Raw genomic sequence first — 144,179 nt, 5'->3', positions numbered from 1 at the left:
GGCCAGCCAGCCCTTGTAAATTCTGGTGATATTAATGAGCTCTTCTAAACATTCCACTGTAATCCTAATACCATGTTATGCAGTTTATAATGCTAGAATCAGACACTTCTGCAATGTAAAAACAATGCAATGCATAACATAACAATCAGGCACTTTGCAATGTAAAAATAATGCAATACGCAACACAACCACCAGGTAAGTCGTTATGCAGAAATAAGGCAATGCACAATACAATAATCAGGTAGTTCGTTATGCAGGAATAATGCGAGGCGTAACACGCTAATCAGGTAGTTCATTATGCAGATACAATGCAATGAGTCATACGAAAATCAGGTAGTTTGTTATAGAAAAATAATAATACGCATCATTTACTGATCAGGGTAGTTTGTTAGGCAGGAATAATGTAATACGCTAATCAGGTACTCCGTTACGCAGAAATGATGTAATGTGCACTACGATAATCAGGTACTCCGTTATGTAGAAATAAGATAACTCGTAATACACTCCAGCACCGATCACAGTGCCTTAGGCGGTCTCTCGGCCACTCCTTCTGACTCGCAGTCAACAGTTTCGCCGAACATGGGTATAGTGTAACAAAAAGTGCAGCTCTGGACTCCGGCCCCAGTACTGCCACTCCCTTGGCAATATGGGCCGAAGCAGAGGCTTGCGCTGCCGAAATGAGAGAGGCCAAGAGCATCTCCCTCCGAGCGCACACCTGCCCCAGGAGTCGACACACTTTACCTTGGGGGGCGCAAACTCACTCTACTCCCCTAATCTAGCAGCGTGAGACTCCTATGCAATCTTTGTGAATTAGCAACGGAGGGGACAGCCAGCAGCTCAGCTCCTCCGGGGCTGCCGGTTTTGCCGCTACTGCTATGAAGATCTCAGGATGCCACAGGGCACATGCACACAGCGTTACTGAGACACCCTTGAGCTTCAGGCACTCCACACAAAGGTCTCAGGCTGCACGAAGAACATGCACACAGAGTAGTTGAGACTCACTTAACTCGGGGTGCACATTAACAACGCAATCCTCACAAAGGTCTCACGTTGCACAAAACACACACACACACAGTGTCGATGAGACTCACTTGGATTCCGGGTGTGCACGATAAGGCAATCCTCACAAAGGTCTCATGCTGCACAAAGCTTACGCACACAGCATCGATGAGACCCACTTGGATTCCAGGTGTGCACAATAAGGCAATCCTCACGACGGTTTAACACTGCACAAAGCACACACCGTTGATGAGACTCCCTTGGATTCCAGTGCACACGATACTTGGACAATCCTCACAAAGGGTTCAGGCTGCAAAAAGCACATGCATACAGCTTCGCTGATCCTTGCTTCTCCTCCCCTGGGTCAAGACATTCCCCAGATCCTATTGCTTTCAAATCCAGTCAATCCACAACCAGGCAGACACACACAGAAATGTTAGAGCATAAATATCCAACCACTTCTAAAAGAGTGGCTTCTGAACACAAATCAAAAACCACCTTCATAAAAAGATGTGTTATTACATTGTGAGTTCTGGCACACTAAACTGCACCTCTCCATCTTAAGCCTTTGGGAAGATAGGCTGGAAAACATATTACAAAGCCTTCCCATTCTATCCTATGGGCAAGATGGCCTTTCAACAGTGAAAAACGAAATGGAGATTATTTCACAGTCAGGACCTGGTACACACCTTGGTACATGTCCTACCTTTCACATGCACTGCACCTTTCCCAGGGTGTCTGATGTGCATAGGACGGGAAGGATAAGGTCTGTCAAGTGGGTGCACTTGTCAGAACATGGCAGTTTAACAAACTGCTCGCAGGCACTGCAATTGCAGGCCTGAGTTCCCTTTTTAATCCCTTCAGTGCTGATGACAAAGCCAGCTCGTCATGGGCTTTACCTGCCCTGTGCTTATGACGAGCTGGCTTTGTCATGTAAAGTGGGATTTATGGAATTGCAGCACCCAGGGGGAAAACCCATAGCAGCCAAGGTGTTAAGGCTACTTGTGTGGGTAGCACAATTAGTGCTGCAGGCCCACTAGAAGCATTTGCATTACCAGCCCTGGCACACATAGTGGACTTTACTAGTAAAGCAAACATACCAATCATGGACAACCAATTACCATTACACTTTATACAGGGAACACTTGCACTTTGACACTGATCAGCAGTGGTAAAGTACCCAAAGCATCTACGTTGGCAACACCATGTCACAAAAAAGGTCTAGGGGAAAAGCAAAGTGCTTATGGAACTTTAGCCAAAAAGGGACAGGTCCTACAGGTTCTTTTTGCTAGATGATCTTATTGCTGAATATATTTTTCAGATTACTTGAGGTTCCGACTGGATTATTACCGCTATTTCACCTTCAGCTCTGACTAATGTATACAGTGGCTGTAAACATTGTGAATTCATAGATGGTCGTTTTTTGAATGATGGAAACCAATCTCTATGTGTCACTATTACACTAGTCTGTCTTTTTGGTTCCATTCACACTGGGGATACTAAGCACTGCTTTATAATATGTCTTTGCTTTTTGTATATGCTTATACTCTCTAAATCAAATATAAAATATTTATTGTGAATACAAAACAGACGTGTACTGCCATCTCCTTTCCTTCTGACATCTGTGTGACCCGTAACCATTGTGATTGTGCATTGTAGTATGGATATTGAAAAGTATTTTCCCACAAGAACCATTTTTGTTTGTCATACATTACTTACCCAGGTTCCTAGTGAGTAGGGTGTCCCCTTGTTTTTGTTTGCAACAAAGCGAAATCTGTAGCAGGCTTAATTTCCTCGAAAGGAGAGAATTTTTCCAGACTTTCTCCTGAAAGTAGAGGGCTATGTTGTCACAAAAGTCTTGGGTAGGAATCAGGAGTGGTGCTGCTGAAGGTTCAGTAATTTCTCCGATTACTTTGAAGAGCGTGCTAGATGAATTATCAGCTAACAATCTGGTGAGTGAAATATTGGGATTTCGCCTGGAAGATGCCCACTTATAGTGCTTCAGCACTAAGATTCCTAAGTTCGTCTAAGAACCACAGGGCTGATGGTTTGGCTCTAAATAACACAGCATTTGACTGGAGCAACAATGTCAAATGCATTGGTAATCCACTCACGGAAACCATCTGCCGATGTAGGATAAGCAGTCGGGCTCCTGGCCGAGGCTAAAATGAAAGCATCCTTCCAGTCTGTGGGGGTGACCTTGTATATTCTTCTACTTAACCTCATGCGCGCTATATGAATTCAGCACCTATGCTGAGATTTTAAAAAACCCATGTTACATGACGAGCTGGGCTCGTCATCAGCGTGCGAGGAGGCTACACCATGACAAGCCCAGCTCGTCATGAGCGTGGAAGGGGTTAATATATTTTTGGGGAGTACTTTAGACATGACCTTAGTGAGAGAAGGAAAAGTAACATCAAACTCAACAAACCCATGGTTGACCCAGCTAATACGCTGGACACCCTTGATCCTAAGATTACTGTGGTTGGCAAAGATGCCGTCCAGTGCGGCCGGCCCTGTGGGTGGGGGAGTGAATAAGTTGCGCAAAGCCCCTTGAGGTCATGAGGTCGAGAAAATGTACAAAATCTGTGTCCTGGTTACAAGGTGGAAATTGAAATCCCCAAGAATAGTGGAATGTGTCATGGTGGTAAATGCTTCAAGAGTCTGGCCCCATGTCTCAAGAAAGTTGGCCCTAGACCCCCGAGGACTATAACCAAATGGCCTGAGAATTTGCAATTTTCTCCAGATTTGATACCAAAAATATCTGCTTCTTGAAGCGAACCCGGGGCTCCCTCCAGAGGGGTAAGGATGCAGTTGAGAAAGTCTCTAGCCATCAGGGCTAGGCCGCCACCCAATCTGCGGGGTCGGTCATGTCGGAGGATAGTATAGCCTGGGGGAACAGCATCGGTCAGGTTGGGCCCCAAGTGTTCCTTCGCCCAGATTTCAGGGATAAAGAGGCAGTCCAAATTAAGCGTAGTAATGGTCAGGGCGATTTCGGTCTTATGCTTAATCATGGAACGAGCATTAATAAGTGCTCCCTTAAGTACAGAAAGTCTACTGGTTATCGAGGAATCATGTGTATGCATCTCCAAGCCCCTGAGGCCAGTGTGGAGGGCCCAAAAGGGAGGACAGACCATTAGTGGGGCGGAAATTACACTTATGGCAATGTTCTGCCTCCCCTAGTAAGATTAATACTAGGTGCACACTTCCTGTGTGGGTATTTAGGCCGTAGTGAAAGTAGTTGTGACCTAGAGTATACAATATTCTGTCAATTACTGTGTTTATAGGAACCAGCAGTATGCCTTGCCCTGGCGCTGGGCAGGCGCGGATGGGCACAGACTGCCCTGCCTTTGTCATGCCCATAGTGCTCTCAGGGAATCATCCAGCAAATATGCCCGCTTCACCGGAACTAGAAAAGGGGCAGGAGCAGTAAAAAGAACTAGACCGCTGACCGAAAAAAATGGCATCCGGCACGGCCCAACAGAGGAAACCAACAGGAAGACCCTTCCCGCTCAAACAGGAAGTCCCGCGGCGGACCAAAGTCAAGGAAGCAAGCTAGAAGAAGAAATGTGCTCCCAAAGGACTCCAGGAGGCAATTGGAGCAGAAAAGGGCACAGCAGAAGGAGCAAGGCGAGAGAGTAAAAGCAGGTAAGAACACCAGTAAAACAAGCAAGGGCAAGTGACCAAAGGGATAGCAGGATACAAGTTCAAATAAAAGCTTTAAAAACTTTCAAAAAACTAGTAGCAGCAGAACTTTAGTAGGGAACTGGCACAGAGTAGCAGCAAGCGCGTCTTACTCCAAGCGTCCGCTGCACACTTGGGGAATCATCCAGCAAATATGCCCCCTTCACCGGTACAGGGGCAGGAGTGGTAAAAAGTTGAATTGGCATACTCCTAAGTGGCATATTGAAATTGCCTACAAGTACCTAGAATATGGTACAAAGTGTACCCAGTACCTGGACATTAAAGGCCACTCTTAAACTGCAGCACCTAGTGTGCCTTCCACTACAGTGGCAGCCACCATTGTAGCCAGACTCTAGCAGTGTAAAGACTGCAATCTAATCAGCCATAATAGACCCTTTTAACAGGTCAAAACCTACCTTTAGAATATTGAGTCACTCAAATTGGTGCTGTAGTCAACAAGGAATGGTGCATTGTACTTAACCCCTTCACTGCGGCGGCTATTCCGCCGCAGTGCTAAGGGGGCGGGCGGAAATACGGCGGGCGCATGCTGGTGACGGAACCACTCCGTCACCAGCGTCGGTTGCGCTGTGCTTATGACGGAGCGGTTCCGTCATTGCCCTGCCCGCTCAATGGAACGCTCAACGCAGGCGCGGAATTCGCACCGCGCAGGAGCGTTGGGCGGGCCATGACGGAACTGCTCCGTCATCAGCACAGCACCACCGCAGCTGATGACGGAGCAGTTCCGTCATCAGCAGGGGAGGGGTTAAAATTAGGACAAGAATGTTAATATATCCCAGTTAGTACCACCAAAAAAACAAGTTTCTCTAGGCAGGAATAGCAGTCGGATGTAGAAAACACAGATTAAAAACGCAATACTGTATCTCAGGAATAGCACCAGCTATAAATAATTAAACCACTAATTTTAATAGTTATAAAAAAATGCAATTCAACTGTTAGATCAGCTTTATATTAAATATGAAGGAAAAGTTTTTTTTATTAAACAAAGTTACCTTTCCCCTACTCCAAACTGGACTTTAGTGTTAAGTGCAAGAGGACACTAGGATTACCATGGTAGACTCCCCCACACAGACCCCAACCCTAAGAGCAAAGTTTAGTGTGGCCGAAGATTTTTACGAGCTTGAACATGCACAGAGGATAAGGTTGGCCTGGTAACTTTTACCCCATTGGATAGGGTCGTATGTTGCCTTCACCCCACTGTCTTTATCCTGCAGGACCTTTAGCTCGCAATCTTTACCAAACAGGGACATTTATACAATAGGCTTATCTTTACCTGATATTTTTAGCACACATTCTTTACCACACGGCTCTTTGTTCCAGAAGGTCTTTTTTTGCATAATTTTTATGTTAGTAAAAAATATGGGTTGAGGTACGGGTACAGGGAAGTAAAGATGGTGTAGGAGGGTAAAAGCGGGGGTAAGGGTGATTTATGGTTCAGGGGTGAGTAGAGGTAAATGAAGAGAAGGTGGATTTTAGAGTTAAGGTGTAAGAAGTGGTAATGGCGATTTCAGGGTTATTGGGTGGGTGGAGGTAAAGGGGATAACTGGTTTTGAGGCAGGTAGAGATAAAGATAAGTATATGATCTTTTGAGTTCAAGGGTTGGTAGTGGTGAAGAGGTTAAATCGATTAAAAACAACCCCACGCAAAAAAATGCATTGTAGAATCTGTTATTTATTCGGTCGTGGACAGGTGTCTTTCGCTTCCACTAGCTCTTGCCAGACATAAATGTTGCACCTTCAGGCACCCACGTGATGCTTCTGAACATGAAAATCAGAAGAGAACTGGACCTCTGAACCCTAATTGTCCCAGGCATAACGCAGCAATAAATAAACACCAGATAACTTGATAGTCCCCCATCTTCCACTATTGTGGCATCAATATATAGCACTCAAATAACAATCTACTCAATGGGAACTTATTTAAAGCAGTGTCTTCCCTTCAAACTGAAAATGCATTTAGGTGACCACTCAGACAGTGCAGTGCCAGGTAGCTTTCACCAAAATGATCATGCTGCAGAGGCTGCTTTAATATTCCCTCAAGTCTATTTCTTACATTGAATGTCATGATGGGAGACACAATTTAGATTAACAGAAGACATGGTGCTGCCTTGGATTAAATATAGCTCTCCAAAGAACAGGGAGGTCTAAGGGCTCTGGCTTTTGAACATTATATCTTGCGGTGCAACTCCAGTGGCCTGCTCCCTTGTTGGTTGGTTAACACTTATCCAAGGTGAGAAACAGTGACGTGAGGGGTGCCTGAAGTACCATTCAAGAACTCGTCATTCCCAAATCAGTCTTGCCCGCAGTGGCAAATAAATTAGTAATTATAGCCTACGTTACCTACCAAAGGCCTGGAGGATTCCCCCCAAATGCCATCCATTATGATCTTGAAATCTCCCTGAAGAGCACTCATAGTTTTAGATAGGTCACTAAAAGCAGAGCCGCAGAGATATGGGAGAACGCGGAGATTTGACACATGGGTGACATTTTCAAAATGGTGCTCGGATACTTTTTGATTTAATGATGAAGCAATGCAGCCTGCCAGAGGGATAGTTCTTAAACCATAGGCACCTCATTAGGGAGGCGGAGTCTCTCCGACGCAATAGACCCTGAACCACCGAACCCATTACTCCACACATTCACAATTGGGGTGTTCCAAAGCCTAATTTTCTCGTTGGTTAGGTCTATTCCTGATCTGTCAATGGTACACTTGGATGAACTCCAAACTAAGTAGGAAGCATGTGTTGGCCACCCTTTTAAACAGAACAGGCAGATCACTGGCATTACAAGAAATCTTTTTACAGGTCAGAAAGTCTTCAGTACATTCAGCATAACATACACCAAGCTTATTTAACCCCAGCGCACCTCAGTAAAATTTACACAAGTGGCACTTCAAACTGTCCACGACGCCTTAATCTCAACCCAGACATAAAACACATGTTCTGGATCTGCCAAATTGCCCAGGTGTTTAGGGATGCAGAAAGCCCCATTCTCTCATTAAAACTGGTGGCAAGGAATTTATTTAGAGAGCTGTATGCAGTGGCTTTACAAGAGTCCTAAATCTGGTAGTGCAAAAAGATTTTTTGACTTGGCCTTCCTTGTAGCCAGTTGCTGGATCACAATTATATAGAAGGCTTCAACCTGTCCAGTACAGCCCACTGACATGATATGGTAGTCCAAAGGGCCGATACACAATCTATAGCCCAGTGGTCGGACGAGACAAGGGGACGCTTAAATAATAATGTATTGCATCCATGTAGAAGGAGTTGATCTTCTCCTTCAAACTGTCTCAAGAATGACATCATTCCATTCTATATAGAGCTGGCTATACTAGTACACCAGGAATGTAAATGACATCACAGTGTAGAACGTAATTTTAGATTGAGGGGTGGTGTAAGAACAAATTAATATTATACCTTTAACTTTGGCAAAATAGTCTTCTTCATTGCTACTGTTTTAAACGTACAAATAGACTTACTTATGAATTGGTTTCTGTATTGTTTTCTTTGTTATGCCATATTTTAAGGCTTTCATGCATCCAAAACATCAAAATAACATTGTTAATGGTGAATCCACTAATGCTGTTTATTTGAATGATACATTGGTCCTCATCACACAAATTGCTTATCGAGACATTGTCTTAATGATTGTCTTGATGTGTTGTGTATGCAGAGTAAGAAACAACAAAAAATAATGTAAAGTTAGCATGCACTACATTCAGTCAGGCCTGCAATGCATGAAACACATAACATGTCAAGTCCTGAAGCACAGGTCACCCACTTTCCTTTGCTCCTAGAAGGAGCCGATGACTCTCCTCTTTAAGCCGTATCTCAGATTTAAAACTGCTACCAAGTCAGATGGAGAACAAGGTCACCAACATTTACTGGTGTCAGGTCTCTAACATGCAGTTTTGTGTTTTGCTTCAACACCTTTTGTACATCTTACCTTGCGTCGGTTTTCTTCATGCAAACTCTGCACTTTGCCCTCAGTGTTATATCCTCCATGTAAGTCACCCTACTTATATTCCACCCATGTCCTACCACTTGTATTCTTCATGGTGACCTTTTTACTTCCAGATCTCCAAAGTCTTGTCTACCAGAGATAATCACTGGTCTCTGGATCTACTACAACTGTACCTTACATTTAGACAAGTTTCTTACATCTCCCCTGAAGCTCACCACTTTACAGAACGTTGTTGTAGCAAGTAAAGACAACTGGACTTGTACCCCCTACAATCACATCTATGGTGACATTTTAGTTGTCTCCTGTTGCTGATGGTGGAGGAGTGCCGGCCCAATGCCCAAAAGCAGCAGGAAGAAGAAAAATAAAATGACAACTATTTTATTGTCATTTAATTTTTGACTTCCAAACAGTGAGTGTAGGGTGGGGCCATGTCGCATGGAGGGGAGGGAGGCGGGGAAGTTGTTAGGAACTGAAAGTGCACATGCCATTTTGGTCTGCCGGCCAAACCAACATGCACACTTGTATAACTCCAGGCTGTTCCTTGGAGATATCCCCAGAACTCAGTGACAGGTTCCCATTACCTGCTGGAGCTTGAGACCGGCTCGCCCGTCCAACCCCAGCTCTTCTCTCATGCTGGGGGCAACAGCATGAGAGCAGTGTTGGGAATACATGGGTAGTCTGTATACCGGGAATTGGAGAGCCAGAAGCAGCGAGGCGTAGAGAAGGAGCATAAGATCGCAGTCGCAAATAGTAAGCATTTTTGCCCCACACTGCATCGCCCCAGGGGGAATTGGAGGCAGCAGCCGCTGACCTACTCTTAAATCCACCATCGAGCACTCGCCATGCTAGGTTGGGCAGGAACCATGAAGAGGGTGGTCATATAATTGCCAAAAGGCAATTTCTACAACAATGGTAGTAAGAGGCCAGCAAACCAGAGCTGGGTTCACGTTGATCAGTTTTCTTATGTTCAAAAGGTTAATTGTAGCAAGCATTCGAATCTTCAACTTTATTAAAAAAAAAAGTGATGTCATTTATCAATCCAAATGGCTCGGTGTATACAAGCAATTTTGCACACAAATTTACCACTTGTGTGACCAAGCAAGTTGGCTCCTACAGGATATATTGGAGATGAAGAAGGTGGCTGGGCTAGCTCCCCATGTACTTACACGATTTGTCTTGCATTCAGGTCAGTTCAGGGATATACATGAAGCAGTGGCTGATTTAATTGATTACCCACTTCACCATAACACCAGCAAAAACACAGGTGTTTTCGGGGGAAACATGGCGGCGGCCGGCTGAGCCGCGGCAGTACTCCGCCCAGGGACTCCTGCAGTTTCCCGGTTCGGTACGGATCGGAGTGAAGAAACCTCTGCAGGCTTGATCTCCTATGTCGTCCCGCTATACCACGCTATACCATGGAGAGCAGCATTTGAATTAAGAGCTTGCAGAAGTAGTTTGACGGGCAAACCTCGGCATCAGCGTTTCTCCGCCATACCGCCACACCTTCACCTCCGCCTCTCACGTGTTTGGGGGAGGAGGCAAACTCGGAGCCCGCAGCAGTGTATGCGGCGTCCTCTAGGGAGGCAGCAACCTCTCAAGCTACGATCACACCCGGAGAGCGAGAGCAGGAATCACAGCGTTCAGTGTCAGTAAGTCCGCCAGTATTCGAGCCTTCGCATTCCTTAGCGAGTGGCTGGATTTGGTCACTGGCCGCCCTGGAGCTCCGGAGAGGACGCCGAACACAAGGTATTTTTTTGGGGCAGCATGGTGCGGTGGTGGCTGCAAAGGCACAGATAAAAGCACAGCTAGAGCTGCATGAGGAGGAGGGAGAGTTTGTGGAGAAACGATCTCTAGCTCAGCAGCGACGACAGCGCAGACATCAGAGAAAGAAGCAAGCCAGTGATACCAGCATTGATAGCACTGAAGGGGGTAGTGGGGAAGACTCTGCTACTTTGAATTCTGCAGGCATATCACTGTGTGCTGAGGAGGTTTTCCAGGAGCGCAGTAGAAAAGGGAAAGAGAGAGGGAGGTTGAGAAGGAATCGCACAGTTGATAGCAAGAAAGAAACTAATAAGGCGTTTTTTCATAAAGCTGAAACTAAAAATATAAATAAGTTTCCCTCTTCTGGTGTGATAAATCATAACGTTTTGAGTGGGGTGGCTTCTGCAGGTGTTCGGAAAGAGGGCTTGAATACAGAAGGCATAGTCACCCACTCCACTTCAGAGACTATCACTGCTGCTGCTGTTATTGCTGAGGGTACGGAGAAAATAAAGTTGTCGACCTATCTAACTGGCCAGGTAAAGGCAAAACGCTCCTATACTCCCAAGTCCACAAAAAATAAATCAAAGAATTCCGCTACCACTTCAAAAAAAATTACCCCTTCATTGCGCTCTTATTTTAAAGTGGTCCCTCAAGTGGTGCTCTTGGCAAGCAATTCTTGCTCCCCTCTTTTAAACCAGGAGGTAGGGGCTACTTCACCGGAGCTACAGATGGCTGCTAAACATGTGGAGGAGCATACTACAAGGGAAATGGTAGGCACGAATGTTCTTGTTTCTGAGCATATTTTTAGGGAGATGGCTGGTGCTGGAACGAATGCCCCTACTCCAGATCCCTTTCTGGAAGCCGGTGTGGCCATGAATGAAACCAGTACTTTTGCCACTACCACTGCCAAATCCATAAACGATAGTACCATCGTGAAGAATGGTAATATTGACAATATACACAAGAAAGATTTGGATTACCATTTGGATCAATCACGCTCCTCTAAGTCTGGAGAATTAGGTCAATCGAATCCTGCAGACCACCTAAATGTTATCAATTTAGAGCAAACAGCGCCTTCGTTGGTACTGTTCGCTCCGCTGGCACCCCCACTCCCGCGAGCGCCACCGAGTGTAGCGTCCGGCCTTAGCTTACAGTCAGTTTTCGAGGAATCAGGCACAATATCTTCTATTGATAGTAGGGGAGATCCTAGTTTACCTAATGATACCACACGGGTTCTGAATTCAGATCTGGTTTCTACACTACAAGCCTCTTTCCAGTCAATGTTTGCGACCCTGGCCACAGATATTAAAAAGGGGTTTGAGACTTCTGCATCAAATCAAGCCGATATTCGATGCTATTGTCAGTCATTAGATAGCAAACTTGGTGCTCTTACGACTAGGACAGAGACTCTTGAAGATTCCGTTACAGAAGTTAATATTAATCTAAGTGCAACAAAAGCAGAACTAAGGAACCTTAGACAAGAGAATCAGAGTTTGACCGAAAGGCTGGAGACGTTGGAAAATCATGCCCGCAGGAATAATCTTCGAGTTTTGAATATACCGGAGGAGAAGGAGGGTTCAGACATCAAGCAATTCATTGTCTCTCTCTTGAAAGAGGCACTACGGCTCGATTTGTCAGAACAAGAAATAGCTGCTGATATTCAACGCATTCATAGAGAGCCATTTCGGAGAAACTCAGAGAGAACAAAGCCTAGGAAAATTCTGGTTAATGTTCTCACATACTCCCTAAAAGAAACGATTTTGAATATCGCATTGAAGCAGAAAGTGGTAAACGCCAAGGGGTTCAATTTTCAGATCAGATCTGATCTTTCGAGAGTTACGCTTGATAGACAATGGGAGCTTGGCAAAAGGTTGGAAGCTTTCAGGAGTCAAGGGGCCGTCGCTCAACTAGTCTTCCCTGCGGCTTAAAGAGTTATATACAAGAACACTATGCATAACATAAGATCAGTACAGGCTGCAGATGATTTTTTGCTGAGTATGGGCAGGGGGTCAGAGTCTCCTAAGTAGTACTCTCCCTTTCCCTCTATCTGTTTTCTCTTTAGGTAACCTCGCTGTACCTTAGTCTTTTGTCAAATTCGACAAATTCGCAAATCTACAATTAGCTCTAATAATATTTTCTTTAGCCTAGGGTCTTTAGCCCAGGTTAAAAACTTGTCAGATGGCTGATAGTCTGTAGTTAGACACACAAAAGAAACATGAGTTCTTAAGTATTGAATAATAGGTGGTGGGCAATTGTTTAAATAAAACAAATAAAAAAAAGGGGGAAGAAAACAACATAGATATACATATATAAAATAACAAAGAATATATATATATATATATATATATATATATATATATATATATATATATATATTCTTCTTGTTTAATCCTGTCAATTTAGGTGCTATATACTCACTTGTGGGCTTAAGTTCAGGAAATTACAGAACCTTTTAGTCCCATTTAGGTCTTTTCTCTTTCCTGCCCTTATTTTCTTCTGGATTATTTCTTCACATAATTAGTAGATATTTGATATCTGCAGGGGTCCACAGCGGAGTGCTATCTTTCTGGGTTTCCAGATAGATTGTGTGGGGGTTTCCCGTGGGTGGGGGGCATGGGGTGGGTGGGGGGTTAGGGGGGGGGGGAAAGCAAAAAAAAGTCCTCTTAAACGTCCTTTACAGCACTCTAGAAAAAAACTAAAGGGGTCGATCGATTTATAGTTTTCTCTTTGGAGTTTGGCAGTATTGGTTTTTGAGTTATATGATATTTTTTTCTTGCTGTAATGCATAATCTACGTATTTTGTCCTGGAACACTAATGGTCTTCGCACCTCACCGAGAAGAAATAATATTATCCAATATCTACGAGATTCGGCTGCACAGGTATTAGTGCTCCAGGAGACACAATTTGCAGAAACGGAAATGCAAAACCTGTTGAGCAAGAATAGATGGATAGATTTTGGAGTAATAACATCTCAAACCTCACACATTAGGGGGGTGGCCATTCTTTTAAAAAAAATCTATCAAGGCCAGGCTAGTTACCAAACAGGTAGATCCGTATGGTTGATGGGCAATAGCTTCTGTTATTATTTCAGGCTCACCATTCACTATAGTAGGTTACTATGGTCCAAACCAAGACAATGCATCAGTATTGGTATCTCTTTTCGCAGAACTATATGCATTTTCAGAGCCGGTTATCCTAGCAGGCGACTTTAATATTGTTCAAGATCCATTATTAGATAAGTCACCTACTAACAGGGCTATAACTTTATCCAAGACTAGGACGTTTTTACTAAATAATATGAAAACTTTGAACTATATTGACATATGGAGGACTCTACATGGGTCTCAGAAGGGGGTCACTTTTAAAAATTATAAATTTCATCACCAGTCTCGGATAGACTTCATTCTGATTAATCAAAATTTAGTTAAATACGTAAAATCAGTTTCTCATTTACCTTTCCATCTCTCAGACCACACTGCCATCTTGCTTGAGCTGGAGGTTCTATCCAGGCCCTCATTAAAATACTGGTCGTTCGATAGATCAATACTTTTCTCCTCGGACATCTCAGAGGCATTAAATCAGGAAGTTAATCTCTTTTGGGAGTTTAACCAGGGGCCTGCGCCACCTGGAATAACATGGGACGCATTCAAAGCAACCATAAGGGGCTATATATCTAATATATCAGCATATAAAAATAAGACTTATAGGGAAGCAGTTGCCTCGCTGGAATTGGAGATAGCAAAACTTCAAGAAGAGATTACCAGGTATTTAACATCAATTGGGTCCGCACCTGTTGGGATGCAAGAGAAATTAACAGTCCTAAAAGGAGATCTTTCCTCAGTCTTGAGTGCACGGGTCTTAGAGAGATGGGAGGCTAGTAGACTGGCCCACTTCGAATATGGGGAAGGTGCTGGTAAGCTCCTTTCCTGGAAGTCAAAGACCGAAATAATATTAGTGCCATCAGTAAAGATGGCATATTACATTCTACAGATGAGGGAATTAGTGGCGCTTTTAGGAGTTTCTTCAGTGAGATATATCAAGAAGATAGTTTGGTACAACCCACTCAAGCAAGGGACTGGCTATCTAGGATCGCTTTACCGGCTTTAACCCCTGAACAATTGGGAATTTTAGATGGCCCTATTACATCGGAGGAAATTAGCTTTGCCATCTCGAAAAGTAAAAAAAGCAAAGCAGCAGGACCAGATGGGTTACCCTCGGAATTATATAAAGTAATATGTCCAACTATTCTTCCCTACCTAACAAATCTGTTCAACAACATCTTATTAGATGGTGCCCTACCTCCTGCTTCTTGGGACAGGGCCTCCATAACCCTGATTTTAAAGCCTGGCAAACCCGCATCCAATTGTGGGTCATATAGACCGATCTCAATCCTTAGTACGGATTATAAAATCTTTGCAGCCGTACTTGCGAATAGATTGAGTGGTGTAGCAAATAACATCTTGCATATGGATCAGAAAGGTTTTGTGAAAGAGAGGCAACTGCATGAACTGACGTATGACCTCATTGGTGCAATAGATATGGCCACTTCAGCATCACTTCCTCTAGCAGTTTTTACCCTGGATGCCACCAAAGCTTTTGATAGGGTAAATTGGGTGTATTTAGAAGAAGTGTTAAAAAAGTTCAATCTGGGAGACAATTTTAGACGAGCAGTAAAACTATTATATAAAAATCCTTCTGCTTCATTACTGGTTAACGGGGAGCTCACAGAGCCATTTAATATTACACGAGGAACCCGTCAAGGGTGTCCCCTCTCACCACTTTTATTTGGTTTATATATATCGAGCCTTTTGCTCAACTAATTTGGGACAATACTAATATAAAACCTTTTATTTTTGAAGGTTGGGAGCGGAAAGTCGCACTATACGCGGACGATGTTCTTATCTTTTCGTCTGAGTTAAGTTCAGCTTTCCCTACGGTCATATCTATTGCAGAAGAGTTTGGGGCAATATCCGGTTATGAAGTGAATGCATCCAAAACTGATATTATGATTTGGAATCAACCTGCTCCGGTTGTAGGAGTACAGCCAAGTGCTACTCTTAGGTATCTAGGCCTAAATATCTACACGGATATTAATAAGATTGCCCCGTTAAATTTTGCCCGTGTGGCTAAGGAAGCTCGAAGATTGCTGAGATCATGGTCAGCTCTTCCGATTTCCCTGATAGGTAGATCTAATTTGGTCAAAATGACCATTTTACCCAAGATTATGTTTTTGTTCAACACTACTCCTCTTTTCTTTGATCCATCTTTGATTGCCAAACTTCAAACGGAATTAAATAGATTCATTTGGAATAGCCGTACGCCCAGGTTATCCTGGAAGATCAGACGGCGTCGAGAAAAAGGAGGCCTTGCAGCACCAGACCTCCAGATATACGGCTGGGCTTTCCAATTTTCCCATATTAGGATGCTTTTAAAGACCCCTAATAATGTAGGGAGCGGTAAATTATTCGTAGCACTTCTTAAAGGGGAAAAAATTGGACCGACAAACTTTTTGTTAAAATTTGGAGACCCAAAATACTTTAAGAAGGTTAAGTTAAAGGTGCTGAGGGACTTAGCTAGAACATGGACAAATCTAAGACGTACACTTAATTTGGATTATTACCAGAGTCGGGCCCCGTTATGGGACTCGCCAGGTGCTCCATCTTGGCTTTTGGACAGTTTAGCCCTTCCAGTTAGAGAGGCTGGGATCTCAGCATGGGGGGACTTGTTTGTTGATGGAGTATTACTCCCATGGGAGACCTTGAGCTCAATAATAGGAACTCGCTTTCCACGCTTTAAATATCTTCAAATCCAGAGCTGGTCTCAAGCTTATGGTCTAGGAAGGGGTAGGCATAAATTAGGTGCTGATCATAATCTAGTATCCTATATGATGGACAAACCTCCATTTAAAAAAGAGATAACATTTTGGTATAACCTTATACTAGATGAGATTGATGGTGAATTCCTGCTTCCCCACTCCCTTTGGGAAATATATATACCTAATATTGATCTAGAGGGGTTGTGGCTCAAATCTTTTAAGATTCTGGGGGAGACTGTAAAACCTTCCTGGCTTCGTCGGAACCACTTGATGACACTGCATAGAGCGTACTATTCTCCACTACGTTTATCAAAGTTCACCAATAATGCTCAGGTTGCATGCCCTAGATGTGGTTTATTAGCAGCATCAGATGTACACATGTTCATTGAGTGTCCATATATAACATCTTTTTGGAACGAAATCTGTGCCTCCCTTTCACTAGCAATTGATCTACAAGTTAGTCCTTGTCCCACGTTAGTTTTCTTTGGTATTATACCCGAGATTGAAGGTATAAGTAAAAAACTGGTCTTTTATAGCTGTCTATTAGCTAGAAGAGAAATTTGTAAACGCTGGAAAGACAAGACTCCTCCTCTCTATACAGACTGGCGAGCAGCGATGTTACAGATGTCCAATTAGATCTGGCTAGAGTAGGTAACCAACACAAGAGGAGATTTTGGCTGCTTTTGAACTGGTAACTATAGGCCAGAACATCGTGGTGTTCCCCACCCCCCCCCCTCCCCCCATCCCCCCCCCCCCCGCCCGAGTGCTATGATTGTGCTGCTTGGATGGATCATTTGTTCTTTTGGTCCCTTTTTGCTTTACATACCCAATATATGCGACTCTGGCTATAAAATGGGTTGTGCATAGCAGTTCAATAACCCTGTTGGTTCCATTGGATGAGGACAAGGTTGGGTTGCGTGGCACTGTGGGATACGCTGTCAGGTACCATCTAAATCCCCCCCAGTTTACCTGGGCCAGTGCCTCAGTCATCTTCTATACATCTTCGTCACTACATGGTTTCCAAGGGCGAATATGAGGACGCAAAAAAAAAACCCAGAAAAATACAGGTGTTTTCGGTCATTTGGTCTGCATATTTTGGCCTTAAAATGCACCGCGTGTTCTTGCGCTAGGAAGCCATCTAGCAAAGCAGTCATTCCTAGCTATTATAAAGTGCTAGGGTTATTATAAGCAACGCTCTGGAAACAAATAGCACCATTTAATACATAATTTAGGCCTGACACCTTTTCCTCCTCTAAAAGACTCTAGCCACAATTATCACATACAATATAAAATCTGCATCTGATGACAAACCATGTGTCGGGCATTTTCATTACTACAAAACTCATATTTAAAATCAAACCAAAAAAAAAAAATTTCCATAGACCTCACCAACAAGTTGTTTGATAAAGGAGGGTGGAAGCGCACTGCCTTACATCACAGCACTCAGTTGCCCCAATGCATCATTATATATGCAGTGCACTGTAACAATTACTTCAGCAATAGTCTTTGCCACCCCTGTTGTTGCAGCTTGTGCTGTGTAACAATCGGACACGTTTCTGGATTAATACCTTCACCGACAGAGAACAGGGCGTTTTGGGAAATGCTGCACAAAGTCTTCTCAGGCCTCTGTGCTACTCAGTAGGCACAGGTGCATCAACAGGAGCTAGTCAACCCAGTAGTTAATGGGAGCCTTTTCAAACAGGAAAGTGGGGGCACACTGCCTCACATCCCTGTGCTCAATATGCACTATTGCATCATGGAAAATGCAGTGAGAGATAGCACTTCAGCACCCCCAAAACGAGGAAATGAATCCAGAAACAGATGTCTAGATTTACACAGCACAGGCTGCATTAAGGGTGAAAAATTAACGTCTACAACTGAGGGAAAATTGAGTGCTGGGATGTGAGGCAGTGTGATCCCAACTCTACTTCAAGTTGCTCAATATGTCGGTGTAAGAAAAAGGATAAAATATTTCGTAGCAATCAATTTTATTAAGGACACAGAGGCGAGGATTATGATTCTCTTTTCTTTACTGTCAACACAGCAGCCAATGAAAATACATTTTCATAACATACCCAACCTACATTGCCCATGGTGCTCTTCCACCAATCGTGGTCCATCAGACCCTGTAAGAGTCACCATCACTGTCCCATGAACCTCCTTCTTTGCTCAAGTCCATCGTCCAAGTGTGAACATTAATTCGAATTCACCAAAAATCCTCCAACGTGGAAGAAATAAACTGATAACTGGGACTTCGTCCAACTTCTTCAAACAGACGAGCGATTATTCTGCCCCCTTGTCTGAACTTGGAATAAATTAAATAGATAACCCGTAATCTCTGCTGAAAAGAATACAATTATATACGGGTGGGTACTTCTTGTAAGGAAACATTGAATACAACCGGGTGGGATAATCCTCGCCTACGTGTCCTTAATAGAATTGAAAATTCTTGGTGCAAATGCTAGCAATTTTTTTTATTCTATTACAGGACCGGAGGCTTCAGATTATGCTTGTTTAACACTTATCAAACACCACAGTAGTTATATCACCCACCGGTTTATAATAAAATTGCTTAAACAGACTCAGTTGGCCAATCTGCAGATTTCATAAGGTCTTAGATAGTTGAACCCAACCAACATTTTGAACGCCATAGCACCCTGCACAGAATGTGCTCCAAACACCTGGGTATCAACCCCAGCATCTTTCCTAAGAGACTTCAACCATCTGGTTATTGTCGACACAGGCTTATATGGCTTCTGCAAGGCAATCAATAATTGTTTTGAACCCTCTGGTCTCAAACACCATCTATACTCTTCATATGCTTCAAGGCACTGTACAACGCACAACTTTTGATTGCTAGGAAAAGCATTATACACAACACTAGTTGACAGTTTTTTGTCCTGCTAGAAATGGTAAAAGAAACTCACTCCGGAGTAAATACTCTACCTGTAACATCCAGAGCTTTCATGTCAGAAGAACGTCTGCAGGCAGACAGACAGACACAAAAGCATCACTAATTTAGCTGAGAGTTGCTTCCTGGATAAATCGATCATTTCTCTGCCCTGTATCAAACAGGTTTATGACCAGTGACACATCCCATAAACATGAAGATTTCGGTCAAGGATGATTATTTTATTTATGTGCTGGTTTATATCGCACTCAAATCGACTCCCGGGGGAGTACCTCTGCGCCCTAAGAACACCACAAGCACAATCAGGAAAACACTTACTAAGATTTAGTTTTGAAACAGGAAAGTTTTAAGCTGTTTCCTGAACAACAGATGTTCTGGGCGTTGCCTGAGAGCCAAAGGGAGTTTATTCCATACATTAAAATACGGCGATACATTCAGCAATTTAATTTTCAGCAAGTTTTAAAACGATCAAGTCAGGCTTCGATAAACAAAACCACCTCAATTCAAGTGTTTACGCTCTGAGAGTGCTTACTGGCATCAAGCGGGTCGGGGAAGACACTGCCATTGTCCACCCTGCCACCGTCGACCCTTACCGCATTAGCCACCCAAATGCCTTTAAGCAACTTACACACCACTGGGTGCATGCTTACCGTTTTTTCCATCTACTTGTGTATAGCCTGCAGATATAGCCAATCTGAAATGTTTGACCAAACGATATGCTAAGCCTTCTGAGGCTTTGTCGGACAGGAAGTTTAAGTGGGATAAAACTCTGCCCCCAAAGGATCCACCTGCCGTTCCACACACCAACATACCCAGCATTTCCAAGCTGAGGACTATCTCTTTCAAGTGGAATGGGCCCATGCTTGTCTAATGAATTAGGAAGCCATTTTCAAAATTCCTGGCATTTCCCATTGTTGCCGGAAAACCTCCATGCCATCAGGGACAACTGACCCAACGTTCCCATCAGATGCAATACTCCATGAGGGTCCTGGAGCATCGTCTGAGACCAAGGGAGCATCCTGGGGAGGTCGCAACTCATCTCCAACAAGATCGGGAACCAGGTTTGCGACCTCCATAGTGGCGTCACCAAAATCACCTCCACCCGTTGACGGGCTATCTAGGTCCTCACTCTGGGGATTAGGATGAATGTGGGAAAGGCATAATTCAGATTCCTACACAATCCTGGGAGAAAGCATCCATCGCTCTTGAAAAATGGCTCTGGTCTCCAGCTGAAAAATGTCTGCAGTTGTCGAATCAGTCTGGAGGCAAAGAGATCCATCTTGCAAGGACCCAACACTGACTGTAACCATTGCAACAGTTGTGGCTTGAGTTGCCAGTCGCTGTAATCCTTCAGATACCTGGAATTCCAATCTGTGTTAGACTGTCCCGGAATGTATTCCGCAATCACGGATATCTGTTACTGCAGGTAATAGTGCCAAAAATCCTTCGCTATCTCCACTAGCAGGGACAACCTCGTACCTCCCAGCTTGTTGATCTATCTTGCTGCAGAGATATTGTCCATCCTGAGAAGGCTGCAACAAGTCACTTCCTTGGTGGGGGTGGGGGGGCGGGGCTTGTATTGTGAACAACCCTGCTAACAACTCCAGGCAATTGATGTGGAGTGATAGATTTTGAGGCGTCTGACTAACTACTTCTGGTGGAGACCCCAAAATGGCTCTGCCATTTCACACCTCTATGCGGCCTAATCACCATTGCGTCTCTTCCCTCACTTCTTGCGTTAGGGCAACTAGATCCATATTTATTTATTTTTAAGATTTGTAGAGCGCAACAAATACCACATGTGGTGTCTCGGCGCTGAGTTAGCAGAAAAAAGAAAAAAGGCGGCACTCCCTGTAAGTTATTGAGTAAATAGCCATGTCTTCAGTTTCTTTCTGAAAATCATCAAAGATGGGCTGCTTTTTATATGGGTAGGCAAAGAGTTCCAGAGTTTAGATGCGGCCACAAGGAAGCGTCTGTCTCCCCATGTGACCGTTCTCACCCGTTGAATACATAGAGCCGCAGAAGAGGCTGATCTTAAGACTCTGTTAGGGACATATCTACACAGAGATTACCTGAAAAACTCAGGTCCCAGGCTGTTTAATGCTTTGTAGGTTATGCATAAAGCTTTAAATTTAGTTCTCTTTCTGATCGGGAGCCAATGAAGTTGGTGTATAATAGGGGAAATGGAAGCAAACCTTGGGGTTTTGGTCAGAATTCGTGCGGCTGCGTTCTGTACCATTTGTAGTTTGTTGAAAACCTGCTCCTGGGCATTCAACAGAAGCCCATTACAGTAGTCCACCTTGGACAACACCAAGGAGGACATGAGGGTTTTTCCAGCCGACAGAGGAAGGAATGGTAACAACTTTTTTACCTTACGAAGCGTAAAAAAGGATGAAGATACCACCGCGTTGGCATGACTGGTAAAGTTTAACTTGTTATCAAACAACACTCCCAGATTTCTGACGTTCGGAACCGGGATAGGTGGATTACCCATCTCCGAAGGCCACCAAGTTGGAGACCAAGATGGCTGTAGATCTCCAAACACCATTACCTCAGTCTTATCAGTGTTTAGTTTTAGGCAGTTCCTATCCATCCATTGACTAATTGCTCTCATGCCTGACTGGAAGTTAGCTGCGACCTCACTCCCGTTTTTTTTCACTGCCAGCACCAGTTGAGTGTCGTCTGCATACGAAGTCACTCCTATCCCAAAGGTTTTGATGACCCTCGCCAAGTCCGACACATAGATATATGATAGACCCATGCGTAGATGTTGTATCTATAACCTCTGAAGGGCCCGGTAGTGCAAGGGACCTGTAGAAATCAAAACTCCTTCTCAGGGGTCTCACTGATACTTAGTCCTTCTAAAGCTGCACAAAAGTTGCCACAACAGTTGCCATAGAAACTGCAACATCAAAAGACATTTATTAAACACATTCATATCTGAAACTAATCCGTAACAGCTGCAGTCCCTCCCGGGCATGTCTGGGCATGTGTTAAAGTGGAGGAGGCTAAATATCTCCTGTTAAAGGGCAGACTTCAGGCGCAGTTAACAGGAAGGTAGGACAAAGCACATGGTGAGCACATTGCAGACAAGATGGCCGCCAGAAATACAAAATGGCTTCTGCTAACGCTAACTCATTGCTGCCAATTTACAACAGACGGCCCTTTTAGCGTTAGCTGAAGACATTCCTATGATCCAGTAGGAACATAGAAAATATGTGCTCATTAATTTTCACAATATCCTAATTCATTGCTAGATGAGCATTTTCCATTCTAAACATTTCATTAAGGGTATGAGCAGGAATACAAAGAGAACGGGGCATTGGGTCATAATTAACATACAGACAGTAGGAGAAAGTAATGACCACTATTACAAACAAAATTATAATTTTTCACAACCCTAAGCAAAAGCAAAATCCTAAAATCATCCAGCAAACACCCTCATAGCTCCCATGCCTTTCAGTAACCACTATATACTCGGGTGAAACAGTGGCGATCCTTCAATGCTCTCAGGTTGAATAGGGATACTCTTCCACAGAGAATGACATGTATTCTACTTTTACTTAACAGAATACTACTCTAAAACAATGCCAGCAAAACAATAAGAATCAGTCTCCTAACACCCATTTTATGCAATTTCACGAAAACCTCTTTTGCAACCACAACCATGCCCAGAGTCCGTTCAAAGCCTCTCTGGTAGGTTTCTATCGTCCATCAAATCTGCTTCCATTGTTGCATTGGGCCTCTTGATTCAGGCCTTCCATGAAAATAGTGCTTCTCAGTATCTGTCAGAGTGCCCTCCTGGCAAACCCTCACAGCTCACTCGAAAGTCTCAAAGTCTCAATGCAGTGCACCAGTATCTCTCCTCTGCGGCAGATAGTGTGCTCTTCATTGTTCATGGGCACAGATCTCGTGCAGACCCGGGTCTACATTCTCAAGCTCCAACACTCATTATTCAGTGTCAGAGGACGCTCAGGCTGCTCTTTCATGGGCACCATAATGTAGTGCCTTTTGCCAATCTTGGATCCTCCGGTGCACTGCCCTTCCGTTGGAGCAAAGGAAAAGGGGGGGGGGGGAGGGGGGGTGGCCAAAACTCAGGCCAAGGGACTGCACACTGTCAGAGGTTACCAGCATATGACAGGTAGCTTTTGCTCTTTTGCACTGAAACTCTGAATCAGTGGCAAAACCAGATCCTCCTTCTCTGATGTTCAACACCTTCTGATGAAGCAAGCACAATGCTTTGAAGATACCATTGATGGCGTGCTGGCGATCGCTGTCCAGCCTTGCTACTTTCTGGGTGCTGGGACTGTCAGGCCAAGACCTCCGGCCCTCATCTGTCGGTCACTGGTGGGAATTGGGCTTAATAAGCGCTCTGCAGGTTATTATGACTGGATACCGCAGAACCTAATGACGTAGGAAATGTGACACAGTTGTTAGTTTCCTTCCATTTAGTACAAAAAACGTTCATTGTATTTAACAAGGGGACTGCAAGCAGGTGGCCTGCAATCTTCAAAGGAGTGGCCATACGCCATGGGACTACTGTGATCTAAAATACACTGTCATTCTCATAGAATACAAAGACAAAGGCAGTAGGCAAAACAGTACCTCTAGCCTCTTCAATTGGGTTTCCATATGAGAGCATATCCTCTACCGTCTAAGGGTAGATAGCTACATGGGAATTCTATATGAATGGATGTCCTCACACATAGTGACATCGTCTAATGGAATAAACATTTTTTTTCCCTCAATGATTAAGTGTTCCTAAATTCCTTATCTAAAACACCTCAAAAGAAAAGTCACATAATACAGATTATCAGGGACATGTAGATACCTCCTTTTTGATAATTGTGCATCAGGCGCACTATGCAATACAAAGGCTAATGATCAAAATGTGGAAACAAAAAAGACAAGAAATAGAGAGTCCTGGTATTGCCATTATTAAAACACATCCGGTCCATCAAAAATTAAAGCAACAGAAAAAGGAACTGAAAACCAAATTAGAATAGGCATTGAATTTGTCACATTCAAAAAATAAACATAAGGTATCTCCTATTGAGGTGGAAAACTTGTCTTACTATAGTATTGAGTCAGTTAACCAGTCTATCACTACCCTGACAATCAGACTGGAAAACATCGAAGTAGGTCTAAAGAAAATTCTTGAAAACCAGTCTGGTCATACCAAAGGGAATTATACATAATATCGGGGTCCCTGGTACATCACTGCAGTCTGGAAGTGTGAACCTGAACAATACACCAATTATAATAAATGTGCTGACTGGTGAAAGGAATACGGAAAAGGGAAATGGGAGTAGGACACAGCTAAAATCCCCAATAACTAGGCACAATGCAACATCAATCAGGGGAGAAGCAGCAAAAGGAAACTCTATAGGAAGAACAAGAAATTACTCGGGTGATAGTCAAGTTTGTGACATAATACCAAGAGTATGTGTGATACACAAAAGTCACAATAGTAAACAAATTTTAACTCTACTGCTGGCCCCTACACCATATACGGTAATCTCACCTAATGCTCCATTTCCTTCTTCAAGGGAAAAATTAAAGGTTTAGGTCACCTTTAGCAAGAGCCACAAATCTATAATTTCATCCTTAGGTCCAATCAAGGAAATATAAATCTAGGGCTGTCTGTTCCTAAGGGAAAGGGCAGTCGTAGCTAACTGCAGGTGACACAATTTGATCCTGTATATCTCCTTATAATTTTTCTTCAATACTATTAGAGCCAAATTGACATACACTGGTGAAGTGTTGTCTGTCTTGTTCACAGTATAAAATATATCTGTGAAATTTAGTATCAGAGCAAATTCAGATGCAGACAAAGAATCCCCAGAATCTCCGTGCACAGAGTACCTCCTTAGTAGAAACTGGTCTTGTCCTCCTCCGTAGATTTCTGTCTCCTGACAAGATAACTCCTTCAGATAGCCACCTCTCTGATGAGTCCCATGTTGGCGCACCATTTGTAGAAATCAAAACTACTTCTCAGGGGTCTCACTGATACTTAGTCCTTCAAAAGCTGCACAAAAGTGGGCACAGAAACTGCAATATCAAAAGACATTTATTAAACTCAAATGAGTGAGACAACGTCGCACAGAAGCCTTAGCAACTGAATGCAGAAACCTGGGGCTTTATATATGTTTTAGAGTTACATAGTAAGCATAAATGCAAGGGGCAGTCCTGGCTCATGTGAGCAAACAAAAATGCCTAATATGGACATGCAAGTTCTACTTGCTCAACCAAGTGGGCAGAGCTAACAGTTTTCAGAAAGTAGTAAACACATTCATATCTGAAACTAATCAGTAACAGCTGCAGACCCTACCGGGCATGTCTGGGCATGCGTTAAAGTGGAGGAGGCTAAATATATCCTGTTACTGGGCAGACTTCAGGCGCAGTTAACAGGAAGGTAGGACAAAGCACATGGTGAGCACATTGCAGCACATGGCAGACAAGATGGCTGCCAGAAATACAAAATGGCTTCTGCTAACGCTAATCCATTGCTGCCAATTTACGACAGACCCACAAAAATCACTTGTATCGAGGATGCTAAAAAACCCACAACCCTGGCAATCATCCGAAGAGCTACCATAGGTTTGGATAACACACTCTTTCTTGAGATCTTGTAACTTCGACTTGGGAAGGCACACTTGTGCTGCCTGTGAATCTATGACGAAGCCTAGGAAGTCTATCATCTGGGGTGGGTGGGGGGCATATAAGGCCGATTTGAGTTTGTTGTTTTTGCAGAAGGGACCATGGCATCCGCAAATCAAGATTGGCTGTTGCTAGAGTCTGAGCCATGATAAGTATATCGTCCAAGTACACTATCATGCGTACGCGCCCTGTGCTCTGGGATAGGCCATCACCGTCTTCACTACTTTGGTGAAAAAACATGGCGCAGAGGAAGGGCCATATATTCCAACCATCAGTTTTTCCATTAAAAACTGCAGGAAACAGCGAAGAGGAGGATAGATAGGAATAGTCAGATAACTGTCTTTAAGGTCCAGCCAGACCATCCAATCTCCCTTTTTTAGCAGATGGATAGCCTCCATTTTGAAATGTTTGTAAACCATAAAATGGCTGAATGCTCTCAGGTTTAACACCAACCTGTGACCACCACCCTTCTGCACCAGGAAGACGTTGCTGCAGAAATCGCTAACCACAATATCGCAATAGGGAATCACGTGCTTCTGCAGCAATTCTATTTCTGCGTCTGTAAAAACACATTCTTGTTGGGAAACTGATATTGGTCTTGGAAAGGTGGCTGGTAAAACTTAGATGAAAACCTTGAATAGTCTAAAATCAACGCATCCTGTGACAGCACCCCCCAATTATGTTTGAAGAACTGTGTATGTCCCCCCCCCCCCAGGGAAAGTAAGTAAATTCTGCTACACTTACCTGTAGAGTTTTGAGCCTGAAATCCTGCTCTGTGACCACCTCTGTGGAAGTTGCGTTTGTTGAACCTTTGTCTTGTCTTGTAGAAGGTTCCACCTCTGGTAGAGTCCCAGTTGCCTCTACCTTGTCCATAGTCTCCTCTGGGAGGACCTTATAGTGTTAGCAGCCTGACAAGCGTCCTTTGCCTTGTCCGGTCCGGTTAAAAAAACCAGCTTGAAACACACTTAATACCGAACTGGGCCTGGTCTAGTGAAGTAAAAGTCTTTGACACGTCTTTCACAAATCTTTCATCAAAAAGGTTGCTCTCTGTAAGGGGGCCCTGTTCAGCTGAGGCTAATTCCGTTAAGTTAGAGTCCATCCTCATTAAGAGTGATTTATGCTTCTCCATAGAGATGGAGCGAATTGAGCTCCCAGAAGGCAAATTGCTCTGTGTCCAGCCTGCCAGGATGTCCAGATCTATGGGGTTAGCGGATTCCTTCGCCATCAGGGCCATCTCAAGTATCTTGGGCAAGGGTCCCGCTATATCAAGGAGTTTGTCCTGGCAGCCCAGCCAGTCTCGTTCAATACACTTTTAAGGGTCCTTTGCAAACTTTTTAAGAAATGTCAAGAGACTAACATCTATATCAGGAGTCTCTGCCACTTCATCTGGGATATCCGGTCAAGGGCACTATGAGAGCAAACAATTGCGCACTTCCTTATCAAAACCCTTCTTAAAATTATCATGCAAATAGTCCGCCACTTCAGGGGCTGCAACCCAATCGGACGACCGAGGATGAATTATATTGATTGGGTTAAAAGTGAAAAAGGTGTTCATGTTAGAAGGAGTCCTATTGGGTACTAAAATGACAGCTTTTCTAGACTTCTTTTTAGGAGGCACTTTGTCAGTAGTGTCTGTATCTATACAGACCTTTTGTTTGCGCTTTGTTTTGCACCTTCAGTGACTGGTGGAGTGGAATTGCCCTGATCCACTGCATTCGCCTGTGCCAGGTTGGCTAATGCTCCAGCATGAGTCCATGACCCCCCCCAACTTAGACATACGCTTATCTGTAGGTGTATCTGTGGGAGTTTCAAGAGGGTTGTGGAATCCGTGACGCTTTGCAAAGCTTTCCAGCTAGTAAGTAATGGGTTACAGCACCGCTGCTAAGGCTGGTTGTACAGTGGTAGGAAATGTGCTTTCAATTGCCCTGTTGACAGACTGCTGGACGGATGTGTCCTGGGCGTCAACAATATTATCTTCTAGGACAGTCTCCTGCTGTCAGTCACAGTTGGGTTCCTCCTCATATCTCACCCACTCTCCCATTACGGATCCACTTGCATCACACTTGTTCAAGGAATACAAGTTATGCCAAGGTAGGTATAGGAGTCAGGGGGAGCCAACCCAGGTGCACACAAGTTAGGAAGAATATAACTACTTAGTAAAGCTGTGTTCAGTAATTGTTCCAGCCCAGTCAGGGCGTAAAGAGCCAAACACCACTAATTTTCGGAGCATGTGCGCACTCCCAGGGATGACTGTTTCAGCCGGTCAGGCGTCCACTCTGAAAAACCAGGCTAATTATTCCTCTGATGCGAGAGACTGGAATCTCTCGACGGGAGACGTCTGGCTCAGCGAGAGTGATGGGCCTGACGAGGGGAGACAGCCGACAATAAGCGCTGAGTTAGCGCTGTAATATATTTGCATATAACTTCATTCAAATAACACCACCTACCTCAGTGAAGTATCTGATCACCCAGCGGGAACCATAGAAACAGAGCAACAGCCCGTAGCAACTAAAACACGTGTGAGCCTACGCGTAATCACAGTAACCAAGTAAGTTATCATGCAATGCATTGCAATACAAATATGCACCTAAGCCTAGTCCGTTTCAATAAGCATGCGCACTTAAGGAATAGCGGACTATATATACACACTTATCAAGCACAATTGTTTAGAAAATCAAAATAGAACATCTCTGCCATGAGCAGCAAAGTAAGACTCGTAGGACAGTGATGGAGACTCTTATAGTGTCTGATGGACCACAATTGGTGGAAGTGGCTGCTGTGTTGACAGTAAAGAAAAGAGAAGAGAAGCATAATCTGAAGCCTCCAGTCCTGTAATAGAAATCAAGAATGTGCTTAAGTGAAAAGAATTTTGAAGGGAGTCAGTAAAAAGCTACTTCCAGAGAACCAGTAAAGGACAGCTGAGAATGCTAGCAATGTGTCAGTCATCTGTTTCTTTCATTTTGCAACATTTTCAAGCTGATTTTTCCTTTTGGAACATGTTCTCTTTACCAGAGTGTACAAGAAATGCTTACAAAATGAAAATTAAAAAAAAAAATCTTACAATAAATCAAGAAGACTTGGAGATTCTAAGAATCGTTCAAGGCTATTTTCGGAAAAGTTGGCCAGTTTTCTATAAAGCTTGGAGGTTTAATATTACCTTTCAATATTCAGACACCCCCAGGATATAGTGGCATGGATTGGCAAATTTAGCGGCACAAAAGTTGAAATTTAGCGGCATTTTATTTTGGGTTTTTTGCAACACCAAACACAGATATCTTACTGTTTGAGTTATTTGACAACATGGAGCTATGTACATTTTGTTTATTTACAATTCAGCCCAGTTGTTTTAGGTAAAAGGCATGTTCATTTTGGCCATGTACGTTCAGTTCTTCAGAGCACTCCAAGTCTAGACCAGTATTGTGTTGCTGGTTATAATGTACACCTTCTCCACCTCTCCCTCTGCTCAGCACAGTGCATGTTGTAATATTTATTTTTTCAATACAGCAGCTTACACTCAATAGTCAGAAGTCTTCAAAGAAAATTCTTCCACACTGCAAATACACTGCTTAGAAGACGCATATCTCTTTTTCGTTTGTTCATGAAACGCTAATCCCAGTTTAAGCACTTGAGAGAAAACCATCCAACTCTGAACACACCACTTCAATTTACTGTGCCTAAAATTTAATTAATAAATATAAGGACCTCTCATTCGCTCCCATCGATTCCCTCCCTGGCTGGTTTATGCTATATAAAAAACAGCACATATAAACGTGTTCATAATTGTGCTGCTTTGATGGTTAAGTATTTTAAAAAAATTGTTTTCAAATACAGCTAATTACTGTTCATACAGAATACTATATGCATTTAATGCAGCATATATTTAACATGAGCGTCAGATGACCCAGTTATCATTTTGGAACTATGTGAAGCAATATCCGTAAGAACCACATGATTCTGGCAGCAGCCATGTGGTTACATCTCTTTTAAACCACAAGCAAAAGAACTGTGCCCTACCACTGAAAAACTTCAGTTTTGTCATAAACTCAAATAGTAACGTTTCAGGACACATTTAACCAACTACAATGCCAACACACTTTCAAATATCTGCTCTCATATTTTATTCACCCTCCCTTAATTCTTTTGTCTTTCAGTTCCTTATGCTGATAAAATGTTGTCAAGTCTGAAATGTAATTCTTTTTCTTCTAAATGTCCTGACAATGAAAGACTGGTCATATTTATGAAAGCACAGCTCAGCTCACTGCTGTCTGATATCATCCGAATCTGCCAACCCTACAGAGAGATCTAGCTTTTGAGAAATTTGTCACACACAACCATGTTGGGGCAGGAGATTTAGAGCATAGCACATTTTTCCTTCGTGCAAAACTATAAAAAATTGTAAAAGGAGAGACAAGTGGTGGGACACGTCAGGACCGCACAATTACCGGGTTTTAAAATATACAGAAACCAAGGAAATGGATGTGTGGTATGAATCGTGCAACAGCCCTTGCAGAACTCTCTTCAGCACACAGAGTAGATCACTTTACCCAAGGCCGGGCAAGGCCTGCAATAAAAGCTTCTCTCTTACTCTCCTCTTCCACATCTCCACTGCCCCCCTCCCACCCGGGCAGCGCTTCTTATTAACGAAGCTGGTTTTAAACTTGCCTACCTAGCCTCCCTATGTGTGCGGCGGGCCCCCACCAGCGTGAAGGACGGACGGTACCGGTCTGTGTTCTGTTCGCTGGCCGGCTTTCCTCCTGCTCCGAGGAAGAGCCTTCGTGTGCGTCACTGCCGCTTCGTGCTCTCTCCCCCTCTTGCTGGTGTGGTGCTGGTCTTCTCCCTCTCTCGGCCGCCGTGGTCTTCTCCCTCTCTCGGCCGCCGTCCTCGACCTCCTGGCTCCTTCTCTTCTTGCCGCGAAATCAATCCTGGGGGAAATGGAAAATGGGTGCCTCGTGCCTTCACTTTTAAACTGGCGGAAAGGACGGCGAAAACGGCAAATTTCGCGGGCTTTTTGCCAAATATCGCTGCATTTTCAGAGATTGCCCGATTTCGCGATTTGTTTGCAAATCGCGATAAACTGGAGGGTCTGAATATTATGCCAAAACGACCCACTGGCAGGATCTCCATTGTAGGTTGGTGAAAACAGCCATTGAAAATTGCGAATGGACCAGTGTTAGTAGAATGTATTGAGGAATGGTTTAATTCCACAGGAGAAAATTACCAGTTATGTCGCCACCATTTATTGCTGTGAAATACAATTCCATTAATCTATTTTTCAATGTATAGGAAAGTATACCTTCGAAAATGGTTACATGCTATTGCCTTGGGCCTGAAATGTTTACACACTGACAAGTAACTGGCTGACATTGGCAGAGCACACTCCCGGGCTGCGCAATGCCAGTAATGTAAATGGAGTTAATACATAAAGGGCTATATTCTAAATCAAATTCACAATTTAACTACGTTTTAAGCTAATACTGAGGTTACTAAATATTGCCATGTTTTAATCCTAAACATGCTTTGGAGAAGACCGCGGTTTCCAAACTAACCCGAGATGGTTATATAAACGGATCTTTTAGCGCAATCACAGTCTATTGCTCAAAGTGAGTTCTGGATAATTAAATGTTCCAAGCTTCATCTTATAATGTAGCAGGACAGAATAGTGGAATAACTGACGTTACCATAGATAATGACACTACTAAAATATAGTTGATGATCATTTAACACTACAGTTTGAATGGTTATAAGCGAAGAGAGTATTGCACATAGTCCTGAATAAGTAATAGGTACTTAAGCGCTCAGGTAAACTTAACCTTGGTCCAACTTCGGGATTGAGAACCAGTCTCCATTACACTTCACTGGTTACAGATTTATAGTGACCCTGCTGAAGCAATCATAAAGCCTAAACCTCCTAACATAGCTGTGCGTACCACATTCAGAGCAGCTGAAGCCAAGAAAGTAGCAAATGAGATCTTAAAGCAAAAGAAAGAACACTGTCCACCCTCTGACAGAATTGCAAAGAAAGGTAATCAGTGGGCGGTTGGTTCGGATGCACGATACAGCTTTGAGAAGGGAAACCCAGTTAGGTCGGAAGTGTCTTCTGGATTTCAAGAAGCTGCCTATAGGCAAGAGCTGAGGGATTTTGATACCAGCATCAATACCAAAGTTCATCGTAGGCAGTACGACAAAATACACACTTGCTGAAAATGATGTTCACTGTGTTCTATTTAAAAAGACAAGAAAGGCAGAGATCCTTTGAACAAACTTCATCAATAACGCAAAGGAGCATTAATATGAAACAGGCGAAAACACGACTAACAGATTTTTCCAATTCATGCTGAGAGGTGTGTGTGTGCCAATAAAGCGGCGGAACTCTGGATTGGTCCTCTCCATTTCTTCCGAATGAACATAATCAAATGAAATGCTGCAATGTAGGTAAAAGGGTCCAAAATGCTGCTGCCCGGATCCTTACTAACACCCCCGCCAGAGCCTCAGCCAAACCAGCGCTAAAGTGTCTCCATTGGCTTCCGGTGAGAGAACGAGTGATGTTCAAGGCTCTCTGCCTTGCTCACAGATTGCTCCAAAACAATGGCCCCCCAAGCCTAAAAAAATTCATCAAACTATACAAAGCCCCTAGATCCCTCCGCTCGGACCAGGAACACCTCATTGTTACCCCCAGAATTAAGAAGGCCCGAACAGGAGGAAGACGTTTCTCGGTTCACACCGCACGTCTCTGGAACGCCTTACCGCACCACTTGAGAACCGAATCCAACTACCTACGGTTCAGGAAGCAACTGAAAACCCACCTCTTCCCTTAAACTGTCTTTCCTCTCCCCCTGTCAACTTCCAGTTGTACTGATTTTAGCGCTGGGATACTTACGGGTGACTACGCGCTCTATAAAATTAAATAATAATAAATTAAGTGATTGAGCAGTACAAAAGGTAAGAATAAAAATACACATGTAATTCGTATATAACTTAAGCACAACTGTAAGTGTGCATTATCTACACTCTGAAAAAATTGGAGTGCAATACAAGTAGGTTATTCATTAAGGAAGTATAGTGGGGATGGACTGAGAATCTTACATAAATGCAGAAAGACCGTATATGTGCACTCAATTCTTTGGACTGCGCAGACCCACCTTGTTATATGCACTCAAGTGAACATCTAGTAGATGAATAGCTCTAGATGGAAATATACAGGGTTTGCTCTACATGGAAATATATACGGGGCTTGTATTTCAACAAGTCTAAGAACGTTTTTTATTTTTTCCCTATAATCTTACGCTCCCATGCGGACACCATACTTTTAACTAAGCAGTGTACTCTCTATTAGGAAGTAATCATTTATTTCCCTCTACTTACGTATTCAAGTGCAGATTACGCGATTATTCCTGATGACTAGTTAGGATGGTTTAATATTTCTACCTTACAACATCTTTCAAGGTTATTAAACAGAGCCATTTTATCAAAGTAATGTTAGGGCTGCGAATGCGTTAATATGCCTTTAAAGATGTTCTTGGGGAGGAAAGCACTATGCTACAGATTTCATTTATGCATGTATAAATGTAGGTTTTCTGTGTATGTTAGTATTTTAAACCATGTTTTCCGAGCCGCATTAAAGAAAGTTGGTGGGTGGAGATTGTTAAATTTGGGTCAATGTCTCCGGGTAAGGTAAAACCACAAAAAAAAAAATAATAAAGAGAGAAAAAGGAAGAGTTACTTTGCTGCTGCTTCACTACATGGTACCAGAAGTACTGACTAACTGCTATATTAATTGTCTCACTGTAATGATGGAAATGTTTGGAAAATATCTCCAAGACGGCTCTGAATTAATGCATTTTAATTAACTTACTTCGGGACTGGACTTGAAGCCCAGCAACTAGGGTAAGGAATGCAATATATAAATGGATCAGTTCTCCAGAGGCTCTCTTAAACAGAACTACCTTAGTCATTCTTTCGTGAGAAAGGCCTTAACATTAATGATTCAATCTGAAACAAGTAAAACGCTGGGCTTACAGGGCTTTGCTATACTAGATACTCCATTACCAAAAAGGGATTCAGGCTAATTATTGCAAGCGAGGAGCCCACCGCCTGAAGTCTGGGGTCAGTGCTAGGTGACTGACTCAACCTTGGGCCAGCCAATAGTGAGCATCTCTCTCCTTTATACTTCAAAAATTACAGCGTTGTAGTTATAACAAAGGCAGTAAGTGCTTATTAATTGATACTAACTAGGCAGGGTGCGGTATGCGCTACATGCCCACGTTTTTTACTTTCTCAGATTAACCAAGAGAATATCGGTGGAGAGTGAGTGAGCGAGAGTGAGTGAGTGAGCGAGATTGTTCACGAGTGCAAGAGTGAGAGATTGTGCAAGAGAGAGATTGTGCAAGAGAGATTGTGCAAGAGAGAGATTGTGCAAGAGAGAGATTGTGCAAGAGAGAGATTGTGCAAGAGAGAGATTGTGCAAGAGAGATTGTGCAACGTGCAAGAGAGAGATTGTGCAAGAGAGAGATTGTGCAAGAGAGAGAGATTGTGCAAGAGAGAGAGATTGTGCAAGAGAGAGAGATTGTGCAAGAGAGAGAGATTGTGCAAGAGAGAGATTGTGCAAGAGAGAGAGATTGTGCAAGAGAGAGAGATTGTGCAAGAGAGAGAGATTGTGCAAGAGAGCGTGAGCGAGCGTGTTCTTTACTCCAAACGGTCAGTAGCTTTGGTTTGTCATATAAATGTACCTTGTGTTCTTGTCCATTACGTAAAGGAAGTCTTAAGAAGTGTTTAAGCAACTACACCACCTGCCTGGCGGTGGCAATCCACTATATCATTCAGTTCTTGGACATGACTTCCTCTACTTCAAAGATCACATCACTCATTATCCCACCCTATCCATTTCAAAAAGCAAATTCTTTTCCATGTTTCTACGAGCCAAATATTTAGGACGTCAAACATCTGGCACAGGATGCTCTTTAGTTTATTTTTGCCACAAGATAGAAAGGGGGAGCCGGATTAGAACATTAATCTAATTGCCTCCAAAACCATGACCAAGATAGCTGCATTAAGCCAATCAACTGAACTGGATTACATGCATTTTTTAAAAACAACACTGACATACATTATACCCGATCTGGACTACAAAAAAATAACACCCATAGATGTTGATGTCAGTCATGATATGTCAGTCTACTTCATCCCAGTACAGAGACCTGGGCCTAAATCCATAGTGCAAGTAATAGTAATACACAGTTCTCTTTAATGCACCAAACTGTCTTCCCATCTACCAAAACACCCAAACAGACAATTGATACACTTTTTCAATAGCATTTATTAACATCTAGACTACAACAGGAAAAAGGCAGCTGTACATGAGAAGTCCTTCTTTGCATTAGCCCCTCTGGGAAGAAGTATTATTCTGGCCGTTTTTCTTCTTGAGGCGGTTCACCGTGCTGCAAAATAGCGATAAAAAGAAGTCAATTTAAATCCTTATTCAACATTAATTAAAATATCATCAAATGCAACTAATAAATGTACTTTTTCTTGTACTTTTGTTCCTCAAATTTGTAACATCTATAGGAAACATACATGCATATGTTATATATACACACACACAGATATATCCACATGTGTTTCATTTCAAGACTGGATTTAACATTTCTAGAATTGCCAAACGAAACACATTTACAAATATTACACACATGGATTTAAAAAATGTTTTTAAAACCTTACAAATTACATTACCTTAGATTTGTACTCTTTGAATTCTTCCTGTAAAGCTTCATACTTTTGTTTAAGTTCAGCTAACTCTAGACGAAGCGTCTCAACATCTGCCGTTTCTGGACCAGCCACACACAAATGTTGTTTCAGAAAGCTACAAAGAGTTAAGAATCGCAATTTCTTTTGCAAAGCATTGGATCTAAAAGACTGTTTGAGAAAATAGTATGGTAGTATACCTTATTTCTTAGACAACACGTTCTATGCAATTGTCAATGGTTCAGGTTTTGAGAGCCTTTCACTCGATTACCCTAAAGCATGTTTAAACCCATTACTAGAATGTTGAAAGATGCAAATACATGCATTTTTTTAAAACAACACGGACATACATTATACCCGATCTGGACTACAAAAAATAACATCCATAGAGGTTGATGTCAGTCATGAAATTTCAGTCTACTTCATCCCAGTACAGAGATCTGGGCCTAAATCCATAGTTTGTTTGCTACCCATGCCATTCCAGTCTGAACCCAGCCATATGCAAATCAGTCTTGACCCTGTGCCCCATGGGAACAGTTCAGCCCGAACTGCCAAGCCAGGTCATCCCTGGACTGGAATGAAGCATCCTAGGACTGGTTTCGGCGGTTGACACCGGGGAGGGGAGGGGGCGTGGGTAGGGGGGAGTGTTTGCTTTGCTCAAACGCTCCGTCCATCATCCCCTTTGGTATCGCTTTGTTCGCCCTAAGTTCGCAGGGTATGCCCAGACGTAGGTCCCTTGCTCACTTTGCCACTGGATTCAAGATAGCCAGGCTGATGAGCATTATGAACCCGAAACCGGTCCCAGGATGCTTGTTTCCGATCCAGGGAAGACATGGCTTGGCAGTTCGGGCTGGACTGTTCCCATGAGGCACAGGGCCAGACTGATTTGCATATGGCCATGTCTGAACTGGGGTGGTGGAGTGAGCTATAGAATGATGATGAATTGAACCCAGATGACTGGGGTTGAGTGATTTGCTCAAACGCTCCGGCCATCATCCCCTTTGGTATCGCTTTGCCAATTAACTCCGGCTGCAAAACAACGAATGGGAGCATGACGCCCTCCTCCATGCAGTCTGAACCAGAGAATCCCCACGGACATGACTGCTTGTACCACCCTGGTGAACAGACTTGGCATTTACCCCAGGGTGAAGGCAGGTCCATACGCAGACAGCTGAAGAAAGATTTGTACACACGTTGGACTGTGCAGGAAAAGCACTGGTGCTCAAACTGGGGAGGCGATGGGGTACTCAACCAGCAGAATGCTTCAGTGCCGGCGGACTAGACCCCGAAAACACAGGGGAGCTCCAGAAGGCCACAAAACTGGCTCCTGCCCACATCAATCTGGACCAAATCCTGACTGCAATTGCAGAAACCAAACAAGGCCTCAGTGGTCGGGTGGATGCAGTTCCGGTGGAGCTTAGTCTACCCAAAGACTATCAGAGAGCATGGGTAACACAAACCAAAGAGAGTGCTCCAACTAATTGTGAGTAAGTAGAAGATAAAAATCAAGGATCTAGAGGAGAAAGTTCAAGAATGGAATATAGAGCAGAAGAATCTGAAGGGAGAATAAGTTGTAATATCTGTATAGTTGGCTTTCCGGAGGGAGCAGAAGATGCAGACCCAGTGGCATTCTTCAAAAACGTGGTTGGCCCGCAAAGCATCACCCACTGGACTGTCACCCCACTATTTGGTTGAACAAGCACCGCGAGTGCCAGCCACTTGGTGCGCCTCCACGACCAGTTGTGGCACGACTGATGAATTACAGAGACAAGGAAGCCATACTACAGGCAGCAGTTGTAAGGAGCCCATTAAGCACGATAATGCCAAGATATGATCTTCCCGGATTACACATTGGTAGGACGGCGCAGAGCCTCCTTCTTAGGGGTGAAGAAACTGGTACGATTGGTTGGACTCTCATACTGTTTATTAATCCCGGCCAAGCTTAAGGTAATCGCGAATTGCACCAGCTACTTCACAGAACCAGACAACACCTGGGGTTGGGTGGTACAGCGTCAATACAAGTCCTCAGCCTGTCCCCAACTGTATGCACGAGCCCGATCCCTGAGGGCACCAGGAGACTCGCGAAGGCGGGGATGAGTTGGTGGGCCTGTGACCATTACTGAAGCCACTACCCAGTCCAGGGTTGAGAAAAGCAGATGCGAACACAGTCTACTGCCAACATACACCTGGAGCATAGATCCTCACCAGAGCAAACTCAGGAGGAGATGCAGCTGGAGGGGAGTTCCAACATATTGAATAGAAGCAATATCTCAGAGAACATAGCAACGGTTACATCGCACACAGCAGATAACCTGAACTCATTTTTGGACAGACATCAACACAGAATAGTTCAGCAATGGATGTTGTCCTTTTACTACAAACCGGAGGTACTTTCTGTGGGCTTTGTGAATTGGGATGTGAAAGTAAGCGTCTTTTAGATCCTGTGTAGAAAGAAAGTCCCCTTTCTTCAGTAAAGAAGTATTTGTTGGAGTGTGACCATGTGGAAATGTTCCGAATTTATGTATGCATTTAGAGGTCTGAGGTCTAAAATTGGCCTTAGAGACCCTAATTCCCAAAAAAGACAGAAGTATAGAGAGTATACTCCTGTCCCTTGTTGATGTTTTGGCACCTTCTATATAGCATGCTTTTGTAGCAGTGATAGTACTTCCTGTTTTAGCAATGTTAGATGATCTTAACTCATTGGACGCTGTCTGGGGGGATGTTTGGTGGGGTAGCTGTGAGTTCTAGGCAATAACCATGTTGGATAATTTGTCTCACCCACCTGTCTGATGTGATGTTTTCCCAGACAGGTAGGAACTGTGATAGACGTCCCCCGACCGGTGTTATATAGTCTGGGGGAGCTGTATGAAGTCACTGTTTTGGGGTTGGGGAGTTGCGGTTGTTATTTCCGAGACCTCTACCCTGGTTGTGGTTACCTCTGTAACTGCCTCTTGAATTACCTCTGGGTGATGTTGGTGTAAAAGAGGTAGATTGCTGGCTTGTGCCTGTATTCTTTGACCCGCCTCTATAGGTGGACCTACGAAAGGAACCCCTTTGAGTTGGCTGTTGTAATGCTCCCATTGATTTAGCCGTTTGTGTCTTTTTTCATGTTTTCTAAAGTCTCATCTGTACCTGAACCGAAAAGTGTTTTCTCATCAAAAGGTTGGTTCAATGAGGATGTTTGTACTTCTTGTTTGAACCCTGAGACTAAGCCATGCATGTCTTCTTAACATGATACTGGTGTTGATGGATCTTGCTGCAGTGCGTATAAGGCGCACTTAATGGAAGTGTTAGTTATTATCTTCCCTTCTTGTAATTACTGGTCTGCCCTTTTTTGATATTCCTTAGGGAGATGTGTAATGAGTTTTTCTAACTCATCATAATGAGCTCTATCATAGCGTGCAAGTAGCGCTTGTGTATTAGCTATGCGCCAGCTGTTTGCTGCTTGGGATGCTACTCTTGCCAGATGCATCTATTAACTTGGACTCCTTATCAGGAGGAGGAGCTTCTCCTGTAGATAATGAGTTTGCTCTTTTACGAGTGTTTGTGACTACAAGCGAGTCCAGAGGTACCTGTCCTTTGATAAATATTGGGTCCTTTGGGGCCGCCTTATATTTATCAATTCTTATACCCTAGCCCTCACAGGGTCTTTGAATATGTCTGCTGTGTGATTGAGAAGACCCTTAAGCATAGGTAGTGTTCCTGATGTTCTTTGTGCAGCAGGTAGTGTTTCTTAAAGGAAATCCTCTATTTGAGGTTCCGTGTGTAAGTCTACCTTATGGTATTTTGCTGCCCTATTAATTAACTTTGCAAAACCTGTATTATCATCAGGTGGTGAAGGTTTTGAGGGGTATAATTCTGGGTCGTTATCTGACCCTGCATTATAATTCTCCCATGGGTCTGCTTCATCTGGGGCAGTGTCGTCATCCCCATGAAGTTCTCCCTCCCCTGTATCACTTTCTACATTTGTTTGAGGTGTAGATGGTCTTGGTGTAGAAGGTGGAGGAACAGCTGGCATAGTTTGAGGAAGAGGAGAAGAGGGTGTGTCTCTAGGTTGAGGAGAAAGGGGAGGAGTTGCATTTGTCCCCATTGTTCTCTTTTTAGGAGGAAGAGCTTTGTCGTCCAGCTGTTCATTCTTCCCATTTTTAGGTAATTTTGTCACCACTTTGAAAGTTTGCGGATAAACAAAGTCTTTTGTTCTGGATCTGTCTGATGCTCCTATGTCGGTACCGAAGTTTTTGGTTCCGAAAGGTGCCTTTGCTTCTGACCGTCAATGTTCTGTGTTTTCAGCACCGAGAATTTGCTCAATTCCGATTCTTTCGGTGTTGAGTAAGTCTTCGACGCCGAAGCATGTTTCGTTTGACATGGAATGTGACTGTAAGCCTTCCTTTGTATGGAGCTTCGGTGTCGATGTCGACCGTTTCTTGGATCCGACATGGTGGGAGGCCGAGTGTTTAAGTTTCAGTTTCGTTGCCGAGCCTGAAAGCGGGGCGCCGGAAACTTTTTCGGTAGTCTGACCGGGCTCGGAGTCGACACCAAACGGGGTCGGTTTTTCGGTAAGGGGACGTCGTCACTCACGGTTTGATGAGCGTCGATTTCTTCGGCATCAGACTCGTCCACTTCTGACCCAGACTCGTCCGCATCTTCCTCTTCGGGGCGCTGGGCCTCAAACAGCTCTGGGATTTCCTCCGACTGCATTCGATACATCGTGTCTTCGGGCTCGACTGTTTCTAATAGTCGACTTGGAGGAGAATGCTGCGCAGGCTTCACAGTCCCTGGATTCGTGTTCAGGTGATAGGCAAAGATTGCACACCTCGTGTAGGAACTTAGCACCACACATTGGACATCTCTTGAATGGAGTCCTTTCCACGGACTCCAGGCTGGACTACGTGAGATAGGCCTCCAGGTCTCGTCGACGTAGAAATCGAAAATGTTTATTGTTGATGTCGAAACGCGTCGGAATGGAAATGAACTTGCGTTTGACAACAATACCGTCGAATTGGAAAGGGACTACGCGCAGAAATATCACTTTTTCCCGAAGTCGATCCGGAGCGCTTCGATCCTCATCCGAACCCGATGGCGGAAAAAACTATCCAAGGATGGAGCCGATGCCCATGCACACTAGCACCCAAAGGAGGAGTCACCAGTCTTGTGACGACAAAAGACTTCAAGAAAAAAACAAGTGCAATCATCCGAGCCCAACACCAGATGGCGATCTATTCATAAATGTACCATCTGCAGACCATATGCCTCGAACACAGCATGCAGTGAAAAAATACCTCTAAAGAGATACTACAATAACATTTATTCAAGAAATACATATGTCCATAGGGGAAAGACGCACACCTACAAAACAGTGGCAGGGTCAGTACTATGGTACTACATCTCAGGGTTTGGTCAGGGGTCACTCATATGGGTGAGGTCAATGGTGCTCTTCAAGAGCATAGCAGCAGAAATAGGCCCAGAATGGAGAGAGGTCTCTGTAGAAGGGCAATTGGATGGACGACCCCTATTGTTGGGATGTGTTCGCACTCCAAATGTAGCGTAACATCCGTATTGGGCAAATCTTTCCGCCATAATGCATAATGACCAGATGGGCACATACCATAGGTAATGGGAGGAGATTTTAACTGCCTACTGAACCCCCTCCTGAATCTCACCCACGTCTTCCCTCCTCCCCTGTGATCACACTGGCAACCCTCTTGACTCAATGGCTGGCACACTAGTCGTTAGTAGACAGTTGGTGTGTTATGTACCCACATGTTAAAGATTATTCTTTTCGCAACCGCACAATTTCTATGTGGGTTGGACCATACTGACTGCCACCATGCCATACACTTAACAGTCACAGGCAGAATATCTAACGAAGACCCTATCAGACCATAACCCCTTACTACTCCACATGACATGGAGCACTTGCATTCCCCCAGTGCCAAAATGGTGGCTACAACCAGCTGCGTTAGAGGATGCAGCATTCCAAGACCCAACCCACACTGAATATTGAATTATTTCACAGAATACTGGGACACAGTAGAAACCACACTAACATAATGGAAAGCCATGAAGGTATACTGAATGAAGGTATACTGCCAAACTTCAATTTGTAGATTTCACAATGCGATCAAGCTGCTTAGTATACGCCGACAGGCGAGGGAAGACCTCAGTGCATCCATCACAGAGCAAGAGGTTCAAGGAGTCATTAGGTGAGCTGAAACTTGTAAAATCCCACGACTGAATGGTTTATTTACTTACAAGGCATACGAGGACCTACTAGCCCATAAACTAATAGAGGTGTACAACGTTGCCCTCATAGCTGGGCTGCTGCCTGCGTCGCTCAGGGAAGCACAACTGCTCTACCTCCCAAAGCCGGGGAGAGACTCCCTTATAACTAGCATCCTACCGGTCCCATTCCATGTTAGAAAAGGACTACAAAATATTAAGTAAGATCATGGTGGTGTGGTTGCTGGAACATCTCCTGCATTTGGATCACCTGAACCAAAATGGGTTTATCCCAGGCCGCTCCACTACACACAATATCTGTAGAATGTTGATTGCTGGAACATGCACCTGGGAACTGGCCCTTCGCAGCGTGTGTAGTTTTAGACATAGAGAAAGCATTTGATACTGATGATTGGGATTATATGTTCACAACCTAGACAGCCATGAGCACAGAGGGAGGTTTCAAAGATGAATCCTACTTCTTTACACAGAACCTACGGCGCAGGTGATGATAGGTAGCTGCATCTCAGCCCCCTTTCATATTAGATGGGGCACACGTCAAGGATGCCATCGGTCCCGGATACTGTTGGAGGTGGAACCGCTAGCACATAGGCGCCGACAGGAAAGACAGAAATTGGGGATACCAACTGAGGGAGAGAGACACAATTTCATTATATGCAGAGGACCTGTTAATAGATGTACGAGGCAAATAGGATGCTATAACCGACATACCCACGGAATTCCACACCGCCTCAGGGCTAGGAGTGAACTGGTCAAAGACCTGCCTATTCACACTCCATCCAGACTGTCCTCAGCAGAATATAATGGTTGAGAGCTGTTGGGTATTGCACACATTCAGGTATTTAGGCATTAACGTCTACCACACCACTTGTGATCTCCTAGATAGTAACCTCACTATGGCCATAGATACACTGTCCAGATAGCGTTCTGGTGTACACTTCCACCATCTGTGCAGGGCAGAATAGCCCTTTCAAAATTGGTGGTTCTTTCCTGAATTTTATACGATTTCCATAACATGCCAGTAACTATGCCCTTGAACACCTTTCGCATGGTACATGCAATGCTAGGAAGCTTCCTATGGAAAAAGAGGCAGCGTATAGCTTTAGCTAAATGACAGCTCCCAGTGGACAAGGGAGGCTTAAGCACTTCAAATTTAGAACATTATTATTTGGCGGCATAACTACAGTGACATGCCCGCTGGTTAGCGGGCAGGCATCTGGAAGAACTGGGACTGGCTCCCACTTCCGAGCACAGAGGGTAGTGAGCGAGTCTTTACTATCGCAGGAAGTGCTCCCCCGCCAGGCCAACAGATTGTTGCACAAGGCAAATAGTAGCTATCAGGGGAGCTTATGCCTTATGACGAACATGGTCCCATATGCACCAGAAACCCGCTTAAGCTATAGAATTCCATTTAGTGAGCAGATTGGGTAAGCTGAAGTAACAGCGTCGGAAGCAGCAGGGGTAACCACTTTAGGGTTTCAGGAAGGTGCCTTGATCCCGTTCGAGCAATTGTTAGATGACTGGGAACTCCCCGCATGACAGACTATGGGTAACTGACTGCAGAGCTTGGACACAGAACATGCAACACATCGGGGGTGCAATTTAGAGGGAAAGAACAACCAGTTCACTCAAGCTTGGTGGAAAAACAGAAGCAGAGGGAGAGGGGGTTCCTGTACACCCCTGTGCACTAATCAAAGTGCGTTAGATAAAGCATTTGCTAATATTTCGGGCTGGAGAGTTCTCCAAATTAATTTGCAAATAAGTTAATTCAGGGGCTTGCAGCTTTTCAAATGGTCACTGCTGGTGGTTTATTGTAGAGAAAAATCTTCTCCATGCCCAGAGTATCCCCCAGTCCTTATGCTATTGCACATAGTCCATACCCCAATGATCCACGAGTACCTGTCTGGCTGCACAAAGCTCTAGAGTTATAGCCTTAAGTCTAGGAGAAGGGATGGATTATGCGAGAGAGTTAGGGAGACCTAGGAGGATATAGCTTGGGAGAGAGGTAGACCCATGTCAAATATATAGTCAATATCTGCGAGCACCAATTCCAAGTAACGTTTGAGTTTGGGACAGTGCCAGAGCAAGTGTGTCTGTGGCCTCATAGTTACACCAGCACATGGGGGAAGCACCTGGTTTTCACTTTGCTAGGCGTTCTGGTGTGCAATGCCTGTAGAGGGTCACTTTGAGCATTACCTCCTTCGCCATTGCACTAGCTGCAGAAATAGCGCACTACAATAAATGTCCGCCCATTCTTTATCTGTTAGGGTATGTTCTAACTGTTTCCAATACGAGTTGCACAGCCACCTTGACAGGAGAGGGCGCCTAAGCAGGATTCTGTGGAGTTCAGATAACCTTTTGTCATCTGATTTAATGACAAGCTATTTTTCAAAACTGGTAATGGCCCTAGCAGGACGAGGTGTAACAGAGGGCTGGGGAACCCAATGCCGTATGTGGATATAGCACCAGCGTTCTGATTCCGCTATACCAGATCTAAGTTGGTCGAAAGACATCAAGCCCCAAGGGTTGAAGGAAGACAATTAATTTACAGTTGGCTCTCTGCCTTGCATTAAATCCCTCGTTTATCACAGCCCGAGGGAAGGGTCTATAAATAGTGTAAGAGACTATAAGTGGGTGGTTAGGACTCAGGAGGAGGAAACCCTAACCCAGATCTCCAAAGTGGCATGGCCACCGGAAAAGAGTAGACGCTCCACAGTCTATATTTCACCAACTATGGGACCTTCCATACTTGCATCCCGGCGATCACCTGATCTGTGAAGGACCAATGTTTTGCTGAGGTAGATCTGTGCCACTCTAGCATGTAGTGCAACTGATTAGCGAGATAGTAAGTGATAAGATGTTGTGCTCCAAGGCCAGTCAGCCTTGGTACGATCGGTGCATACCTATACGAGGCTTCTTGACCTCCCCTATCAAGGACTATCTTGCGTTGTAGTTTGGGTAGGAGATAGGACGGAGGTCTGCCGCCATCTTGGCCACGCCCCCAAGAACTTACTTTTGTGAAAATATGATGAGACCTAGCATTGTAGGCTTCTTCCAATTTACAACGGACCAAAAACTTTTCAATTTAGGGCAAATCAATGCAAGTCTGGTGCCTCAATTCTTAATTAGTAGAAAATGTATTATGTAAACACTAACTGCACAATGTTGCTGCCCAGTACTGACCATACTGCACATTTTTCCCCTCCGCGCATCAGATCTTGGTTTTTGTAATCTGTTTTCAACCAGTCAAACTACAAAAAGTTGCATCTGCAACGCATGATCAAACACCTCACATCACAGTAAATATATTCTGTAAAGCACCCTGTGGCCCCTTAGAACAAAATATACAATACAACAAAGTACTTTTGTGTTTTCATGAAGTCAGGGCATGTGTTGTCACCCATATTGCAATTCTCAGCAAAACAACAACAACAAAAAAAACGCTTTTCAACCGGTCCGTACCTAGACCTTTGATTTCGAACTGTGGATTAAATGTATTCTTCAGTCGCAGAGTTAGTAATAAAGTTGACAGTTTGCTTGATAAATATGGGTCCTTTCCTTCTAGGGAAGGAAGGAAACCCATAACCATGCACTTTGGAACCTAAAATAATCACATTGAAATCAACGCTGTGACTGAAGGAAGACAAAGGATACTCCAATGCATTGTTTGGTTTCTCTGGTTCTTCATAAAGGGCCACCAACACTGAAAAGATAAATCACAATTCAAAGTGGCTTTTAATTTCCAAAAAAGAAATAGTTTACATAAAATAGTAATTACAGTACACTTGCTATGCAGCCTACTCAGTAAGGCTATTGTCAATTAACACTATTAATGTGTTTTTGAATGCTACATCGAAAAAAGCATTAGCAAAGTTAATTTGCTTTTTTGTTTGGGTAAGTGGTTGATAACACTGTGTGCTGCCTAACAACAATATCTTGGTCTGCAAAAATATGAAAGGGGGGGGGGCTTATTGCTCATGAGACTGCAATAGCATAACTAGAGTAAAGCTGTATCATCAAAAGTATTGTAAGGAAAAGTAGCCAACAGATGAAGTTTGTTTTGTATTCTTAACACTTGCTAAACCTACATAGCAAAAGAGTACAGTACAAAAGTCTGACAAAGGGAAATTAGTTCTGCTCCATTCATATGAAAGCCTACATTTGTATTTGTTCTGTAAAAAAACAAACCTGTAAATCCAGCATGTTATAGCAGTAAACTGACACAATCAAATGTACGAAAGAAACTAATGAACAGAAGTGTGTTTTGACAGGACAAGATATTCAAACAGTATTTACCTTCTGAACAAAAGTTACCAATTACAGGTCATTGTTACTTATGTTGGTTGGAGCAGCCATATAGCCATTACGGCTTAACTGTATTCCTGCACTGAAATGACAAGTGGCATTGGTTTGAATAATTGTCAGTTCGTCCTCTTGAAAATGGGTTGGTTTAATTTCTGCATTACATTAGAGAGGTGGGTTCCAGAGGAGTAAGTAAAAGCTTGTTTGGTCGATGGATCGAATGTGGAGTAGAAAAGCACGTGGAAGCATTGTGGTTTTCAGTAGTCAGCTGAGCAATGTCCACTGTTACAGCTCCTCTCGCTGTTCTTGCTAGTATCTGCAGCAGCGGTCCTCTGACCTAGTTTCGACTAGAGTATGTTGATACCATAGCACCCCTCAATAAACTCGTTCTCAGAGCATTAAGAAAACTACCAAAACAGAACCTATTTATGGCATTGAAAAACTCCTACACCTGAGCAAATTTCTCAAATGGCCCATATTTTGGTTGTCTTCATTTCATTACCTGGAGCCTATCCATACACTTATCAATGTTCAGAGCCTAATGTTTGAATACATATCCTCATTTAAAACAGATATTGAGCTAACCCCTACCTACTGGATGTATGACGATACATCGCAAATTAAAACAATGCGTGCTTTCACAACGCGGTTTTTAATTCGCATGTACCCTCACAACGCATATTTTTTCAACGCATGGCATTAGTTCGCATTTCCTTGGAAATGCATACTATATGCCTTTACATCGTACTCAACTTTGCCGCATGTATTTAAATGGCTAAATATCCCCCAAACACTAACACACTACCCTACAGACACACAGTCCACAATAATACACTACAGTACATAATTTAAAAGTACCCCAAAACAGTATTCAAAACACGACCCTACCCCTACGTACAGTCTGTCCCGGACCTGCTTACACAACCCTAAAGCCTAAACCAATACCATACACTACAACCCCCTGACACAACCCTGAGCCCTAGCGCCTACACTACTACTACCTGAGACTACACTAAACCCTAATCCCACTTACTTCTCTCCTTCCTCGTGGTCCGTTCCCAGTGCCGCTGAGTCTCTGATCCCGGTTCCTGCGTTGCTGTCTGTGCTCCGATGCCATTACATCACATGCGTTTTAAATGCGCATGCGATGTAATGGCCCGCGTCGTAAAGTGTACGCGTGGTTACGTCGCATGCGTTGTAACGCATGCGACGTAACTGCCTGCGAAGCAACAGCTGCATTGTAATGGCTGTTCCCCTACCTACTTACCCAGTTTTTTTTTTAATAAATCTTTTTTCATTATTAAACAAATCTACATTACACACCACTTTGCCACATAAGCAGGAGACAATACATCTTCCAATTTTCGGACCTGGGTTATAGTCAATCAATTCACAATAAACAATACATGACCATTAGGGGGTTACAAGAGTCTCGTCATCATTCAGGGGTGCTGGCGGGGTGCAGATATTCCCCTCTATAAGAGTTCCAGGGCCCCCATACTTTGCTCCATTTCCTGGGCCACCCTTTGGCTACATAGACGGATCTTTCCCGGAGCATGCACCAGTCCAAATCTTCCTTCCATTTTCCTAGTGTTGGCGGTTGGTGAGCCCCCCAATTTTGTGCTGTGTTCCTTTTAGCTACCATTACTGCCAGGGTTGCCCATTTCTTAGTATAAGAGATCAGGTTTGTTGGCTTCCAAATGTTTAGGAGGCACCTGTGTGCCTCTGGCTGCAAATCGACTGCATGTACCTCACTGAGAGTGTGATGTAAGGCACACCAGTATGTTTGGATGTGTTCACATTCCTATATAATGTGGATAAATGTACCCACCTCCCCACACCTACGTCTGCACTCTCCACTATCTATTCTGCCCATATGGACTAACCCCGGCCCGGTGATGTAAAATCTGTGTAAAATGTTTAGCTGCACTAAACTTAACCTGGCCTGGACCGCTACTTTCCTCTGGGAGGAGACCGCCTCTCGCCAGTCTTGCTCATCCAGTTCTGGACGGTCTTTAACCAATTTTTCCTTGTGGGACTGGAGTGGGTCTTTCATATTGTTTATCAGTTTTTGTGGATCAGAGAGATGGTTTTTCGGGAAGATGGCCGTCAAGTATTCTATCCTCAAGGGGGATGTATCAGGGAGGGAGGTCTTACTAGTTAGGTGAGCGTGGAGTGCAGTGGCGGCTGGTGACATTTGAAAGTGGTAGGGCGTAAAACAATTGCCGTACTGTACTGCGCACGCCAACAACCCCAGGACACGCGTCATTGAGTGACAGGCGGGGTTTTACACTACGCGAGTCCATTTGGAGAGACATTTTAATCTTCCCAAGGCCCTCCCAGGGAATGCGATTTCTCTATTTGACCCTTTTGCTCTAACTTTACCTCTCTCCTTCTCCTCCTACCTCTACCTCTAGCTATGTCTTTCTACCCTATGTCATCTTAAGGATTGCTTGTGGTCTTGTGCAAGACTTATTGGAACTATGTTTGTGTGACACTGTTAAAGTCAAACATATAATTAAGTTCTGTCTGAAAATATGTTGACTTGAATCATCAGAAAAATGGTGATAAAATAAAAAATAGTTCTATGTAGGGTCACCCAAATATGTCTTGCCCGGGTCCCCTCAAATCCTGAACATGATACAGAGTAAGACTTCTTTACTAAAATGTATAGAACATTAAATAATTTATAAGCAAAAATGAGCGTTTTATATCCTTAGTCCTAAGTAGACAGTCTATTTTCTCAGTTTTACTCTGGTGCAAAAACCTTTCTGTGATATACTAGGCAAAAGGTGTTTGCACCAATGTGCGTTCATCTTTGTCTATCAAACATTAGGTCCAGAAGCATCTGGACTGTGTGAGGGCAGCTGCAGAGCACAGGCCTTTCGCCAGCACAATACCCTAATATTAACCAGTCAACGACACATAGTTATACTTATGCCCATTAAGGACAAAGTGCATACAGGTGCGTCTGGTCCGTTCAGCGGTCACAAATTACTGTGCAAACAAAATATAATTACATGAGAAATAGAAAGTTGCTGTACAGAACAGAGGAAATATTTATTAGCAAAACGGAAAACAAGATTGATGCGAGAGTTTCAGGTTTTGCCAACAGCATTCCATGCATGGCACGAATATCAGCAATAAACACTTCAATTTACATTCCGATGAGGGTAAACGAATATCATTAAATGAAGCATGCTGGTTTTTGTTTTTTAATAGAGACCATTTAGGTAGTCTTTCATTCCCTTTGTAATAAAAAGCATATCTACCGTTTTAAACTTTTCACTTACCCTCTTTTACAAATCCTGCAATACAAAATTAGGATGTTGTGTCCCAGTAGCATGCCATTCCCTTAAATACCTTTCAACATATGTGTTCTGAAAAACAATCACGACGCGCACTAAAGTAGAAAAATACTTCTATTCCAAATAAATCAAATGTATTCACTGCCCAGCTTTCCGATGGCGCTTACCTTCCTGAGGGCTTGTTCTAGAATGCGAGTGACGCCTGCCAGGTTCCAGGGGTGACTACAGGCCCGAAATACCACCTGTCTCCGAGTCCGAAGTTGAAGTGATGGACATCAAATGGCGGCCTCCTCACAGTTTCTGAAGTTAGCAGCGCAGGAAACAGACACCTCCTCGAGGCTGCAAAGTGTCTCTTCAGGAGTCCATTTGGGAAACTGCGCACAATCGACTTTTGCACTTCCCGCCTGACTGCAGCCTCTACCCCACCCCTTTGCAACTCGTCATAGGGCAGGTACCACCCCCTGTGACGAATTGGGAAAGGGTGGGGTGACCATCATCTCCTCTCCCTGACTGACGTGGATCCCCGGTGCTACAGGGCTTCAACCTGAAGCGCCCAGGGCAAACTCTATTCACACGTCATCAGAGGGTGGAGACTGGAGCTCGAGTCTATGTATTTGTCGAGCTGATGACCTCACAGGCCTCAGGGATGTGAGCTCACCCGCCCGGCAAATACAGTAGACTCAGGCACCAGAGGCAGAAAGTTAAAGAATTAATCGGACTGGCTGCGGCTGGCAGTGTGTCAGCACATCAACAACAGCATTGCCCCCATCAAACGTGTGTACATTTTTTTTAATAGCAGACTTCACATAAAGAGTTCCTTTTACTTTAGGAATGTCGACGCTGGGGGGGGATGAAATTAAAGGGGGCGGAGCCCCGACGCCCTTTACCAGAAACCGCCACTGGTGGAGTGCATGTTGGACCTGAAGATATCTATAATGCTCAGTGCCTGCCAGGCTATATTGCTGTTGAAGGGAGGCAAAGGGAAGGATTTTGTCCTTGACCCAGAGGTCCTTGATCTGGGAGATACCAATAAGGTCCCATATGTCAAACCCCTTAGTTTGCCACAGGCTTCCCCGCTTTTCAGATTTCCAGAGGGGAGTTGCCAGTGTGAGTCTATGGTCCCATCCCAGGTGTTTGTTCACCTCATGCCATATGTGGACTCAGTGCGCGGTCAGATCTGTAAGGGGGTATTTACGGGATTTCAAATAGAGTGCTCTACTACAGTCCTCACCTGGGCGGAGCCATCTATCCCGAGCATACCCTGGATCGTCTAGACTACCATACATCCCCTGGTTTATCGCAGCCAGATGGACCGCCCAAAAATATTTTTTAATGTCTGGGAGACTGATGCCACCATCGTACCAGTTGAGGGCGAGTTTAGCCTAGGCAATCCGAGGTTTGCTGTCCCATAAGAGTCTCTTAAAAATTTGATTTGGGAACTGGATCCATTGAGTTCTGGAGGGCATAGAGGAAACTGGGCAGAGCCATCATTTTAAAAAGGTCAGTTTTGCCCAACAATGAGAGAGACAAAGACTTCTAGTGGTTGAGATCACCTTTCAATCTCTGAATTGGCGGTAGGAGATTGTGAGTGAAGCGGCACGTGGAGTTTAAGGTAATGAATATTCCGAGGTAGCGAAAGCCATCTGAGGCTATCTGAATCGGGCGAACATGAGGTTTTTCTTGCAGGACACAGATCACAAATTTATACCAGTTTATCATAAATCCGAAGTATCTGCCAAACACTGCGAGGATGTCTAGCAGGCATACTAAAGAGGCCCTCAGGGAAGTCAGGTACAGCAGAATACCGTCCGCATAGAACGATATCCTATCTTCCCAGTCTGGGGACCAGCACATACCGTGAATCATTGGATCTCTGCGGATCCATGCCGCCAAAGACTCCAGTGCTAAGGCAAATAGGAGCGGCAATAATGGATACCCTCGACGCGTTCCACGGCAGAGTTGAAATGCAGCTGATTTGCGGTTGTTCACGGCAACTTGGGCCATGGGTTTTGAGTAGAATAGCCGGACCCAGCTCACAAATTGGGGCCCAAATCCCAATTTGTACAACACAGCAAAGAGATATGGCCACTCCACCATATCAAACCCCATGGTGGCGTCCAGTGATACTAGTACTGTGGGCTCTAAGATAGTTATAGCTCTGACCAATACTCCATGCAGCCTGCGCAGGTTTAAGGCAGTGTTACGGTGCGGCATGAAGCCCGATTGGTCAGGGTGGACCAGGGTATCGATGACTTTTACGAGGCCAGTCACCAACATTTTAGCTAGGATCTTGGGTTCTGCATTGAGCAGTGATATCGGTCTATAGGACGTGCAACAGGTTTTAGGTTTACTTTTTTTATGAATGACCACAATGTTGGCAATCCTCTGATCTATAGGAAGTGTCCCTTTACTCTGCTGTCCATAAACATTGAATGAAGGTAGGGGACTATCTTGTCCGGTCTTAAATTATACAACTCGATCGGAATGCCGTTAGGGCCCAACGCTGTCCCAGAATTAATCGCTCGTATCGCCTGAGCCACCTCGTCAGTCGAGAAAGTGGACTCAAGGTAGTCACGATTCTAGTCAGCAAGGGTGGGGAGCACAATATCCCAAAGCAGGGCAACATTTTCTCCCTCCGTGTACTGCCCCTCCATTCTGTATACTTTCAGGTAATATTCTGCAAACAGGTCGGCTATGTGTTGTGGGCCTGATTGGATGGGCACCCTCCAGTCAGCTTGGGCAGCCCACCCCCTCCTATCCAACCATGCATCAACTTCCCTTCCTGGTCTCCCTGTTCATAGAGTCTACTCTGCCTTTCCCTCCCCATGCTCGCTAGTTCCGTCTGTTGCTATGCCTTTGAATTAGTCTTGCTCTAAGCTTAGGAGGTGCACCTTCTCAGGTGTCACTGTATGCTCCAACTCTTCTTCCAATTTAAGCACTAGATCTTCCACCATCACCAACTCTTACTCTTTTTGTCCTACCCGCAAATAAGGGATATGGCTTCCCCGCGGATAACTGATTTGTAGGCTTCCCATAACGTTTAGGCTGATTGCACAGTTCCCTCATTTTCTCGGAAGTAATGATCTGTGGTCAGAGTTATCTTCTTTCGAATTTCAGGGTCCCGTAGATACCACTGATTAATGGGAGCAATTCTCCCTGCACTCATTTGGCCCAGGACCATATGCATCCAAATCGGAGATGCCCCAACCCAGATGGTGGATCTCTCGAATATTGCTTGCCTGCGTCGCCAGGATTAGGATATAGTCTATACGGGACAGACTATGATGGGCACCGGACAGGAAGGTGTACTGGGCCCTATCTGGGTTACGCATCCTCCATCCATCTACCAATCCAAAGGCCTCAAGGAAGTTAGATAGCCCCCGCTGTGCAGGTCTAATGTCCCGAAGAGAGTGAAGATCCAGCTCACCGGATACCACTGCGTTAAAACCTCCCCTATGATGAGGAGGCCTTGCAGGAATGACAGCAGTACTGCACCCAGATCCTTATATGCATCACTTTAAAGGCTACATATCAAGACACATGTAATAGTTCGGCCTTCCCAGATAACAGACTCCTACGTACCTACCCCGCTTATCGGACCATGTGGACAGTGAAGGGGAACGAGTTCTTAACTAGTATGCCACCCCCTTTTGAACTGGATGTAAAGCCTGCGTGTGCCACTAACTTGTACCCCCCTTATTCATTGCTTGGCACGTGTTACCAATTAGTTGAGTTTCTTGCAACAGGATAACATCTGGGGCCGGTCTTTTGATATACTGATGGACCATACTATGCTCAATCTTGTCGCCAAGTTCACTGATGTTCCAGCTAAGGACTCTAATCCCTACTTCCCACTGTGTACCCATCTGAACTTGCATACGTACATTGCTCCCGCTCTGTATAACCACTCAGTGTAGTCAATTGAACTAATCCTGCAAAAAGAATAAATCCTAACATGAACATTCCCTCCCAACCTCCCCCCTCCCTGCTGTCTGGGCTTTAAACTGATGATTAAACCTGCAGAGTGCCCGTCGCCTCACAAGGTAACTAAGGGTAGAAAAGTGGGGTGTGTGGTGTCACCTCCATCCCGAAAATATAATTGTGCAATCTCATACAGGTAACTCAAAATATCACTCAATGTGTGTTGAGAAGGGTCCAAAACGGATATACTCTCTGGTGTGCCCCATCTTTAGGTCCCATTCCGAACCTGATCAGTACGGCATGGAGGCCCAAATCGGCGTCTTACCCCGCCCTCCAGATCCCACCCATCTCCCCCACACAAGTTTTACCCCAGCGTCAAATGGACCACTGGTCAGCGATTCTCCAACCACTCCGCCGCCGATTCCGGGTTCTCAAAGAACCAGGCCCTACCGTCTGCCTCCACTCGGAGCATGGCCTGGAACAGCATGGCGTACTTATAGTCTTTATCCATCAATGTCTGTTTGATCCCCAAAAAGGAGCATCGCTGTCTCTGAACTAGCTGGGTGAAATCTGGATAGATTGTTATGTCCGCGTTTTAGTACTTCAAGGGCGGTCCCGCCCTGTAATGCTGGGCTGGAGTATGACATCTCGGTCTCAGAAGTAGAGGACCCTGGCTAGGATCGTACGAGGGGAGAGGCGTGAGGGGGGTGAGGCCCGGGCTGAGGGGGGTCCCTGGGGGCTTCGGCCGACCCCAGGGACTCTGTGGGCTCCCTCAACAACGAATACAATACATTTTCCAGCCCTCTGGGTTGCAGGTGTTTAGGGATAAGTTCTTCCACGAAGAGATATGTGGCCTGCCCCTCCGATTATTCCGGGACACCTAAGATCAGTGCGTTATTGCGACGCAGGCGTCCTTCATAATCATACAGCTTAGTTTCTGCAAACTTCCAGAACGTTTGTAAGTCTTTGACATCTAATTGCAGTTGGGAGGAGTCTTCCACTAGCCTTGCAGTGGCTAGTTCAATTTGCTTGACACGTTCATTATTTTTATTCATATCTGCCCGGAGCAGATTGACCTCTACAGTGATGGTATCTATCTTATGTTCTAGAGAAGTCTTGCTCCATGCAAAGGCTTCCAGGACATCCTTAAGCGAGGGTTCTGGCGCGACTTCCCCCTGTGCAGCACCACCCTTGCACGTAGGGGAGGAATCAGGCATCGATGTCTTGGGGAGCGTGAACCTCTCCAGTCTGTTCTGTTGCACCAGTCTTTTGCCCCTTGACATTGTGCCTCCATCTTTTGTTCCAAAAAAGGCAACAGCGAAGCGTCACGACCCTATGCCGCTGATCACTCCGTCACTCCACCCGGTCCCACCAGTGATCTTGCGGGGCCGGTCTCGGAGTCAGCGACAGGGCAGACAGGTGCTGGGGCAAAATATTTTGCCCCAGATGCCCACAAAAGTCATTACGGACAACAAAGACTACAGGACAACATATTACTTGACTTTTGAGAGAAAAATGGTTTCCATCAAGCCAAGCTGCGAACATGACTACCTGCAGCTGAGGAGATGCCATATGAAGGATCATTTTTTATAAGGTCATCGAGCAAGGGATTTGGGAGGCATAGGGGACTGTAGTGACTGAGGTGTGGAGAGGAAGCCAGTGATAGTCATCATGGTTGAAAAGCCCTGCACTGCACGCTGAACCTTTGCCACCCTGGGCCTATTTCCCAGCAGACCCTATTCGCAGGGCCCATAGATATGAAAAATACAAATGGAATGGCAAATTGGCACACTACCTCCCCTCGATTCATGGACTGCATGTTGCGACAGACAAGCTTTTGCCTATCCCTCCTGACCACCATACACATTGGAGTCCAGATTGAGGTGCCTCTTATTGGTGGCCTGTACAGCATTTTGATACTGAAGTGCAGACAGTTATTTCACGTTACGGCCAAGCTACACTTCGGATAGTGTGCCACTACAAGACTGTCTGGGTCGGCTCCTGCCCCTCTGACTGTACCATAGAGGAGTGGCGGGACCATGTGGCTGTGGGGAATACCAGCGATAGCCTTCGATCCGGAGGAGATCCGAGGAACTCTTAAGGGACTTTTATGCACACTATACATCAGTGGAATTGGTATGGGGAACATGATAGCTACACTACACTTCTAGACGTTCGAGACCTGGGCGGACTATAACCAATAACGATAGGGAAAAAAAACGGATGGGGGCCATACCAAGCAGATGTTTGATGCCCCGAAAATCTGCTTAAGTGTTGGGAACACTGCAGACCACACAGGACCCGAACACTCTCCTATAATGGGGGCCACAGAGGCAGCAGATCTGAAATTACTACTTCCGCTATTCAACAAAGCCTCACGTCCATTGAGAATAAAATAGATGGCATCCATCTTGATGCACATGTCATCACCCACAAAGTGGAAAAACAAGATGGTTGCATAACAGAGGCCGAGCACAGAATATCTGCGGTTGAGAACACTGTATCGACCAAGGGAGGTCAGCTACTTAACATGGAGAAGATAGTCAAAATAATATCAGCCACAAATGAAGATTTAAGAGAGATAAGGCAAAAATAATCTACACATCATAGGGATTCCAGAGTCCATCAATGCTAGCCGAATGGAGGACTTTGTGGAGCATCTACTGAAGCACTTTCCAAGCTACTGTTGAACTATTGCGACCGAGAAACAGCCCTTCATTTAGCTTGGGACAAGCGCATTCTACAATTTGAGGGCAACACAGTGTATCTATCCAGCTTTTACAACCCCAGTTCAAGGGGCCCGCCGAAAATGGATTACCCTCAAAAACTGCATCAAGCAGACATCCCTTACGCAAAGCTGTATCGGGCACGGCTCCATATATCAGATATGGGCAAAGATCACCCATTCCCAACAGGCAGGAAACTTCATGAGAGGACATGGGGCGTGGGCGTCTTCGCAGAGCCAAGGAACACCCCCGTCCAGGCCCTCATTCCCTCTATAGGAACAACTCTTAACCGATGTGCACCAGTAAGAATAAAAAAAACTTGGCAGCACCTTGGCTTGGGATGCACGGTCCGACTAAGCTAGGCTGCGGAAGGTCTAAGAGATTTTATCAGCATCAAATTGTCTCTATACACCTTTGACATTCTTTCACTGAACAATCTTGAAGTGCCTGATCATGCGCACTACTATTGAGAGTTGCTACACTGCTGGGTATGGAGGTATCTGGGACATACGATAACATGCTCCAATAACCCTTGCTCTGATGAGGGGATTCCACGTGGATCTCTAGGGGATCCAACTGTAGGATACCCCTGAATTTGGCAGTTGGTTGCTTACTTCTTACTCCTGTGCCCCTTTTGTCTGCTCTTTTCTCCTCTCTGATGTTATTCCTACTCGCTCTTCCTTTGGATCGCTGCAGATTGTGTATTGCCATGGATGGCAGTCCTACACCACAATTTGATAGAAATTAATCTTGAATTTAGCCACCTCTGGTTCTTGTGGTTTGAATGGGATTGATATCCCTGACGGAATTGGGTTGATAGAAGGGACTGTGATTGATCGAAGGAATGAACAAGCTGACAGTGCTGCCATGCCCGATTTACTCCACTAGCTTTTCGCTACTACTTTAGGAATGACGAACATCAAATCCGCGAGAGATAGCGACACTCATTCCCGCATCAATTGCCTCACTTGGAACATTAGAGGACTGGTAGATCCCTGCAAGCGTGGGCACATACTAGCATAACTAGGCAGGCATAACATACGCATTGCTCTATTACAAGAGACGCAATTCTTTGATACTGCCCACAGCACTTATGCTAAAAGTTGGGCATCATTCATATGGCACAGCGACACTTGTTTGCAAGGACACACTGTATATCCCATAGAGATCATGTAATGACCAGAGGGCTCAGATACCTGGATATGTAGCAGATTGGCATCTTTCTCACTCACTAACTGCTATAGCCCAAACTCTGACGACCCCTCATTCAACAACAGAGTATCGGGTCAGATAACAGATTGGCCCAACACACTTTCCACAGGGTGTGGGGGGCTTCAACTTGGCTATCAATGGAGAACTGGAGGGGCTGCACAGCTCCTCTACCTCTGATAGTGTGGCTGACTGACGTGTCCAGGACATTAGGATAGTAGGCGAGATGCTAAATGCCTGGTACACACTGCATCCACAGCTAAAATAAGTGACTTTCTACTAAGGTGTGCAAGCAAGCTGGTACAAATTGGATTACTGGCCTCCGACACGAGGGCTGGGGTCATGGATTCGGGCCACCACACATTTAGCACACACCTATTCAGATTATTCCCCAGTTCTCATGGAACTGAGCCACCCCCGCCCCCGAGGGGTTCTTCGCCATATGCGATGTGGTGCCTCTCCACTGCTATTCGTGGATGCCACCTTTATAGAGGAGCTGGGAACAGAGACTTTTTATAAATAGAAAAATTGATTAAGTTCCCAAACAGAGTACTGTTTGGGAAGTCTTTGAAGTTATAGTTAATTGCTTGAATCATTTGGTGCACCAATATTCACCAAATGATTCAAGCAATTACTATATATAAATAAATAACCAGGAACCATACTATAACCTATGTATATCTTTTTTAGATTCAGCTTGCTCACTATTTCTATGTCCTGAAGATGATCTCCAATAACTGAGATCGAAACGTCAAACCCCTACAACAAGAACTCCTTACACTATAAAATTCTTGAGGAGTTCTCCTATATGTTGTCATTGTGATGGTTATGTTTTAGACTCACCCTCACTTTTTCACATCATGATTTTTGTCACTTATGTTAGCACCTGATTTTTTAATAATCATTCTAAAAATAAATAACTTGCGTTATTTCGACTTTCATGTCCCTGTGCATATTACGTATTGCTACCGGAGATATTGATCATCAAGTAGGATTGTGGGACCTTGTCCCTTTAACGGAGAATACCTACCCTGGACATTTTTTGGACAATTCCGAACCACTGTTTTCGAAAATATAACAGGAGGAAGACATTAAGAAATTAAAGACCCAGTTGGGTACACCCAGAGACTCTGAAGCAGCCAGGAAGATTAGGGCACCCCAGTCTGAATACCCCCAAAAAAACGTGCAAACGTGTATGCTTATACTGAGGAAAGTATGTAATTGCAAGGGGGAGCGACCAGGGCATGCACTGCCGTCATTGATGCGCAAGCCCTGATTTGCAAACACAGTTCTTGAGATTACAGACAGAGACAGCACTTTAATATGGGATACTCCAGACATATTGCGAATGTTTGCCTCATTTTATAGTACACTGTACACCTTGACTAGGACACGGGGTGGATGTAGATTCCCATCTAGAGGATGCTGCGCTAGGATGGCTAGCGACACACAAAGGGAATTCCTCGTAGCAGATATAGAAGTGGATAAGATATGGGAAGCTATAATGCCGTTACATTCAGGAAAAGCACCTGGCCCAGACGACTTACCACCAGGTTCTTATAAAGCTTACATTAGCTTTCTCGCTCTGTTACAGAAAGCAGTTTATTGTGAAGCAAGAGGATGACATGGTCAGACCCTCCCAGATACTGACCAAAGTCCTGGTGAACAGTTAGTCTACTAATGACTTTTCTGGTCCGACCAGACCAATCAGGGCTCATACCTGGGCAGTCCACCTCGTACAACTTGCACACCCTATTCGCATTGCTGCAGGATTTCGACCCAGATTTATCCACAGTTGCAGTATTTGATGCCACCAAGACTTTTGATTCACAGGAACTGGATTATTTAATGGTCGTGCTTCGATGCATGGGATTCCCCTCTGCATTTTTACATGCATTGCCCTTCTGCACTCCCATCCATCAGCCACTGTCCAATTCAACAAATCATGCTCCGAGCCGTTCTTTATCACACAGGGCAAGCAGCAAGGGTGACCCGTCACTATTGCAGTTTAAGGTGGAACCACTGGCTGCCGAGCTTCAACACCACCACTACCGATTAGATATCCCATTAGACACATTTTAGTATCGCTCTATGCTGACATAACCCTATATCTTTGTGACCCCCTACATAGCCTGAACTCTGTGCTACGCAAATTAATCACTGTGGGGGTTTGTCGGGGATCCAAATAAACTGGACAAAATATATTTCCGGCTAATTGACTCAACCCAGAGTTTCCAACCAGATTTCCTGCTGATATGGTGCGACAACAATCTTCGATGTCTGGGCATAGATGTGACTAGAAATAAAAAAAATACAAGCGGGGCGTGGCCAAGATGGCGACGGAGTAAGACGTGCCTGCGAGCTCCTCCGGCGCCTCGAGCCCTTCATCGCCTTGTATAGCTTTCCTGGGGCGATCTTTGCTCCGGAATCGACCTTATTGGGGTTGCTGAGGTGCCCTGATTGCTTTTGAGCCTTTCCCCGTCGAGCTACGACCAAGAACGGCGGACTTAGCCGAAGTGATGAGGCGGCGACGCACGAGGTTGGTGCGGCCTACACTGCATCACCCGGAGATCCCCGGCTGCTATTACCCGGGGGACCCGAGCTTGATCTACCCCCCCTGTGGATCATTTCGGCCAACATCTGGACGAGGTGACGGGGAGGCGCTGACCTGTCTGGCGGCTGCTGGACAGCGCAGAGGGACGAGAGGAGAAGCGAAGCTGATCCAACCCTACCCCATACAGCCCGGGGACGATTCAACGGACATTGAGCGATCGCTGTCCCCAGATAGCTCCGGCTTCCCAGAGACGGCAGAGCAGGGGGCCCGGGGGGTGCGAGGAAGTGTGGCCTGATATCCCGGGACGCTCCTGGCGATCGCGGAGCGTGCAGGGGTTAGCCGCGGCTTTCCATCATGACAACGAGGAACCGCACGACCAAGCTAGGGAAGGACGGTCCCAGCAAGTCACCCCCGAAGGAGGACGGGGACGGCCCCGTCACGAAGGCCTTCTTGATCGAACTTTTTTGCATCCATCAAGGACGACATCATGGAGCTGAAATCCCAGCTGGCCTCTGATCTGCGCGAGGTCCGCCGAGATGTGGATGGCATCGGAGAGCGGGTGGCGACCCTGGAGGATCACGATCTAGGCCTTGCTGGCGACGTCCACCAGTTACAGCAGGACATGCTCAGACTCCAGGAGCAAAATTTAGACCTTCAGGCCCACTGCGAGGATTTGGAAAGTCGATCCCGCCGTAATAACATTCGAATCCGAGCGGTGCCCTGGGCAGGAGAAGGTGGAAACTTGCGGTAGTATGTGGAGGCCCTTTTTCTGCAGATTCTGGCAGAGGCGGATCTCTCGGAGATCCGCATGGACAGAGTTCATCGAGTTGGGTTGCCACGTGGCGCGCGTTCACCACCGCCGGATATTTTAGTTTGTGTCCATGACTTTCAATTGTAAGAGAGGATCCTACGGAAGGCCAGGGATACTAACAATTTACAATTCCGGGGACACAGCCCCCAGCTTTTTCAGGACTTTACGCGGCCTCCACATTATAGAAGCGGCGGGACTTCCGCCCGGTCGCGGCTTTCCTGTGGGAGCACGGGGTGTCCTATTCCTGGGGCCACCCCTTTCGGCTCATCTTTAGATGGCAGAACAGACTGGTGCAAATACGATCCCTGGCGGCTGCCAGGAACTTCTGGGCATGGAGGAAGAGGCCGCGTTGGCTGGCGCCAGCGCTTCTCCAAGAAGACGACGCCGTTCCCGCTCCCCGGCATGGCAAAAAGTGGGCCGCACTGGAATGGCGGAAGGCCCGGATCCATCGGCGAGCCAAAGTGAGAGGGGAGAGGCTCTTGCCTCGGTGGCTCTGGTGACTGACTCGAGCCGGATAGACAGCTCTTCGGCAGCCTAGGCTTTTCAAACATCTGCCTGTGGGACCGGAGGGGCTCTACCACCTCAGGTACATTAAGGGACCTTGCTCCAATGGAGGGTTACCCCGACCCTGAACTCGAGGGGGGCATTACCTGGGTCTTCTACCCCCGACCCTTATGGTCATGTCCAGCTGCTTCTTCTTTTGGACTGTTTTTTCTCTTTAAAGTTCTGGGGCTGTTTTGTTTGGTATCTTGGGGCTCCTTTGGGCTGGGGGGGGTGTTGATTTGGAGTGGGCTCAGTGGTGGTAGCGGTGGATCTGGTATGATTGTGGGTGTATTCGGGCTGTTTATGGCACTACAGGGGGTTTTGTGTGGAGCGGGGTGGAGGAGGGGAATGTCTAAATGATGCCAGTCACGATAGGTTCATGGAATGTTAAAGGCCTCAATTCCCCCCAAAAGCGTCAGAAGGTGTGGAAATACATTATAGATCATCATCGGAATGTGGTGGGACTGCAAGAGACTTATTTGGCTCGTAGGGACGAAAACAGGCTCAAGAATAGGCAATACCCACTGATTTACAGGTCTTCGGCCTCTACTAAACACCGGGGGGTGGCACTCTTGTTTCGCTCTACACTACAATTCCAACCCCTGGGTGTGTGTAGCGACAGGGAGGGTAGATGGCTGATGGTGAAGGGGATGCTCTTTGGCAAGCTCTGCACTTGGGTGGTTCTCTATGCGCTGAACACGGGCCTAAATGGGTTCCTTGAGGCTTTCTTGTGGGAGGTGGGGGACTTTGGTGGTCATGGGGGGATTTCAATTTGGTTTGGGACAAAACTTGATTGCTCGCACCAGCAGCGGACGGAGGCAGGCCTCTTTTCCTCCGTGACGCTATGGTAAGCTTGGGTCTCATTGATAGCTGGCGCGCTCTCAACCCCCACACTAGAGACTATACATTCTTCTCCCATGTTCACCACACGTATTCGCGTCTTGATCATATCTTTCTGAGCCAGTCGTTACAGGGTACAAGGGAAAGTAGGATATTCCCGCTCTCTGTATCGGATCATAGCCTCCTGGCAGTGTGCCTGTCTTGGGCCCCGGGGACGTCCCCGCACCGCAAATGGTACTTCCCTATCTCTCTCACCCGAGATCAGGAGCCATGCAACAAACTCAGGGCGGCCATTGGTGAATTCTTTGAGTTTAACAGGGAAGGGGACACTTCGGTTTTCACCCAATGGGACGCCTTTAAGGCGACGACACGGGGCACGTGCATTGCTTTGAACTCCGCCTTGAACAAACTTAGGCGTGAGGAAAGGGAGGCGCTGGAGGCGGAGCGGACGACACTTGAAACTGCGCACAAGCAGAATCCTTCTCGAAGGACGCTCAGTCCGCTTACGGCAGTGCGGGGTAAACTCAGGGCCCACTATAATAACCGGGCGGAGTATACCCGCCTGCGCTTACGGCGTCTTTCTTACGCACAAGGCAATAAAGTAGGGAAACATCTGGCTCGACAGCTTCGCGATAAGCGCGAGAGAGAATACATAGGTGGCATCTGGGCGCTCTCGGGCGCCTTGGAGGATCAAGACGCGGCCAAGGCGGAGCTCTTCAGCGAATTTTATGCCACCCTGTACTCTGCGGATAGCCTGGTGCCGGAGGATCAGGAAGAGTACCTGAGGGCTCATCCGCTTCCGGAGGTTTCCAAGGAGTGGAATGAACTATTGGAGGCCCCCTTTACTAGGGAGGAGGTGTTGACCGCGATTAAGTCCCTTAAGCCACTTAAGGCGCCTGGTCTGGATGGCTTCACGGCACCCTTCTATCAGACCTTTGCCTCCGAGTTAAGCGACTTTTTGGTGACACTCTTTAATGGCATGAGGGAGGCGGGTCAGACTACGGGTTCTATGGCGGAGGCGATATTTCGATCATCCCCAAAGCCGGGAAGGATCCCTCGAAGTGCGAGTCCTACCGGCCCATAGCTCTACTGAACGTAGATGCCAAGTTATATTCCTCCATCTTGGCTGCAAGACTCCAGGACCTTATGCCTGCCCTCATTCATCCCGATCAGTTGGGATTCATAAAGGGTCGCCAGACCCACGACAACACCAGAAGGCTGATTCACCTGATTGAGAAGGCCAATCGCTTCAAGATCCCGGCGGTCTTGGTGGGTCTTGACGCTGAAAAAGCGTTCGACCGGGTAGACTGGAACTTTCTCTTTGGAACGCTGGCGGCCTATGGTTTCTCCTACAGATTCATAGCTATGCTGCGGGCCAACTACCACGGTCCTCGATCGAGAGTCATGGTTTAACGGCCATGTTTCACCCTTCTTTGCTCACTCCCAGGGTACGCGGCAGGGCTGTCCCTAATCTCCCCTTCTCTTTGCGCTCAGCATTGAACCCCTAGCTCTTAGGGTACGGGAAGACCCGGGCATCAGTGGTCTCCCCTTTTCGGGAGAGCAGCATAAAATTTCCCTCTTTGCTGATGATGTTCTGCTGTCGCTGGCGGACCCGGGAAGCTCCCTTCCACGGGTACAGGAGGTACTCTCTCAGTTTGAGGCAGTGGCGGGTTTTAGGGTCAATCCTAGCAAGTCCTATATCCTTAACCTTACGCTACCATCTGCTGAGGTGGACCGCATCCGGCCGCTCTCACCCCTGTCGTGGGCCAGCTCCTCTATACAGTGCCTAGGTGTCCGGCTGACCTCGTCCGTCACCACTCTGTATGCGGCCAACTTCCCGCCCTTGTTGACCCAGATACAGAATGAGCTTAATCGGTGGAAGCCCATGTTCATTTCTTGGCTGGGCCGAATCCATGCTATTAAAATGACGATGCTCCCCAAGCTCCTGTATCTGTTTCAAGCGCTCCCTATTACATTGGATGGGGGCTTTTTTAGGCGCATTAAGACCATGATCCTACACTACATTTGGCAAGGGGGTCGCGCTAGACTTTCCTTCCTCACGCTGCGACGGCCTTTGAAGAAGGGAGGAGTCGGCCTCCCGGATATGCACCTTTATTACAAGGCGGCGCAACTCCGAGTGCTGGTGGAATGGACTCAGATGGAATCGGAGAAGCACTGGCTGCATATGGATAGGAGTGTGGCGGGGAGGTCGATATGGGACCTGGTCTGGAAAGCGAAGGGGGATCGTCCTCGGAATGCCTATATTAGCACTCCTACGAGCACTACCCTGAAGGTCTGAGACTCGGTTTCCAGCGATGAGGTGGACTTCCTTCCCGTCCCCCTTCACCACTATACATTTTAACCCGGCCTTTCCGCCGGCGCTTGTGGAGGGCCCCTTTGATGTGTGGAGGGCGGGAGGTTGTCACGCGCTTACGCACCTGTTTCACGGTTATGAGCCACTCACCTTCCATAATTGCATGGGTGACTATGCGGTGCTACCTTCCGAGCGTTACCGGCATACCCAAATGCTACACTGGGCATGGTCACCTGAGGTGCGGGACGCAGCGACAAGGCCTCTTACAGATTTTGAGACCTTTATCACCCGCACCGCATCCATGAGAGGGGTGATCTCATTCATTTATGGCCTTCTGCTTGCTACGGCTAGCTCGCCTCGCCCTCGATATATGGGTTTGTGGGAAGAGCACCTGGGTCGGGATATCTCCGACGAGGAGTGGACTCACCTCTGGCGTGACTTGCACAGATTTAATCATTCCATTGACCTTAGGGAGGCCCACATGAAAACGATGTTGGACTGGTATCTTTACCCAGCCCGGTTGAAAAAGATTTTTCCCTCCACATCGGATAGATGTTGGCGAGGATGTGGCCTCTTGGGGGATTTTCGCCATATTTGGTGGGACTGCCCTGTCATTCGCCCCTACTGGGAGGAGATACTGTCCCAAATCAAAGATGTGCTGGGTTACCCGATACCTGACTCGATAGGCTTTGTTCTATTGGGTCTCCGTGATCCGCTTCTGGAGCATCAGACCAAGGCGGATAAACAAATCCTTTGGCTCTGCATTGGCGCGGCCAAGCTGACCTTGGCGGCGGCCTGGAAAAAGGAGGCGGCTCCTGCACTCTCCCTCTGGCATGCGAGGTTGTGGAAACTGCTGAGCATGGAGCGTATGGCGGATGTTTTCAGAGGGGATTTCAAAAACTTTGTTTTTCGATGGGGCCCCCTGGTCCGCTTCCTTGCTCAGGGCCTGCCGTCGGCGGTTTGCCCGCCCACACTGCGTGCACTCCATTTGTTCCAGGTGTGAGAGGATGTTTTGATGTGTGCCTGTTACTTAGCTGCCACCACTGGGGGGAGGGGGGATGGAGGGTTGAAGGAGTTTTGGGGGAGGGTGTTCTGTTCCTTTTATCTCTATGGGGGGTGGGTTCTTTCTTTCTTTTTCTTTTGGCGGAGAGACGAGGAGGCGCAAATCAGACTGATCGACTGAGCTCCCGACTTGGGTGGCTTGTGCCTGGCGCCACTGTGAGCCGGTGCCTTCATATGGGCTCCCCCTTGGGGCAGCATTATTCGCTGGCGGACTTTGAGCCATCCTGGCTAGGGTGGCCGGTTTGAACAATCTTCAGCAATGGTCAGTCTCCTCTGCCATGTAAAGTGAGCTCCCTCGAGGGCCCTGGTCGCATTTACTGTCTTTCTATCTTTCCTCTCACTTTCTTCCTTCTTCCTTATTGTACTTTCAATAAAAATATCTTAGCCAATAGGTCTCGCCTTTGTGACCTTATAAGTGTTTAGTTATCCAGCTCAATATCCTTCGTGCAACATCAACTGTTGCATGGCTAAACCCTCATAAGGTCCAAAAGGCGAGACCTATTGATAATGCCAAATGCTTGTTTGTACATTGGGCAGCAGATTTTTGGGAGATTGAGTTATTAGTACTGCTGTTAGCAAACCTAAGCATGATAAAATGTAAAGAAGAGGTATAGTGCATCTCTTTAGGTCTTGTGGTAGGCGTCTAGCTCTAACAGTTGATCTTTTACTAAAAATGTAAAAGCAATCCTTCCGGTGAAAAAAGAAAGAGTAATGACCTAATACAGCTAAAGGAAGACAAACCAAGGTCAGTCAGTCCAAACTGCCAACTGTTTCCCAGACACTGGCAGTTTCTCGACTGTCTCACAGTACTTTCCTCTGGTGGAGGTCAGTTTCCAGAAAGGTGGCATCGGAAATTCACTGTCTTCCCAGCCGTGCCCTGCACGAAGCTCAGATGCCAAGCCCAATGCAGAGGATGTGTACGGGTTTCACTGTGAATGGAAGAGGGACAGATTGACCTCTGCCATCCCTATATTTATTTTCTTCAGTGTCAGTCTTAGTTACTCCCAAGGCTGCCTTTCCTCTAAGGCCTGCTGCCAAGCACTGATGATGGAGGGGTTTTAAGTAATGTTCCGTCACAAGGATCCAAGGGACATTAGCAATCTGTGCTGCCTTGTACGCTAGAGACCCGATTCATGGGGATAATCTACTTGGAGCAATATGTGTTGTCTACAAATGTGTCCTTGCATCTTAACACAGATTGCATATTGCCACTAATTTACAAAGATTTGATGCACAGACTACACAGGTACCCGGTGGCAAACTGTATAAATTTTGGGCACAGATTGTGTGTGGGCAAAATGCCACTCTCGAAGGACCAAGGGAAATTTACTCACTCATGTGAAACACATTGGGTATCAGTGACCCATTAGTAACAACGTACTTGAGGACAAGTGACGGATCGATTACACCAGGCAAAAAGAGTCACACAGAGGATTGCATGTATTATCGTTGATGGCTATATTAATTTCAGCGGTCAGTATTGACAATCTATTAGGACTCCACATTTCTTTTTTTGTGTTACTCATATGCGCCCCTGATATGGTCAGCATGATTGTCAGGTTATAACAAAGATTTGATGGCTAAACATATACTAAATCAAATCACTCACTAAATATAGGCCTTTGCTTTTGTTCAGACTTAGAACACTTCGTGATTTAGCAAATTGGATCACTTCTGTTTTAATGTATTTGTGAATCAGCAAATATTTGATTGGCTTGAGTTACCTTTTATGGACTTTGGTTGTGAAACTCTCTTGACTACTACTACTTTCATGTTCAAATGGATTCATTTGCCTGTACTGATTAGTCTTCTGGCAATCCGTGCAACTCAGGAAAAGTTTGCAGCGGCACAATTTTTATAAACTTAATTCAAAGATGTTGCAGTAGTAAACAGGATGCAGATCGCGTAAGCTTATTTCGCATATTTATAGTAGTGCACATTGGCTACTCTCGTTTATTTTTTTAGGCTTTTCTACTAGGAATACTGATGTACAAAAACCAGAGGTGGGCTGTGGAACAGACAAATAGAAAGATTTTTTGATATTCCAAGAATTTTTTTCTCTGGAAGGGCTGAGGTATAGCCAGTTACAAGTAAGGCTAGCCTGCATATATTGGAGTAGCCCTACCTTTAAATGCTCCAGTAGCATGGGAAATTGTGTGCCGATTGATATTGCGCCCTGAACGAAGATGAACATTTCTTGTTTGAGCCTGCTAATCTGAAAAATTATGTGAGTGGCAGTAAGCGTGTGCCCATCATGTATGGAGAAAGAGGTTGGTTAATAGTGCCAGGATTTAGGGTGAAGCTGACAAGTCCATTAGTGATTGGGAAGAATTTATGATACAAATTTGCCTCGTAAAGACCAATAACATTTGGCAGTCAGATGCAAGTCAGGCTACTGTGATTATGAGTGTGGCCCATTCTTAAAGGATGCAAGTATGATCTGCGACAGGTGTATCTCGGTTTCCAGGAGGAGATTGTGCTATCTATTGTTTGAGCCTGTTCGACTTTCAATGGGCACCTGCCTGCACAGTGTGAGCGGGCAGTAAACATGAGATCGCACAGATGGAAAGGGACAAGTTTAAATTACTGGAATTAAAAGGTCAAGTGGCCTAAGAGTGAATGGGAAATTTTTGCGATATGCCCCTGCCTCGGGTCAATAGTGCTTGAGAGAAAGTCAGGCTGGTCCAGACCTACCTATAAAGAGCTGGGCAGTGACCATCGAATGCTCAGTACCTGCCCACTGACAGGAGATCCTCTTTTCCCAGGAGGAATGAGGGTACTTTTGAGGACTGTGAGTGAAACTGTCCTGAGTGTACCACACCCTGTACCTGTGCCCGTTTGTCTGAGTGGTTCCTGTGAGCGGGTAGTAAGTGTGTCAGGCTGGAACAAAGAAAGGGGCAGATGATGCAGCTGAGATTAAGCAAGGGCCCGGCTCCCTGGGGACATGCCAGGTTGCATGCACTTAAAATGCCTGTCAGGCATTCGCCGCCACAGGCCCCTCGTCAAGCTGCTTAAGCAGTCCACGGCGCAGCCTCCCTTTGTACGGGAGTGATGGCGGAGCTCACCAGTGGGCGCTCCTTCTAGAAAATTCTATGGCTGGCAAGTCCCCCCCACCCTCTCTCCCTCTTTCTTGCCACTGCAGGGATCGTTTTTTTTTTGATTCGCAGACTTCGGCTTCCTGGCTCGGAGATCGAGAGGCTGAGAGCTGGCAGACTGCGTCTGGCACGGGGGGTCGGCTGGGAGCCTCTGGGTGTAAGGCTGGGGCAGGCATTATGCAGCACTTGTTTAAGGGTAGGGTTCCCAGGGCTGGGGCGGCGGCAGACTATTAGCAGGTTACAAACCCCTTGTGCTCAGGCGACGGGGGCTTCGCATGACTCCAGACAAAGGACATTACCCCGGGAAGAGGTGACCTGCTGCAAAGCGATGAGCTCGCCAGCTCCCTCTGGCGCTAGCTGGGTATTTTGGTTAAGAAAAGGGTATTGTTTGCTTTTCGTTCGAGGGAGGCTGAGGCCAAGGATGTGCAGACAGTAAAACAGTTTTTTGGGTGTTTATTTTTCCTTAGATCTTCTGTGTCACCCTCCTTTAGTGGAGACATATTTGGGGTTCATCGTTTCATTTCTGGGAAGACAGAACAAGCGCTTGTGCTGCAGCAGAGGGGGGAGATTTACTTGCGGGAGCCATAATGTTATGTTATGTTAATTTCGATTTATATAGCGCCAAATCACCGACAGGTCTCTTAGCGCTTGCTTTGGGAACCCGTCCTGGCTTTCCCTGCGAGATAACCCCTACTGGGCATCCCCAAGGTGAAGACCAGGCATCCCATCGCGGTGGGCCGTAGTGGAGATTATGCAAGCTGTTGCCCAGAGTTGCAGAGTGTGAACCCATGATTCGAGTAGACACCGAGGCGAGAATTATCGAGTCCGTGGACATTTCTTTTTAGCTCAAGACCCTGCCGCATCGGGAATTGAACCCTGGTCCCGGGTCTGACCTCTGCATCAGGGACTGCCTCCTCTAACCAGTGAGCCACACTTCTCCACTGCCACACTTGCACACGTTGTCATTGAAGGCAATGGAATGCGTGCACGTGTTTGGCTGAACAGACATGGCGATCCCAAAAGGTCTTTTTGCCTCTGCAGCGCATGCGCGCCGCGTAGGCGAGACCCAAGAACGTATGCGTGAAAACTATGGCAAGGTTTCGACCAGTGTAACAGACATTACCCGCTGGTTGCCAATGCCCATGTCCTTTGCAGGACGAATTTCCCGAATGAAAATAGTTATATTGCTGAAGTTGTTGCATCTGTTCCCTACTACCCCTTATTCACTGTGGTGACACTTCTTTAAAAGGCTCAGAACAGAGTTGAAATGCTTGCAGACAACTGTGTATAGAATGGGAAATACTCTACCCTTCGGGAAGGGAAGTTTAGAATTCTCTGACATGGAGCTTTACTATCTATGTGCACAGGAGCATCACGCCATATATTGGTATACACCTGCCCCTGCATCTACCGCTGCCCCCTGACTTTGTTGCACAGGGGACAAACTAGCCAAAAAAGTAGATATGCCTCTGCTATACTCACCATCCATTACACTATCAGCCATCAATTCCAGTCACTCATGAAAGCAAGTGTTGAAACATGCTACAACGGGCTAGAACTACTACTTGGGGGGACTTGTATAAAGATGGCCTAGTCATTATTCGGGAAACCTTGCTCGCTGCCAGACAACCAACACCCTTAGATGTATTTCTATAGCTCAGACAGATTTGAAGTAAAAGCTGCTACTCTTGACTTTCCCCAGGAGCCCCCACACAGCACGTTGCCCACTCTGATGGGCCGAAACACTTGGTGTCCCGCCTATGTTACACTGCGCAGCAGGACCCAGGGATATATGGGGACTGTTGGAATCTCATCTAATCTAGAACTCAGAGGCTGCTGATGACATCCCTCTTATCAGCTCCAGAGGCTACAACTGATACAAAATCAGGCCGCCCGTTTAGTATTCCATCAGCCAAAGCACCAGAACGTTTCACCACTCCTTCGGAGCCTTCATTGGCTTCCGGTGGCCAAACGTTGCACCTTTAAACTTGGATGCACTATTTTCAAAGCCCTTCACAATCTTGCACCTGCTTTTATTTCATCCAACCTTAAGCGATATATACCAATTCGCACCCTCCGCTCCTCTGCTGATAATCTTTTGTGCATCCCTCAAATTCAATGTAAGAAACAGGGTGGTCTCCGGTTTTCTTTTTTGGCCCCCACCTTTTGAACTCCCTCCCTTCCTCCTTTCGTCACCGTCTCCCCTATGAATGTTTTCGTAGGTCACTGAAGACGTTCCTTTTTACAGCTGCTTATGAGTGAAACTCCTGCCCCTGACCGCCGTATCTGTTATGAGCGCCAAGAAACCGTTTCGGTGAACGTGCGCGGTACAAAAATTTTAACATAACATATCACCTGACTCATTGGATTGGTGAAACTCCCACTCTGCAACTTACTTCCTGATGACCTACACATTCCGTCAATCACCGGTATGCACTACCACCACCGTTGTGTTCCACGCATTTGCATGAGAAGCCTGCATCTATTGTGAACGTATAACCATTAAGAGTGAAATACATCCCGGATGTGTGTCTGCTGTACTGTATCTTGCTTATGTATGCTCCATTATCTTTTGACGTGTCAGCTGTGGGATAGTGGAGCTCTGGCCAGCACTAGTGTTGCTATATAAGGTGGTATAATATTGCACAAGGACATAGTTGCGGATTGATCTTCATTTTTAGGTCTCGGCTAGCGTGGCTGCGCACACGCGCAGAGAGATTCAATGATTTAGAGGAGTTTCAGTAAAGGGCTTTAAGCCCTACCCCTCTTTTCCATTGGCCGGCGTCACCGATTATGCTTAATGGTGGCCAGCTATTGGAAAAGAGCTCTTTATGACGAACACTTAGGCTTTTTCGGCCGTCCCACTTGGACGGCCTCGCCTGCTTTCCTTCTGCCGTGAAAGGTTTCTTATCTTTATGGGGCCATGTGTTCCTAACACATGGCCCAACAAAGACAAGAGATCGATGGCAAGAGCTTGTTTTACTCGCTGTGGGCAGTGAGGTCACCATCAATACACAGGAAATCCTAAACCCATTTCTAAAGCGCCTCGACAGTAGTACAGACCACGTGGCTGCTGCGCGCATTTGCGTGAAGGTAATAAATACAGTCGCGGGCACTTCGCAGTCCTGAAAAACCCTGCGGGATAAATGTACTTCTTCCTCAGATATCAGTGCAGCATGGGGAGGAATTGATGAACAGGAAGCAGAAATGTCTCTGCTCCGATGCGCAGCAAAGCTTGCACGCCTGACAGAAAGCGCAGGATTTTAATTGATTGCATCAGGCTTACTGCCGAGGCGGAGTGATTGGTGGGGACAGGGTCGAGTGCTCTCCAGCTGACTGTTCTCTGGATTGAGGGTGAACCCGTTTTATTCCAACCGATCCTCCTTTTATCGAGCACCGCTCTGTTTCCTGCCTCGCTCTTCGCTGGATCGGGGTAAATACAATACACTCTCCTAAACTCCAGGAATATCCTGGCACGCGCTAGTTTTACCTCGCGGTATTCATAATCCCTTTTCCCATTTTCGGAAAGTGATATTTAAGACCACAAATTAAACTCTTGGGTTTACCGTGGCTCTTAAAAAATTGGAGGCATTGTTCACTGTAATTAAATAAGAATTATATAAATACATATTTTTTCTCATTTTGAGTTCAGGGTATTCGGTGGCCAAAACGGGTAGGGTATTTCAGATCAGAAAAATAGGAATTTACTATTGGATGACGTTACAGGAGGTGAAAGCATACAGCTTTTTTACCGGTACGGACGTCACAAATTTACATCCCGTAGCGGGAGGCACATCAGATCGCGTCTTGATCCAGACGGGTGGAAAGTGTCCCTGACTATCAGACCTGTGGGCGCACAGAAGGGTTCTCGGGTGGTTCCAATTTAACATGTAGGTGGTGCTGTGATGAAGTGTCTACGGTTCCAAGCTGAGGCATTACTGGTACCACTCCAAGAAAATGTGCTGCAAAATACCTCTTGCGAAAATAAATCAAAAAGGTTCTCTGCGGAAACAGTTTCAACGTGATAAATAAAATACTTGATTAAATACACCTTGTTCTTTTGCTTGGAGGGGTACGGATTCCGGTACTGTTGTGGTTAAGCAATTTGAGAAACATTTTATGAACTGTTTCACAGGCCAAAAAGCCTTTCCAAGATCATCCTGAATGTGGCCTGGGCGCATGGTTTTGTCTTTCTTCAATGTAGTTCAGTGATACTCAAAGTAAGACAGGCCAGGGGCCGCTTTTTGACCTTTACAAGCAGCCCCTGTTAAATAGACGTGCATCTCGTTCTTCCGTATGACGTAGTCTGCGGGCTTCGTGCCGAGAAATAATCTTGAGTATTGACGTACTCCTAGAGAATTCCATCATTTCAGATTGACAGGAATGCGGTCTTGACTGCCGATCACAGGAACAAGATTACATATACTATTTATTCACTTCAACCTCTTTTCTCATATAAGTGGCTTCTACAGCAAAAATCAATTGTGCCGATGATGGTCTGATTGACTTCTGCTGCATAGACCGAAACGTCGGCTCTCCATCAAATCATAAGAAATGTATCTTCTTGAAAGTAATTTGTATTCATAGTTTATGGTTACCCTATCTCTATTGCAGGAGATAATGTATGTTATGAATTGTCTGTTTAATTAATTTATACATCTTTTCATGAAATTTTTTGCCTATGGGTTTCTCTTCTTTATGTAACCTCTCGAATTAATTTTTTGATACATCAACTATTTCTATGTAAATAGGATTTTCCGTGTGCTTTTCATTATTTATCCACATTTGGTGTTGTTGTCCTGTGGACACGTCTGGGTTTGATCCTTCATGACTTACTCCCCTTATTGAATTCAAAAAGATTAGAAATGTTCCAGTAAGAAAATCCCTTGTAGATACTTCATTGCATTGTTTATTGCCCAAGCCTACAAGGGTCTATTGGGTTTCCCATATCCTCTAACGCCTGGTGAATAGTGGCACAAGCTGCTCTTTTCCGGCACAGCACTAATATTTAGGAAAAGTGTTAAATAAACAGGTAGGCATTTATTTGCACGTTAAAAGTAGTAACTACTGTGGTGTCCTTTACCGCTTACCTTTAGTTAACCTGTTAATAAATGCTTGCCCGTTTAACATTTTTGTAGGCCTCCTTGCACAATCCCCGACCCAAACAGGACCCCCTACTCCCAACAGTGCATCCCTCAGTCACACCACAGACCATACTTTGTGGCCGCTGGACAAATGTTTCCTAGTACCCGCGATATAAGAGTGGGAAGATTGCAGCAGCATAGGGGGTTCGTAAACGTGTTCTCTCTTGGACTGAAACCACGTCTTTGTCAGTGCAATGCTGCAAAATTACTCCATGGTGGCCACATGGGAGAATCACAGTTATATAGGGAATCTAAAACATGCCAGGTCTTTAAAAATAATATAACCTCTTTGTTTACGGAGTTCAAGCCGTGTGTTCGGAGGCTATATTTATAGGGTTTGCATGGTCTTCAAGCTGGGAGGAGGCGTGCTGGGGAAAAAGGACAGAGAGACACATAGTATCGCCGCTAATAGTTATCTCGATCATGCAAGTTGCATGCACATACATGACACGGTCCTAGGCTACAGAGTTAAATACACCGGTGACCGGCAGTACAAAGGAGAACACACAGACTGCCACCCTGCAGGATTTCAGGAAGGGCCTTAAATCATGGATATTCGACATAACGTCCCTCATCGGCAGCACCACCCCTACCTCCCAGTGCCTAGATAACCTTACAGGTGATAATAGACACTATGCAAATCCTGTTTGTTTGATTGACACACATTGTGCGATATATTTGTTTTATCTGTAAAACTGTATGTCTTTGCAAGTTACAAATTACCAGCATTTGCAGGGTTCTATACTTTATGGAATGTTCTACGACACCCCACTGTACAACCAGTGGTCATGTCTGTTTCTGCAGTTGCAGGGCAATGCCTGCAATGTTTAGCTCATGGTTTGCGCATATGGAGGGAAGCAGCTGGCACCGGAACTACAGATAACAGCAGGCCGGACATAAAGGAAGCATAGCTGCCAAGGTTTCAGATTGCTAAGTGTGACATTTTTATAATGTCAGTGTAACTATGAGTGACATTTCAACAACTATGAGTGACACTTTTCGCAAGGAAAATCAAGCAGTAAAAACAACGGAAACAAATATCTGAAATTACACCCATTTGAGCAACGAGAAACTGTAAGAAGATTTTAAAAAGTCTGCAAAGCACTGTAAATGGAAGGGTACACGCGTAGCTTAGAGGTCACAACCCCTCTGCAGACTAATTTCTCAAAAAGACACTGAGCAATTTGATAAAAATCAATTCGCTGATATCAGCATGGTGTGCAGCCCCGCCCGTTATTTAACAACCTGAGGCTGAAGCTACGTTGCATTGCTAGTCTAAGCTAGTCTAAGCAATTAACACAGACATTGCTAGTCTAAGCAATTAACACAGACGCAATTGAGCATAGGGGTGCATGCAAGCTTCAGGAGAAAACTCAGAATAAAGTACACATAGCCTAGGGTTCACAACTCGGCGGTATGCAGTTTTATTCCAAATATAGTTTGAGAGAGTGAGCATTAAAAAGCCCAAGCTATCTAACAGTACTTGCACCAGTGCGTGTTGTGCAGCAGGCTGTAAAAGTAGTCTAAAAAATACATATGGCACCACACACAAGTATTTGCTTTAAAACATACCAGCACTCCTACTGACTCTTGAAGATGAATGACTTCTTGTGGCAGCTGTGCCTTGGATCCCACGTGCAGGTGCTGCCACGTGAGAAGCTTAGACAGCTCATATACATGTGCACAGGTTCGCCAGTGATTCAGAAGTCCTGCCTCACTCAAGTAAGCCACAGGTAGGCCTGAGGTCATGGGTCAAGTTGCCAGGCGGGATCTCATCATGCTGCTTTAAGCCTCTCTCAGCAGCCTAGCCTAGCCTAGCACTTCGCAAGCTGTTGACCAACATAATTTAGCCGCGGCCGGCGTTGCCTGGGCCCACCTGTCCCGGATGGTGTGCACTGATGGTGGGAATCAATCCATTCCTCAAGATCCCCACCGGGAAAGGGTTGAATACCTTGAAGCTGGCTCCCAGGATGTCGTGCAGTTCAGAATTACGGCACAGCCTAAAAGTGCAGCACAAACCTTTGATGCAGCTGACCTCAGCATGACTGCGGGACCTGTGACTCGTCCCCGCCTTTGCCAGTGTCTGTGCGCAAGAGGTTGGCATTGCCCACGAGTGACAGAAACTATGTTCTGACCTCGCGCACGCACCACACCACCACCACTATGCTAGGTGGTGGGGAGTGCAGCGTGCGTTCGCTGCAGGCAGCAGGTCACATGAGCTTGCTTGCACTTCAAACAGCACGCGCGGCACTGGTGGCTCGTTGCAGCGGCTTTTATAATTTATTTGGGGACTGGGGACACTGACTAACAAAAGTGTCAGACAGTGAGTGTCCCCAAATAAATTATAAAGGCCGCCGCAACAGGCCACCAGTGCAGCGTGGCCGCCGCCCTCAAACTCCTAGCTACGCCACAGACATTGTTGCAATCACGGGTTTACTTTCAGTCCCAGGCAGCCTTCTTCAGTGTCCAAAGAAATTACTTTCATTTTATGCCACTGTCCTTCACTTGGGTATCTATTTACTGCAACCATCCCAGCCTTCAAAAGCCAAAAGGAAGACTTGGCTATATCGGTAGCCAGTAGGACTACTGCGAAAGGGGCAGCCTGCTACCTTAATCGGTAGGATTGGCAAGTATGGTTCAGATGTCGAGCATCCACCTTTCAAGGGTGTGGTCTTATGTCTAAATCGTTACCTGTGGGATGTGCATTCCTGGGCCCGAATTAAACATGGGGGGGGGGGTGTTCTGTCATGATTTATACCTCCATCCACCCCCTTAACACTGTGCACCGACCATGTTCACAGATACACAAGCAATGTGCTGTCCTTGGCACAGGCGCAAACGTTCACCACTTGCATGCATAGTGGGCATGCATTAGTGAGGTTAACCCATTGATATGTCCATTCCCCACTGTTCTATGTTGGCATCTAAGGCAGGAGACGCTCCTGCTAATGTCTTGAGTAAAATCTTTTGGTGTTCCTGAAAGTACATGAGAAGGCTACGTCGCCTCAAGACTTTAAACTGTAAGGGGTGTGTTTGGCCTTCTTAAGGGCTTGTCAGAGTGAATGGTGCGAGTAATGATGAGCAGCTCCCTAGATAAACAATCTTTTTTTAAATGGCTTTTAAGTGCGTGGCATATAGACATCCTCATGCTTTGACATGAATCTCGTGAAGATGCTTGTGCAAAGTTCTTGCAATAATTTAGTGTATGTACTAGTGGATTGAGAAAGGTAGAACTGGAAGTCCTTCATGATGGAGGTCCTGCACATCCAGACAGCGGACGCCAACAGCAGATACCTTTATAGCGTTGGAAAAGCCTTTCCATCCCAGTAACTCCTTTTGTCACAGTGGGTGTGCAAACCGTTTTTTTTTTTTAAAAGCTTTAACCCTCTGGTCATTGGAGTTTTCTAACTCTCTTCCACCCTCACGTGAAGCCTGATGAAAGATCCATTTTAAGCAAATAGATTTCAGTGATTCTTCTCTCCAAGCAGAGCATAGGACAATTCTTTTCACAGCCAAGTAAAGAATATTATTCAGATGGTAAAAGCAGTCCGGTGCCCCACTGGCATAACTATGCCCAAACTGGACTTCTCAGTTACCTCACCATAAACTAATTGGCAACCATATCAATATAGTTGTCAAGCCATCACCTGATATCGGTACACTTACAATGATGTAAGCAAAGTAATACCCTCCAAGCCGAGGAGAACTCCAATATATCATTTATCAGAAGAGATCTTAAGACGCTGGAATAGGATACTACAGAGACTGTGGAGTCTGTTGATTATGACATAAAAGCAGTTCTAGGTATGGTTGTTAAGCAGCTTGATTAACAAATAGTTCAGCAATGAACTGACCCTGCTGAAGGGGAAGCATTCGGTGTTTGAATGCACCTCGGGGAAATCCAACTCTGAGATGGACCAGGTGTGCTGCATGTGCACCCTAAGAGTGTACTAGGGCACTGTGAAACAGGTTAAGAAAGCCTACTGAATCATCTAGGGGGCTCAATCTTGATTAAATAACTATTTATGATTGTCATGGCAATAAGAGGTGCAGTGTCTAAGAACCAGCCCTCAATGCTGTTTGGGAACTGATGTGACCGTATTCATATCCAAGATCCATAAAAAGGCACCTTCCATAAAATGCCCTTATTCACAGCTGCACACCTACAGCCTCTAAGTCCAACCAAGCTAAACCAAAATAATAAAGCAGCAAATCATAAGAAGGTGCCATGAACATATGAAATATTTTATTCCAAGAAATAATTACACTTTTCAAACGCTCCTTTACGCATTGCAACAGGGTTTCTAACTTTGTCGAAATACATACTGGGACACATGCAGCATTTAACATCTCCACTAGGGGGAGTGCTGCTAAGATTGTGATAAATCGGTGCAGACAGCTAGAGAAGAGCTTGCGGCCTCCCACTACACAGCCTCAGGCCATGCCTCTGACACGCAGGGTTTGCATGGCACTCTGTACCCCTGGATGCAGAATGCCAAGGCCCTGCGAAGCAGAGTACATAGGTGAGCACTGCCCGGCCGCCACTCACCTCACTGTCACACAGCCACCTATCTGACACACAGCCGCCACTCTCTCACTGTCACACAGTCGCCACTTACCCGACATACGGTTATCATTCACATCGGTGCTACGCGGGCAGCACTCACCTCACCGGACACACAGCCGCCCACTCTCACCCGACACACAGCCGCCCACTCTCACCCGACACACAGCCGCCCACTCTCACCCGACACACAGCCGCCCACTCTCACCCGACACACAGCCGCCCACTCTCACCCGACACACAGCCGCCCACTCTCACCCGACACACAGCCGCCCACTCTCACCCGACACACAGCCGCCCACTCTCACCCGACACACAGCCGCCCACTCTCACCCGACACACAGCCGCCCACTCTCACCCGACACACAGCCGCCCACTCTCACCCGACACACAGCCGCCCACTCTCACCCGACACACAGCCGCCCACTCTCACCCGACACACAGCCGCCCACTCTCACCCGACACACAGCCGCCCACTCTCACCCGACACACAGCCGCCCACTCTCACCCGACACACAGCCGCCCACTCTCACCCGACACACAGCCGCCCACTCTCACCCGACACACAGCCGCCCACTCTCACCCGACACACAGCCGCCCACTCTCACCCGACACACAGCCGCCCACTCTCACCCGACACACAGCCGCCCACTCTCACCCGACACACAGCCGCCCACTCTCACCCGACACACAGCCGCCCACTCTCACCCGACACACAGCCGCCCACTCTCACCCGACACACAGCCGCCCACTCTCACCCGACACACAGCCGCCCACTCTCACCCGACACACAGCCGCCCACTCTCACCCGACACACAGCCGCCCACTCTCACCCGACACACAGCCGCCCACTCTCACCCGACACACAGCCGCCCACTCTCACCCGACACACAGCCGCCCACTCTCACCCGACACACAGCCGCCCACTCTCACCCGACACACAGCCGCCCACTCTCACCCGACACACAGCCGCCCACTCTCACCCGACACACAGCCGCCCACTCTCACCCGACACACAGCCGCCCACTCTCACCCGACACACAGCCGCCCACTCTCACCCGACACACAGCCGCCCACTCTCACCCGACACACAGCCGCCCACTCTCACCCGACACACAGCCGCCCACTCTCACCCGACACACAGCCGCCCACTCTCACCCGACACACAGCCGCCCACTCTCACCCGACACACAGCCGCCCACTCTCACCCGACACACAGCCGCCCACTCTCACCCGACACACAGCCGCCCACTCTCACCCGACACACAGCCGCCCACTCTCACCCGACACACAGCCGCCCACTCTCACCCGACACACAGCCGCCCACTCTCACCCGACACACAGCCGCCCACTCTCACCCGACACACAGCCGCCCACTCTCACCCGACACACAGCCGCCCACTCTCACCCGACACACAGCCGCCCACTCTCACCCGACACACAGCCGCCCACTCTCACCCGACACACAGCCGCCCACTCTCACCCGACACACAGCCGCCCACTCTCACCCGACACACAGCCGCCCACTCTCACCCGACACACAGCCGCCCACTCTCACCCGACACACAGCCGCCCACTCTCACCCGACACACAGCCGCCCACTCTCACCCGACACACAGCCGCCCACTCTCACCCGACACACAGCCGCCCACTCTCACCCGACACACAGCCGCCCACTCTCACCCGACACACAGCCGCCCACTCTCACCCGACACACAGCCGCCCACTCTCACCCGACACACAGCCGCCCACTCTCACCCGACACACAGCCGCCCACTCTCACCCGACACACAGCCGCCCACTCTCACCCGACACACAGCCGCCCACTCTCACCCGACACACAGCCGCCCACTCTCACCCGACACACAGCCGCCCACTCTCACCCGACACACAGCCGCCCACTCTCACCCGACACACAGCCGCCCACTCTCACCCGACACACAGCCGCCCACTCTCACCCGACACACAGCCGCCCACTCTCACCCGACACACAGCCGCCCACTCTCACCCGACACACAGCCGCCCACTCTCACCCGACACACAGCCGCCCACTCTCACCCGACACACAGCCGCTCACCCGACACAGCCGCCCACTCGCTCACCCATCTGACACACAGCCGCCACTCACCCATCTGACACACAGCCGCCACTCACCCATCTGACACACAGCCGCCACTCACCCATCTGACACACAGCCGCCACTCACCCATCTGACACACAGCCGCCACTCACCCATCTGACACACAGCCGCCACTCACCCATCTGAGACACAGCCGCCACTCACCCATCTGACACACAGCCGCCACTCACCCATCTGACACACAGCCGCCACTCACCCATCTGACACACAGCCGCCACTCACCCATCTGACACACAGCCGCCACTCACCCATCTGACACACAGCCGCCACTCACCCATCTGACACACAGCCGCCACTCACCCATCTGACACACAGCCGCCACTCACCCATCTGACACACAGCCGCCACTCACCCATCTGACACACAGCCGCCACTCACCCATCTGACACACAGCCGCCACTCACCCATCTGACACACAGCCGCCACTCATAGCATTCACCTTACCGCCACGCAACCATCAATCACCTCACTGACACAGCCACCATTCATTTCAGCATCCCCACAGCATTCATATCACAGCCATGCAATCACCTCACTGACACACTGTCCTTATTCTCCTCACTGCCATGTAACCACTGGTTACCCTACACCTCCACTCACCACACTGAGGGTGTGACTTAACAGCTAGAAAGGCCGACTTTGAATGGAAAACAGGTTGGAGTCTGGCAGAGGCTCAAGCATCCTGTGATTCTGGGCAAATCACGTAATCTAAACTTGCCTAAAAAACATGAATGTCTGTTATGCAACTGGTGTTTATGTAAAGCGCTCGGATGTCAAGTTAGTGCTATATAAAACAGAAACAACAAAATCTGCTGCTCACCTATTCTTACTTTGATGCGTCTGGACGTCATGCCTACGTATTGTAAACTACAGGAGCACGTGAACAACAACAGGAGCATCTCCAAACATTGGCAGATACTAACCAGCAATAGACACAAGTGGGAAAAACCTTTATTCTCGTACAAAAGAGCTACCAGTTTGAAAGACTCATTGGTCCACACTCGCCCCAGGGACTTTACTCCCTTAAATTCAGGGTCTACAGTACTTAATGCCTGGGGATTACCAGCAGTCACAGGTCATTTCCCTTGCGGGAATTGTAGTATATATATATATATATATATTACCTACTGGCTATCGCCAGTAGGTATATATAGTTAGGATAAATTCCCTATGGGACTTTTGAAAATTCTATGTCTAATAACTTTGGCGTTTGTGGATGGAATCGGCTGAAATTTTCAGGAAAATGGCACATTTTGTTTCTGAGCAGCCCCTGAAAATTTGGTGGGGTTTCGTCAAGGGGGGGCTGAGAAAAAAGGGGGGTCCCAAAACGCGTTTTTTGCATTGAGTTTTCCATAGGGCGGTTGGACTCACTTTTAGCTCGAACGGCTGAATGGATTTGCACGAAACTTGGCAAAATTGTAGGGACTGTTAGCCCGATGTGCCTTTGCTAGGTCTCAATATATGTGCTCCAGTAGTTTTTGAGAAATTAACGTTCAAACCAAGATATATATCTGTAACAGCGCTCTGGGCAGCGATCCGGTCCGCTTACTTTTCGCTTATCGGAACTTTGCGCGCAGAAAGCTGATTGGCTCTCCGGTGTCTGTCAACATTCTAAACAGTCCGGAGCGGACGCCATCTTGTCTCTCGGTAGGATCGAGAGAGAAGAAGAGGTGGAAAACGAAGGGGGAATTTAATGAAAGGGGGCAAGGTATCCCCCTCTTGACCCCCTAGGAATGTTGTTGGGGTTATTAAAGGGTCCCGTGGGGAAAATAAAAAAAAAATGATTTTTCACGGTAGAAGCGCGGCCGCGAACTGGTAGCGAAACGGGAATTCGCCATTTTGTGCTTCGTAAATTAAATTACTAGTTATAAGTGGGTGCGGGAGACGTATCCTAATCCCTTATGTTTCCTGAGGGTGGGTGAGGAGGCTGATATATGTTGATACATCTCTTCCAGCGGCTGTGCGTGAGCTTTTTTTTTTTTTTTGCTGCGTGACAGTGCGGAGCGGCCGCCATCTTGTCTCTCGGTAGGATCGAGAGAGAAGAAAAGGTGAAAAACTAAGGGGGAATTTAATGAAAGGGGGCAAGGTATCCCCCTCTTGACCCCCTAGGAATGTTGTTGGGGTTATTAAAGGGTCCCGTGGGGAAAATAAAAAAAAAATGATTTTTCACGGTAGAAGCGCTTCACGGGCCGCGAACTGGGCCGCAAACTGGTAGCGAAACGGGAATTCGCCATTTTGTGCTTCGTTAATTAAAGTACTAGGTATAAGGGGGTGCGGGAGACATATCCTAATCCCCTATGTTTCCTGAGGGTGGCTGAGGAGGCTGATATATGTTGATATATCTCTTCCAGCGGCTGCGCCATCTTGCCTTTTTTCGAATGCCACAATTTTGTCGTGCACGGCAGCCATTTTAGATGCCAGGCTGGTCCCAGGCTATCACCTACCCCTGCGGATGTAGTTTATGGCCCCAGCTGTAGAGAATTCAGACATGCCAATCCTCCTGATTCAGGCGTGTGAGTACTGATTTCAGTGCTAGTCTCCCGCCTCCCGATTTCTGCAAGCAAAAACCCGGGGGCATATTACGAACAACTAGCGATAATTTTTGTCTATAACTTGTTTAGAGACAAAAATTATCGCCGCACATCGGCGATTTTTATCGCAGATAAACCTTGCTATTATCGCAGAAAAGTCAGCGATATTCATGTATTATTGACCTAATGCTCTTAGCCATGTTATCCACCTCCCATTGGATAACATGGCTAAGAACTGCTCAGGGCAGGTGTTAGATTTGGGAGATATTCGCGCTTAGCGCGAATATCTCCAAAAGTTGGTAATAGAAGGTAGCGATGTTAGGGACTGTTTCCAGTCGCTAACATCTTGGCACGCCACTTTGCATGTCATTAGTGATAAGTATCACTGACATGCAAAGCCGGGCCCAAGATGGTCGCTATCTCCTTTTAGGTGTCACTAACTGGTGTTAGCGACAGCTTGATAATAGGGAAATAATTTTATCTCCGCTTTCATGGTTTTTAAAGCCAAAAAAGCGGAGATAAACCCCCTTGATAATATGCCCCACGATTCCTTGGGGGTTTCAGCTGACAGGGCTTGGTATTGTGTTACATGGTAATTTTTCCATGAAACGTCAGAGGGTCGATGTAGGGGTTCTAGAAGAGGTGATAAACCATTTAAGCCTCATGAACAAGCGCATGGTCTTTTAAAGATTTGTGAAGTACTCGGGGCGGCGGTGTGTGTGTGCCCTCTTTCAGGAGCGGGCGGGGGGGCACTGCCAGCAACTTGCCAGGTCAGGTAGTGTTCAACACGTGCATCACCCTTTCTCTGCCTGCTATTGCGCTCCATGCTTCGGAAAGGTAAGAAAAAGAACGTGCATTTGAGTTTGAAATGTCCGATCCTGCAGCAGCACACTTCCAAAGCCCACACATGACAATAACCCGATTCAAGGCCCCATTCACCCGTTTTTCAAAAAATAGATAACACTCCAACAAATTAAGGTTATAAAACTTTATTAACTTTTAACGATAATGAACAGAACAAAAACTAAAAACATTTAAACATTTATTAACACAAAAAGCAACAATGGTTAGAAGCTGTCTTTTGTGCGAATAGTCCCAAGGCAGCACAACGTGCAGAGTTCTGGACGGCACCCAGGTGATGTCGCCTGGGTGCCGCACTGGTTTAGGGATCCTACAATGCTGCTCCGAAAATTGGCGTGGGGCGTCCCGGGTGGGGCGGGGGGAGGCCTAGTCAGTAGCGGTCTGCTGTGCGAATAGTCCCAAGGCAGCACAACGTGCAGAGTTCTGGACGGCACCCAGGTGATGTCGCCTGGGTGCCGCACTGGTTTAGGGATCCTACAATGCAGCACAGAAAAACAGCGTGGGGCGTCCCGGGTGGTGCGGGGGGAGGCCTCGTCAGTAGCGGTCTGTGTCCAGTGTCACATGGCTGACACAACATGTACGACAGGCACCCAGGTGATGTCCAGTAAACTGCCGCACTGGTTTTGGTATCCTACAATGCTGCTCCGAAAATTGGCGTGCGGCGGCCCGGGGGGGGGGGGGGGGGGGGGGGGGAGGCGGCGTGAACGGGTCTCCCCAGGTGGCGGCCATCTAGCTGAGTTGCGCTCGCTCTTGCGGCCACAGCGTCTCGCTCACCATGTTGTGGAGTTGCTCCCACTCTTGCAGTGCAGCGATAGGCGGCTGCCACATGGCTGTCAAAATGGCGGACGGCTCTTCGGTTTTGGGCCTGGTCCACTGAAATGGCCCTGGGACACCTTGGAAGTCGGACGCTTGCCTGCTAGGGCTTGGGCTCCATTCTCGAAAAGCGTCCCCTCAGCCGTGAAGATTGTATAAAAGTCTTGGGGGCCCCCGACTCCCGCAGGCTTCCGGTGGGGAGCGGCTGCCATGATTGCTCGCGGAATGACCACGACGGAGCCACGAGATGGTGGTGCTCTCATGCTGACGCCAGCTTCAGTCTGAATGATCCAGAAACAAGGTGGGGCTTTCATCGTTTGGGAAAAAAAAATGTTCTAAACCAATGAAAAGTGTTATTTTTAGGTCATATGACCAAGCCTTCCATCTTTAGGAAACCAAAAGTAAAATGAACCAATGAAAAGTTTTATAAACAAGTCACATGACCTGTTATGCGACATAGGGCTACAAAAAGCGTAGAAAATCCGTTGGCACGTGAGGCGGCGTCAGTAGCGGACCGATGTGCGAATAGGCCGAAGGCAGCACAACGGGCCGAGATCCGGATGGTACCGAGGTGGTGTCCAGCAAATTGCCGCACTGGTGTGGCCATCCTACAATGCTGCGCCGAAAGACGGCGTGTCCAGCTGAGTTTCGGTCACTGTTGCGGTACAGTGACTCGAACGCGCCGAGATCCGGATGGCACCGAGGTGGTGTCCAGCAAGTTGCCGCACTGGTATGGCCATCCTACAATGCTGCGCCGAAAGACGGCGTGTCCAGCTGAGTTGCGGTCACTGTTGCGGTACAGTGACTCGAACGCGCCGAGATCCGGATGGCACCGAGGTGGTGTCCAGCAAATTGCCGCACTGGTGTGGCCATCCTACAATGCTGCGCCGAAAGACGGCGTGTCCAGCTGAGTTGCGGTCACTGTCAGTAGCGGACCGATGTGCGAATAGGCCGAAGGCAGCACAACGCGTCGAGATCCGGATGGCACCGAGGTGGTGTCCAGCAAATTGCCGCACTGGTGTGGCCATCCTACAATGCTGCGCCGAAAGACGGCGTGTCCAGCTGAGTTGCGGTCACTGTTGCGGTACAGTGACTCGAACGCACCGAGATCCGGATGGCACCGAGGTGGTGTCCAGCAAATTGCCGCACTGGTGTGGCCATCCTACAATGCTGCGCCGAAAGACGGCGTGTCCAGCTGAATTGCGGTCACTGTTGCGGTACAGTGACTCGAACGCGCCGAGATCCGGATGGCACCGAGGTGGTGTCTAGCAAATTGCCGCACTGGTGTGGCCATCCTACAATGCTGCGCCGAAAGACGGCGTGTCCAGCTGAGTTGCGGTCACTGTTGCGGTACAGTGAGTCGAACGCGCCGAGATCTGTATGGCCAAGTTTCAAGTTTCATCTGGCAGTTTTTCTCCATCCCTCCTGGATCAAAGAAGGTGAATGCTAAATATGCCACCTGCCTCATCTGAACATATGAAGTTAACTTGTATACACTGTGGTGCTATGCTGTCCTATGGCAACATGAGCATCAACCTGATGAATACGGCATTCGAAAATCATAAATGCCCTAATGCACCCAAGAAGTAATTTTTTTTTTGCTCCAGTTGAGCCGTTTTCAATGCCTGTTTTTTGTTGTTTCCCCTCCATCAAGAACAAAACAAAAATACAAGGCGCTAAGATCCGAATGGCAAGTCCTGGATGTTGAGTGCCTCAGTTGAGAGTTCTGAGCAGTGCTTGTAAGACTGTCTGAAGCTTATTATAAGAATCAGAGTAAGTTGAAGACTGTCTGAAGCTTATTTGCACCTGCTGCAGCTTCACTAGGTCCGGCGGAACCTTTTGCCTTTTCTTTTCTGCTTCTTTTCCTACAATGCGTTTCATCTGAAGACACGACCAGGTCCCTGAATGTGTGCAGGGGGACGCTATTGATTGAATGAAAATGGCGGCTTGACACAAAGCTGACTCAAGCGTTACTGTTGGTGCTATACAGACAAAAATTGGTTTTCAGTTTGGACATTCTTCAGGTTTTTTTTTTCCATTCAAGTCTGATTGAGAGTTTGTAGAAAAATGGCTTCAGATTTACCACATACTACTCTTCAACATTCTTCCTAAATGTAACAATGTGAAACTCGAGAACGGCTGTTTCTGTTTCCTTTCAAAATGCTGCCACCAATATTTTCTGAATGGAAGACACCATCTTGTAGCATAAAGGGCCGAAAGGGGTTCTGGTCTGGCCGATGGTTGGTGGAGACATTTTGACTATATCTTGGACCTGCCCGGCCTCGCCCAAAATGGCGCCGGTATAAATGGGACTCGTAACTCTTTGCCCGCAAATGTATATCTAGAAAATGTTATTGTAAGTGGCCCTGTCGTATTTTAATTACAAAATGTACGTCCACCGATTCCGCAACTGTTAGACACCTTTGTTCTTGTCACCTAATGGCCCGCTCGTTACGTTCTTCTACAGTGTAAATGTCTCCTCATCATATACGATTTCAGTTTGCTCCGTGGCCGGCCCACGTGGTTATAGGCCCGTATTTGTATACTGACATTTTCACAATAAAGGTTTTTAAAACAAAACACGGTAGTAGTATTTTCATTTGTAAAGTTTTTACTTTTAGTGACTGTTTTCGAATCAGTAAAAGGCAAGTGAAATAAAGCAGTCCAATTACATGACGGATAAAAGGTATAATATGTAGGAACGCAGTAAAGATAAATGGTCAAGGGCAGTTGTGTTTTCCACTCCTGCAACATAAAGTGATCGATAAGAATCTGATAATCAGGCGTATCGGCGACTAAGACAGCAGGCCGAATCTCTTTTACTCAACGGCTCCGTCATGGAAGGAAGAAACGCCCTTTTTCTCGAAAAAGGAATATATTTTACTTGCAAGACAGTTGTAAATTTTCCGGGAAAGTACATTAGCCTGGAATATTATAACATATGTTTGAAAAAAAAATATTGTTCGAAAATAATAAAAAGCGTAATTTTTAGGTCATATGGCCAAGCTTTTCATCATTAAATTAACAAAAGTAAAATGAACCAATGAAAAGTTTTATTAACAAGTCACATGACCTGTTATGCTTACGTTACGCGCTGCGCGCCGCGCCTCGGATCACTTCCGGGTGCGCTAACGCGGCGTGTCATAAAACTCATTACGCGACAACGTAGGTCAAGAATATAGTCTAAATGTCTCCACCAACCAGCGTTCAGAACACAACCCCTTTCAGCAGTCCAAAAAGTTCTGTTAAATGACAACAGAGGGGACAGGCAACAAGAACCATCAGTCAAAGAGGGGAGGGCAAGTTCTTCTCTTCCGGGTCATGTTGGGGCGCTACCGGAACTGATCGAATTGGTAGTCTACAGTGTTTCTGGATGTTTCAGACTAAAGCTGGCGTCAGCATGAGACCACTACCATCTCGTAGCTCCGTCGTGGCCATTCCACGAGCAATCATGGCAGCCGTTCCCCACCAGAAGCCTGCGGGAGTCGGAGGCCCCCAAGACTTTTGTAGAATCTTCACGGCTGAGGGGACGCTTTTCGAGAATGGGACCCAAGCCCTAGCAGACAAGCGTCCGAGTTCCAAGGTGTCCCAGGGCCATTTTAGTGGACCAGGCCCAAAACCGAAGAGCCGGCCGCCATTTTGAGAGTCCTGTGGCAGCCGCCTATCGCTGCACCGCAAGAGCGGGCGCATCTCAACTACATGGTGAGCGAGACGCTGTAGTCGCAAGAGCGGGCGGAAAACAGCTGAATGGCGGAAGAGGCACAGTGTAGCAAAAGCGGGCGGAATGGCAACTAAAATGATAAAGGGGCGCCCCACTACAGCTTGTCTTCAGGTCAAACGGATTGTGGGACAAGGTCCAGAATTGAAGAGTCATCAAAAGGCAAAAAGTTCCGCCGGACCCCGGGAGCCGGCCGCCTATGTCAGGGGCGATCTCAGGCTACACCAGTGCTATAAGACTTGGGGAGGGTGTCGGAGCCAAGCGTCTTCTCCGAGTCCATGGCCATCACACCGCCCCTCAGGGGCCTCCGTCAAGCTGTTTAGGAAGGTAACATATCACATTGTTTTCTAATGCAGTCAGGTCCACAAACGACACTCACTTACTTTGAGAATAGTGAAGCTGCAGTAGGTGGAAATAAGCTTCAGACAGTGTTACAAGCGCTGCTCAGAACTCTTAACTATGGCACCCAACATCCAGAACTTATGCTATTTGAGAATGGTAGTGACATCGAAGCATCTCAGGGACCAAAACCATTAACGTACTTTCACGTATGAAAATCTTACTTGGGGAGGGGGCAGGAGCGAAGCGCCCCCTCCCAGTCAGCGCCACCACACCGTATGTTGAAAATCTGAAGCCATCGTTCTACAAAGTCAACCAAACTTGGATTGAAAAATCTAGAAAAATGTACAAACTGAAAACCAGTTTTGGTCTGCATAGCATCAGTAACAACGCTTGAGTCAGCTTTGTGTCAAGCCGCCATTTTGATTCAACAAAGCACAGGCATTGAAAAAGGCTGAAATTCAGAACTCTAAACTATGGCACCCAACATCCAGGAGCTTGCTATCCGGATCTTGGAGCCTTGTGCTGTTTTCGATCTATTCACACATCGGTCCACTACTGACATCATCTTATAAACCAACGTTATGTAAATAGTTTTTTAATAAAATGTTTTACCCTGTTTCTTTGCTGGTGTGTTGTCTATATTTTTAATATTTGCATAGGGTTTGTCATTATTTTGTGCGGGATGGGTGATGGAGCCGAGCTGTCTTGCAGCCCTCATGGTGTGGAGCTCAGTTCATGTCACTATTTTCGTATTTCTCAAGAAGGGTTGTTCCTAATATTTCTATTTTAGCGAGGTCAAAAAGAGATCCAATTAGTGGCCTACTGATTTTGCTCGATTACTTTTATTTTTTTACACGATTTTTCACTATCTGCAAAGAATAAACAGAGTATTGCGACTTTGTGCTTGTTTGTAAATAGAGAATGATCCAAAGAGAACCAATTCTAAAACAGTAAATGCTTGGACAACAATCAATCAAATGGAGAGACAAGGAGGCACGACGGATTACAACGGGGGTAAAGGCCTGCGTTAACTACCCTTCAGTATCTGCAAAGAGAGAGTACTACTAAGGCAAAAGAGGGGAGGGGGGGGGGGGCAGCGTTCAAAGCACATCAGCGTGCATAAATACGAAAATGTTTTTATCTATCACGTACTTGACATTTTAAAGCTTTTCATATTTGCTATTAAAAAACCAATGAAATTCACAGAAAAAACCATAGGTTATAGTGGATATATAGTTAGGAATTTGCATTTACAAAACCTTGAAAATTCAATGAAAAAACCATAGGTTATAGGCCATATATAGTTAGGAATTAGCATTTACAAAACCTTATTTTACTCGCATAAAACCATTGAAATTCCATATATAGTTAGCTAACTATAAGCGCTAACTATATATCGCGCACACGCAATCCACTGCTGATGATGTCACATATTACATCATTCATGACATGGTCAGTGACATCACTGATGACATCACTGATGACATCTCAAATGACATCACTGATGACAACTCAAATGATATCAATGATGACATCTCAAATGACATCACTGATGACAACTCAAATGACATCACTGATGACATCTCATTTGTCATCACTGATCACATCACTCATGTGATAATACAATGAACCTCTTCAGACTCTAATATAACCTTACATACACTCAGTATAAACAGACACTCACAGACTGTCACTCATTCATGGAGTTACTCACACACCTAGTCAGTCATGCAAAGAATCAATCACACCTCCATTTCCTCAACTATACAGTTATACACATCTTACTTATTCAAACATATAATAACATATATTTACTCTCTTATATAATCCCTGATACAAGCTCACAGTGATCGATACAGCCACTCACACATTCACTGGCTCTTATGTTCAGTTATTTATATATCTCAACTCTCACATGTATTGTGTTTTACATACGTACTTACTTGCACATGTAGCAATGAGAAATCCATTCACTCACCAACACACCCATGCACAGTCAACCGCCCATATAGCTGTTTCCACATGCACTCTTGAACTCATACTCCTAGTAAATCAACTGCTTACACATCTATGCACAGAGTCACGCACCTCCCAGCCACCCACACACACACTCAGCCTCTCATTCAAATATTTGGGCAACCAATCAATAACCCATATGGCCACTTTTATAGCTACTGATCAACACATGCAGCAGCTTACACAACATCAAACATACTGATGCACGAATTAAGACAGTTTAGTCACTAACCCATGTACTCAGTGAGACACATTTAATCACTCACTCATACAGTCAGTCATGCACCTACTAAATTCTTCATTCAGACACTTATACATCCACTCATTCTTCAATATGTGAAACATATTTAAACTTTACAGACACATACAATCACTGGATGTTGTGATCAGTGATGTCATCAGTGATGTCACTGACCATGTCATGAATGATGTAATATGTGACATCATCAGCAGTGGATTGCGTGTGCGCGATATATAGTTAGCGCTTATAGTTAGCTAACTATATATGGAATTTCAATGGTTTTATGCGAGTAAAATAAGGTTTTGTAAATGCTAATTCCTAACTATATATGGCCTATAACCTATGGTTTTTTCATTGAATTTTCAAGGTTTTGTAAATGCAAATTCCTAACTATATATCCACTATAACCTATGGTTTTTTCTGTGAATATATATATATATATGTCACCTTACTACCCATACCAGAACACTGAACCTTTCAAATGGCCAAATCTGGGAACAACGTGGTCACACGAATTGTAATACAGCCAGTGTGATTTATTTAATCACGTGCTCCTGTGGTTTACAATACGTAGGCATGACGTCCAGACGCATCAAAGTAAGAATAGGTGAGCATTGCAGCAATATTCGCTGCCGCAAAACTACTAAGATGACTACCCATTTTTTGGAAAAGCAACACTCCCAACGACATGCGCTGGACAGTTTTGGAACAAGTGCCAACAGGATCAGAAGCCCAATTGTTTGAAAAAGAACAACGATGGATTTACCGCTTATCAACCAACAAGTCTGGTTTGAATGATGATATTCCGTGGGGGTCAGCATTGAAAAGAAACTGAAGGGCCTACTGTTATTCATTGCTGGCATACAGATTCTCCATGTTTGGGGATGTTTATTTTCTCCCACTACCCCCGAGGGTCTTGTTGTGTGCATCCTCAAACACAGTTCTTTGCTTTACATGATACCATGGTGTTAGTGTTATGACCCTCCATATAAATGAAATTTGGGGTATTACTGATTTCGGATCAGGTTTCTGTATTCCTGTACACCTACCCATTAGGTTTTTGTATTCATGCACACCCATTAGCAAAAGGATTGACTGACTTTTATTCTCTCTCCTTTTTTCTAATAAAAGCACTGGTATAAGAGACAATAATTCCCTACACAATAAGGGCACTCATAGCCTGTTGATAAACAGAGTTTGACTCCATCTGAGTGCTCCTTTCAGTGATACCATGTCTGATTTGATCAAATGAAGGTAATTCCATCTTAATTAGTGATTTACCATTTGTAGAGTGGCTAAACACTAATGTACTTAACAAAGCACACATTTTTCTTTTTGTAGTCTTGATAAATTCTCATGATGTTACGCTAGTGTCCAGTGGTGATGCGGGGTATCAAACCCTGCAGGCTGTTTCTAAACACTGCCCCTTTAAATTTCTTTTTTTCCTTAGCAGTGGGCCTCACGTCATTGGCGTCTATGGACGCCGGTCATGTGACAGACAGTAACGTGTCACGCCGCCGTCATTCGCGTACGCCGGTCACATGACAGTCAGTAATGAGGATGTAAACAGCCCGGCTCCATTGCTGTTTGATCTTCGGGCGGACGGTGATCCCTTGATGTAGGTACAGGGCGGGGAACCGCAGGCGTGAAAGTAAGTGTCAGGCTGGATTCGTTAGGAGTCCCGCTACCGGTCCCTTAGTCAGCGGTTTTGCTAGAACGCTGCTAAGTGTTTACCGTTGTTTTTTATTCCACAGGACGCTGCGTGAACATTGCCCTACGCTGTCCTGACCAAGGAAGCCTATGAGTTTCTTTAAATTTGTAAGTTCTTCCTCTAGGTTGGGAATAAGTTTTCATTCCCCACACTCGGCATGAATGGGCATACTTGCTTGATTATACTTGCCACACGTATTTCTTCGGTCACGTGGGTTATATCGTATTTTTCACACGCAATTGATACCATTAGCCCACCTTGCCGTATTTTGAAATTCAGTCACGCTTATCAGATCCTCCTCACTGAGGTCCTTTATCTTGTTTTTCGTGAGTCTATTGTTTTTCTCTTCATGATCACCTAGCATTTTTCAGCATGAGTGTTTGGTTGGATTAGTAGCAGGGTGGTCAGAGTGCCGATTTGGTGTTAAGGTGATGAAGCAGACCCTATTGCTGCATCTACACCTCAGGGAACACGTTTTTTCCCTGGCCATGCATGACAATCTAGTTTGGCATGGGGAGTATTTCCTCAGTGAAAGGAGAATCCCGACCCTTCCATCGTACTATGGGGTTTATGACAAGGGGGCACAAGTGAGCCTTGATGTGGGTACAAAGACATGTTACTAAGCAGGATGACATGTCTTATTGATGTTTATGTCCTAAGTGTCAGTTTGTTCCTTTTCCTTCTACATGTACCTCGAGGAGACTGTACTCCACAGTGCGCCGCCACGGTTAATAACCGTGAGTAATTTTTTCCTTTTCAATTATATTTCTTGTATTTTTCACATAAGTGCCTCACGGGAGGGTGTACCTTAGAGCGTACATACCCCCGGAGAGCCATTTAGTGTGGTCCTGACGAATGCTGCGCGATCCCGCTTTTTTGACAGCAGAAACATGTTGACCATTTGTTGTAATTAAGGACACAGGTCACCTAATATAGTACCATTGATTGTCCGATTTTCATGTTTTTAACCACAATACGGGATAGCCTGCATTAAATATTTTTTGGGCTTCAACCCTGTATTTTTTAATTTTGCACTCACTTATTCTGCACACACATTTGAGTTTAATCACTAGTACACTCACCACCAAAACCCGCTCCGCTGTAACTCAGGCGTCGTAGCACGCTGGGGCGACATTCGGTCACCCCAGCGGGGACCCGATGATGAAGCATGTCACCAACTAGTGGTGAGTGAGGGTCCTTCTAAACAAAAGGCTGTTCGCCTGCCTTGTTGGACATTAACATCCTTGGCCACAAGGTGGATACCTCCTGACTAGTGGGTATAGTCATGCTTAATACACAGAACTACCTGACCAAGGTTGGGGTCCAGGAATAAACTGTCACTTTTTTCACCGTTTTGTTTGTTTGGGGGTATATGGGGTTTTAGCGACACCTAAGCCTTCACTCACCTTACCTGCACACATCCATCACTCATTTCACTGGTACGCCGTCACCGATACCACTCGCCCCACTTTGTATTGCAGTCACCACGCACCTCACTTACAAACATCCAGCCCGCCTAACCGCCATGCAGTCAAAACTCACATCGTTGCCTAACTGCTACTACTCACCACAAGCCATCACTCACCTCACTGCCACGCAGCTTTCTAATGTGTTTAAAGAGGGACGCTCAGAGCACAAGTCAGTGATTGTTAGATTTTAGAATTTCCTATTGACAACTGCACATTATAAAATATGAAAAATTTAAATTATATTAAAAAAATAAGTTTAAAAAGGCCCAATACAACCAATTAAACAATAAGACATCTCACGAAAAGTAATCAAGTTGATTGTAATATTCTACTGTTAAAGGAAACAAACATTCGCTACACGTCTGCTAGTTCCTCATTTACGGAAGTGATGGGGACAGTAAATATACTGGCTTAATTCCTTCAACGAAAGGCATGCTGCGTACAATAATGCATTATCTTGTTTTTCGGGAAGGTGCCCCGCACATTTACTACTAAGCGCAGTTTTTATTCTAGTGCTTGTTTTTGTTTGCAGCGCTGTAAATAGCAGGTGCCACTATTGTTATATAATATCGTAACATGTCCGTTATAAATTATAAATGTATTTTCTTTCATTTAAAAAAATTCAATGGGTATGTGTGAGAAGTTGGCCTGGTATATAATGCTCACTAGTTCTAGTGATCACTTTGTACCATGCCAAGCAACCCTTATGATGATGGTTGTAATTCAACCTTGTAGACCAGTTATCCTAGTGGTAACGTGGACAAAGCAGTCTTAGGCTAAACTCTGAAAGGCATGTGAAGCCAGCTGTTATACCATACACAACCCCCTTGAATACCAAATGAAAGGGACTCCACACAGATATATATTGAAAATATATATTGATTTATTAACTATAAAATCCCCTGGACTCTTTATGAGCACAGAAGCACAAGCGTAAAATCACAAGACAGTTTAAAATACACAAAAGTTGCACAATATGGATGAGCCCTAGGGGCCACCTAAACCATATACTAAGAAAGTGGTATAAGAGATACCAATAGGAAAGTGAAGAGGCCTAGGGCCTTGGGAATCGCTGGAGCTATTCGAGACTGGAGTTAACTAAGTCGGGAAAGGCCCACGGGACTCGGGTGCAGTGTTCAAAGTGCACGCACTTTCCAATGTAAAGTCTATGGTGCGTAAAAAGTACACAAAGTTAGTTTAAGGGCACTTCCGCTGAACCTAGAGGAACAAAACTTAAGACACAGACCCTAGAGGTGTGTACCAGTGTAGGGACACCGGCTTTGCAATGTTACCTCACCCACAGGAAGTGGGTGCACAGGGTCGAAGTGGCGTTGGGTTTTGACACGCAGGTTCTTGGCGCTTGAAGCTGAAGATGCTGCAGGCGATGTGAAGGAGAAGTGTCCGGTGGATCCAAGGGTGGATCTGAAGTGGTGAGGACCTGAAAGCAGAGGGGACAATGTTCAAAGTCACTGACCAGTGACCACCGTGGAACCAGATTGGAACCAGGCAAAGTCGGGTGCAAACAGGTGATGAGGTGTTGCTTCTCTCTGCAGCCACGTGGACACGAAGAGGTCAAGGACGTCCAGGAGTCGATCACGAGCTGTCCCTCGAAGGCTCTAGCTGATGGCGGTGTCGGCAACTCGATTGAAGCAAACAAGCCTTGGCTAACGCAAGCCACGGGGAAAGTGAAAAAGGCTTATTACTCGGACCAGCAAGGTCAGAGCGGGTACTCCTTTCTACAGGAGCGAGGGCAGGTCTGGAGCAACCAGACCCACAGTGTAAATTGTAGGTTTCGTCGCCAAGATGGCCGCTGACCACGTGACAAGCGGCCGGGATGGCGAGTCGAGTGGCAAAAAGCAAAAGGGCCCCACGCAAATTGTGGAGATGCTGGAGGGCTGATCTTTGGTGCAAATGCTGCTCGGTTGTGGGGCTTCTCAAACCCCAAAGCACAGAGTCGAGGGTGCCTCGGGTGCTGCGCAGTCAGCGTCTCGGGGGTCTTTCAAGATGGCCGCTCCCACGTCTCTCGGTGCCTCCACGGGTCCCTTCTTTGCAGGGACTGTGGATCGGGCTAGGAGAAGTCTGGGAAGCTGTGTCTTGTCAGGCTCTGCACTCGGGCTCCGGCGGGAGGCGGCGGCAAAGCAAACGTCGAGGTGCTGGGTGATACCTGTGTTCACAGGGTGGCCCCTCCTAGGCCACAAGGGAGATTCTCTTCAGTCTTCTGTGCAGCAGAATGTCGAAGTCCAGTCTTCTTCTTGTTTAAAGTTGATTTCAGGATGATCTGCTGTGCAATGGCACTGCTCCCTCTCTTATTCCCAATCTGAGGGGTGGATCACCTACTAGGTCCCTCCCCTATGGGTGGGACCAGGAAGGGGGGTGGTTACACCCCCTCTCCTTTGTCCAGCTCCTCGCCAGGACTGGGGCTGGAAAGCCCCAGAACCGGTTTGGGTTGGCTTATGCACAGGGACACCTTGTGTGCCCCAGGCATGTCTCAATCTATTCAGCCCTGTCCTACCCAATACACAAAACCCTGTCTGGGGTGGTGCTCGCACCTCCCCAGGCAGGAAACCCTTTGTCCAGGCCCTCCTCGCTGGAAGGACTCCCAGCAGCAGGAGGTCAGACATGTGTCTGTGGTGGCAGCATCCATTTTGTGATGCTGAGGCTCTGGTTAACTTTAACCGGGGTTAAGGCTACACACATGTCGTGTCCCTCTAGAAGGGTGGAATGCTATCCCCGTCGCCAGAACTGGCGAGGGGATAGTATTCCAATTCGTATGACACCTTACTCGACATGTTTTGATAAAGCCAAACCAAAGATAGCAAATAACCGCGAGGATTATAATGCACTTAAGAGTATATGGTATGGCAATATCCCGGAACAGCTTAGGGAGTGGTTCCCGACAGCTGCAGACATTCTCAGCTCATGCTAGAGCACCATCTCACATATTTCCAAGCACTCTGCCTCCAGGATTGATGAGGCCTTCCATAGGAGTGGCTGATAGGAACATATGTGTCCAGTTTAGGGTTAGGCACAGGCATACTGTACCTAAGTAAGAGGTGATTACACCAACTTACCCCAGCTGAGTGATCAGCCAGTTGTGTCAAATATGGAGGCCAGGCCAGGGGTGGCACAATACATGCTGCAGCCCCTGGTAGGCCTTGGCTACACCTATGCCCTGGGTACCTATGGTACACTGTTACAGGGGCCTATAAGGTGAACCAATTCCAATTGTGTTATGCACCTAAGGTACATGGAGTCCATTTTAAGGAGAGAGCAATCAGCCTGGGGCCCTGAATAGCAGGATCCCAGGCCAACTAAGTCAAAAACCAGCTAAACACCAGGCAAAAAGTTTGGGGGTAACCATAGTCAGATATCCACCTTCCTACATAACCCCCCCCCAAACGAAAGGAGATAAGGCTATCCTTGACCAGGTAAGCCTATATTGCCTAAGTGGCCATATAAGGAAGTACCAGCTCTGGCTTGGTAACCCCCTGTCTCATGGTCCACTAAGCAATCCCTCACCCTAAGGGTATCTGAGGGTCTCCACCATAGGGAATCTCTACCTGTGGTGTGTCTTTGCAAAGTCAAAGGCTGGTGTTGAGATGGAGTACTGAAGTGAGTTTCCTCTGTAGGGCTCAGCTTCCTCCAATCACTCTCCACCATGTGTGCCTTTCTTTCTCTGACTGAGTTGCACTGTGCTCTCAGGGTCAACCTCTGGCTACCTAAAGCTGGAGGCTGAGTCCCTCTGTTTGGCTTACTGGAGGGACAGTTCAGGTTTGGGCCCTTAGGGTCCCAGGTTTGGCTGTGCCCAACAATATCCATCTGGGGGAGGTCCCTAACTACTTTTAAGGGGGATCCCTCAGGAGTTTTTAAAGTTTTCACCTCACTAGGGCTACTAGTTTCGGTGCCCCTAATCTGCTGATGGGGGTGCTTTATTTGACAGGGGGCCCTTTGGGTCTCACTGTCCTTCTTGTCCTCTGCAGCCCTGGGCTGAGTAAGGCAAGGTAGAGAGGGGCAGGTTACCTGCTCCAGACTGGGTCCCACCTGAGAAGGGTCCACTGCCATCAGAGGCTCTGTTAGGCCAGGCCTAACAACCTCTGGGACAGTTCCTTCATCAGGAGTAAGATCAGTTCCCTGAGGAGGCTGATCCTTTCCTAAAGTCTGGTGGGAGGGAGATTTCTCTTCCTCCTCAATGCTCTCTGTTTGGGTGTAGTGATCCATCATTTCAGGCTTCACTACCCATGTATCAGTTTGAGTTTGGGCTGTGGCCATCACAGCCCCACCAACCTTTTCAGGAGGAGACTCAGTTTGGGTATGGGCTGTTACTAGTACAGCCCTGCTACTCTTTTCAGGAGGGAGGTTATCTAAAGATGGGGCTGAGGTTTGCTCAGCCCTCCCAACCTTTTCAGGAAGGACATCTTGGATTGGGGCTGTAGCCATCACAGCCCCACTAACCTTTCCATGGAGATTTACCATTCTAGAATGGGTTTGCTGTTCAACCTCAGCCCAGGCTGAGATTTCCAAATCATTACCCAGTAGGCAATCTACAGGCAAGTTGGCTGACACTGCCACTCTCTTTGGGCCAGTGACACCTCCCCAGCTAAGATTGACTACTGCCATGGGATGATTGGTTTCTATGCCATCAATGTTTGTCACCTGATATCTGGCATCAGGTAAAAGTTGCCTTGAGGGGACTAGACATTCACCCACCATGGTGATGCTAGCCCCTGTGTCTCTGAAGGCCTCAACTTTCAAACCATTGATGAGGGGCTCCTGTCTATACTTGCTCAAAGTGTTTGGGCAAGCAGTGAAATTGGCAAACCCCATGCCAGTCTCATAGACAAGAGTATCTGAGTTAGGGGACCTGGATAGGCCAGAGTCCACCTGTCCTCCAAAAGTAAACCCACCCAAATTCTTGGGGGTGCTCCCACCACCTGGGGGACCACTGCTAACAGTGACAGGAGGTGTTGGAGCCTTACCTGGAGGTATATTCTCCTTATTGCCATTCTTGGGACAACAGCTATCTGTTTTGTAATGCCCCACCTGTTTACAGGTATGACAATAAGGCTTTTTCTGGGTTGTAGAAGTGTCTTGGGACCCACCCCCATTCTTGGAGTTTTGAGGCCCTGGGGAAGTCTTTTCCTTACTTTTATCCCCACCCTTCTCTTGAGGCTTGGTAGTCTCTTTCTTTTGGTCACCACCCTGGTTCTTAGGCCTGATCCTGGTTCTGACCCATTTGTCTGCCCTCCTACCCAATTCTTGTGGGGAGGTCAGATCAGAGTCAACCAGGTGCTGATGTAGAAGCTGATCTTGACAATTACTTAAGATTTGCTCTCTCATAATTAAATTATACAATCCTGTATAGTCAGTAACCTTACTCCCCAGCAACCAGCCCTCCAGAGCCTTAGTGGCACACTCAACAAATTCAGACCAGTCCTGAGTCTGTGTCTTCTGGGTATCTCTGAACATTAACCTGTACTGTTCAGTGGTTAAGCCTAACCCATCAATCAGAGCACTCTTCAGGACCATGTAGTTTCTAGAATCCTCATCACTAACTGTGAGGAGTCTGTCTCTGCCTTCAAAGGAGAGCCACAGGATTGCTGCCCACTGCTCCTGAGGGATCTGCTGTACCATGCAGGCTCTCTCAAGTGCAGTCATCCATTTGTGGATATCATCCCCAGCTTTGTAGGGGGGCACAATCTTACTCAGGTTTCTTGTATCAAAGGACCTGTTTTTATCCTTCTGGATAGTGCTGCCACCAGTGGATCCTAATCCACTCTCTCTAGGCTGTCTTGCTCTAGCAAGTTTCTCCTTGGCCAGGGCAACCTCTAACTCTTGCCTCTGGATCCTAAGCTCAGCCTCTCTCATCTTGGCCTCATGTTCCCTTCTCTGAGGGCTAGTCATCTCCTTCCTGGAGTGACCATGAGAGCCTCTAGAGACATGGGAGGTATTGGATTCACCTGAGTGACTCCTCCTCCTCCTATGTCCCTGGTTAAGTCCACCTGGGGGTCTGAATGGGTTGTTACCTGATTCATTCCCAAGTAAGCTTAAGTTAGCCTGGTTCAGTCTAATGACCAGCACCTGACTATCTCTGTCATCATCTGACTCACTGCTTTCCACCTCCTCCTCCTCTTCTTCTTCCTCTACATCTACCTGAGGAGCTCCAGTGGTGGAGGCTTCCTCATCTACCAGGATGATAGGGGCAGGGGTGTCTACAGTGTCATCCTCTGAAGGATGGCCTCCTTCAGCATCCCCTGTGGGGTTTGCCTTGGAGGGCTTTAGAGTCTCAGACTGGTCTAAGAGCTCTCTTAGGTGGTCTGTAGTAGGGGAAGGCCCTGTCTTCAGACCCCTTAAGACACAAAGCTGTCTTAATTCCTTAAAGGAAAAAATAGCAAATTTGGATGGTGCCCTTGGAGGGTCACTCTCAACAGGAGTAAGTCCACTGGACCCCTCTGCTCCAGACATTGCTCTAGTGTGGGTGGATGTGTTGCAATCTACCTACACTGGTGTTTACCTACTAAACCTATCTAGTAGTTGTAGCTAGGGTGTGCTACTCCCTTTGCTCTACAACAACTAAGTTCAGTAGAACTTAAGTATACTAGTCTTGTTTTATATGTACCTAGCAGGTACCTGTGTGATCTTTCAGATGATAATCTCAAAGATTGTAATGGTAAAACAACAGCAAGCTCAGATCCCAATCCGCTGCTCACCAATGTGAGAAGTTGGCCTGGTATATAATGCTCACTAGTTCTAGTGATCACTTTGTACCATGCCAAGCAACCCTTATGATGATGGTTGTAATTCAACCTTGTAGACCAGTTATCCTAGTGGTAACGTGGACAAAGCAGTCTTAGGCTAAACTCTGAAAGGCATGTGAAGCCAGCTGTTATACCATACACAACCCCCTTGAATACCAAATGAAAGGGACACCACACAGATATATATTGAAAATATATATTGATTTATTAACTATAAAATCCCCTGGACTCTTTATGAGCACAGAAGCACAAGCGTAAAATCACAAGACAGTTTAAAATACACAAAAGTTGCACAATATGGATGAGCCCTAGGGGCCACCTAAACCATATACTAAGAAAGTGGTATAAGAGATACCAATAGGAAAGTGAAGAGGCTTAGGGCCTTGGGAATCGCTGGAGCTATTCGAGACTGGAGTTAACTAAGTCGGGAAAGGCCCACGGGACTCGGGTGCAGTGTTCAAAGTGCACGCACTTTCCAATGTAAAGTCTATGGTGCGTAAAAAGTACACAAAGTTAGTTTAAGGGCACTTCCGCTGAACCTAGAGGAACAAAACTTAAGACACAGACCCTAGAGGTGTGTACCAGTGTAGGGACACCGGCTTTGCAATGTTACCTCACCCACAGGAAGTGGGTGCACAGGGTCGAAGTGGCGTTGGGTTTTGACACGCAGGTTCTTGGCGCTTGAAGCTGAAGATGCTGCAGGCGATGTGAAGGAGAAGTGTCCGGTGGATCCAAGGGTGGATCTGAAGTGGTGAGGACCTGAAAGCAGAGGGGACAATGTTCAAAGTCACTGACCAGTGACCACTGTGGAACCAGATTGGAACCAGGCAAAGTCGGGTGCAAACAGGTGATGAGGTGTTGCTTCTCTCTGCAGCCACGTGGACACGAAGAGGTCAAGGACGTCCAGGAGTCGATCACGAGCTGTCCCTCGAAGGCTCTAGCTGATGGCGGTGTCGGCAACTCGATTGAAGCAAACAAGCCTTGGCTAACGCAAGCCACGGGGAAAGTGAAAAAGGCTTATTACTCGGACCAGCAAGGTCAGAGCGGGTACTCCTTTCTACAGGAGCGAGGGCAGGTCTGGAGCAACCAGACCCACAGTGTAAATTGTAGGTTTCGTCGCCAAGATGGCCGCTGACCACGTGACAAGCGGCCGGGATGGCGAGTCGAGTGGCAAAAAGCAAAAGGGCCCCACGCAAATTGTGGAGATGCTGGAGGGCTGATCTTTGGTGCAAATGCTGCTCGGTTGTGGGGCTTCTCAAACCCCAAAGCACAGAGTCGAGGGTGCCTAGGGTGCTGCGCAGTCAGCGTCTCGGGGGTCTTTCAAGATGGCCGCTCCCACGTCTCTCGGTGCCTCCACGGGTCCCTTCTTTGCAGGGACTGTGGATCGGGCTAGGAGAAGTCTGGGAAGCTGTGTCTTGTCAGGCTCTGCACTCGGGCTCCGGCGGGAGGCGGCGGCAAAGCAGACGTCGAGGTGCTGGGTGATACCTGTGTTCACAGGGTGGCCCCTCCTAGGCCACAAGGGAGATTCTCTTCAGTCTTCTGTGCAGCAGAATGTCGAAGTCCAGTCTTCTTCTTGTTTAAAGTTGATTTCAGGATGATCTGCTGTGCAATGGCACTGCTCCCTCTCTTATTCCCAATCTGAGGGGTGGATCACCTACTAGGTCCCTCCCCTATGGGTGGGACCAGGAAGGGGGGTGGTTACACCCCCTCTCCTTTGTCCAGCTCCTCGCCAGGACTGGGGCTGGAAAGCCCCAGAACCGGTTTGGGCTGGCTTATGCACAGGGACACCTTGTGTGCCCCAGGCATGTCTCAATCTATTCAGCCCTGTCCTACCCAATACACAAAACCCTGTCTGGGGTGGTGCTCGCACCTCCCCAGGCAGGAAACCCTTTGTCCAGGCCCTCCTCGCTGGAAGGACTCCCAGCAGCAGGAGGTCAGACATGTGTCTGTGGTGGCAGCATCCATTTTGTGATGCTGAGGCTCTGGTTAACTTTAACCGGGGTTAAGGCTACACACATGTCGTGTCCCTCTAGAAGGGTGGAATGCTATCCCCGTCGCCAGAACTGGCGAGGGGATAGTATTCCAATTCGTATGACACCTTACTCGACATGTTTTGATAAAGCCAAACCAAAGATAGCAAATAACCGCGAGGATTATAATGCACTTAAGAGTATATGGTATGGCAATATCCCGGAACAGCTTAGGGAGTGGTTCCCGACAGCTGCAGACATTCTCAGCTCATGCTAGAGCACCATCTCACATATTTCCAAGCACTCTGCCTCCAGGATTGATGAGGCCTTCCATAGGAGTGGCTGATGGGAACATATGTGTCCAGTTTAGGGTTAGGCACAGGCATACTGTACCTAAGTAAGAGGTGATTACACCAACTTACCCCAGCTGAGTGATCAGCCAGTTGTGTCAAATATGGAGGCCAGGCCAGGGGTGGCACAATACATGCTGCAGCCCCTGGTAGACCTTGGCTACACCTATGCCCTGGGTACCTATGGTACACTGTTACAGGGGCCTATAAGGTGAACCAATTCCAATTGTGTTATGCACCTAAGGTACATGGAGTCCATTTTAAGGAGAGAGCAATCAGCCTGGGGCCCTGAATAGCAGGATCCCAGGCCAACTAAGTCAAAAACCAGCTAAACACCAGGCAAAAAGTTTGGGGGTAACCATAGTCAGATATCCACCTTCCTACAGTATGTGTAACGCAATAAAATTGAATTATGGTTGAACATGTAACACCTTTAGTAAGAAGACAAACCGTTGAATACATAACCTACAACGGTTATTTCATAATAAGTGGAATAAATACTGTCTTAATCACATTTTTTACCTAGTGAATTGCTCCAGACAGTTCTGTCTAACGATTAACGCTATATGTTGTTGGCATAAATGGTAGTTGCGGTGCAAGCGTGCTCATTTTAGATTCTGACTAAAGCACATCTTTGTGGTTTAGGAGCTCGTGTGCTATGCCAGTGCTTTAAATGGTCCGGTACTGTCAGTTATGGAGTATCGGCAACTTTTTTACTTTGAGAGAGGGAGAGTACCAGCAATTCTCAAGACAGGCCGAATACTTTTAATCGGAGTGTACCTGCACTTCTCATTTCAAGCACTGGCTATCACTTATTTTGGGTTAGCCTTAAACAAGTGAATAGAAGGGGTGGCAGCCTCCACATAAGGCAGTGTGTTTAATAGAAGATCTAAAGAAACGCTGCTTTGTACATTTGCGTGGAGAGTCGACAGCTCCTTTGACTTCTCGGGGAGGCATGCAATATTTGTGCTGTAGCACTGTAGATTCTTGGACACCTAAGTATGAAAGTTAGAGTCTACCCCTCCCATATCAGAACCAAGGAGTAGTACACAGTCTTCTGGAGCAGGTGCATTAACCCTCTCTGCTAGTTCAATGTTCTTCTTAGATACTATGAACTGGTCAGGTTCAGTACCAGTGCACAGAAGGCAGAGGGTCGGCTGTGTCTTTTGCAGAATGTGCACTCTGCATGCACAGGATAGCCGTTTTAAGGAGGAAAACAGAAGGGAACATAAAAATAAGCATTGAGAATGCAATAGGTCTCGCCTTTGATTAAGTTAGTCATTTGCTTTGCTAATGGTATTGTATAGCAAAGCAAATGGCTTTAACTTAATGAAAGGTAAGATCTATTGAATTTTTAATGCTTATTTATATACATCCAAGAAAAGGGTCTCTTGTGACCTTAAGACAAAATACCAATAATGAAAAAAAAAAAAACACAGATTAGTGAAAAGTTTAAAAGCGTGCAGAAAATATGCTTTCAAACAGGGTCTGGAAAATGTAAGGAAGTAATTATGTTATACTTGTTTGGGTGCAGGATTCCAGGGGGACAAAATGTGGAGTACTGGAACAAGAATGTTTTCATATGCAGTAACCCCATCACATTTGGTTTCCTTTTGATTACTTGCAATATAGTATGTGAATTATTGCCACAACACCTAATAAACAAGAGTGGTGTTAATTGTTACTATTGACTTTTTGCTGCTTTACACGTGTACTTCATCTCCGCTTAGGCTAGGGACAAAATGCTTTTACAAATGCAAAAACAACAGTTGATGGGCAGAATGTAGAACAATGTCATACATTCACCCCAGTACAGAGATCTGGGCCTAAATTATCAATTTTTACTCACCATGCCATTCCAGTTTGAACCCAGCCATATGCAAATCAGCCTTGACCCTGTGCCCCATTGTGCAACATTCCGTCCATCATCTTGTGTGTTTTGCTGTTCACCCTATGTGGGAAGGGTATGCCCAGACGTGGGTCCCTTGCTCACTACACCACTGGAGTCAAGCTATCCCGGCTGAAGAAGGCTGATAGCCAGAAAACCGGTTCTAGGATGCTTGATTCCGGTCCAGGGAAGACATGGCTTAGCAGTTCGGAATGGACGGTTCCCATGAGGCACAGGGTCAAGACTGATTTGCATATGGTCATGTATGAACTTGGATGGCTTGGTGAGCAAAATAACGATGGATTGAACCCAGATCTGAGACTGGGGGTGAATCTTGCCATTGTGCAACATTCCGTCCAACATCTTGTGTGTTTTGACAAAATGCTTTTACAGCAATAATCTTAAATAATATAGTTATAATTGACTTATGTTTTTACTTGCTCTAGCTGTGTCTTCCCTGTAGCTAATACGAGTGTTATAATGCCTGATGACCTCATGGAATGTTTGGGTGCCTGGCTGGAGTGTAGAGTGTCAGTTGGTGGCAGGCTGAGCGACAGGGAGGTCGCTCCTGGTGGGTTTTTTTTCCAGTCTACTTTACTTACTCTAATGAACTTAACCTGGAACTAAGCTTTAATAAATCCAACCTATTTTATACACCTGGCTCCAAGGACTTTCAATTACCACAAATATATTAGAATCAAAAGGAATCCAACAGGAAACTGGACTGTTTAAGCTTAGTTTTCATTTCTATATTAAAAAAGTGAAACAGCAACTGACTTAAGTTGTTTTGCAAAATCAGTTATTACCACCTTAAAGCAGAGACCTTCCAGGCTGCTCTATAGCACTGCAAGGGATTGCAGATCCCTGGTGACTGCGGCCATCCCATGGCAGTCCAACTGCCGAAGTTGTAATATGGCAGTCGGTGCGGCAGTAGCCGCCACGCCCTCGCAATTAAGCCCATAGTGTTTTAGTCAACAGCGCTACAAACGCAGTGGTTTGCAAAGGCGTTGAAATGGGAACAATCACGGTTATACAGAACAGTAAAAATTATCCGAGGGTTTACTGTTACTACATTGTGTTATATCGTAGCCTGGGTGCATCCTATGTGAAGGCACCACTGTTCTGCATGCAATGGACTGCTCAGTCAATGCCGTGCAGCAACGTCCATTGGCAGTTCCCCAGCAGTGCAGTTATAAGGCGCACTATGAGCATTTAAACTGCACCGCAGTGGGACAGCCACGCCACCCGCCAGACAACAAAATTACTTGTTATCTGGCGGGCGAGTTTGGTGGTCCGAGAGCAGGCCCTATGTCAGCACTTTATGACACCTGCGGTTTGTCAAATAAGTTTTGAATGACTGGAGATAGTTTGTCATTTGAAAATATTTTACCCGCGTTGCCTCCCCATTCATTCTGCAGAAAACATGAAACTAAATTACAATCACTGGAACATTCTCTGCTCTAAATAGAGAAACTTACCTTTCGTTAGCGTATCGAGTACTCCAGCTTTTTCGAGATATCTCCTAAATTGCTCCCTCTTGGAGTCAGCAGCCTAAATAAACATTCAGCGTTTCAAAAAAGAGAGGTACATTATGTAAGAAAGTCAAAACGGGTCATGAAATTACCATAAAAGTGACTTACAAATTAATATTTGCGCGTGCGGTTAGCTAAAAACTTTTTTTTTTTAATCAAAAAAAAAAAAAACATGGTCTCCCACTTTCCATTTTGGTACTTCCTTAGCAAACGTAAAACGGACATTACTTTTCGTGTTCGGGATTTTTAAGTTTGTGTAGCAATATATCTCATGCTTGAGGTCTGAGAATCTTTAGAGAAACAAGTTCCGTCTGGCGACGGATAGACGTAAACGTTGAAACAAATGCAGGAATAGGAAGGAACTACTACAAAGTGCGCAGGGCTGCCATTCTGAGACTGCCGTATAGGCACACTAAAGTAAACATTGAGAAACCTAATGTACATGGGGGCTTATTTACAAGCCTCTTGCGCCGCCCGAATGTCACCACCCCTCCCCCCCCCATGTTAAAAAGGGACGCACTGGCGGCGCCAAGGGCTTGTAAATACACCCAATACTTGTTGCTCTGTCGCAATATGACTTGTAGCACTGTGAATTACAAATGCAAGACTGCATGCATAAAAAAAGCAGCTAAAATAAATAGTGCCCCCTACACACACATTCTATGGCAATTAGCACTCCATTAGGCCCTGCCACAGCAGAGTGACGAGGAAATAAACTACAACTTTTGGCATATCTTTAGAGAGGAGAAAATAAGACTACGCCTCTTACGACTGGGTGCCATTCCACAACGTGTTTTCCTCTTAACCACTCCACTAGTGGGAAGTAACTTAACTGTGCTCTCACCAGATTAAGCAAGAAACAAGGCATCAAAGAATAGGACACACTAAGGGAGAAACAATTACGTGGACCTAAAGTGGCAAGAAGCTATTTGAGGGAACTGTTGGAACTATGAATATATATAGCCCCTGTGCGGTAGAGTTGGCATGCGAGGTCTCGATAGGAAAAGGAAGTGCACTACTTTTGCGAGTGTAACACGCAGCCGCGGATGGTAACACGCAACCCTTTAAACTGCAATTAATTTAAATTACAAGTGATACAATGACGCACGAAGGGAAAACAAAGTATGCAATACTGAAACGCAGCATACTCACTTTATAGTGCGCCATACCACCTCCTAGGCTGCCAGCCGCCACCTCGGCTACTACCGCTTCCGCCACCGCGCTCGTATGTACGGCGTTTGTTGCCACTCGTCGCCTCAGCTACCGCTTTGCCAGCGTTCGCGCATGCGTATGCCACTGCATCACTCACACCTGCTGCTCTATAGAGGAGGCGGAGGAGTACTTTGACAAACTAGACCACATACTAATAATTGCCATACAGGCGTGACGGCCATATTGGATGTAGCTGTACTTGCTCCGTGATTGGCTACCCAAATGACCTTGCCTACGTGTCCCTTGTACAGGAGTTTGTCAACTAATGCTTCATCTTGCCCACTGAGCTCCCATAAAAGCAACTGGAGAGGATTGCGATTCAGAGAAAACAAGCGGGTCTTTTCGCTGACGGTCACTATCAATCACGCAGGCAGAAGCAGAGGAAGCTGTCTTAGAAGGCTCATGGAGTGGTTTTGGTACACGAACCTGTTTTTTAGGCCTCGCCTAGCTCGCAGCGCGCATGCTGCACGCTTTGCGAGGCATGGTGTATATTGTATGTACTCTAGTGGGGAAGCTTCGCATAAGCTCCGCCCATCTCCGCCTAGTTTTTTTTTTTGGCTTACAGCCTAAATGCTGCCTCCTGATTGGTTTTCGTCTAGTTAGTCCCTCCTCCTGATGTCCATGGCGTAATTTGTATGCTTCTGAAGCTATTGGCCCTTGTACTGAACTCTATTTTTTTTCCTCTGTGTCCTCATCCCGCCCCCTCACACAGCCCGTGATTTTTCACCAACCCCTCACCCCCCACTCCTGTTTGTGCCTTTTTTTAACAGTCCCACTTCCATTGCAAATGCAATACCTCTTGCGTAAATGTGAGTCATATTGCATTGCAAATGCTTGTTCAAAATAGTGCGCATTACATGCCCGCAGTGTCTTATGTTCTACACATGCGCCAAAAGTCTGCGTGCTCGTGGAATCTCTGGCTCACCCGGAAGCTCTAAGGACGTTGTAGATACAAATATGTCGCACATTAACTCAAAATAATTCTGTTTCCTCTCCCGACTGCTGTTGCTCAGTTTGTTTAAGACCCTCCCTCTGAGGTATTCGTTTTTCCTGACCCGCCAGGCACGGGAGGTCTGAGGTGACAGAGGGCGGGGTATGTCTCAGACCGGGGTGTTAGTGGGTATAGCGTCTGTCTACAATAGGTGTCAAAAGATGGGGCGGGTGAAAGTGTTTGGTCATTTGTTTGCACTCCTGGAGGAGGAGGAGTCATGATAAACACCTAAAGATGCTTTTTAGGTCTCGACTATTATATCCCGCAGGGATTAATAGGCGAGTATATAGTAGGCAAAACAAAACTTCTACCAAGTGCGAATTACGTCCAGTTCATGTGATGCACTCGTGTGAGACGTGCCTGCATGGCAAACCCATCAGCCTCGCACCAGACTTCAATGAACCAGCCACGTCACACCACCATTTGTCTGTCCCCCAATCACACTTCAAGGTCTGCCGCTCCCCGCCCCCCACCACTCTCCTACTTCCCTCCCACCTCCCACGGCCGCTCTTCCCATTCACGCACTCTGCAGGTCACCATTTGCCAGCATGCGGACGCTAGCGCTTTCATCCCGATGACACCCCCCTCTCCTACTTCCCCACCCACCTCCCAAACACCATCCAGCCACGAAGACTTGTTTAATTTATTTTGCTGAAAGAGTTTTGTTGTCTTTATTTTACGGAATTGGAATGGAGTGTTTTGGGTCCGTACTTGTAGTGTACGATGGTCTGTTTTTTTGCAGTGTTTGATGTCTTAGCTGCACTGCTATTTAGCGCGTTTAAATTTATTTTGCCGAAATAGTTTTTTTGTTTTTATTTTAAGGCATTTGAATGGAGTGTTTTGGGTCCGTACTTGTAGTGTAGTCATTTGCATCTCACTGATGCTGGCAACAAAGAGGTTACAATCTTTACTGCCGATCGTAAAGCACTTAATTATCTTGGCTCGGCCTGGTTTAGTTTCTCAGCTGGCGCAAACAAGGTGACACTTCACACTATAACAGACCTTTTGTCTTCCTGTTTTATCTCTTTTTCAAATATTATTCCCAATTGGAGGACAATGCGAAGTGGCTGCGTTGTATTGACGTGGGTAAATAACACTTGAGTTACAGTGTACATGGGCGCAGCGCTGCCGTCTGTTTTATAGTTGTTCCCTGTGCCTTTATGAATATATAACAAATGGCACGCCATGTACTGACTTCGTTAAGGATTGCAAGGTGATTTGATGTGTGAATTAAGTCCCGTAAATATACGATCACACTTGATATCAGCAGCGAGTGTGAAACGTGTACATGTGTAAAATGGCAATGCATTTGCACAAAATAAAACTTTCTTATTTTAAACTATGCACGTGTTATAGAGAACATACGTTCAGCCTTTGATACTGTTTTATTCCCAACAAATGGCACGCCATGTACCGACTGCCTAAGGATATCAGGGTTATTTGAAATTAGTTTTTACATTTTTTTATTGCAGTGTTTGATGCATTACTCTTACTGACATTTAACACTTTATTTTTAGGGTACTCTCCTATTTATTTTATTTCCCTGCATTTTATGGAGTCTCCTGGGTCCGTACTTTCAGTGTTTGATGCATTACTTCTACTACCATCTAGCGCTACGGAGTGTCTTGGGTCTGTATTTGTAGCTGCTGCAATGGCTGCGTGCAGTTTGTATTGACGTGGGTAGATTAGTATGTTTCAGATTCTTTGTTGTTGTGAACATATGATAAGCTTCTTAAAGTGGGCCTAAGTCGACTGCGCTGCATTATTAGCCTAAGTAAATTGTTTTTAGAACATACACTTTCTGGCATAATATATTAGCAGTATTGTTATTTTGACTTGAAGTTATACTTGTGTTATAGTGTCTAATAGTGCAGCGCTTCAGGCTGTTTTAACACTTGTACTCTCTGTTTTAATGAATTCCTAAGCAATGGTATTCTATGCCTGATAGCGTAAGGATAGCAGTGTGAGTTGATGTCTTTATTAAGTGCGGTAAATATACCTTAACATCTAATGTAAGCAGCGAGCGTGAACCTTGTTTATGTTTTACAATTTCACGTTCACTTGCATAAAACAAAACATTTTTATTATAAGCTATTCTTTTGTTATAGTGAACCGGGGCTTATCGTTTCAGGCTATTTTATAGTTATACTTTTAACTTTACCAATTCACTGCTATCTACTGATTGGTAAGGATAGCAGGGTTAGTTGATGTTAGAATTAAGTCCTGTAAATATACCATCCCACTTGATGTCAGCAGCGAGTGTGAAACTCGCTTTAGTTTAAAATTGCATATGCATAAAACAAAACATTATTTTAAGCTATGCTTGTTTTATACTAAATATGGGCTCAACCCTTCAGGCTGTTTTTTGCATCTGTATAAAACAGAACATTGTTTTTTTTAAGCTATGCTTGTGTTATACTGAATATCGGCTCAGCCCTTTAGGCTGTTTTCTAGTTTTAACCTCTGGTTTTAGGAATTCTTAATGAATGCTATGCCATGTACCGAGTGCGTAAGGATTGCAGGGTGAGTTGATGCCATAAATAAGTGCCGTAAATAGATCAACACATCTGATGTGAGCAGGGAGCGTGAAACTCGCTGCTATTTTTCAATTGCACATGTATCTGCACATATCAAAGCATTCGTATTTTAAGATATGCTTAAGCTATAGTGTACATGGGCGCAGCTTTTTAGGCTGTTTTATAGTTGTAATTTCTGGCCTTATTAATTCACTACTAATTGGCACGTTATGTATCCAGTGCGTAAGGATAGTTTGGCATTATATGTTGCCTGCGTAAGGATAACAGGGAGAGTTGATGTAGCATGCATTTAAAAGTATGCAAATCCAAAGGCTATTTTGTTTTTGTTCCTTTTACATTACCAGTGACCTGTTTTTTTTTTTTTTAAAAACCTTTCGCAACAGGCTGTTTCATCATTTGCATCTCACTGATGCTGGGAACAAAGAGATTACAATCTTTACTGCTGATCGTAAAGCACTTAATTATCTTGGCCTGGTTTCCTTTCTCAGGTGGCGTGAACAAGCTGACACTTCACAGTCTTCCTTTTTTTCCCCTTTTCCACATATTGTTTCCAATTGTAGAGCAATGCGAAGTGGCTGCATGCGTGTTGTATGTACGCGGGTAGAAAACACTTGTGTTATAGTATACATGGGCGCAGCGCTTCAGGCTGTTTTATAGTTGTTCCCTGTGCCTTTATGAATTTATAACAAATGGCACGCCATGTACTGACTTCGTAAGGATAGCAGGGTGATTTGATGTCTGAATTAAGTCCTGTCAATATACGATCACACTTGATATCAGCAGCAAGCGTGAAATGTTTTGATGTGTAAAATGGCAATGCATTTGCATAAAACAAAACTTTCTTATTTTAAACTATGCTTGTGTTATAGAGAACATAAGTTCAGCATTTGATGCTGTTTTATAGTTGAAACCACATGGGCTCAGTGTTTTAGGATGTTTTATACATGCAACCTCTAGCTTTATCAATCCCTCTCAAATCGCATGCGCTGTTCTAAATACGTAAGAATGGCAGGATGAGTTTATGTTACAATTACGTGCTGTAACTATGCATTCCCCATCCCAAAGGCAGGAAATCGCTACTCAAATCTGAGACACAATGCTGGTTTTGTATTCTTTTCTCATGGCTGCTGACACTGGATTCTGAGAGGCATGCCAGGGAGGCAGTCCTTAACACTGGGTTTGTGTTTTTCTTCTTCTGTTTTCACTTTGACAGGAAGTAACAGTCTTTCACTTTCGATTTTTCTTCTTGTGCTTCCTTTTTCTGTGAAAAATGGTCATCGGATGGCAGCTGAGATTGCATGCGCACCACGCAGACAAACAGCACTGACACGTATCGCGTCCCTCAAGCCTCTTCACCTTTGCTCCGTTTGCACTACACTCCCCAGAGGCAGGCCGGGCACCCGTCAGCCGTTGCCGGCTGCTCGTAAACTCAAGGCTACAAACAAGCATCACAGTCCCCTAGCCTGGGGTCTCTCCTGCAGGAGCTGGGGAAACCAGCAACTAAAATGCCCACATAGGATTTCGCACACCATCGAAGTTTGATTTCGTAAGCAGCAGCTGCTGTTGGCTTTCCTATCCCTGTACATGTTCACCAAAATAAGACATTGCAAACCTTTGGCACAGGGCGTTAGTGGGATGAAAAAACGAGGGGTCTCTCATAGGAGCGTGGCCGTTGTATTAAGGGTGTCTCATAGACAAAGTGGCTGTAAGAAGGGGTGAAACATAACAAAAGCCTAATTTACAAGAAAATGGTACCTACTTGGGTGCGGCTGCAATCAGACGGTCGCCAGCCCGCAAAGCTGTGCCAGCCCGGGCTGACACACACAACAAGGGGAGGGGGGGCTGAAGCACTGTGAGCCCAATGGATGTTGCGCACCTGCTCCTGATACAATGAAGACGAAGGACGCCGCAGGTCCGATTTAGGCTGCTCCCTTTCAGGAATGAGGTGCTTTTGCTGCATTAGTATGGTCAGTCTCTTGTGCTGGGATACCGGAAGAGCAGATGCTCATAATTAAAATGGACTTGGGGAGCCGTTTTTGGGGTCACAATCCTGGGATAGCAGAGGATGCCGCTAGTGAGGGCTGAGGTGAACTGGCAAAAAGACGTGTACACAAGTGGTGCAGTAGTTTAAATGTGAATATAATTGGTAGAGCTGTTCTTGGCCAAAGTACGAGTTCATACTTCCTGCAGAGCTGATTGAAAGCGCTATGGTAAAGGTGTGCGGGGCGGGCATGCTTCACGTCACCATGGAGGTGCACGCTCTGAGCTGAATGGTGTCCTAATGCACCAACGAGTGCCACAAGAAAGCCGCTTCTGACCTGCCCTCACGGGTATCAGGGCCTGCAGGGCCTCTTGGAAAGGGTGTAACCCCTCCCTTTCCCAAGTCGTCACTGTGTGACACTTGGGAATGGGAGGGGTTGTACGAGGCAGCTCTAAATGACTGACAGGCAGCCTCGGGAGTACAGGGCTCACACTGTACACGCCCGGGGCTGCTTAAAAAATGTGACGCTTTAAAACGTCATTACTGGGCGGTCCCGGGGACTCCGAAGTGCTGCTGGCCTGGGCTGGCAGAATTTAAGGCCATACTAGGCTGATTAAGTTAGATTCATTTTCAGCCAAAAACATGACGTAACTGGCGCATGCGCTTTAGCGCATGTGCCCCTATGAAATCTGCCCGGGTGCCTGATGTCTATTTTTTGGCGAGGCGATCTACACAGTATGCTTTGTTTTTAAAGCAAAATGGATGGTAGTTACTTTTTGCAATTACCATTCATACAGCTGTGAAATTAATAAGGGCGCAGCCCCTCTGCCCAACTATAGAAACTGCCACTACACAGAACCATCGCCGAATGCAAAGCGCAGCGTCCGTATCAAGAGCACCGCGCTGAAAGTAAAAGTGTGTTTGAAGGCCATGAACAGTGGGAGGAGGGTGAAATATTTCATGGAATTACCGAGGCCTAGCTCGGATGCTGGGTTTGTACTGCTTTGGCTCCCTCAAGTGGCCAAAAGGTGTAAATGGCCAAGTGGTGAATCAAATGTGAAAAATTTAGCGATACTCGGTTTAAACCTGGTCAGCTGATTTGCAGTCAGTAGGGTAATATCGGGCAGAGTCGGTTTTAACCGAATTCCAGACAGCCTACCTATGATTTACACGTCGCAAGGACTTCCCACGAGATACATGCCGTTTTGAATACAATCTGCCCTATACATTTCTCAGAAATGTTAGGTCGTGTCTTAAACATGTCTGATACGAGCGTTATTGTACATGTATTTATGACTGGGTGTTCTGGAATGTTAGCACCTTTTCAAGCAGTCCTCAAAATAATTCCAAACTTCATGCACTCTGAGTTTGGCGGACTGCCGCTCCTTTTAGCACTCGTTGCAGGGATACTATTTTTGCTCCTACTGCTACAATATGGCAAGCCAAATCACCAGCGACACCCAATTCACAGTGGAGATAGCTCTACTGGAGATGAAGTGTTGTGAGAGCATCGTCCAAATTTTGGCTTTTCCTCATCTACGAGAATTAAATACCACATGGTTTCTGTCACTCAGACTAGTCTGGCAAGATTGCATCTTACCTGTTCTACGCTGCCTGCTTTACGGTGAAGAATGCGTGCTAGACACCTGTCTAACACTCATCAGTCATGCCTACGGACGTCGATACTCTGCTGCACCCTGTAAAGGCTCATGCTCTGTGTTGTCCCCAGCTCTACCAACCTTGATGACGGCATTCATTGGGATCTCACAGACACAAATTACAACTGCTGAGGTACGAGAGAAAACAACAGGCACACAGGTAATATCCGATACGAATATTGCTGATGTGACTAATGCCGAAGGGGATAGTTCACATCTATGTGCAGTTAGTCTTCTAAATGAGGTATTCCAACTTTCACCTACAACGGTAGATTACTTTTTGTCTACAGAAATAGATGATTTTATGTTTTCTCCAAGCCCAAACACTGACTTTTGATTTTGGCACACAGTGTACTGAGGAACTCTGAATCTGACCTTCATTTTTCAAAACAAAGTACTAAGGTTGGAACTTTTTTCCTATGATTAATTTTTTTTCTTCAAATTTGTATTTTTCATTTTTGATCTGCTTATAGTAGAACTATTCACAGAAAACAGAATTATTTGAATACTTCCAGAGACAATATGTAACTCTATCCACAAACAAATCGATTTATGTAATCTAACATGAAATGGTTTCGGCCCTTTTTCTTCTGTAGTTACGAAGCAATTTCATCACATGTATATATGTTTTTGATTCATTCATGTAGCCTTCAAAATGTCTACATATGCTTAAAATGAAACTTTGCTTTAATATGTACAGCATCATTGCATTTTTATGCATAGCAACACTTTTAGATGCATTTTTTAGAAATATGTTTTAGACATGTTTTAGCAATTCATGAGATACTCTATTTTAGACATGTTTAACATGTTTAAGATTTAGTAATGTTGTTCATACGAAAGTGGAGTGGGTGTTGTGTGTCGATTTAGATACCGTTTATAGATTTCACGATTCATGCCCTTATATAGGTACAATTCACATTGCCCTTCTTTAGGCATAGAAATCCAGCCCTTCTATAGGCATTGCTCATGCTAACCAAATACAGGCATGGTCAACTACATCCGTTGATCTTCATCACAACGAGTTTTTGGAAAACCAGACTCTTAAGCCTTTAGGACTTTCCCTTGCCTGAATATTGATTTCTCCAAAAACTAATTTATTATGCATGAAAATCTATTCCTTAGGTGTTCATTCATGACGTTCTTATGCCCGACTTATATATCAATACTGGCATTCCTAAACACCTTCAAGGTATAAATATACCTTCACTAGCCATGGCAAACCACGGTGCGGTTCGACTGCCTACCTGCACGACGCGGCTCGCCACGGCAAGTTTGGAAGGAAGTCAAGTCCCCATCTGACACACTGACAGACCCTGTCATCCTCCTCGCCGAGAATCCAGCTCCAGTGTTTCTAACTCCCCTTGCGGGGTGTTAGAGATCAAGTCCCGGAAAAGAGATTCCAACCTCTCTCATTCTACGGTATGGAGCAGACTAGAACCTAGAGAAACTTTTGGCAACTCTTGGCAAAACAACACTTAAACTAAAGTAGACTATAACTAAACAGCACCTACTTCTTCCCTCGTACTACTCTTAGGTTAGGTACGCTGGGGTAGGATTATTTTAGAAGCTCCAGTTGAGTATTTTAGCCTGTGGTATTTATGTATGTATTTTTATATATGTCATAGCTACAGACCATGCTATTGCAGTATTATTTTATCTTACTGCTAACGCTGTACGCATTATACTTCGCATTCTGTCTGTCGATTGTAGAAGTTCATATCTCTTGCATGAGAAATAAGACTGTTCAATAAATCCTTTTATTGAAACGCCCGTCTCTCTATTTCTGTGCAACACTGTAGAAACGTGCATGATTGACTGAGTGAAACTGTTATCTATTGTTTCCACAATTCTGAGACGTGTTCCGATTCTAAAGGGAAACAAAGTTGTCATGTTTATGCAGTTGTCAGAAACGAATCCCTTCTCGTTTATTCTAGAAGTTTCTCTGAGTTATCTGGCACATACAAGTATTTAAGTTTAATATACTCGATAGAGACATACTGACCTTAGTCATATGTCAAAACTATAGTGTACATTATTCCCATGCGCAGAGCCTATCAGGGATATAGGAACTACACTACAAAGGTGTCAGCTCGTGAAGACTTCCTAAGAAGTACACTCACGTTGCAAGGGTCAATAGCCAAAGCTAAGTCTTCCTTCTGAGAATCAAACCCTTCTTCTACCCTCCTAACGGTTCTGCTCACTCATCCCTCTGGGCACTGTCCCTAATACAAAATGAACTTTCAATAGAACACGCCCCTGTAATACCTCCTCTGGCCGGGCACCTCACGTAGGTAACTTTCCACTGAAACTTGTATTCCGTCCAGCAACGGTTGGTGTGTCCTTGGATCTCAGGCTTCTCCAGTAAAGTCCTAATTAACGGCATTCCACGATACACTGTTTCAGGTCTCCTCCATACCTAACTCCTAAAACAATGGGCAACAGTCTAGCTAGCGATAATGATGTCCTTGCACCTGCAACAGAAGCATGTAAACAAAGTAACCTTGCACACACATGAAATCTGCTGACTGTCTTCAACTGAGAGCTCTTCCAGGGAAGCACATTTAGGACCTACTAAATTGAACTAACATAAGAAATAAAAATAAGCCTTTTATAGCAAAAACGTGAACATTCATTTAGGCCTTTTATACTTCCAGAACTACACACATTAATAAACATTGTATCTATAAGCATTTCATTTCTTCACCTTAAGGCACATTTAGTCATTTCTACACATGCAGACTTTATGGTCCAACCTTTTCCCAAACTCCCTCTTTGGTCATATCCTTAATGTCATGATGGATCACAGTGATGTTACTTATATATTTCTGCATATATTTTCTGTTATCTGGTATATAAGTACAGCACTCTTGAACCTTCAGCATTTTACAGACTTCACCCTGTTTTACTAGTAAGAAATCTAAAGCAAGATGGTTCTGCATCACCGTCATCCTTATTAAGCATGGGCGAATTTTACGAATTCGCGGTTTCTCGACTTTGCATATTCACAAATTCACAATCCGCAAAATCCGCGAACCTTCGCGAATTTTTTTTTTTGTGTTCGCAAGGATTTCTGCCAGTTCGCCAGTGTTTTTTACCGGTTCGCAAACGCGAACTTACTTGTCGGGTCGCAACGGTCTTGACCATGTTGTTTCTACGTCTGGTTCATCACAGCACCCGCTGTCTCACCACTGCCACCCTCTGTCTCACCCATGCCACCCTCTGGTACATCACTGCCACCCTCTGGTTCATCACTGTAGCTTATGGGGGGGAAAGCACACCTGCCCTGCACTGACATGAATGAATTAGGGGTTGATTAATGTGTCATTGAATTTGAACTTCCAGTCTGGCACCTGCTTCCTTATCTGTAATTGCTTTCTGTTGCAGTGTAATTTTTTTTAACAGGACCTTTGTGGCATACCTTCAGCTATTCTCTGAGCCTGCTGTGAGGGTCAGAGCAGGGTCATAGAATAGTTTCAAGTAGGCAACTGAACTCTGGAGGGGCCCCTCAGGAAGCACTACAGGGAATGGTTACTGATCATGAGTTTGAACTTTTGCACCTGCTGAGTGTTTTCAGTTTTGCAAAAATCGTTTTTCTGCAATTTCGCGGGGCGCGAATTTGCACGAGATGGAATTTGGAAGCCGCAAATTTGTGCGAATATGCGATTTGTTTTTTTGCGGCGTGTTAGTTCGCAAGGTTTTGTGCGTTTTAGCGAGCCGCTTGTAGCGCAACGGCGCGAAGTTACCCTCACGGTCGTTCACGGGCGCGGACATCTTGTTTGCGTGACATAATTCCGTTTCCGGGCGCTATGTGTAATCTCGCAAAGTGTGCGGCTCGCTAGTACAAGTTCTCGTGTGATCGCGAGGGAAATCTCGCGCGAACTTACCCACGCGGTCATGAACGGGCGCGGCCATCTTGTTTCTCATTCAATGCTATGGTTCTGGGCATGCTTTCTGTATCCTCTGTCAATCTCTGCCACCCTTTGCTTGTTTGAAGTTTTTTTTTTAATCTATTTTACTTATTATCTATCCCACTATTTTTCTAGCTCTATATTTTTGTGTTTTCTGCTACTTATGGTTAATTTTAAACTACTTTTTTAAACTCTTTTCTTTTCTTCTTCCCAATTCTATTTCTTATTTATTATTTACCTTCCTTTCTGCCCAGACCATGGTAAAGGGAGCAAGTCACAGCCCAGGAAATCTTTAGCGCGGAGGAGGTGGCCGCACTAGTGTTTTATGTCCACCGCCGCCTCCCCTGGACCATCATGGCAGGCGGCAAGATCGCTAGCGGCTACGGGATCCAGGAGCGCCGGAAGCGGTGGGAGAAGGTGTGCCGGACCATGTACCAACACTCTCAGGTCTGGCGCACCTACAACCAGGCCACCCACCGTTGGACGGATCTCCTGGACCGGGAACGCGACTTGGTCGACCTGCTCGGCCTCGAGATCCCCGGGCTTGGTGAGTAGTAGTAGCTATTTCATCACTACTCTGTTTTTTCCTGCTCTGTGTGTTATTGTATTGCAAATTTTTGTTTTTACCAAGAGCAATAATGCTGCCGATTACATTGTAGGTAAATTTATTTATATTTCAAAATCTTCTGGGCATTTCAGGTGCACTGCTCTCCTATGTAGCGTTGCTACTATGCTTATTTGTTTTCGATTTTGTGTTCATTTCATTGGCCTGAGAAATTATGTATGAGTGTAGTTTAAAGAACTGCGTAATGCTAGACACTAAGGGTCAGATTTTCAATTACCGGCGCATCCCTGCAAAGTAGCAGGGATGCACCAGTAATTGTGCGCCACGCCACCACCACCCATGGTGGGCCGTATTTACAATGCGGCACAGCATGGGCCTAAAACGTCACCGAAGCGTTACGCATCTGTGCCGTAAAGGCGGCGCATTGCTGGAGTTGCGTCACAACAATGGCGCAGCTCCAGCAATGCTCTGGGGTGCCCTATCTCCCCAATGCTGCGTCAAGCCGTACGTCTGCTTCAAGCAGGCGCAGGGTTTGAGTCACGCATCATTGTCCTAAAAGTGACTGATTGAAATCTTGTAGATTTCCCTCAGCCATTTTTAGGATGCGTTCCTGCGCAGGAACGCCCTCCCTTGCGCCGGAACGCCCCCTGATAGCGCAGGGCTTTACAACGAGATGCATTTCCCATATGCGTCACATTGTAAATATACGCCGCACCATGGCGCCTCTTTTGTTCTGCCGCTGCGTCACAAAAGTCACGCAACAATGGAGCAAAGGAGCCGCAAGGGGCTTGTAAATCTGCCCCTACAGACTCAAGTCCAGTCCTTCCTTTGTACACCTGGCAATAAGAAGAAATAGTGGTGGTGTATTGATAGTTTGAGTATTTTAATGACTGGTTAATGTAGTAGGAAACTTTTTAGTGTTGTCGCTGATCTGCAATCACAATGGAGTTTGTCTGTCACTTCGCGTGCTGCGGACTGCTGCCTGCCAGTCCTAGGCGAACCTTTTTAGTGGTTTGTTTAGTGAGTTACATAACTTTCCAAGTCGACGGTCCGCAAATCAAGCAATACTAATATCGTAGTAGACCACATGAGATAGGTCAATATATCCAGTGGAATAGTTGTCTATTTGCTGTTTCGCCAAAATATTTTGTTATTGTTCTTTTGAAATGTTTGATTTGGTTGACAACAATCATCCATGTTTTCGGGTCTTTCTTTCTTTCATGTTGTACATCATCTCCCCCCAGGGGCAAGAGGACAGAGGAGGAGGGGTTATCGGCTGCTGCTGCTGTTCAAGGCCAGGATCGGTCAGGCGAGGGCTCCTTTGCTGGCCCCGGTAAGTTTTAATTTTAATATAGAGTACCTATTTTTTCCTAGCGTTCCTCATTCCATTTTTTCTAAATCGTCTTTGATCTTCTTGTAGACTGTATCTAAATTCTTATCCTGCCTCTACTATGACCCCTGTGGTATTACTAGATTATTCTTATTAGTCTGTCTGTGTAGCTAACTAAGATTGCACATTTGGCAAAAGGTGTTAAACTAAACTCCCAATCTAGTCAGCAATAGCTCTATGCACTGAGTGCAGTCCTCTGGGATTGTCCATAATGTCTTTTCAAGTCTTCTAAATGTTTATGCTTTGACAATTACCAACAATAAAAAGGTGAATGACCAACAAGAAAGAATAAGATACTACTTTACTTTTGGTTTGGATAGGAGGACAATCCAGACTACTACTGTTGCAGGGACAAATCTGCACAAACAGAACTATGGACACTAAATAGTGCATTGTTTATCAATTATAATAGGCGCAGGTAGACTTTCCACATACCTCAGTGATATCAGACTTTGAAGAATCCCCAATCTCCTTACTGACTAGATAGGGTGGTAGAGTCATTTAGCTCCCAAATTCATCGATGATTGATCCCCAATGATGATTATCCAACGCAGGACAAGAGTACGGCGTCAGAGTCCAGAAGTGTTAGAGGCACGGACTCATGCTTGCAAATTGCAAAACCTTTTGCTCATTCACTCTTGACCAAAAACCACAGAGTCTATTTAAGTTTTAAAGCTTTATTAAAAGTAAAAATATTTATTAAAATCAAGCTTGTCATAAATCATAAACAGTTGATTAAAAATTGAAAAGTGCTTAGTGATTTATTTAACACATTTATTGTGGGCGAGCCGAGCCCTCACCTGGTTTGAACTTTAATTTTCCTTTTTGGTGCTGAATCGTTGGTCACTCCGTCCTAGTGATGATGATTTGTTCTTCTTATTATTATTATATTTCTTATATAGCGCCAGAATCGACCCCCGAAGGGGTATCTCCGCGCTTGCCTTGGGAACCCGTCCTGGTTTTTCCCTGTGAGATAGCCCCTACAGGGCATCCCCAAGGTGAAAGCCAGGCATCCCGCCGCGGGGGGGCCGTTGTGCAGATTAAGCAAGCTTAATGCCCAGAGTTGCAGAGTGTGAACCCATGATTAGGTCAGGCACCGAAGCGAGAATTATCGAGTCCGTGGACATTTGAGCTCAACACCTTGCCGCGTCGTGAATCGAACCCTGGCCCTGGGTCTGACCTCTGCTTCAGGGTCTGCCTGCTCTAACCAGTGAGCCACACTTCTCCACTTAGAAGTGAAGAAGTGAAGCTTCTGTCTGTTATGAGAAAAATGGTGCGTGTTAAAAAGCACCAGTTTGGTATCAGTTGTGCCAAAAAGTGCAGCAAGACATAACCCTTCCCTGGAAAAAGGGACATTTTTACTTTAGAGTAGACAGTCACAAATTATTAGATTGGTTTCTGTATTCACATTTCTTCATTCCTAGACAAAATACTAGTGAGTGGTGTATGTCTATGACATCTAACATTCTTAAATGTACTTTGTAGGTGGAACCTCTGGTGCTGGGCACAGCGCGGACGTGGAGGAGGAGACTTCTGGGGAGGAGGCGGTACAAGTGCCGGACGAAACTGCTGTGCGGGTTGCCACGGTAGTGGCGGGCAGTGGTAAGCTCCTATATTCCTTACTTATTGAGATTGCAGACTGCATAGTGTGCTCCCCGTGAGAAAACGTAAGGTTTGTCCAGATGAGAGACATGAAGAAGAATGATTGACATATAGTTTGAATGGATGGATGCCTGGATCATGGTACTATCTGACTCTTAGATAGCATATGTGTATCTAGAGAGAGTAGACGGTCACTGGATAAACTAAGTGTTACTTTGAAGAGCATGTAACACCGCACCCGCACGTCCGTCCCAGTGTAGGAAAGGCAAGGAAAAGAAGTAATTTTGTCTGAATACTACCATAAATAGTAGCATTAGTTTGTATTGCAAGCACAGCATATATCCGGCTATTACGATGGCCACTCACTACCTCTGTTAATAAGTTTAGTTGAACTTGGTCATTCATGTGTGGATGTATCACTCTTCACTCAATAAAAAGCAAAGCACCTAAAGTTATCCCATATGTAAGTAAATACATACCATGTGCAGTAATAGATAATCAGATTATTTATCTTCTTCATTTTCCTTTTCTAGTATTCATTGGCACTGTAGGGTGGAAGTTAAATTAATTAAGCAGTAGCCCTTGTAACAGAGTATTCTCAGTGCCACCCATAATAGAAAAGTAAGAGCATCACCACCTGCATGTACTGGACTGGTACGGTAACGCAAGTCTGTCTCACTCATCATGGTGGGCGTCTGTTTTTCTCGGGTGCAAGTTGACTGCGCTGGCATTATGCCGGCTTGAAGAAGTTAACGTACCAGTTTTGCTAAACAAGAGAGAAGAAGAAGAATAAGACTGGTGTACTGTCATAGTCAACTCTAATGGAGTGAGTCCATAGTGCTCGTAGAATTGATTCCTTAAACTCCCACTAATGTTAGAGCAAGGATGAAGAAGAGGGAGGTTAGATAGATACTGGCCACAATAGTTATGTACTGCGCTTGCAAGTTGCTAGTTCTACTGTGACACAAATTTCTGCTGAATCATTTTGTGTTAATCTTAAAGAGCATTGGTTACAGACTATGTCTTTCTTTCTTCATATAGATGCTCCTTCCAAACCAACACGGAAGGAGCTGGCTAAAAGGGCCCGGAAACGGAGGCTGGAGGTCACTGTCGCCGAATATCGGCGGCTGGTGGCCCAGGAGGAGGAGGACACGCAGAGTACGTTGACAACATCCACGGCGACACGTGCATCCTCCTCCGCGCTCCCTGGGTCAGCCAGTCAGCGCAGCAGGTCTCCAGCGGTACGGAGCCGGGGTACCGCAGCCACCCGCCACCGCCGAGCAGCAAAGAAATCAGCTGCCCCCCACAGCAGTTGCAAAAAAAGGATGCACCGCCTTTCCCTCAGGGTGTCCTACCTCGAGCAGGAGCTCCTCCATACCAAAACCCTGCTCGAGACCCTCCGCAAGGAGCATGGCGACCTGGCCCGAAAAGTCAACAGCAGCCAGCAGTAGGAGGAGACTGTCCCTTGCCCCTTTTTTAAAGACTTCTGGGGGGTGGGAATTGGGAGTTGGGTTTTCTACTTTTTTGGACTTAGTTTTCACGGACATTCGTTGGGGTTCGGGAGGGGGGTGGGTTGGGTCTTGCGGGAGATTATTTATGTTAGGGATATATAAATATACTTTAAACTTTATCTTAGCATACGTGTTTTTTACTGCTTTTGAGGCTGGTGGGTGGGGGTTTAACAGTCCTGAAACTTAAGTGGCATCTTGATTCAAGTTGTGTAAGTACTAATGGCCCAAATGTTTTCAAAACTAAGTGCCTCTCACAGAGTAAGTGAATTCAATAGTCCTAGGACCGTCAGTCTCTCGTCTCTCCTAATACTCCATTATACTACCTCCCCCCAAACGCTTATCTTACCTGTAATTTGTGTTTGGAAATAGGGCTAGGCACAGGGCTGGCTGCACAGCAAATGGCGATTAAGGTTGGCAATCCTGGGCGGGTGAAATGTCATCATTGCGGTGGTACTTGTGGTGTTACACAGTGGCAGTTGCAGCATCTGAAAAAAAAGAAAATGAAACCTTGTTTGTCCTTACCGTAGCATTAGAACGGTACGATAGAGAATATAGCAGGTGACAGTACACTAGAACAGTGCCACAATGTAGCCTAACAAATGGTAAAGTATTGAAAGTATAAGTAGTACTTGCGTTGAATTTCTTTGACATTGGCTACTACTACAAGAAATAGTACTGAAGGTGAAGGACACAGCAGCGAAATAATTTGCCACGTCTAGGAGGAGGATGTTCTTGATGACCAATCTAGTTGGTGGGGCACATGAAAATCTGCTTTCATTTGCCAATAGTGACTCAGTGTCAAGCTGGGTAAGAATATATCCTCTGATTCCTTCACCAGCCTGTTGCTATGACCTTATCCTCCCCAGCAAGTGTGTGGAATTATTGCTGTCATTTAGTCACACATCAATCAAAACCACACAGCCCGGGGGAAGAGGGTTAGGGTTTGGAAAATCGATGGGAATGGGGGTTTTGGGGAAAGTTTTGTTGAGAGAAGAAAAAAAAGCACAGCATGGACAAACAATAATTGAAGATAAACAAATCTTTGGGTACAAAGCTAACCATAAATCTTTTAAGTGACATAAAGGAAGTGCATGCACTACTGCATGCATGGTTACTGAAAAGTAAGTAGTACTTTCGACAACCGTGAATGAAAGAATGCGACAGTACAGGGCTGCAGTAATAATTATGCGTTTTCACTTGCCTATCTCTGCACTCAGAGAAACACTTTGTGCATTAAATTAGGTTTAAAAAATAGCAGAAGTAAAACCTATAGAATGGCTGTAGGGATGAATTTAGAAGCAGAGATCAAAGAAATGCAGAGTGTCACTCATAGAAGTTCACAGCAATAACATTACTTAAAAGATAATTAGAAAAGAACGGATACTGTATCTGTATGTTGTTGTAGTTGTCCTGTTGAATTTGGTAAGTTGCATGCATCCAACTATTCCTCTTATTAGCGGGACGCCTCCATTCCATCTGACGCTCCGTCCATCAATGTTGGTGACCAGAAGACACCGTGTTCACTGCCTGACTGGCGGATGCTGAATTGCGGCTCGCTAATATGAAGCCTGACCTCATCCTTTTTTTCCCACTGCACAGGCTGAAACCCGGCCTGTATTTATTGATGAAAAAACAGGAAGTGATATTAGAACACCACTGACAAATAAATATAAGGTATGTACGCTGTGTAGTGCAAAAAGTCACACTTTGAGTTTCCTAATAGACAGTACAATATTTTTGAAAGTGCGTACTCTGTCTGAGTCTCCTTTTGAAGGATAAATAAGTATGGGCGAATTAATTTAGCGGATCTTTCCCCTCAAGCTAGGTGTACTGTAAACTGTGTTTTAGAACAAAATTAGACCTTCCCAGCAGTGCTCCCAGACCCTTACTAAACCCAGTCGCAAAAATGTAGAAGACCACCAATCAGATCTCCAAAAACAAGGCCTAGTAGAAAATGGTGACAAAAACGTACTTTGAAAGTAAAGTAGGCCCAAATCCCCCCTTACCCACCATGGATTGTATTCAAACCACTTGCAAGCAAGCAAAAGTATCCATACCGAGCATCGCTCCAAGACTCGCAAACCCCCCCACAAACAGCCCCCCACCCAAACATATGCAATACAATACTGCTAACCCTAACGAGCCCTAAGTTAAGAATAGTGGCAAACGCTTTCTTTAACTAGGCCAAATCCCCCCTTTCCCACCATGGATTTTCTTCAAACCACTTGCAACCAAAATTACACATTCCCACGAGGGCTCTAAGACCCCAGAACAGAGTTGCAAAAATCTACAACACCCCAAAACACATGCAATCCTGCTGCTAGTGCTAACCCTAACGAGCCCTAAGTTAATGTACCAAAACGCTTCCCAGCATGGATTTTGTCCAAACCACTTTGATCCGGTATTAGACATTCCCAGCAATGGCCCCAGATCCCTGCAGCCACCCGCAAAAAAGCAGAACACCCCCAAACTGGCAAAAAGCAAAAATGGGCCTACTACGTGGAATTCAGTCCAAATACGCTGTGCAGCTAGGCCCTAACTCCCCTTTTCCACCATGGATTTCCTGAAAAACAAATGCAATCAACATTAGACTGTGCCAGCAGTGCTCCCAGACCCCAAAACCCACCGACAACAACCTAAAAGCCCGCCAAACAGCACCCCAAAGACAGGCAAGTGATCAAAAGCGCAAAATCTTTTTCTGCTCCGATTATCTACAAACCATTTTTATCCGGTATTAGACCTTCCCAGCAATGGCCCCAGACCCGTCAACCCAGGCGGGAACAAGTCAAAGACCCCCAAAAAGCCAAAAAGCAAAACTACAAAAATGGGGACTTTGAAATTTTCAGGCAAATTTCCAAAATCACTCCGCGCTCGCTCTGCAGCTAGATTTAACTCCCCTTTGCCACCATGGATTTGCTTCAAACCTCTTGCAATCAAAAGTATCCATACCCAGCAGTGCACCCAGACCCCAAAACCCACCCACAAACACCCGGAACCCCCACAAAACGCACCTCAAAGACAAGCAAGTCATTAAAAACGCAAAAATAATTTCGCCTCCGATTTTGTCCAAACCACTTTGATCCGGTATTAGACATTCCCAGCAATGGTCCCAGACTTCTGCAGCCACCCGCAAAAAATCAGTACACCCCCAAACTGGCAAAAAGCAAAAATGGGCCTACTACCTGGAATTCAGTCCAAATGCGCTGTGCAGCTAGGCCCTAACTCCCCTTTTCCACCATGGATTTCCTGAAAAACAAATGCAATCAACATTAGACTGTGTCAGCAGTGCTCCCAGATCCCAAAACCCACCCCCAACAACCTAAAAGCCCGCCAAACAGCACCCCAAAGACAGGCAAGTGATCAAAAGCGCAAAATCTTTTTCTGCTCCGATTTTCTCCAAACCACTTTTATCCGGTATTAGACCTTCCCAGCAATGGCCCCAGACCCGTCAACCCAGGCAGAAACAAGTCAAAGACCCCCAAACAGACGAAAAGCAAAACTACAAAAATGGGGACTTTGAAATTTTCAGGCAAATTTCCAAAATCACTCCGCGCTCGCTCTGCAGCTAGATTTAACTCCCCTTTGCCACCATGGATTTGCTTCAAACCTCTTGCAATCAAAAGTATCCATACCCAGCAGTGCTCCCAGACCCCAAAACCCACCGACAACAACCTAAAAGCCCGCCAAACAGCACCCCAAAGACAGGCAAGTGATCAAAAGTGCAAAATCTTTTTCTGCTCCGATTTTCTACAAACCACTTTTATCTGGTATTAGACCTTCCCAGCAATGGCCCCAGACCCGTCAACCCAGGCGGGAACAAGTCGAAGGCCCCCAAACAGCCGAAAAGCAAAACTACAAAAATGGGGACTTTGACATTTTCAGGCAAATTTCCAAAATCACTCCGCGCACGCTCTGCAGCTAGGCCCTAACTCCCCTTTGCCACCATGGATTTGCTTCAAACCTCTTGCAATCAAAAGTATCCATACCCAGCAGTGTACCCAGACCCCAAAACCCACCCACAAACACCCGGAACCCCCCCAAACAGCACCTCAAAGACAAGCAAGTCAGCAAAAACTCAAAAAAAGTTTCGCCTCCGATTTTGTCCAAACCACTTTGATCTGGTATTTGACATTCCCAGCAATGGCCCCAGACCCGTGCAGCCACCCGCAATAAAGCAGAACACCCCCAAACTGGCAAAAAGCAAAAATGAGCCTACTACCTGGAATTCAGTCCAAATGCGCTGTGCAGCTAGGCCCTAACTCCCCTTTTCCACCATGCATTTCCTGAAAAACAAATGCAATCAACATTAGACTGTGCCAGCAGTGCTCCCAGACCCCGAAACCCACCGACAACAACCTAAATGCCCGCCAAGCAGCACCCCAAAGACAGGCAAGTGATCAAAAGCGCAAAATCTTTTTCTGCTCCGATTTTCTACAAACCACTTTTATCCGGTATTAGACCTTCCCACCAATGGCCCCAGACCCCTCAACTCACCCGCAAAGAAGTAGAACACCCCCACAAGTGCAGAGTCTTTCTTCATTGGGCGTAATCCAGCCATCTGCTTTGAGGGAAATAGGAGTCTGGAGGAGGAGGATAGAGGAGCATGTTCTTGTGAACCTGAGGAATGCAGACTGCGGCACCTTCAAATCAATAAGCAAATAAGTGAAGACAGTTATGCTGATGGGCTTGTTTTTGTGATTAGGTGATTAAAGTTTTTTTTTATATAGATTTTGCAAAACAAAGAAAGACACACAGAAATAAAAGTGAATAAGGTCGAAAAAGAAAGTTAGTGATTCATTGACTCATTTTCAGGGCTCAGTGTCAGGGAAGAAGAGCTCCTCCTCATACTCTGCGAATTCAGGCGGGAGTAGGTCACCTAACAGAGAAGAACTTCCCTCATCTAAGTTGGTGTCCTCCTCGTCTTCTTCCTGCGTGCATTCTCGTATTTTGTAATCTGGTGGTATGAGGTGCTGTTTCATCTTGATCATTGTTAACCTCTCCACATTTTTGGGCGAGAGGCAGGTCCTTTTGCAAGTTACACTGCCACCAGCAGCACTGAAAACACATTCAGAAGACACGCTTGCGAGTGGGCAAGACAAGTAATTTATAGCCAGGTGGGTGATCTCTGGCCACAATTCTCTTTTCCCATGCCAATACGCCAATGGGTCATCATGAACATAGACCTCTGTTGAGTCATTCAGATAGTCCTGCACCATCGACTCAAGGTTCTCCAGGGTTCCTCCACTTTGCTTACTTTTTGCTGGGACCTTTTGAGAAGCAAACCCAAGCTGAGTTAGCCAATCCTCTTCTTCACACAATGTTACTGTTGTGTCTGGTGCAGATGATCCGGTTTCTGTTGTCTTTAACGGCTGAGAGGGAAAATCACTCACTTCTGCCAGAGCCACAGATGCAGAAGTGGATTCTTTTGACTCCGGATGGCCTGCTGATGCTGATGTACTGCCTTTTACTTCAATTCCCTGCCGGTCTTTTTCAAACCTCCTGGCTGCCACAGCTAGCCAATGTTTGTACTTCTTAACTTCTGCGTCATCAAAAGGAAAGACTACTCTGCCTGCCAGTGCCTTTTTGTACCATGGATCCAGAATAGTAAGACAAATGTAATGCTGTTCTGTGTGGATCTTTTGAAGACGTTCATCGAAAAGTAGGCGCTGTAATAACTTCTCCGCCAACTCAAATGCTTCTTGCTTTCCATCTTTTTGAAACGTAGAAGACACCGCCTTCAATTGGTGCTCTAGCATGCGCAACAATGGGATAGCTTTTCCCAAATTACAGTCCTCCCTGCTGACTGCACGCGTGAAGACCTCAAAAGGACGAAGCATGTCTGTCAGGCTTTGAACTAGCTTCCATTGCTCCACATGTATCCTCAGGTCCTTCGTAGCTGCACCCTGTGTAAAGAAATACTGATCGACTACCGCACACTGCTCAAACAGATGCTCAAGCATGCAGAAGGTTGAGTTCCAACGTGTTGCCACCTCCTGGATGAGTGCTTTCACTGGCAGTTTACGTTCATGTTGCAGGCACCTCAGCTGCTTCCGGGCCTTAAAAGAATGGTTGAAATGTGTGCACATTCTTCGGCAGGTGGTCAGTAACTCGCACACTGGACTTTCTTCACTCAAGAATTTTTTCAAAACCAGGTTTATACAGTGCGCCAAACACGGCACTCTGAAATAGTTACCCTTATCCATGGCCTTAACTATATTGGCGCCATTATCCGTGGAAACATAACCAATCATGCGTTTTCTTGGGGACAGCCATTGTAACACCTTTGTCTTAAACGCATGCAAAATGTTTTCTCCTGTATGACTTTTCTCCATCCCAAACATGGCTAGTGTTGCATGTTTCCGAGCAGCTTTAAAAACGTTGTCCGGGTCAACACCTGCCCTTAGCTTTGCTGTAACCCCTGACAAAGAGACCCAGTGTGCAGTGATGCACATGTAATCAACGGCTTGGCAACTGGTCCACATGTCTGTTGTCAGATGTATAGTGTGAACAGTACTCTTCTGCAAAGCTGCCTCAATCACCTCCAGCACATCTTCATGTAGTGCTGGAACCGCAACTCTGGCAAAATTGAACCGGCTAGGAATCTTCCATTTAGGGCAGAGCGTTGCCACTAATTCAAGAAAACCAACCCCTTCCACAAAAGAAAAATGGAGAAGGTCCAGCGCTAGCATTTTAGCCAGCTTAGTGTTATACAGACGCTTCATTGGGTGGTTGCGTTCAAATGGCGCATCTGAAAACAACATGCTTCTAATGGTGGGCTGGACCATTTTACGGGATGATGATGATGATGACTTCTTCGACCCAGTTACGCTCGGTGATGATGAATTTTTTCGCATTGGTGTCTCACTCTCTCCCACACTCTTAGTGTGGCTCATATATCTTGCAGGGGGTGTGCTGCTGACAGGGGTACTGGGTGTAAGTGAAGAAATGCTTGACGCTTCTTCCTCCTCGTCATCATCAGATGAAACATCAACGGATACAGTTTGTTGACTTGCAATTCGGTCTTCCTTGATCTACTTTAGGTGCGCATGCCATTTGACAGTGTGCTGTCTCTCAAGATGACCTCTCTGGCTCCGGTACCATAGTTGGTACCAAGCTTACCACGACTAACTCCTAGCTTACAAATGGTTGCAAATGGCTTTGTTTTCCCTTGTTGTGCTAACACTAAAGAAGTCCCAAACTGCGGACTTCAAATGTCTGTGGGGGGCGGAGGAGGCGATACTGGTAATGCTAATGCCAGATGAAGTGGAGGATGTGTGTTGCCGAACTTTACTACGTTGTGCACTTGCAGCACCACTAATTGAGGAAATGGAGGTCGAGGTGGATGGAGGTCCCTTCTGGCGAGAAAATATGGAAGCGGTAGGTGGTGGTGTACTAGTTAACTGCATTGGTGGTGGTCCCATTGCCTCGTCGACAACATCACGCTCAGCAGCTTTTCGGGCTAGGGTAAAAAAGTCTGTTTGCTGCATGCCCGCTGGGGCTGCAGTGACGTTTATGATGACTGCGTCGTCGTCATGAGAGTCTTCATCAGCAGTAGTATACGCCACTTCTTGTTCAGCGTCATCATCACACTCCATAAGTACGAGAGTTTCGGGGACCTTCCTTTTACACTTAGCTACCTTTGTCAGATCATGGTGTGTCTCACTCTCAGACGGCAGTGGTGGTTCCCAATTTGGATCCATATCATCAGAAGGAAGGGGGCTTGAAGAAGATGTAGACACCATCCTTGATCTTTTCCTTGCTAGGGATCTGGAAGACAATGAATGATCAGGAGGAGTGGCTTCCTCAAATGATACCTCGGCTTGAATGTCGATTTCCTGATGTGCCCCTACTTCGGGAGGAACAACTATTGTGGGCACTTGTGCCGCTCCATGCACCTCTGGCTGCGCATCTCCTTGCGCTGCCTCTACTTCCACATGTACTTGGGCTTGTACTTGCACATGTGGTTGTTGTTGCGGCTGTGGTTGTTGAACACTCGTCAGATGAGTTACAACAACCTGTGTTGATTGAGGGATGCTGCTACTTTCTTGCGATGAGCCAACATCACTGGTCGATGGTGATTGAACAACTATACTGGCTGCCTCTAAAGCACTCAAGGGCTTGGACTTAAGTTGGCATGGTGGTGGTGGCATTGAGCTCAATGGAGCGGGGGTGCTGCTCCCAGCTTGGTCTCCAGCAGACCCCGCTGCTGCTGCAGGCGTACTTTTTTTTCCCAAAAAATGTGGCGGTCGGCACAGCAGTCTCCTTGGTAAGTGGCGCCACTTGCTTCTTCTGCTCCTTACTGGTAACTTTCTTGTTAGAGGAGCTTCGGGGAACTTTTTTGGGGGCCATCTTCTTCAGATGTCAGAACAGCAGGCCGCAGTTGCACAAGTTGCAGAGTTGTCTGTGTTTACACGTGACGATGAGGCTGATGATTCGTCTTTCTGCACCTAAAAGCAAACGAAGCCAGAGGAACATCAGTTAAATAAATGTTGCATATGTAGCGCTTCAATTAATAGCTTGCAAGTAAGCATTTTTATTATACCCACCCCGCAAAATGGAAAGACCAATAAAATGCACCACTGACAGAGTACCCCTGGGCATAATGGATGAAAGCATGGCAGACTGGGTGCAGGCCTATGGCACAACAAAGCACACTGCCTGGCTTCAAAATGGCCCCTAGACCCCCACCACATGGCCAGGCCCTGCCTGTACCAGTACTCAAAATGGCCCCCACCCATATGGACAGGCCCCATCAATACCCCAAAAAATCGAAATAACACACAAAAATCACCACAATCCAATGCCATCCGTGCCCTCCATGATGTTTACATTAAAGAGACCCCACAGAAAGACTCAGTCCATGCACCACTAAGTACCCCTGGGCAAAAGGCCCCAACAACAGCCCAAAAATCGAAAACACACAAAAATCACCACAATCCAATGCCATCCATGCCCTCAATCATGTTCAAATTCAAGACACCCCACAGAAAGACTAAGCCCATGCACCCCTGAGTACCCCTGGGCATAATGGATGAAAGCATGGCAGACTGGGTGCAGGCCTATGGCACAACAAAGCACACTGCCTGGCTCCAAAATGGCCCCTTTACCCCCACCACATGGCCAGGCCCTGCCTGTACCAGTCCTCAAAATGGCCCCCACCCACATGGACAGGCCCCATCAACACCCCAAACAATCAAAAAACACACAAAAATCACCACAATCCAATGCCATCCATGCCCTCCATGATGTTTACATTAAAGAGACCCCACAGAAAGACTCAGTCCATGCACCACTGAGTACCCCTGGGCAAAAAGCCCCAACAACAGCTCAAAAATCGAAAAACACACAAAAATCACCACAATCCAATGCCATCCATGCCCTCAATCATGTTCAAATTCAAGACACCCCACAGAAAGACTAGTCTCATGCACCCCTGAGTACCCCTGGGCATAATGGATGAAAGCATGGCAGACTGGGTGCAGGCCTATAGCACAACAAATCACACTGCCTGGCTTCAAAATGGCCCCTACACCCCCACCACATGGCCAGGTCCTGCCTGTACCAGTCCTCAAAATGGCCCCCACCCACATGGACAGGCCCCATCAACACCCCAAAAAATAGAAAAAACACACAAAAATCACCACAATCCAATGCCATCCATGCCCTCCATGATGTTTACATTAAAGAGACCCCACAGAAAGACTCAGTCCATGCACCACTGAGTACCCTTGGGCAAAAGGCCCCAGCAACAGCCCAAAATTCGAAAAACACACAAAAATCACCACAATCCAATGCCATCCATGCCCTTAATCATGTTCAAATTCAAGACACCCCACAGAAAGACTAGGCCCATGCACCCCTGAGTACCCCTGGGCATAATGGATGAAAGCATGGCAGACTGGGTGCAGGCCTATAGCACAACAAAGCACACTGGCTGGCTTCAAAATGGCCCCTAGACCCCCACCACATGGCCAGGCCCTGCCTGTACCAGTCCTCAAAATGGCCCCCACCCACATGGACAGGCCCCATCAACATCCCAAAAATCGAAAAACAGACAAGAATCACCACAATCTAATGCCATCCATGCCCTCCATGATGTTTACATTAAAGAGACCCCACAGAAAGACTCAGTCCATGCACCACTGAGTACCCCTGGGCAAAAGGCCCCAACAGCAGCCAAAAAAATCGAAAAACACACAAAAATCAGCACAATCCAATGCCATCCATGCCCTAAATCATTTTTAAATTCAACAAAACAGTTGTATCATGCACCCATAACTAACCCTGGTCCTACTGGATACTGTGGCTACCGACAATATATTTTATTTAATGTTCTGAAAAAGTTCCAAAATTGTAGTTGCAGCAACTGTAATGCCCCAAACAAACTTACTTGTGAAATTTCTAATCCAAAAGTGATCCAAAGAAAGTCAAAAAGGCCTCAAATCCAAATATCCATCAGCATCCACAAAAAGTAATCCTTCCAGGTCAAGATCCAAATGAAAGTGACCAGCACATGAAGAAAGCACTGGGAGAAGCCTGCTGGACAGGAACAGGAAGTTGAAGACTGTGGGGCACTTCCTTCCTCCCACACCCCCCCCCCCCCGAATGGACTCCTTGCAAAAAAAAGTGCAGGCAAATGTCAACCTGAACCTGAGGAGTTATTCTGATAAAAATCATCATTTTCAGAAGGTTTATGCTGCCTGCTGGTGGATTTCTTGTGCGAAATTGCAAATTTTGCCATTTTGCAATTGCGAGGTTGTCGCTGCCCGCCGCAGCTACGTGTTCGCAAGTGTTTACTCCCGCGAACTCCCGCGTTGCGTGATCACGGGCCTTTATGACGTACTCGCGTTGACAAACTCTTGCTGTGCAAGGTGGCAAGCCGCGATGACGTAATTGCGGGCGACAAACTCCCGCGGGATCCCGCAGCAAGATCCAAAATGGTGCAGCACACGCAAAACATGGAGAAAAACAACTCTGCAAACGCTGAATGATGGAAAGTGAACACCGCGCGCCGCAATATTGTATCACCAATCAAAAAAATCCGCTGCGTGCGAATTTGTGAATTTTCGGCAAATTCGCAAGAGTTCGCGGATTGCAAATTTGCCGAAATTCCGCGAGCGGAACGGATTTTACGCCCATGCTTAATCCTTATCGACAACATCACTCCATCAACCAGTATAAATGACTTTGCTGTGTTTGTTGACAATCGGTCCACAACACTCGCTAACTTCTTTAGCTTCACATCATTCAGAATCACTCCCAAATGTGGTATTACCGCTCCAAAAATATCTCCAATCACTGCTCTTGCACTTGTATCTCTGTTCATTCTAGAATGCTTTTCACCTTCCAACAGTTCCAAATCGTCTGCGTGGTAGATGAAATCCCATAAGTCAGTGGAAGATGGTGAAACTTAATACCCTCATCCACTGAGGCAGGCAACTGCATACACACATAACAATCCTTCGCACCCATCGCCTCCACATACTCATATAGCAGCTTAGCATACACATTAAGCTTAAAATCACCTCTAGACAAATCTACATGCAATCTACGATTATTCTGATCTAGCATAGCCTTTTTGGCTCCTATGATGCCCTATTTCTTATTAGAAATACTAGGTATAGGCGTTCCCTTCACCTCTCCGACTTCTACCTCCTGTGGAATAGCAACTGACACTATGATAACTACGACTATTGAAACTCCTACTATAACTGTGCCTATCATACATTTTGACATACGGTTCAGATTTCCAGCCTCCATTCTCATTGTCAGGTTAGTTTTCAGCAAGCGAACACTTAGGGGCAGATTTACAAGGATTGGTGCATCCCTGCATATCAGCAGGGATGCGCCAGGTAAGATGCGCCATGCAAGTTTACCCTTGCGCCACCACAGATGCTCCGCATTTACAATGCGGCGCATCATGGCGCAAGGATAAACAGATGCCTGACGCATCTGATGGCATAGGGGCGGCGCATTGCTGGAGCCGTGTCGCAAGCGTGCCGCAACTCCAGCAATGCCCAGGGGCTGCCCATACCTAACATGCTGTGTCACGCCTTACGCCTGCTTCAAGCAGGCGCAGGGTTATGACGCAGCAGCGTTGGAACAGTGACTCAGGGAAATCTTGTAGATTTCTCTACGTCACTTTTCTGAGGCTTTTACTGACGGAACACCCACCCTGCATAGATTAAACCTGACGCAGGTTTAATGTGGCGCAGGGCTTTACAACGTGATGCATCTCCCTAGATGCGTCACATTGTAAATAAGGCGCAACATGGTGCATGGTTACGGCGCCGCTGCATTGCAGAAGTGATGCAATGGCAACATAAATGTGTCGCAAGGGGTTTGTAAATCTGCCCCTTGGAGTCTTTTCGCCACCACAAGTTGCTGTGTACCCAGTTCAACCACTCCTGCAGTGCTGGAAATTCCCATTACAGTACGTTTGTTCCTTATTTACACAGTCCAAAAAGACTTCCTTAACCCTCTTTCTTCTTCTACGGATAGTCCCTAATTTAATTCTTCTTCCACTCAGGCCTAGGTTATCTTCTTAAAACACCTATTTACAAAACACAGTTCGTTCGTAATCTACAATGAGGTCAGATCCAATTACAGCTAAAACATGTTGCAAAATTCCAAGACGAACATCTACCATTTCATGAGGTGATGGTTCAAATCCAAATGTTGGGAAGACTAATCCATGCAAGATCAGGATCCGCACCTTGCTCACAACTAGAGGTTTCGGAACTGTGATTGTCAATACTCCTTCTATTTCAAGTCCTGGCACTAGCAGTACCACATCGATTTTCAGTAGGGGATTCTTGCTGACCACCTTCATGGACCTCAGCCTCCCGGAACTCACTACTCCCGGCATCAGTTACTGCGTAAGTCCACTCCGAGGCAAGGTATCCCTGGCAAGGTACCCTTGTTCTCCATGATCTCTTCAGGCCTTGATTCTGCTTTTCCTCGCTCTCTTCAGATTCAGAGACCTCAGACACAGGAGCAAGATCTCTCTTGAGGGCCAGTCGCAGATTTAGCCTTCTCTGTCTCTCGGTCCACACTTCTTCTGTGCTTCTAGCCCTTCTGCTTTCCGTCCGATCACTCTGCGAACCACTTCCTCCTGCTGATTCTGACTCTAGACCACTCCCAAATTGACTTTCTTCCTCAGAATCAATGTCTGGGTTTTCGGGCAGCGTAACCCGCCTCAGCTTGGAATGGTGAGCAATCAGCGTCGCCAGCAACCCTTACAGCTTGACTTCTCCCCTCTCATGGCCCTGCTGCCACAGCTGGATTTTCATTTGTGAAAGGAGCTGTTTCTTCCAAGGGTGCTGAAACTCAGTGGGTGTGAGAAGCGTGAACCAGGTTGGCAATCCTCCGCACTTTACTGCCGTGTTCGTTACCAGTATCACCTGATAAGGGCCTCGCCACCGAGCATCCAGGCAGCTCTTCCTCACGTGCTTTCGGACAAGCACCCAATACCTTGGGCACAGTTCATGGCAAAGATCACTTGAAGTGGGAACAGCAGCAACCTGTACCTGCTGAGACACAGAAAGGACCACATCAACTAATTTGTTGCAGTAGTCAAGGATTAAGTCATCAGTGATGTTTATCAAAGCTGTGGCTGGTACTGCTGGCAACCGCATCGCCCTCCCCATTAGGATCTCATGTGGGGGAAAGACTGTTCCTTCTATCTGGGACATTGCAAACACTCATCAACACCAAAGGCAATGCATCAGGCCATTTCAGGGTTGTAGACGAACACACCTTTGCCATCCTTGCTGTCAAAGTTCCATTAATCTGTTCCACTTTCCCAGAAGCCTCTGGTCGATAACTACAATGAAGTCTCTGATCAACACTTAAAGCGATACAATGCAACTTCATGATCTCACTGTGGAAGTGTGTTCCTCTATCCGACTCCAAAGAGGTTGGAAAACCGAACCTGGGTATCAATTCTCCCAACAGTAGCTTGGCTACAGTGAGGGTGTCACATCTCCGTGTTGGGTAAGCTTCCACCCATCGTGAAAACACACACACCACCACTAAAATGTACCTCAACCCATTACACTTAGGCATCTCGATGAAATCTAGCTGCATCTTATTGAAAGGCCTTCCTGACTTCCCAATGTGACTCAAGGTAACCGCACTTTTCTTTCTGGCATTGATTTGTTGACAGGTAACACACCTCTGACACACAGCTTCAGCAACCACACAAAATTGTGGATTGTACCATGTTTGTCTGAAGACTCGCACCATCGCATCTCTTCCTAGGTGCACAGCACCATGAATCTGTCTTGCCATCGGGCTCAACAGGTCATCTGGTAACACTACTTGACCGTCACTTGAGACCCAAATGTCAACATCCCTCTTCTTACAACATGACTTGATCCATGTACCTTTTTCCTGCTCTGAAACCTCTTTCTGCAGGCGTGTGGGTTCATCCCAAGTGTCTGCCATGGCTAACATCATGTTGAGCTTGGTTCTCTCTTGGCTCTCTCCTGTGTAATCTCCAGTAAATATACACCCTTGTTCAGCGCAAAAACATGCAACTTCATCGGCATACTTATTGCAGAGAGAAACAAATTTGGTTCCCCTCCCATGGGCTGCAATTTCCTTCAGATACTGTAAGGCTTCCAGCAGTTGACTCACATATTCTCCATTTCTGATAGGAGAACCAGATGATGTCAAATAACCCCACTGAGACCATAGCTTTCTGAAATCATGAACCACACCGAACCCATACTGGCTGTTGGTGTAGATGGCAATTCGGATCTATCAGCCGCCATACAGACGCGAGTCAATGCAATGATTTTGGCCACTTGTGCGGAGTATACTCCTTCTAAACAAGCAGCTTCAACCACTCCTGTGATGGTACATACAGCAAACACTGCTGTCAGCTAACCAACATTGTCTCTTAAACATGACCCATCGAAAAGACAATTTCATTAGGGTCAGTCAGAGGTTCATCAACAATGTCAGGTCTCGGTTTGGGGCAAAGTTCAGTCACATCAAGACAGTCATGGCCCTCACAATATTCATCATCTGCATTTGGTAAAGGCATCAGTGTAGCAGGATTTAAAACAGAGCACCTTCTCAGAGTCACATTTTCCGCAGCAAGGATAACTTGCTCGTATCGTGTGAGTCTATTGTTGGTCAAGTGCTGTGTCTTAGTCCTTGTCATCAACAATTCAACAGAATGTGGAACGAACACAATTAGAGAGTGACCCATAACAATGCTTTCACAGCTCTCAATGCTGACCGGTTGCAGCAATGGATTTGAGACATCCGGGCAACGCTGAAGCTACTGGATCTAAAGTAGCTGAGAAATAGGCAACTGGTCTGCGGTCACCTCCATGATTTTGAGTCAGAACTGACAATGCACAACCTTCTCGCTCACAACAGAGCAATGAAAAAGGCTTACTATAGTCAGGCATTCCCAGAGCCGGAGCATGACACACGCCCTCTCTCAACTCTAAGAAGGCCATCAGACAGTCGTTGTCCCATGGTACCGGATCACTCACATCCTTATGTGTCAGCCTCTGCAAAGGCTTCGCTTTCAGGGAGAAATTAGGAATCCATTGGTGACAGTAGCCAACCATCCCTAGGAACATTCTGACTTCCCTGTGAGTGGTAGGTACAGCCATATTCATGATTGCTTCAATTCGATCTAGTGACACCTTTCTCTTGCCTTTTCTTATTCGATGACCCAAGTACTGTACCTCACTCAAACAGTACTTAACTTATTTGGGGAGACCTTGTGTCCATTCTCTGCCAAATGATTCAGTAAGGTAATCATGTCAATCCTGCAAGGGTCCTCAGTCTCTGATGCAATCAGGAGATCAGCGATGTATTGCAGGAGAACAGAGTTCTGCGGCAAGACAAGACTCTCAAGATTCTTTTTCAAGATCTGATTAAAGATCGATGGACTCTCTGTATACCCCTGAGCAATACGACATGATGTTAACACACGGTCTTCCAGCCGGAATGCAAACAAAAATTGGCCTTCCTCATGAAGAGGTATTGAAAAGAATGCTTGACACAAATCAATCACCGTAAACCATTCTGCTTTGCATGGAATCTGAAATAGTATCACTTATGGATTTGATACCACTGGACAACAAGAAACCACAATCGTGTTGACATTCTGCAGGTCTTGCACGTTTCTAAATTTCCCACTCGGTTTCTGTAATCCCATAATGGGTGAGTTGCATGGACTGCCCATTATCTTCTTTAGGATTCCCTGCTTGATCATGGAATCCTCTACAGGCTTGATCCCTGAGATTATCTCTGGTGACCAATTTTCACTGGGGTGTTCTCGTGAACTAAACGTTCTGCCTAATCTGAATCTTAACTGGTTCAACACCCTTGATTAATCCAATCTCTTCTCCCGTAAATTCCCACACATCTAGTGAGACAGAGTGTCTTAGGTCAAGTGGAAGCTCCTCCACTGTTAACACAGGGTACATCTCTATGCACAAATGCTGATTTGCAACCTTAAAGGTGGCATCTTTATCATTGGTCTGCGATTCCACTCCCTTTTGGGTACAATAGGTAGTACAATTGAGCTTGCATAAGAGATCTCGTCCTAACTGGACTCGAGTCACACACCACCAACTGGTGTTGATCTCAAAAGGTTCATATTCTCACAGGAATCGGCTCAGTCAATGGGTTAGTCATTTTCTTATTTGCCACTCCTACAACTTGGATTGATTGTCCCGAGAGGGGTAGGTTAGGAACTACTGCAGACCTCACAGTCGAACGGGTAGCACCAGTATCAACCAAAAAGGTGGTGGGATGACCGTCAACATCCGCCCTCCATAAGACTGCTCCAAGAGCGCAGTCTTCCTCCCCCCTCAGGCACCGTCATTTCAACGGATCTGAGCTGTACTCCTCAAAACTCTCGAAAAGGGGCATCTGTTGGTACGTTCTAACTCCCTGCGGAATCCTCAGAGGTCGTGAAACCTGCACCTGCGGTGCCAAGACCCCCCTTGTATACACCTGTGTCTCGTCACTATAATGATGACCTCCGGTACCTGCACCATCTCCTCCTCTTGTTACACCTGGTTAGCTGGATTCAACCTACACTTGCGCTTCCAATGCCCAATTTTGTGACAAAGGTGACATGCAGTGGTCTTTTTCAGTGTTGCCACATCCATCCCTGTCTAGGGTTTCCCTGTCTTCTCCCTAGCGTTCCTCCACTTGGCTGTATCTGGAGTTCCCTTTCAGCGGTTTGCATTTGGACTAGCATCAGCTTATCTTTAAGCTTTCTATGTTTCGAGCCAACCTCATCACTGCAGTACCTGGCATATCGCAGTATTTTGTCCACTGACTTGTTCTGCCAGCAGATCAGATGCTGCTGAATCATGAAACTAATTTCTGGTCTCAGACCCAAGACTAACTTGGAAACAAACTGTCCCATGTCTTTGGGGTCTAAAGTGTCTAGCCACTGTACTGCTTAAAGGCTTGTAGGAGTCTCATGTACAGATTCCTTGGGTTCCTGAATGGTTTGATCTATCTTGACCTACTCAATATCCTGTGGCGATATCTTGGACTTCAGCCATGTAATTACCTGTTCAAACTTTTTCATGACAATAGGTGAAGGGCCATTCATTACAGGATCCCTGCCTGGTTCAGAGGTTGGCTAATCAACCGCAACTTTACAAGCTGCCCACAAGTCACTTGGTAAAACAATGTCAAACAATGTGTTCAGGTCAACCCACAACACCTTTGAGATTTCAACAAAACAATCATCCTGCTTGTACCATTCAACAGGCTTCTCTCTCAGCCGAGGAAATTCATTTGTGAATGCCGCAAAATCACCTCTACTCCAAGGTACATGCACACATCCTCCAGTGGACACCTTTCGCAGAGAGGTAATTCTCCACTCCTACCATCCCCCCTCCTGGAGGTGATGTCTCTCCTTCGCTCTTTTTAGTACTTTTCTTTTTGGACCAACTTTCCTCCCACTTGTCAAGCAAGCTCAATCTGCGTGTCCCTATGATAAATTCTTGAACATAAGCTTTCAGCCCTATGACTCTTTTCTCTTCCACTTCTTGGTCACTTTACTGTAATCTATGACTTCCCTGCAACATCTTTGTTTTGGACAAATCCACCTCATACATTTTTGCTAATTCTGTCAGTTTCTCATGCGCTGACCTTGCCTTGCGCATCACATCCTTTGCAGAAAACAGTAACTCATCAGGTTCATAAAGGTCCACTTTTTCCAAAGGCAGGTTTCCATTAATTATCTCATCTACCTCAACTTTCAACCTCACCACGTCCAACATTTTTGCTCTTATTGCAACTTTCAGGGTTCCCCAACTTGTTGCACCACTTGATTCTCCATTCCCACTGCTCTGGTTTCCACAGTTCTCTTCTACTACATTCCGTATGACTGGTCGGCTTCCTGACTCCCCTCGATCCCAGTCTCTTGTCATCCTGTCATTCTGAATCCTCGCTGGTGGATCCCACATTCTTAGGTCGGATCTTGAATCCGCTAAAGACCTTGGTCTCCCCATCCTTACATCCAACCGTCCTCTAGAGGAGTCTGCAGTAGCTAACAATGGCGGACTCGATTCTATGGACCTCGGAAGGTGAGCTATTCCACTCACTGTAACATTCCCTCCAGCACCAGTCCCCTCTCCTACTGCAGACTGTGCCAAACTTCCATTTCTCACCTGATCTGGTTTGTACACTGACACTATGAGACCAATGGTAACCGGTAATGTGAGGACATCTGATAATCTTGTAACACCTGTAACTCCATTAACTTCCATGCGTACTGGAGTCTGCATTCCCATACCTTCTATTCCCGTTGAGATTCTCCCAATCCCTCTCATTCTAGGTTGAGTCTGCGACCCTCCATTTCCCTCTGTTGGTACCGCCTTTCCCTCTACTGAATCTGGATTGTATGGAGGTGGCCTCCCTGACAACAGTCTATCAGGCTATCATCGGTGCCACTATCGTCCTCCTCACCACACTTCTTTTGGGTTTCTCCTACTTTTACCATCAACTAAACAGCCTATCCCCTTCAATAGTTTTCACTCTCCATCTCTTTTCCAATGCATCCCTTCGCGCATCTTGAAATGCCCTGATCAACTTTTTCACCCTTTCCTGGCTTCGATCTCTCTTCCTACCATGGGCTGCTCTAATCCATGCATGTAACGCCTCAAACTGTGTTGGTCTGGGTAAAGGTCGCAATGAAGACGTCACTGTTTTCAATTGATACAACACTTCCAACCTGATAGTACCATAACGCGGGAAAGTCAATTCTTCCTTTCCTTCAGTCATTTTTTGCCAATTTTCGAGCCAAAGTATAGTATTCAGCTCCACATTTGAAGCCATGTAATGGCCTTGGGTATCCTCAGGTGGAGTTTCCTCTCCTCCTCGAGTAACTGCCTTTCTATCTCCTCTGCGCATATCTCGTTAAACTTTAAAACATTTCATGATGAAATCAACTTTTTCTCTTCAATTGTTTTCGTTCCACTTCCTGATGACAATCCACCAATCCCAGCGCGGCTTTACACCAACCGACCTATCGCAGCACGGCACTCTTTGACGTCACCCTTCCTCTGCATGCAGCAGTTACCCCCTTTACAATTCTTCTCTCCCACACTCACGCGTCTTCAACTGAGAGCTTTTCCAGGGAAGCACATTTCGGGCCCACTCAATTCAGCTAACGTAAGAAATACGAATAGGCCTTTCATAGCAAAAACGTGAACATTCATTTAGAACTTTTATACTTCCAGAACTACACACATTAATAAACATTGCATCTATAAGCATTTCATTTCTTTACCTTAAGGCACATTTAGTAATTTCTACACAAGTAGACTTTATGGTGCAGGGTTAAATCTAGCGCATTACATTACACATGAACTAATTTGTTAGGCATTTGCAATAAACAGTTACATTTAAATGTTGTTTTACTTTTTCAACTAACATGAACTAAATTGCTATCATTACACTTACGCATTGCATGATTACTTTCACATTTGTAATGATCAGTCGTTAATTCAACACAAGAATATATGCGGGTGCGTATTATCTGCGGTTATGATGCACCCCTACAATTTCAGAATATCATGACGCTCTATCAACTGCATGTGAATCTGGTAACCTGACCTTAATTTTGGTTGTGGTGTTATACTAATCTGTGGCAGTCGCGTCTGACATGACTCGAAGGTGGTGGGGTGGGGGTTCGCGCGGGGAATGGGGTGGCAGATTTAATTTAATAATAGATAAGGTTCCCGGTTTTCTGTTTAAACATATTTTTACAAATAAATACAGACTGAAAAATATTTTTGTCTGT

At 45.9% G+C, this 144,179-nt stretch overlaps 1 protein-coding gene across 1 annotated transcript; it reads right to left on the bottom strand.

The window, feature by feature from the left end:
• Nucleotides 1–35,106: 35,106 nt before the first annotated feature.
• On the bottom strand, nt 35,107–108,267 carry MYCBP (MYC binding protein). The gene is made up of 5 exons (XM_086958730.1): nt 107,672–108,267; nt 106,466–106,538; nt 45,444–45,492; nt 35,538–35,667; nt 35,107–35,245 (listed from the first exon to the last, which is right to left on the bottom strand). Exons 1-5 carry the CDS (start codon nt 107,684–107,686, stop codon nt 35,207–35,209), a joined length of 306 nt encoding a protein of 101 aa, XP_086814856.1. The 5' UTR covers nt 107,687–108,267; the 3' UTR covers nt 35,107–35,206.
• Between the last annotated feature and the right edge of the window lie 35,912 nt (nt 108,268–144,179).

The sequence above is a fragment of the Lissotriton vulgaris genome, chromosome 2_1 (assembly GCF_964263255.1).
Source record: "Lissotriton vulgaris chromosome 2_1, aLisVul1.2, whole genome shotgun sequence".
Taxonomy (NCBI): domain Eukaryota; kingdom Metazoa; phylum Chordata; class Amphibia; order Caudata; family Salamandridae; genus Lissotriton; species Lissotriton vulgaris.
This window is presented reverse-complemented; position numbering and strand designations above follow the sequence as displayed.

Coding starts and splice junctions, on each gene's coding strand:
- MYCBP (XM_086958730.1), bottom strand. Junction 45,493..106,465: donor ACTCGATACGCTAACGAAAG/GTAAGTTTCTCT, acceptor TTATCTTTTCAG/TGTTGGTGGCCCTTTATGAA. Junction 35,246..35,537: donor TCAAAGAGTACAAATCTAAG/GTAATGTAATTT, acceptor GCTATTTTGCAG/CACGGTGAACCGCCTCAAGA.